Raw genomic sequence first — 139753 nt, 5'->3', positions numbered from 1 at the left:
CTCGTTGACCTCTGCCTGTCGAGGCCAGCGACAGTGTGTCCGATCCACCTCCATATCTCCAGCGCCTCGCCCCATGCCCAGCACCTAGTAGGCATTCACCTAGATATGTACTCATTCGTCTGTGTCCACTCATCAAACACCTCCCAGGCTCTGGACTAGGTGCTGGAACAGATAAAACCAAGAACAAACCAGGAGTCCTGATGGACAAGGCCACTGTGTTCCTCTGTGGTGGGCAGATCTGAATTTAACAGGAAGCAACGTCTGGAGCCAAAGGAACAAAGCTGCAGTGGGGGAAAGCCAGGCTGCTGTGGAGACAGGAAGGGGGCCACTGTAACAAGTTCTTGGCTGGAAGATTCTAGCACCTGGATTCCTCATCGAGAAAGCCAGGTGTCCAGGTGTGAGGCCACAGGAAAGCCCTCTCTCCTGACCCTTCACACCACTATCCACGCGACCTTGTCCATCCCACCTGTCACTGGATCTCCAGCACCCAGTACTGCTAGGCACCCTGTGGGTGAAGGAATGAGTGAACGAATGAATGAGAGGGCAGCGCCAAGTCTAGTAGGCGAGGCCGACACAGAAACCGCCAAGCAGAATATCACCAACGAGTGATGCAATGTGTGCAGAGCACGGTCCGTCCAGGGTGCCTCGAGAAGGGAGCGCTGCCTGTCTCAGCGGGGAGAGGGTGGTGAGGAGCTGGGAGCTTCCCTGAGCTCTGCCGGCAGAATTCTCCGCACCAGCTTCTCCTCAAGGCCCGGCCTGAGCAGCTTTTCCGCATGAGGTTACCTCGCCCCCTCACCTCTTAATCGTCCTCTCACCTCCGTCCTCCGAGCATCTTTATCACCCGAGTTCTTTCTGAGAGTCTTTTCTGAAGGTGAGCTTCGTTCTAAAGATTGTGGTTCCCTCCACGGAGACAAATCCACAGGGCACCGACCTCCTTCCCAGTGCCCGGACTCCCCAGGGGGTCACCAGGCTCCCGCGTGGGCTGACCCCCCCACCCCTTAGGACACCAGCCTGCCCCGAGTCTCCAGCTCCTGGAAGTGATCTCCACGTCGGCGGAGCAGAGCCAGCTCAGGTGGCGATCAGACCAGCCCTGGTCCCCACTCTGGTCCTTCAAGGCTGTGTGTGCTCCGAAAAGTCAACAGCCTCAGTCTTCTCAGGCCTCCGTGGGGAGGACAGCTTCCTGCGAGGTTGCCGTGGGCACTGGCCCTGGAGGCGTGTAAGAAAGCGCTCTGTAAACTGCAAAGAGCTGAGCAGATGGGAGCGTTGCTCGCCACGCTTCCTCCGTGCACGAATGGGGGTTCCCAACCCACATGCGTTGTTGCCGCCTCCCCAGGGACCCCCTTCCCCCGCCGGGTTTGCCTCGCTGCCTCTGCCTCTGCCTCTGCCTGAGATTCCGTCACTGAGGAGCTCTCTGTCTGCTTCATCTCTAGTCCTGGGAGAAGAGTGTGGTGGTCCACACCCGGGTCATCAGCTCTTTTGGATGAACCGTCCACAAACTCTTTGGGGGGAAAAGGAAGGAGAGAGTGGGAGGGCAGCTGCGTGGGCTGCCGAAACCCCCGCCTCTCTGCCTCCCCCCAGTTCACCCCAGGGAAGGGGGCCTCTGGGACCTGGCATTTGTGCTCCATAGCTGATCCAGGGGCGCGACCCAGCAGGTTGAATTAAACCACAAAAAGCAACCATACTCTCTCCCTGGTTTCCTCCCCACCCCCTCCTCCCACACATGCTGGGGGCGAAGTTCTCGGCCCCCCTTGATGCCATCAACGGCTTGGGGTCCCACTGATCTTTGCTCTGAAATGTGAGACAGGAGGCAAGGGCATGGTGGAGGGGTCAGCGCAGGGACTCCAGGGCCGGACAGCTGGGCTGGGAGCCGCTGCTCACTTGCTGCATTGCCCAGGAAGGTTACTGACTCTCTGTGCCTCAGTTTCCTCTTCTTCTTCTTTTTTTTTTTTTGAGGAAGATTAGCCCTGAGCTAACATCTGCTGCAAATCCTCCTCTTTTTGCTGAGGAAGACTAGCCCTGAGCTCACATCCGTGCCCATCTTCCTCTGCTTTATATGTGGGACACCTACCACAGCATGGCTTGCCAAGCGGTGCCATGTCTGCACCCGGGATCCGAACTGGCGAACTCCGCGCCGCCAAAGCAGAACGTGCGCACTTAACCGCTGCACCACCAGGTGGGCCCCTCCTCTTCTCAAAAGTAGGGACCATCAAAGTACCAGCCTTGTATGGTGGTTGTGGGGATTTACGAGGTGGCTGTATCAGAGCCTGGCCTACAGGACGGGCTACATCAGCTTTGTGGTTATTCTCTCTGCTCATTATGGAGTCCTGGCCATCTTTGTCCCCGTCTGGACCATGACAAGGGCCTCCTCACTGGCCCCCCTGTGAAGGCTGCCCACTGCCTCCGTTTCCTCTTACAGCAGCCACTCATCTTCCTAACCCGCAGGTCTGCTCAGCCGCTGCCTGTAAGACCCTTGGGGATGTTGCATTCATTCATTCACTCCCTCAACACGTATTTGAAGTTCTCCACCCACCAGACTGTGCCAGGCGCTGAAGACACAGCAGCGAATGAGGCCGACGAGGGTCCTGTGGTCCAGCGTGGGATAAGACCATAAGGACTCAACAGGTAGAACCACCAGAGTATAAATACTGTGTATCAGTCATCTATTGTCACAATAATGCCACCTAACAAACAACCCCAAACTCAGTGGCTTCAAATAACAACCATTTGTTCTCACTCACAAGTCTGCAGATCAGCTGGGGATCATGGGATCCAGCTGGGCTCAGGGGGGCTTGCTCCAGGGCTGCTCCGCAGGCCTCATCCTTGGGCGACTTGGGACATTTCTGTCCCATGAGGATGGTGGGAGGGCAAGGCGGCAAAGAGGAACCTGCAGTGCCTGTTAAGGCTCAGAACTGGGGCTCTCTCACCTCTGCCCACATCCCGCTGGCCAAAGCAAGTCTCAGGGTCAAGGCCCTAGTCAGTGTGGTGGGAGAATGCACCATCCCTGGTGGGCGATCGCACAAAGCCACTGAGAGAAGGTTGTGGCTGCGGGAGGCGGAGAACTGGGAGCAGCGAAGCTGTCTGCCACAGACGCTGCAGGACCCAGAGAGGGTGCTGGGACGTGTAGTCCTGGAGGCGTCCACTGCTGTTGGCTGCCCAGGGTCAGCCTCTCAGCAGCCCATCCTCCTGCCTAGACCGGAAGGAGGAGGCGAGCCAGGGTGGAGAGTCAGGGAAGAGCTTTCTAGGCAGAGGGAACAACAAGCATGAAAGCCCAGAAGTGGAAATGAGTTGCTGTGTCCTTGGGACTGACCGGGGGCAGGCGGGACAGTGCAGGGTGTGCTCTCCATCACCCTTGGCACGGGGCCCAGGCTCCTCTGCCCGCCCACAGGGCCTCCACACTCTGGTTTGTTCTGAGCACTCCCGCCTTGGCCTCCCTCGCGCTCTCTGCCGCAGCCACACTGGAACAGGGCGGTTCTCCCAGTGCTCACGCTCCGTCCTACGCTGGGCCATTGGCTGTGCTGTGTCTTCTGCCTGGAACACGCTTCCTCCTCCCCTGGCTAAATGCTACTCATCCTGAGACTAAACTCACACATCACTTCCTTTAGGAAACCCTCCCTGAGGCCCAAGACTGGGTGAGGTTCCCCTTCCAAGGGTCCCCCAGCCCCCAGCACGTCTCCCATGCAGTCAGGGGCCTCTCTGGAGACTCCACTTGGCACATTCACTGCCAGCACAGGACTTGGCAAGAAGGCGTGTCCGTAAACATTTGTTGAATGACTACGTGAAGCATAAGTTTGTGCCCCTCTCGGTCCCACACCTGTGATGAAGACAGGCCCGGGCCCAAAGCCTCGGACCCCTGCCCTTCCAGTAGCTCTGACTCGCCTCCACTGCTGTGTTTCATTCTTTCGTGGACCCTGCAGACCTCCACTGAGCCCCGGCCGTGTGGCTGCTGCTGAGGCAGACCGTGGGGTGCAGATGCGACTCAGACAGACCCCTGCTGTCACGGGGCTGCCTCCGAACAGTCAAATGGGCACGTGACGGATGTCAGGTGGGGTCAAATACTGTGGAGGAAGATAAACCAGGGAAATGGGATGGAGCGAGGTGGAAGGAGTGTTGATTTCTATTTATTATTTTTTAAACTTTTGTTATGGGAAATTTCAAGCGTATGGATAGGCAGAGAGAACTGAGCAATGGATCCTTAGGTACCCATCACCCAGCACGGCCGTCGTGTCTCACTTGTTGGGCACCCCATCCCCCACCCCCAAAACTGACTATTTTGAGCAAAGGGGGTGCCTATTTCAGGAAAGATGGTCAGAGGAAGCCTCTCCGAGGAGGGGGCGTTTAAGCAAAGTCCTGCGTAGAGTGTGAGTGGCCATCTGGGGGAAGAATGCTCCGGGTGGGAAGGAGAGCAGGGGGCAGATTCCTGGGAAGGACGAGGCCTGTTGGGTTTGAGGACAAAGGCAGAGCTGGTGGCAGGACACGCAGCTGCAGGCCTGCAGCCAGGGGAGAGAGGAGGAGAGGGGCTCAGACCCAGAACGGGCCCCTGCAGCCGGAGGAGCCCGGGACAGGGCCACGCAGACCTGGTTTGAGTCTCGGGTCTGCGTGGCCTGTGGTCACTGTGAGCCTTGGATGTGTCACTTGTTTCTGAGCCGTGGTTTCCCCTCTGACGGGTGAGCGGGGGTGGCGGACACACTCCCCACTTCCCAGGGTCACGCTCTTCCTTCTCGCCACCACCTTCAGTCTTCACACTTCTAGGGGCTTCTGGTCCGTTCTGTGCTGCCCGGACGTCTGGTATTGACAATTCCCGTGAAGGAGCAGGAAACGGGCTGTCTTGTCCCAGCTGCCTGCCTGGCCTCCCAGCCCTGAGTCCACCCTCCGTGTGGCTGGAGGAGCTCGGTTGCCCCAGCACAAGCCCCTCCCCACACCCCCACCCTGACCGGGGCCAGGCCCAGGTCCCAGCAAAGCCATTCTTTGGGAGAAGGATGGATCTGCGTGGGTTCCTCTCCCACCCCTCTTCCCCGTGGTGGCTTCTGGACTGGAAAGGGCAGTCTCCAGTCCAAGGTCTGGGAGTTTAGACGGAGCAGGGCATGGGAAGGCTCCACCTGGTGGAGCTGTGAGATCCCAGCTGAGCCGCCTGGCCTCGCTGTTTCTGCGTCAGAGGGGTGGGGAAAATGGAACTGCCCTTAGGACTGTTGTGAGAATTAAATGGGGCATTTGGAAGGAACGTGGCCCACGGCTGATCCTGGATCAACTTGCTTACTTGCTGGGTGACCTTATTCCATCTCTCTGAGCCTTGGTGTCCTAATTTGCAAAATAGGGGGGAAGAAAGCTGCCTCGTGGGGTTCTTGGGATAAAGTGAGACCGTGCCTGGACAGCTGGGTTGGGGGGCCCTCCTGGAATGTTGTTGTGTCCTGTGGTGTCGTCACCGTCCCCCCTCCCCTGCCCCATCCCTTCGTGGGGCTCTTTCTCTTTCTCTCTCAAGTGAGGGAGGCCCATCCCACCCTTGGCCTCCGTCTGGGCCCAGACCTGATTTCTGCGCTGCCCCATCCCCCGACCCTGTGCAGAGCCCTTGGAGGCCCCCTGCCTCCACTGGAGAACCGACCCAGAGCCCGTGGTTGCTGCCCGCGTACCTCTCAGGTGCAGACCTGTCTCAGGGCGTTGTTATGGGGACTCAGGTTGTTTCCTGCACCCAATATCTTCAGAAGCAGGGTCTGTTCTTACCTCTACTGATAAATGAGGAGAGTCAGGAGTCTAAATGAAACCCAGGTCTGTCTGACTCCAAAGCCAGTGCTCCTTCTGTTCCTGCTTTTCCATGTGGGCTGTGTACGTGTGCGGAGGGCTCTGCCCACTCCTCCATCCACCCAGCCTGCGGGAAACAAGAGAGCCAGAAGACGGAACAGGGGCTCTAGTGGCGGACTGTGCAGGTGAGCGAGTGAATGAACGGCTTACAAGCAGGTAAAGGAGTGAATGAGTGAGTGCGTTTGTGGAGGCCATTGTCCTCTCTTTCCAGAGTCCCCCTTTTGCCCTCATGTTCTTCTGGCCCAAACCTATTCACCTCACGCCACGGTTGCCCTCCCCGGCTCTGCCCACCATCAGCCATCCCAGCCTCAGTGGGCAGATCCCACCCTCACCTGCAGCCCACCTGCATCCTCAGGGCGCCTTAAGGGGGTTGCCTTGGCAACCATAAGTTTCCAATTGAAGCAAGAAGTTCCTAGCAGGGTTTGCGATGAAGAATGACATGGGGAGAACCAGCAGTGAGGGTTGCCATGGCAACTGGACTATTAAGTCAAACTTCGTGGGTCTCAGTGTGGGGAGATTACCCTCAGCAGGTGGAACAGGCTTGGCCCCCTCGCCAGGCAGTGCTGCCAACGCCAAGCTGTGCATTGATGGCGAGGGAGGCGGCCTGTTGTTTCAGACGACGATTGATCTGCCCTCTCCAGTTTCCTCGGACGCGTCATGAGCTCCATGCCCACTTCACGCAGGGCAGCCTCCAGGCGGATGGAGCTCCTGGAGGGTGGCTCTTGTGTCCTCGTTCATCTCCATGTTGGGTTGTGCTTTTTGTCCCTGCCTCGCTGCCCCCCTTCCTTTGTTAGCTGGTCTGTGTCCCTGGGCCCCTTGCAGAGGCCGGCCAGGCTCTCAGCACTGGTGGGCGGGCCTCTGGGTCGGGCTTGGCAGCTGTTGCAGGGTGGGTCAAAAGGATGAGCGCCTCTCTCTAGGGAGGAGGGAGAAACCAAAGTGGGGGGTGGTAAGGAGAGAGGCTGTTCTGATCCCTGCACAGACAAGGCCACGTGGAGGCAATCAGGCCCTTTGGCTTCCTCAGGGCTTGTCTGAGCCCCCCGCAGGATCCCCTTTCAGTGCCTGGTCCTGCGGGGCAATCAGAGCGGGGCTGGCTCCCACGAGACCTGGGTCCCACCTGCCCTGGGCATCTCAGCCCAGGCTTCTGTCTCTGTCCTTCTCTCCTGCTGCAATCCTGTCCTCTAACCTTTGTGTAAAACCGCCTGGACTCAGACCAGGGTCGAACACGCCCCTGCTTTACGCACAGGGGCCTTGGGCTGCATAGTTTTCCCTGACCCCCCCACTGTGGTCCCCTTAACTGTAGCCATCCCAGGGACTCTGCCCTCCTCCCTCATCGCCAGTGTCCTCAGCTCAGCCTCCAGGCCTTTGCACCTGCAGAGTCCCCTGCCTGGGTCACAATCCCCCTAAACCACCCCCTTCTCGCCACCCCTCGTGCCCTGCCTGGTCACCCCACTTTTCTCGTTGCTGGTGTCATGCTCTGAATTGCCGTCTGTCTCACTCCTCTACCGCTCCCTCCTGGAACGTGCAGCAGGGCCTGGCCCCCAAAGGTGCCCAGGGAACAGGTGTTGGGTGAATGGGCGGTGGCTGCCCAGGGCCTCCGTGGAAAGGTGGGGCCAGGAGCCACACTTGCCGTGGAATGCCACGTGGAGGCGCTGGCACCGGGCTGGGCTTCAGGAATGACCATCCGTTGCTCTTAACTTCCTGAATTACGTGTCACATGGAAAGGAAGCGTCCAGGAGCCGAAGCCCAGCGGTGAGTTGACTTCTCAGGTGGCGGTGGGCCCTGTGTGTGCGTTTGTGTAGACAGTCTCCACCCGCCCTCCAGGCCGTGGTGCCCGCATGGCCGACTCTTGTGCAAATAGAACATTTCTAAAATAGTTCTGCCACTTGTGGAATTTGTTCTCCTTCAGCAAATATTTGTGTGTGATTTCTCCTCTCCTTTCCGCCTCCCTTCGCGGCCTCTCCCGCCTCCCCGGCTCCGCCCTCTGAGCTGGGGATGTTCTTCAGGGCCTCACCCCAGTCCGGGGCCCCGGTCCTCCTACAGCCCTCCATCGGTAAATATTTACACCTCGAGGGCGTCCTGGGGAGTGTCATCACCCTCCTTAAGCAAACAGATGTCACTGAAGAAAAAAGGGTCCCCTGAGCATCTCCCTCCTCCGCCCTCCTCTCTGCGGCCTTGACCTAGAACAGGACGTGGGACAGCAGGAGCCAAGGGTCGCACTAGTTGTCCGTGCGAGACCATGCCGTCTACAAGGTCCCTTTCCCATCCACTTAGTCCTCACAGGGAACTTAAGGCATCACTTATGCCTTATGCCTCCTGCTGAACTCAGAGAAGTTGAGCAACTTGGCCTGGGTAGCACAGCTAGTCGTGATGGAGATGTAACTAGAACTCAGGTCTGTCAGTCACTCTGGAACTTGGATGTTTTTTCTTCGCAGCTGGGTTGGGGCATACGGCAAAGAGAAGCTGGACAGGCAGCGGCTGCCTGAAGGACGGTGCGCCTGAGGAACTGCACAGTTCATGAGCAGGGGTTGGGTGCATAGGAGACATGCATCAGTGCTTCGGGTTCTTTGATCTGCTGGGCGGTCTGCCCACCCTGCTCATCTTCCAGTGCAGGAGTGGTGGCCGCTCTCCCCCGATGGCAGCTCATTCAAGGGGTTCAGATGCGGGAGGGGGAGGACCGTGCCAGGGCAATGCCAGGAGACCTGGGCGCTGCGGCCCGGTGAGAGCTCTTGAACCAGGGTCCGGTTTAATAGGAAAGTTTATCCAGCAGCAGCCCGAGGCTCTCCCCGGAGGGAAACCGTGGCAGGGGCGACGGGGGCCAGGAAAGGTCCTAGCAGCTCTTACTGCAGCCAAGTGTGTCTGCCCTGCTGTTTCTTTGTGACCCAAATCCTATTGCCGATGCATCAGAGAAACTGACTCCCTCCACCACTGCTTGTGCGAAAGGGAGACTCACACGCTGCTTTTGGAGAGTGGAAAATTGTAGTTAGGCGGCCCAAGGTTGAGCTCCCCTGTGCCCTTGTCTTGTCCTGTGACCTGGGGACGGGCAGGCACTTCCCTTCTCTAAGCCTCAGTTTCCTCACTGGTACAATAACGTAACCCAAAAGTAGCTGTGTTCCCTGTGGTCCAGCTTTAACATGTCCGTCCAAAAGAGTCTCCCCTTTACGTTTCTTCTCACTTTGCCCAATGCCTGGAGCTTGCACATCAGGGAGGGTGAGGGAGCTGAGTCGACCCTCAGAGACCCAGGAGGGATGGGGGGAGATGGAGAGGGGTCCCACATTCATCCTGACTTCTCCCTATTACTCCTTAACAGGTCACAATGCCAAGAGCTAACATTTATGGCGTGTGCCAGGCACTGTGCAAATTTAGCCCACACGGACCCTGTGAGGAAGGGGCTGTGATGGTCCAGCTGAGGGATCCGAGGCCCTGGGAGGTTAAATTGCCCGTGGCCTCACAACTAGTAGGTTAGTAGGGCCTAGTTTTACGCTCAGACTGTGTGACTCAGAGCCCGTGCTCGTAACCATCCTGCTGTGCTGGCCCCCAGCTCCTCAGGGGCGTGGTCCATGGAGTCCACAGGACTCAGGAAAGCGTGTCAGAGCCCCACACAGTGCTCGGCACACGGTGCTCAGTAAAGCTTGACTCGCCAACTGACCAAGCAGCTAACCGAATGAGGTGTTTTATAAAACAGGGAGTGCTTTCTTTGTGACATCTTTGAAAAGCTGACTTTCCTGTGCAACACTTTTGTCCTGAAAGTGGAGGACGCCCCTAGGAAAGGCGTCACCTCTGATGGGATGGGACGAGCCCGGGTGCCAGGGTCTTCATCAGTTCCCATAGATGCTGGGCCCGGCTCTGACTGCATAATCTGCAGGAGGAGGGCCCTCCCAGGCTTTTTGAGCAGACAGTGGAGTCTCGTGAGGAGTCCGGGCAAGGCCTCTTTCCAGCTGTGTGATTTGGGACAAGTTCCTAGACCTTTCTGAGCTTGACTTTTATCTTTTGGATGTTAATGCCACCTTGCAAAGTTGTTCCAAGGTTAACAGCTCATGATACAAAATATCTAAAACTGGCCTAGCGCATGATGCGTGTCTGAACAACCCCCCATTTCTCCGTCTCTGCACTGTTGACATTGGAGGCTGGATGATTCTCTGTAGTGGGGCTGTCCTGCGCATCGGAGGATGTTTCGCAGCATCCCTGGCCTCTGCCCACTAGATGCCAGCAGCTCCTTCCAGTTGTGACAACCAAAAATATCTCTAGACATTGACAAATGTCCTTTGGGGACAAAATCAACCCTGGTCAAGAGCCATTGGAATAATCCTCGCTATTGTTATCATCAAGAGTAAGAATGATTTTTTTTAAAAACCCGTGATGAAGGCCGTCCCAGCCCTGGGGTTTTAACAGCCTATGTGTGGAGACAAGACCCTGCTTATAAAACGATTAGAAACACAGAGACTGTCGCTCGGTGGGAGTTGGGATGTGCCATCAGGAGAAAAGAAAACCTCGGAAGATGCTAATATCTGCCCTCAGACGAGATGCTCCTGCCATCTCGCAGGTGGTGAGGCCACAGCAGTCACCCCGCGCTCGATATTCCTCAGCCCTCCTGGCAAGCCTGTGAGGCTGGCTTCTGCTGCTCCTGTGGACGGGAAAATGGAGGCAGCCGAGCCCTCCTCACGTTGCATCATTCTGATCTTCTCCTTGGCCTCCCCCTTCCACTTTTAAGAGCTTTTGTGATGACATCCGGCCCACCTGGATAATCCAAGCAACTCTCCCTATTTTAAGGTCAGCCGATGAGCAGCCTTAATTCCATCTTAATTAATTCCCCCTTGCCGTGTAACACAAGAGATTTACGATTCTGGGGAATAGGATGTGGACCTGTTAGGGGAATCATTATTTTGCCTGCTACACATGGGGTTCAGAGGGTAGGAGGTAAGGAACTGTGGTGGGGGAGGCTCCTCACAGGAGGGGCTGGCAGATCAGCCCACTTGGAGCTGAGGGTCTGTGAGGGGAGGAAGGAGAGGTGAGACCATACAGGCGAGATGGTGCCAGATGCTTGAGGTATTTTGTGCCTGGCTGGGGATTTCTGACTTGATTCTTAGAAGTAATGGGGAGCCACGGAAGGTTCTTGGGCAAAGTTAGGACAGAAACGCATGCAGGGTTTTTGTGGGAAAAACACCTCTGCAGATGGGTCAAGGATGGAACAAAGCAGAGGAGGTGGGAGGCAGGAGAGCCACCTAGGTGAGGGGCGTGGTGGGGGGGGGCAGAGGGGTTGGAGGGAGGGGACAAGTGGAGGACTCTGAGGCCACACGCTGTCAGGGGACAGGCTTTGTGGTTGACGCAGGTTGGAAGCACAGTTCTGCAGCTTCCTAGCTGTGTGCAGGGGGCAGGCTGAGCTTCACTCTTCTGAGCCTCAGTTTCCCCGTGGGGTCTGAGACAGCGGGAGGCAGGCAGGGGCTGGTGGGGGGCGTGATCCCACTTGGCCCCAAGCTCCCACTCTGCTTTCTCCCTGCTGATAACAGTCCCTGTGCACACGTGGCACACGCAGCTCTTGGCGTCTTCAGGTGCCTTCATGTCTTCACGCTGCGCCCTACGCCCAGAGTGTCGCTGAGTGTGGGTGCCAGCGGGGGGCGGGTGACAGAAGATGCGCGGATGACAGTGCAGGGTCCCAGGACCCTGCTGGGCACGCACTCATCACTGTCAACCTCGCCAGCGCTCTCCCAGGCGCTGCAAAGGGGCAGGCGCTTCCCCGTGTGTAGGTCTGGCCGCCCAGCCTTAAGGAGGTTTAAAAACTGCAGGGGCGGGCTGGTGTCTGTGGCCCATTTGCATGCGGGCTTCCTCGTTCATTATCTCAGCGGGGCCCTCGGGTGGATTCCTTTCAACTGTCAGCCCCCTAGAGTGCGGAAAATGGGATTCAATTACACGCAGCTTCTGGGAAGCCCTGTGGCCATGTAGGGAGAGGTCCCCCTGCATCCTGCAGACTCAGATGTGCAGCCTTCCAGGCTTCTCCTCTCAGCAGAGGCTCCAGCAGAGGGAAGGGAAGGGAGGGAGGCCCAGCAAGGTCGGTGACTTGCTCAGGGTCACACAGCTAGGAAGGTGCAGAGCAAGGCCCCATGCCCAGGTCTGTGCGACCCCCACACTCTCCACTCTGCATGTCAGGCTGCCTGGGGTTGGAGACAGGAGTCCCTGAGGACTCCTGTCAGAGAAAAAGGAAGGAACTGGAAGATCAGAGGCTCCCCAGACAGAAAGAGGCATGAACGTCCTGGCTACAGCCAGGCAGGCGGCATGTGGCTGCTTTCTGGGCAGCTCAAAATCTTCTAGACTCTGCAAGCCTGGGGAGGATGGGCCTTCGGAGTCCCGGAGCCCGTGGGGACATGCCGGCTGGAGGGAACAGCAATGAGGCTCTGTTTTGGGTGCCTTTCATGTCTCAGGGGGTGGCACACAGTGCTTCTCCGGACCCCCCAAAATCCCATAAGATGTTGTTATTCCCAGTTCACAGATGGGGAAACTGAGGCTCAGAGGAAGGTTAAATGAGGGAGTAGAAACAAGACCCTGTGCACAGAGCTGCACTCCTCAAGCCCCTCTCTCACGTAGATCGTACAGCACCCCTGTGAGGTAGGAATCATTGTTCCCCATTTTATGGGGGAGCAAATAGGCTCAGAGAGGTGAAGGCAGGTGCCCAGGCTTACACAGCCAGTGGGCGGCAGAGCTGGGCAGAGTTCAGTCTGACTCGGCTTCTGTGTTCTGTCTCCCGTTTATCTTCCACTTCGTCTCTATGTTCCTCTGCCCGAGGTCTCTGACCACCAGTCTCCCTGTTCCTGCTCAGCCCTCAGTGAAACTTCCCGTGGGAGCCCTCCTTCCCACTGTGCTGGACCACTCGGGGCTCGTCTCTCCTCTTCCCTCCCGGGGAAGGGTGGGCATCTCTGCCTCGCTGGTCTTGGTCTCAGCCGCATGACTTGCTTCGGCCAAAACAACGGGAGCAGACGCGGCAGGACAGAGGCCACACATGTGCTTGGAGCCATGGCCTCTCGCACTCCCATGATCTGCCATGGGAAGAACATTCTCCAGGAAGATGCTGGTCCAAGGGGTGAAAGAGGAGGGGAGCGGGCTTAAACGCAAGCCACAGCCAGGATCTAAGCCCACCCAGCCTCCAGCTTGAAGCAGATCTACCCAGAGACCCGTGAAAGAGAGAAACAAATTCTTGTGATGGCAGTGAGCTTGGGGGTTGCTTGTTACACAGCATCACTGCAGCGGGAGCTGCCTGATACACTTATGAAGTATGAAAGGGTCCTACAGCTCTGTGACGCTGGCAGAGACCCAGCCCACACTCCCTCCACCTCTCTCTGAGCCATCCGGATGCGGCTGTTTTCTGTGAGGACGAGGAGACAGCTTTGAAGGGCAGAGTTGGGAGGGAGTGCGGCCAGGAGCGATGTGCATACCCCAGGGCATGTGGAAGGGAGCGGGCAGAGACTGACCGTAATTGACCTTCCCACCCTCCATCTCCCTTATCTGGTAACAGGATGCCTCTTTCCTGTGGGAACACATTCCCATGGTTTGTAGATGGGGTCAAAATGCTCCCATCCCCCACCCCCCATACCAGGTAAGGGCCTGCAAGTCGGGCCTGGTGGATCAGAATGTCCCATCCGCTCAGCCACAGCTCAGAAATGGGCAGAGGTCTCCGCCAGTCCCTTGGAATCCTCCTTGGGGGTTTTTGTTGGCACTCTGGATGGTGCATGGGCCCCACCCTGCTTTAGGAAGACAGTCTCTTTACAAGATGGAAAGAGAAGTGGAGTTCCAATGACATCATCTGAGACCCTTGAACCAGCCAGGCCTGAAGCCCACACCTAACTCTTCAGATCTACCCCTCAACTTTTCAGTCCTATGAGGCAACCAGTTTAAGCCAGTTTAGAGAGAGGTTCTGTCAGTTGCGCTTCAGGGGCCGAGCTAGGAAGGGAGGGGGCGGGGAGGGAATGGAAAGAGGGAGGGAGGGTGGATAAGAAGAGTGGGAAGTGTCCTTGCACAGCTTCGAACGCCTGGGAAGGAAGGGAGGTGCCAGCCAGGCCTCTGGAGCTGCAGGGCCATGTTGCAGCCAGCTTGCTTTTCGTGGCTGTCAGAGAGGTTGTCCTGGCGGAGGGTGGGGGTGCCCTGAAGACCTTGCTGTCGGAAGGTCTAGGCCAGAGGGGGATTGGGCAGCATGGTCCAGTGAGGGGGCGGGGGGGTGTTGAGAGCCTGGTCAGGGGGAACCTGACTCCAGGAGCAGCGGGCAGGGAGGCTGTGGGTTCCCTTCAGGCCTTGGGCCTTAAGCTGGCACAACTGAGGGTTAGGGGCTAGGAAGCGGGTGATGGGGGCTCGGGGCTATCTAGGCCCCAGCCGGTCCTCCTGTGGCCACACTTGGTGGTGGGGATCAAAGGTGTTGCTGGAGGGGCCCGCTGTCTTGTGCAAGGCTGCTGTGTTGGTCTGCTGGGGCTGCCAGAGCAAAGGACCCCAGGCTGGGGGACCTCCACACAGACATTTATTCCCCCACAGTCTGGAGGGTAGAAGCCCGAGACCGGGTGTGGGCAGAGCCGGCTTCTCCTGAGGCCTCCTGGCCTGGCTCGCAGATGGCCGCCTTCTCCCTGGGTCTGCACACGGCCGTCCCTCTGTGCATGTCTGTGTCTCAGTCTGCTCTTTCTATAAGGACACCAGTCACATTGGCTTAGGGCCGCCCTAAAGGCCCCACTTAACCTTAATTATCTCTTTAAAGGCCCTGTCTCCAAATGCTGTCACATTCTGAGGTCCTGGGGGGAGGACTGCAACCTACGAACTTTAGAGGGACACTATTCAGCCCACAAGAGATGCGCGACAGCAACCTCGAGGCTGAGGCCAGTGCCGCCTCCATTTCTGGGGACCAGGTAACCTGGGGTTCTGGTGGAATCCATGGGAAGGGGAAGGAACTGAAAATGCTGCCGCTCAGGACTTCCTGCCCATCTTGGGGGCCAGTCGAGCCGGGTTTAATTCCATTTGCTTATTATTATAAGCGTTTTAATTCACTCTCTGAATAGATGATATGGGGACATGGAACAGAATTCACGAGGCCCAGGGGTATTCACAGGAAATCCTCCTCCTTCCCACGCCGCCCCCCGTGTGCCCCCGCCCCCTGGGCCCCCTCCCCCGGGGCACAGCCTCCTGTGACCAGTTCCTTGGGTCTGTGTGCAGAGTCTTTGCCTGACCCACGTACACACACTTCGACCCCAGCTTCTCAACTCTGGCTGCACACTGGACTCTCCTGGGCGTTTCAGGGGTCCTGGGGGCCAGGCCCCACCCACACCAATGGACCAGAGTCTCTGGGGGCTGGCCCAGCACCAGTCCCAGAGACGCCGCCCACCAATGCCTGAGGGGCTCTGCCTGCACCCGACTCCGTGGGCTCCTGGTCCTCCATCTGGGGAGAGGAGCGGGGGCCCTGCCTGGGTACCAGCCCCTCCCACATGCGCTCTAGTTTCCGTTTCGTGACATCCCTGCCCGGCGGTATGATTGTTATCCTGTTTTGCAGATGACGAAGGTGACACTCAACCTGCCACACAACCCACCAGGGTCCCCCAGCCTGGAGAGGCGAGCAGGATCCAGGCTGGGGGACAGCACTGACATCCTCCTTCTTGCAGCCACACTGCTAGAAGGACAAGAATGAACCAGACTGGCGGGATGCTGTGTGGCAGAGCCGCGCTCACAGGGAGGAAGGGCTCTGCGGGTCGGCGCCGGCTCTCACCCATACCCGCGCTCCTCATGGGCCAGGAGGGGCCAGCGAGCGCCGTGGCCCAACTTGCCTTTCCCTTGACCAAGTTCTTCCCTCCGCCTCCAGCTGTCGTTTTGCCCCCTCTCCTCACACTCCTCCCCTTCTCCTCCACCTGCCCGGCACTTTCTCAGACTGGGCTTTATTTGTTCTGGGCTGCTCTGCCCCCAGTTCCTCCCTCGTCTGGCCTTTATCCTCTGTCAGATCCTGTTCTTTAGTCTGCTGCTCTGTCCCTGCCTGGGGGGCTCAGGGGCCAGACACTGGTCACAGGGACCAAGGTCCTAGACAGGACCAGTAGAGGAGATACCACAAGCTCTCAGACCTGAGCAGCAGGTGGAGAGGAGGCAAGTGGTTTTCCTGAGGCCCCAGCCCCAACCTTTGCTGAGCATCATTTATCCCATCTCTTCATCCAGCTGTCCGTCCTTCCATCCACACACCCATCCATCCATGCATCCACTATCCACTCATCCATCCTTCCATCCACACACCCATCTATCCATCCATCCATCTATCCACTCATCCATCCTTCCATCCACACACCCATCCATCCATCCATCCATCATCCATCCACCCACCCACACACCTATCCATCCATCCATCTACATACCCATCCATCCACCCATCCATCCATCATCCATCCATCCATCCATCTACATACCCATCCATCCACCCATCCATCCATCATCCATCCATCCATCCATCTACATACCCATCCATCCACCCATCCATCCATCTATGCACTCATCCATCCATCCATCTACATACCCATCCATCCATCAACCATCCATCATCCATCCATCCACCCACCCACACACCTATCCATCCATCCATCTACATACCCATCCATCCACCCATCCATCCATCATCCATCCATCCACCCACCCACACACCTATCCATCCATCCATCTACATACCCATCCATCCACCCATCCATCCATCTATGCACTCATCCATCCATCCATCTACATACCCATCCATCCACCCATCCATCCATCCATCCATCCATCCATCCATCCACTCATCTATCCTTCCATCCACACACCCATCAATCCACCCATCCACCTACCCATCCATCCATTCACTCACCCACCCATCCATCCAGCCATCCCCTCTTGCCCGGTGTGCCAGGCCCTGGAGATACAGCCATGAACAAGAGAAACGCAGCCCCTCTCCTCATGCACCTGGAAGACAGCCATTAAATAATTGCACTAAACAAGATGCTGCGGGACAGTGCTGTGCTCTGGAGAAGGCAGCCTTCTGGAATAACGCTCACGATCGAGAAGACAGATGAGGTTTCAGCGCAATAAGACAGGAGTGATGGAGCAGCAGGGCTGCCTGTCTTTGGGGGACACCACCTGGGAGCTGACCTCAGTGCTGGCCTTGCCCCCCCCCACACCTGCACAAGAAATGGAGGGACAGACAGAGCACAGCAGAGGGGCGCGGGAAGGATGCGGGGTGGTCATCGCAGGAGGCGAGTCCAGGGTCCAGCTCCGAGGCCCCGCCCTTGGGAGGGGACAAGTGAACAAGATCAGAGCTGTGCACACTGCACGTAGGCCGTAGTCTGTCGCTGGGCCTGCAGGACCAGACAACGTTCTCTGGGGCTCTGGCTGCGGCTGGACCGTGTTGCTCTCCCCTCCCTCGCACGGTAGTGGAGATGCTCGGACAATGTCAGCACACGCTGGTTAATGCTCCTGGAGGGTCTGCCTGTGCCCGCTGTGTGTGCTGTGGACATAGTCACTCATCAGATGCTCGCAGCAGCCTGTGGGGCTGGGGCTACCGTCGCCCCCTAAACAGGCGAGGCCCCGGGCACAGAGCGGTGAAGTAGCTTCCTAAAGTCACACAGCTGTGGCAGAACCTAGTGAGGTGCTTCGAGCCGGGCTTACACTGGAGGGGCCGTGGGACAGGGTCGCCCAGAGGTACTAAGTCACACCTCCCATGGGACTGCCCTAAGGAGTGCCCCAGCTGCCAGCTCAGCTTTTAGCACAAGGTGCCCGGAACCATGAAGGACCACCAAGGACAATAAGCCCTCTGAGCACACTCTCGGGGGGGCGGGGAGGGGCGAGGTCGAGGCTGCTTGCCCTCTTCAGGGAGAAAAGAGAATAGTGGCTGAGAGCTGGACGGTGGAGCCAGTCTCCCAGGTTCGAATCCTAACTCTGCCTTTTTATGAGCTGTGTGACCTTGGGCAAGTTACTTGACCTCTCTGGGCCTCGTTTTTCTCATCTATAAAATAAGAACAGCAATAGTGCCTACCTTAAGGTTGCTGTGAGGATAAATGGGACAAGGCAGGGCAGGAGCTAAGGATTGTCACAGTTCTTGTTATCAGCTGGGAGGCTGTGGGCGGGTTCCTCTGTCCCCGTAAGCCCTATTTTGGTCTCTCATGTGATGGGAATAAACCCAGCATGGAGCTCACATGTGAAAAAGGCTCAGCGAAGTGGAGAGCCCCAAGCAGCCTCGAGGGGTGGGTATTTCCAGGCAGGGGCACCGGGTCCTGGGAGCGCTGGGGAGCCGGCGGGATGCGCCTGGATTGGACGAGGCAACTGAGGGAGAGCACGGCTTTCTCCCAGGGCGCGGTGTCCCCCTGCTGACCTGGCCGAGCGGCCGGCAGCCCGGGGCCTGGAGCACCGAGGACGCCAGGGCAGCTCCGGGCCTCACCTGCGCGTGAGACAGCAGAGCTGCCGGGATTTTTTTTTTTTAAAGATCCTATATTTGTTTATGTTTATATATATGATTTTTAGTTAGGCTTCTGGAGGTGTCATGTACTAACGGTAAAGTCCCGCCTTTGGGTGCCCAGTTCTACGCGTTTTGACAAATGCACCCAGCTGTGTAACTGTCAGTCAAGACACAGAACAGTTCATGCCCCGCCCCCCCAGATTCTCTCATCTCAGCCTCGAAGCGTCTCTGAATTCCAGCTCCAGGAGAGGACGGCCCCCTCGGCAGGGGGCGGACGGAGACAGGCGCCGTCTCTGAGCTGCGGCCAGGCCCGCTGGGCATCTGCTCCTCTGGCTGAGGGCACTGGCTGAGGAGGACCCACAGGCTGAGCACGGGCCGTGCTGGGTGGGAGGCGAATGTCCCAGCCCGGGGAGCAGCGGGAGGCTGGCTCCCTCCTCCCCAGCTGGCTCTCGGCTGACCGGGGATCTCAGGGCCTGCGGCCTCACGGGGACCACGGGCAAGGCGGCAGCTGGGTATGCCTGGCCCTGGTCTGGCTGCCTCTTTGAGCGCAGCCCTCGGGCATCCAGGAATCCCCTGCAGGGCTGGCACGGCCTGGGTGCTGGGCAGCTGTGCAGGGCCCCACAGCTCTGCCCACACAGGGGCCCCCAGGGGCACCCAGTGAAGGCAACTTTCTAGAAGGAGGTAGGTGGTACAGAGGTAGCTCCCATCACTTTGTGCCTTGAAGAGCCCTCTCGGGCCGGCCTGACTCCTCCCAGACCCTGTTTTACGTGCTGAGATGGAAAATATCTGGATTGGAATCTTGGTCCTACCTATAATTTATGTGGTATTGGGCAAATCCCCCAGCTATGCTGTGCCTCCATTGATTAGGAAAAACAGCCGCTTACACTCTGACACCCAATGATTATTTTAAGATACATCTTGATTTCAAAGATGTCAAAATTGAAAACATGGTGTCTCTTAGAACTGCTAGACTTTGCCATCCTGAACTTTGCTGTTCTGAGTGCTGGCTTTTCAGTCTGCACTTTGTTGCTTCATGGTCTCAAAATGGCTGCTAAGCACCATGTTTTCACCATCATCCCCATAAGGAAGGATGAAAAGAGCCAGCCCGGTAGTTGGTGTAGGGTGTGGGGAGGACGCAAGATCTTTTCTAGAAGTTACTCAGCAGACCTGCTCTTATCTATCATCAACCGGAAGTGGGTCATACAGCTGCTGCTACAGCAATGCAAGCTGGGAAAGGATCCGGCAAAGGGGATTGGGACAATTGTAAATGGCTTCGAACAATCATTTTCAGCCTCTGTCTTGGGCATCGTGATGCTCCACCCCGAATGGGAGCCCTGATGGCAAGGCCAAAGAGAGGCAGCTGCTGGGTAGGCAGATCTCAGACCCGGCCACCGAGGGGACCTTGAGAACTCAGCTGACGCGGCTTCGCACTGAGCCCTTTGATCTGTTTGTTTACTAGACGGTCCTCCAGCCTCAACTCTAACTCCTCTGACGGGGGACTCGGAGCTCTGCGAGCCGGCTCCCCGCCTTTCCACCCGCTGAGTTGTTGAAACGCTCGCTTGTGTCAGACTGAGCCAAACGCCTCCTCCGTCAGCGCTGGCTGGCCCCAGGGCCCGGGCCGGGGGATCTCCCTTTCCAGTAAGCGGCCCCGCACGTTTTGAAGAAGAGCTCCTCCTCCCACTGCCCCCTCTGGTGCCCGCGCACCTCCAGCGCCTCTGACCCGATCCTCTTCTTTTTCACATCCTGCCGGACGTTATTCCTAAAGGCACTGGTCTTTTGGGGCTTCCGATTAAGCAAATCATTTCAGCCGTTCTTTCCCTAGAGTTCACTTTTGCCAGACATTGCCCTCCATCCTAGGGAGATAGTGGTGAACGAGACAGACCTTCCTCCGTCTGAGCTCACTCGAGAACCACTTGTACGCGTACCCTCCTCCAGGGAGCTTTCCCTGATTTCTGGATCGGTCTGGGGTCCCTCCTCTGGGCTCCCATAGCCCCCGGGCCCCTCTGCCAAGGCACTCAGCACCCGCTTGATCTCCCTCTGTCTCCTGCCCTGGACCAGGAGCCCTGAAGGGCAGGGGCTGTGTGTTGGTCACTGTGGTTGTGCCCAGCCCGGAGCTGGCACGTGATAGGTGCTTGGCTCTGGCTGTTTCCTTGATGGATGAAAAGTTACAAAGAAGAATGGGGAGGAAGGGGGCTTGTTGGCCATTTCTGGAGGGGAGGAGAGTGCTGGTAGTGTTAGCCCCTGCACGGGCTGGCCTCCATGCTCTCCTTCTCGCTGTCCACCTCGGAGCTGCAGGCTGAGGGGCCTGGTGCACCTCTGGCCCCCGAGCACCATGGCAAAGGGCAAACAGCTGACTTTGCACAGACTTGGGCTCCTGGCTCAGCCACTTGCTGAGTGTCCTTGGGCGAGTGACTTGACCTCTCTGAATCTCAGTTTCCTTATTTATAAAATGGAAACATTAGCAGTTTCTGCATCGGGTTATTGTGAGTGAAGGGGTGAAGGAGTTCAGAACCCAGCACACAGTAGGTATGCCACAGACTTCAGTTCTCGCCACCCACCGCTTGGGGCTCTGCCAGCCTTTCCCCTTTGTTTGGGGCTGGAGGATGGTGGTGGGGGCTGGGGGAGGGGAGATCAGGCAGCTTGGAATACCCACTGGCTTTGAAGAAAGTTGGGTTTGGCATTCCCACGTGGCAAATCCCAGGGGACCAGGAGAAATCTGGGAAATGACCTGTGTGGGACCCAGGACAACCATCCCAGGCCACAAGGCTTGGTTTCCCAGGCCAGCTGGGCACATGCCGATTGATCAGCGTCTCCCGCTCCCTCAAACCACACACGTGACAGGAGATGCAGCTGACGTCCAGAGAGGTCAAGTGACTGGCCCAAGGTTCACACAGCAGCTCATCCCAGATCGCCAGATTCATGGCCCAGGTTTTTTTTTTTTTGGCCTCCTCCTTACCCAAGAATGTCCCCTTAAGGGTCTCTCATTGGGGACAACCAGGACATGAGTCACTTTTCTATTCCCCTGGTGACACAGAGCTGCCACCTCCAGCCCATTCTCTCAGCCGCACTGGAGGCCTGTGGGAGAGGGGAAAGAGGCCTGTGGGCACAGACGCTCCAGAAATGGGGTGTCCTTTATCCCTCCGTTGCACCATGCCCTCGCCCCTCCACGCCCGTGCACGTGCAGGTCCCTCCGAGCTGCCAGGCAGGGTGGCGGCTCCAGCACGCCCTCCCAGGGGCTCCAGGAGGCCACCGCTGAGCTGCCGGACGGGAGGCCAGTTACTCGTCTGCTGCCCTTGCTGGGCTCTGATCTCTTTGAGGGCAAGCGCGTTATTGTCATTCATACCATCTTGAGAGTGGCTACACCCTGCTGGTCACTGTGCCCATTGAACCTCTGAGGAATAGGTGACCTGCCCGGGGCCCCCCAGCCTGATGCCTGCTGATAATGACTAACACTTCCGAGGTTCTAACCACACGCCAGACACAATTCCCAGCACTTAAGATGTCCTAACTTGTTTCCTTGGTACAACAACTCTGTGAGGCAGGAACCATTATTGTCCCCATCTCCCCGATGGGAAGACTGAGGCCACGGAGGAGCCATTCCTTGCCTGAAGTCACACAGACAACAAGCGACAGAGGCAGGATACAAACCAGGTTCTTACCCAGGATGCCCTCCGTCCCTCTCATGCTGCGGGCATCCCTCAGCGATGCTGAGGCTGAGCGTGGACCAGCAGGTGGGGAGAGGAGAGCCGGGTGTCAGCCTTATGGGTCACGGCGAGGGAGTTGGCGTGAAGGGCTGCGGGGGGATGAGCCCTGGGTGGGAGGGAGCCTTGGCCGCCCCTCAGAGCACAGGGCAACAGTCTCTCCTCCTTCGGTCCTGGCTGGGTGCCGCGAATATAAAGGTGTGGGGCCAGAGGGAAGGGAAGAAGCTTCCTTTCTGCCCGGCATGGGCTCAGCTCCAGACCTTCCTGCTCTCCATGGGTTTCAAGAACCCGAGTGATGGAGGACACGGCAAAGGGCGGGTGGAACACCTGCCTCCTTGGAGCCTCCTCCAGGTTCCGGCTGCCACCCCACTGTGGACCACCTCAGCCCAGCGGGCCGGGAGCAAAAGGAGAGCATGTGTTTGGGAATCGGGCACCAGTCTCCATCCAGCTCTCCCCACCCAGGGCTGGAGAGCACAGTGGTTAGGAGAGGGGGCGCTGGAGTCTGCTGTCTTGCTTTCAGTTCCAGCTCTGCCACTTGCACAAGCGATCTTCCTGGAGAGGAGGACCTGGGGTGATCACAAAGGGAGAGTCAGAGCTGCCTGGGTAAGGATGGAGGGAAGGACACAGGTAGGGGAGTCCAGTGGGAGGTGGCACTGGATGAAGGCAGGAGCCCTTCTTGAAAGCCTGTGTGCCAAGGCCAGCGGGTCTGACCTTGTCCTGTGGACAGTGGGAGCCACTGCAGGTTCTATACAGGGGAGAGGCTGTCAGGGGAGAATCTAATCCCCGTAAATTCTGCCTGAGACTTTGAACATATGTCTCCCCCATCCTCTGTCAGAGGAGGCAGCTGGCCCTTTGGTCCTTAGGTCCCATCTAGTTCCTGCGTGGAGTCAGGAGGCGGGGCTTGGGCGTGGGCTCAGCAGCAGCGCTGCTCACCTTGATGTGAGCTTGTGGGCACAGGAAGACCCTGGTCCCCACATCACTTCCAATGCAGGTGCCACAGGGCCAGAGATTCCTCCTTTGGGGCTAAGACGTCTGGACCTCACCCTGACCTGCCTCCTTCACTCCCAGCCACACTTGGGCCTCGCTGGTCCTGCATCGCCCCTGTGCCCCGTGATGCATCCTGGGGAGGGACCGGTCTGTTGAGTCCTGGTTGAGTGCATGCAGCGGGAGGGCGGGGTGCGGAGCAGGGCAGGGGAGCTCGAGGACAGGGGCAGACCAGACCCGGCTCTGCAGAAGGCAGGCAGGTCCTGGATCCGGATCCGCTGTCAGCACCAGACAGGGCAGAGGGGAAGAGAGGAGAGAGGGACGCAGGAGGTGAGAGAGCACTGGGGGCTGGTGGACAAATTTTTTTTTAACTTCATGAAAATATTTATTTGACCTATTTTACTCTTTTTTTCCTTTTGAAAATAATGTTCGTAATTCTGTGGACATACTTAATTGAAAATAAGAGAAAAACCATATGACAACACAGAGATAAAGAACCCCAACCAAGATGTATTCATTAGTGTGGATGGCTAAGTCCAGATTGTACGGAATTGCTCTAAACCCTTGAAAATATCCAAGGGGCTAGGCTTGGCAATGGAGCGCGAATCTGTAAACAAAGTAGGAGGAAACGGCGCATTTAGCTTTTCTCCTGCCTCATCACAGGAGCCGTGTATCTGCTGTGAAACCCCGGGCGCCCTCCTCTTCTGAGGCTCTGGGATTTCAAACGCGCCAGGAGCTATCACATTATTTTTTTCCTTCGAGTGAAAATTGTTTCTTTGACCACCTACTGTGCATTCCACAGGTATGTGGGAAAAATGCATTTTTAATTTGGGTTATTATTTGACGTTTTATTATGGAAATTACCAAACATACTCAAAGGAGAGAGGACAGTGTCCTAAACTGCACGAACCCGTCACGCAGCTTCCCCAGTCTAGCTTCATCCCCGCCTCCCTCTGTCCGTCCCGGGTGGGGTGTCATTTCTTCTATACACAGGAAGGCGCTGGAGCGTGGAGATGCCCAGTGTCCTGTTTGCATCTCCTTGGAGCTCCCTGTGGGTGGATGGAGGGTGGCCTGGAAGAAGCAGCTGAGTTTCAGGTGTGGGTTGACGCTGTCTGGACACCAGGTACCCAGCGAGCAGGGGAGGCCATGAGAAGGTGACCCCCCGGGGCACTTGCTGAAGTATTGGGGACCCCTGGCACCTCCCTTGGGCCTGGAGCCTGGAGGGGGCGGCAGGGGGATCAAGATTATTGTACTGAGATGACATTTAGCTGGGTGATCTCTAGAGTCACAGACCCCTGGGCTGTCAGAGCCGGAGGGCCCCTCGGCCACCACCCAATGTGTCCTTTCGATGGACAGAGGACAAAACCGAGGCCCAGGAGGGGAATTTTGCTGAAGGCCACACAGCAAATCAGGGCCACGCAAGAATGCAGGCAGCTGGCTGTTTCCTGCCTGGTGCCCATGCAGCATTTATGGAGCCCCTGCTACATACACAGCGCTGGCAGGTGCCCGTGTCCTCCACAGCTTCACTCATACTGCAAGGGGGCTCCTGGGTGCAGCGTCTCCAGCTGCCTGTTCTCTTGGGAGTGGTCTGGGGACCCCGAGGCCTCGTCCCCAACCCTGGGCATCCCACGGGGGCCCCGCAGCCTAGCTGAGGGCTTCTCAGGGAGAGTGTCCCTGAGCAGATCCTCGCCCAGCAAGCCGCTCCTGCGAAGCCAGCCCTGTTTTTTCTCTCCCACACAAACACATTCTGTGTTGCTTTTTCCTTAAATTCTCGGACCCTCCTCTTCCCTCTTTATCAACCCACACTCACCCTCCTTCCCTCCTCCTTTTCTCATAAATTCTGCCCCCCGGGACTTTCTGCCAAGAGGTTGAATAAACAGGAAGGGAGAGAGAGCATAAATCACGGCCGGGGCCCCGGACAGACTCTGGGAAGCTTCCCGACTCTGGAGAGAAAGCAGCGGGGTGGCCTCTGCCTTGGGAACCGCAGCCCCGTGTCTGCAGGGCCTGGAGGGCTGTGGGGAAGGGGCCTGATGAGCAGTAAGGGACAGTGCTATCTGGGGTCACCATCAGGCTGGGGACCAACCCCAGGACCCTCGGCGGGAGGCACGGAGAGAGCCTGGGCCGGGAGTCTCGTTCTGCTGTGTGACCCTGGGCAAACCTCATCCCCCCTCTGAGCTTCAGTCTCCCCATCTGTAAAAAGAGGGGCTGATTTAGATGGCTGGGAGGGGCTCTTCCAGCCCTGATGCTGTAAGATTCTGAGGCGTTAATTAACCTTCATACCACATAGGGGGCTCTGGAGGGCTGGGGCTCGCTAAGCTGCCCTGATGGTGGATGTCATGCAGACCCCCAGCTTTCCTCCCCTAGAGAGCCTCGGCTGGAGCCCCCAGCCGCCCTGGGACATCCCGGGGGTGGGGGGCTGGGAGGAGGGTGGGAGGAAGCAGCCCTAGCTGCAGGTCCTCAGCTGCAGGCCCTCAGCTCAGAGCTGGCTCCGGCTGAAACCCCCACCCCACGGGCTCCTCCGGCCCCCCAGGTGAGCCGGGACCCCAGGACCCCAGGCTTGGCTTCTGGTTGGCAGCAGGGGCTGCCAACATCGCCCCTCATTGAAGGGACAGGCCGGGGACTTTGGGAAAACAGCCACAAACACGTGGGTGGCGGAGGGAGAGGAAGAGCCGATGGAGAAGGAGGGAAAGAGTGGAGAAGGCACGTGGGGTCTGGGAGAGTCCGGGCCGCCCGCTGTGCGCGCGCACGTGCATGGCGCGCTCTCCTCCGATCAGCCGCATCTCGGCCTGTCTGTGAACACGGGTGCGTGCACGCTTAGGCGTCGTTCTGTGATTCCGCCTCCGCGTCCCTGGGGGGATGGTGAGAGCCTGTATGGCTCTGGGGGCAGCTGGACACCTTGAGAGTGTTTCCCCAAGACTGTGTGGGAACGTCCTGGCCACCGTCGGAGCTCGGTGAGCTCAGTGACAGCGCTCGCCTGGAGGTCAGGAGACCCCGCTTGGGACCTGCCACAGACTCGCTGGGCGGCCTTGGGGGAGCCCCTGCCTGTCTCTGGCTTGAGAAGCCTCGGTGGCAAATGACAAGCGCGGCCGGCTGTCGCCGAGCGGTTGCGGCGTGGCGCCGATTCTGAGCAGGGTGCAGGTCAGAGCCGGCCCCGCGGCGTGGCCTGTGACCATGTCCACGGTGCAGACCTGGAACCGCGCAGCCCAGCGAGTGGAGGCCCCGCGGCTGCAGCGCGAGCTCTCAACCAGGATGTGCCGGTGCCCCTGCCCCGGGGGCGGGGTGGGACCATGTCGGGGATGCTCGGAGGTCGGGAGGTTCCGGCGCAGCTCGGCAGCCCTGTCTCCTCCCTGAGCGCGGCCGGCCGGGGTTGGCTGGGGTGTGACTCCCATCCCTTGAGTCCTGCGCTGGGTTGATCTGTAAGGGCTTTTGGGGTTCCAGGATGCTCAGGCTGGTGTCTGAAACATACAGTCCAGAGCAATAAATGTCACAGGAGGAAGGGTGACAGCGGGCTGCAGAGGGAAGAGACCGGGACATTCCGAACTGAATCTCCCTCTCTCTGGGGACCCCAAGGGCTGATTCACCCCAAGCATCCCAGAACCGTCAGCCATGCTGTCCTCCAGGACGCAGCTCTGGCCAGCAGTGGAATCTCCACTCCCTGCAGTCTGAGGGCTGGTCATGATGTGAGGGAGTTTCGGCACTGCTTTTCGAGAAGGGAACACATTATCTTTCTATCCTCCTCTCCTCTGTCCCTGGACAGCCTGGCTCAGTCGGAGGAGGAGGCCGAGGAGGCCGGGCAGCTGCGGCTGGTCGGTGACACAAGTAGGGAGACGGAATCGCCTGGCTTTTCCATTTCTGGACACAGACACAGTCATAAAGCTGAGCAAACCCAGACCTCGCCCTGGTCCCTGGCGGCCGCACCCCTGTCTGCTGCGTGAGGCCGGGGGTGCAGACCCAGGGGAGGGGGTCAGCCACTGTCCTGAAGTGAGTGCTCAGGCTGCTGACCCCTGGAGCCAGCACAGAGCCCCGAAGGGCTTGCTGGGTGCTGGCTGCCCTGGGAGAGGGTTTGTCGGCCCCTGTGTGGGCGCTGAGGGCAGAGAAGGGGCAGACACGGTCCCAACCCAGGAGGAGACGTGCTCTGGAGGCAGTGACAGCAAATGGGCAAAGGAGTGAAACAGGGAGGCCAGCATGGAGGTGGCCCCGGGGACATCAGAGCTCGAGGGGCTGGAGGGGGATTTGGGAATCCCATTCCCCAGGCAGCCAGAGGCAGGGAGCTTCCCAAGGCAGAAATCCACTCCCCGGCGTAAATGTTCTCAGCGGCGCCCCTTAAAATGGAACCCAAACTCCTCATTGGCCCTACAACCTGCCTCTCCCCTCTCTCCATCCCCTCGAACATGCTAAACTGTTTCCCACCTCAGGGCCTTTGCCCAGGTCATTCCACTACCTGGAAATCTCCCCACCCTGCACTGTGTACTCATTCAGGGCTCTACTTAAAAGCCACCTCCTCCAAGAGGCCTTCCTTGACTACTCTCCCTAAAGGGGTCACCTGGCCTTCTCTGTCTCAGCACCCTACTGTTTAACGTGTAGAACTTATCACAATGTGTGATCAACTCAATCATCTGTCTCTGTAATGACTTTTGTTGCTCTCCCACTATATCGTGACCTAAGATGGAGCAGGGTCATGTTGTGCTCATAATTATCTGTTGACAGTGAGCAGACATTTATGGAAAGACTGTGTGAAGGGGACGACAGCCCACCTGGCTCCGGAAGGTTGAGGAGGAGCTGGGGAGGTGAGGAGAGGCCGTGCTGAGCTGTAATAACAGAAAGGCCAACTGTCAGTCACTTAACACGCAGGACGTCTCCCGCTTACGGAGCGAGTGTCCGGATGGAAGCTGTCCTAGGTTGATCCTGCAGCTTCATGATGTCACCCGGCACCCTGTTGCTTCCCGCCTGCCTGAGTCAGCTCAGGCTGCTATAACAAAGTCCCATAGACTGGGTGGCCTTGAAACAACAGTCCCGAGGCTGGAAGTCCAAGATCAGGGTGCCAGCATGGTCGGGTTCTGGTGAGAGCCCTCTTCCGGGTGGCAGACCACCAACTTCTTGTAGCCTCACATTGCGGAAAGAGGGCAAGAGATCTCTTGGGTCCCTTTTGTAAGGGCACTAATCTCATTCATGGGGGCTCCACCCTCATAATCTAATTACTTCCCAAACGCCTCACCTCCTAACACCATTACCCAGGGGATAGGATTTCAATATCTGAAATTTGAGGAGACACAAACATTCAGTTCATTGCACCATCTTCCACTCTGGTACCCTCAGTGTGTTGGTGCTTGTCTTTAGGCTTCACATCTCATGGTCACAAGATGGCTGCCACAGCTCCAGGCATCACGTCCTTACACAACAGTGTCCAAAATAAGAAGGGAGGGAAGGGAGCAAAGGAGCCTTCTCCTCATGTGGCTTTCCCTTCCATCAGAGAGGGAAATCTTTACCTTGAAGCACACAGCCACTCTCCACACCCTCTGGGGATTCCTCTTTATATTATCATCACTCTGAACTGTCCCACAGGCCCACTCCAGACCAATGAGGGGTAAAGGACAGAGACTGCCGTGATTACCTTAAACTAACTGGATTCATCTCCCAATCATCTCCTGGGTTGTGTGCAGTTCAACCCGAGAAGGTCGTCTTAGTGGGGGAGAGGGCAGACAATGGCTGTGCCTGCTTCACTGTCTCGTGGGGGCCTCCCAGTGCACCGTGGGGAGCAGGGCTACATCTCTGAGTCCCTAGGGCCTTTTGTTTCTCTGGTCATTTGCGGAAGCAAGGCTCAGAGAGGCTAAGAAATGTGTTCACCCTCACACAGCAAACTAGAAGGAAGTAGAACTCAGCCACACTTCTCCCCCTCATCCCAGAGCCTGGGTTCCTCTGGCCCCTCAGGCCCCGCTCACCCTGCCGTGCGGGTTCTTGTTTACTTGGCGTCTTTCCCACCAGACTGTCAGCTTCCCAAGTGCGGGCACCCTGGGTCTGCCCCCACCGCGTCCCCAGCACCGAGTACGGGGCCTGCTGAACGAACGAACGAATGAGTGGGTCTTCTCAAATTTTCATTTATTTTTTTTATTGAGGGCCCATTGGTTTATAACATTTCATAAACCATTATACAATGTTCAGGTGTGCCTCATTATATTTCGACTTCTGTGTCCACTCCCAAAAATCTGGTTTCCGCCCATCACTGTGCGCATGGGTGCTTTAACCCTTTCACCCTCCCTCCAGCCGCGCCCCCTTCCCTTCTAGTAACCCCCAGTCTCTTCTCTGTCTCTATGTGTTTGTTCGTTGCTGTCGTTTTTATCTTCCACTTATGAGTGAGATCATATGATATTTGACTTTCTCCCTCTGACTTATTTCACTCAGCATAATGCCCTCAGGGTCCATCCATGTTGTCACAAATGGCCGGATTTCGTCATTTCTTATGGCTGAGTAGTATTCCATTGTGTATATGCCACACTTTCTTTATCCATTCATCCCTTGATGGCCACCTAGGTTGCTTCCAAGTCTTGGCTATTGTGAATAATGCTGCGATGAACACAGGGGTGCTTAGATCTTTTCAGATTAAAGTTTTCCTGTTCTTTGGCTAAATAACCAGTGGAATAGCTGGTTTATATGGTATTTCTATTCTTAATTTTCTGAGGAATCTCCATGCTGTCTTCCATAGTGGCTGCACCAGTTTGCGTTCCCACTACCAGTGCATGCATCCTCTCCAACACTTGTTATTTCTTGTCTTTTTAATAACAACACTCTGACGGGTGGTAACGTGATATCTCATTGTGGTCTTGATTTGCATTTCCCAAATAGTTAGTGACGTTCAGCAGCTTTTCACGTGCCTGTTGGCCATCTGTATATCTTCTTTGGAAAAATATCTGTTCAGATCCCCTGCCCATTTTCGAATTGGGTGGTTTGTTTTCTTGCGGGTGAGTCGGATGGGTCGTAAGCGTATATAACAGAGGGCGCCCTTGTCCGTGGTGGAACAGCCCCAGCAGCAAGCGCGGTGTGCGGAGCCCTTGGGCCCTAAGCTGCTGCAGGTCGACAGCACTGAGGATGGATTCTGTTGAGTGTCCGCCCTGCGGGAGATTCACACAGGAAAAACTCATCGTCTGTGCACAGCTGGCCCCCGGGATGGTAGAAGGAGGGATTTTCCTCAGGCAGAGCTATTTAGAAGTGGGACTGGCCGCTCTCTGAGGGGGTCAGCTCTGCTTTCAGAGGTGATACGCATCCTTGTGCATGCTTGAGAAGAGATGCAGGCAATGAGGAGTGAGTTAGAATCAAAAACCCCTTGAAGACTCTATGCTCCTAAGACATGTTGGCTGAAGAGTGTGTGATAACAGCATTCACAAAATTCTCATGACAGCCCTACTTTGATTTGACAGCAGGGAAACTGAGAAACAGAGAAGTTAAGTAACTTGCCCCAAGTCACACAGCTAATCTGGCAGACACAGGATCAGAACCTGGGCATTGAAGTTCTCTAGCCCCTTCCCTTGATCACTGAGCCAACTGCCTCTGAATGTCCCTTGGAGAGCTAGGCTCTGTGCTTCTAAGACTTGACTCCAGCACTGGAAGAGCTTGTTTCTCTCAGATTCTGTAACTCGGAGCCGACTCTGGGATTCTAAGATGCTCCGACTCTCTGGGATTCTGAGAGCCGACGGTGCTGCCCTGGTTTGCAGCCAGCCAGCGTGGTCCTTCTCACCATCTGTCTTTAAGCTTGGTTTAATTAAAAATTATTGGCTTTTTAAAAATTTCTTTGTTACTTGGTATGGAAAACCCCCCCCAAAACCTCAGCGGCCTCTGGCCCCGTCCCCTGCCTGCAGGCCTGGCCATCCATCCTGGAACCGGCTGCCAGCAACCTGCCCCGTTTCATAGCAGTGACGCAGGGGAGACGCCAGCGCTGTGAAGGACCCGACTCCAGCCAGTGCCGCCCCAGGTGGGGGCCGGGCGGCCTCCCATGCGGCTGCCCAGCCAGGCCCTGACTGATACGGGGGTGCTGCTCTGCGGGCGAGGAGGTGAGGAAGGGGGTGGGAGGGGAGAGCCCAGAACAAGCAAGGAGGGGTGGGAGATGGTGGGAGTCGCTGGCACGCAGCAGTGTCTTCCTGTGTCCGTCCCCCAGGCCCCAGGGGAGGCCTGCAGAACCGAACCACCTTCGGGTTCCTGCGAGGGGCCTCCTTCACATGCCTCCCGGGCGGCAGACGGACGAGAACGGACTCATCGGAGCCTCCTGCGTGCCAGCACTGGGCTGGGTCCTCGACTGACCATTTTAATCAACCCTCCTGTTTCCAGGCAGCAGTGCTGGGTCCCCCACGCCCCTGCGAGACAGCCAGGACCGCACGTGGGCTCGGTCCCTCCCCGTCGCCTCCCAGGGCATCGTCCGTCTCTCCCTCCCTGTGGGACGGTCCCCCAGCACGCAAAAGAGATATGATCTCTCTGGGAGAGAGACGGAGACGGAGGGGGCCTCGTTCCCTCGGGCACCATCAGAGCCTGGCCAGTTTTCCCTCCTGCTTCTTAGCAAAGCTGCTCAGCAGCTCCACAGCCCACTCGGTCACCTCCTTTTCTCTCTTCAGCTGCTGCCGGTCTGGCTGGTGTTTTGGGTCACTGGTGACGTCCTGCCGAATTCTCGTGGGCCTGTTGAGACAGTGCCACACGGCGATTCCTCCTCTGTCCTCAAACACGTCCGTCTCTTGACTTGGCTGGCGCCCACTCCCCTGGCTTCCTCCTGCTGCTCCCTTTCAGTCTCTCTCCCCAGGCCTCCTCCTCCAGCCCACTTCTAAGTGTCCGCATTTCAGTGGCAGCAGCCCAGGCTCCCCTCTCCCCTCCCCTCCCCTCCCCTGAGCTCTCCCCTGGTGACTCCACGTCTAAGCTGATGCCCCCACCTGCCCAGCCCAGCCCAGCCCTCCCGGGTCCCAGGCAGTCTCGTACTTGACATCTCCCCTAGGCCGGCTCCCGGGCGACTCTACCTCAACTCGTCACGCGCACCTGAACTCCCCCTTCCCAGGGCTTCCAGGGCGTATGGGAACACCTGTGCCCACCACCAGTTTGTGGACTTGCAGCTGCAGGCCATGCCCTTAAAAAACTCTTTTCCAAGTGTTGTGATTAAAAGTAAAAGTTTAATTAAAGGCATTACTGAACTCCCAGCAAGCTGGTGGTATAATTATTGTATTATATTATTATTTTTCTCCACTGATGAGTACTTGAAGTGAAACTTATCTATACGGGAGCCCTTAAAGTCCTTTAAAATTATGAAGCATCTAAAACTGGAAACTTTTAGAATCGCTTCCCTACACCACTCATAGTTTTATTCATTCGATAACTATTTATTGGCTCACTGCAGTGCTGCGAGTGGGTAATTTTATTGGCCCATTTGACAGATCAGGAAACAGAAGCACAGAGAGATGGAGTAACTTGGCCAAGGCCACACAGCTCATGTAAGGTAAAACCTCTGTAAACCCAGGCAGTCTGACTCCAGAGTCCGTGCTCTTCGCCATGGCTCTCTCAGGATGCAAACAATGATAGAAATAAAATGTGCAACTATCAACTGCAGTGAGGGCCATGGAAGAAGAGCTTGAGGTGCTCGATGGGCAAAGAGAGGAAGCCTGCCTAGTCCGAGGGGCCAGGGAGGGCATCTTTGAAGAAGCAATTGTTCCCATGGACACTGAGAGAATGAGTAGACACAAACAGTCAAAGAAGTGAGGAAAGGGCATCATTGGAAAAGGAAAGAGCCTGTGCAAAGGCCCTGAGGCAGGAGAGTTCAGCACTGGTCGGGGGGTGCAGTTAAAGCCCATGTAGTAAGAACAAAATCAGAGAATGTGTGGTGGGGATTGGCAGCCCCAGGGGGAAGGAGATTTTGGGCAGATGGGGCTGGAGCCAGCAGGCACCAGAGTTTAGACTTTCTCCATCCTGCAGTGGGGTGGGTTTGTAGCAATGCAGGGTCCAGGTGGTACACATCTGCCCCCGGCCCCTGGGGGACACTGGCAGCCGTTGGTGGGGTGGGATAGAGCCTCAGCTGGTCTCAACATCCCTTCCCCACACTCTAGCATTCGTCCTGAAAGTCACCACTGCTGATTCTGTCCTCGGGGTTGTGAGGAGCAGTCCTGCCTTCCAGCCTCCTGCACACAGTCAGACATCTCAGAGGTGGAGAGCCGGGAGCTTGGTCAGCTGCGACTCAGTGACCAGCTTCTTCACCAAAAATGAGCCCTTCCTCTGGCCAGACATCCTGCTGGTCACAGCAGCCCCAGGGAGAGGATTTTGCTGGGCCTTTTGCTCTCCAGGGGCCCCCGGTGTGAGGGAGAGGCAGCCAAGAGAATGACCCTGTGACGTGGGACTCAAGCTGTGACCCAGGGGTGGCGAAGGCCAGGTGGTGTCTCCCAATTAGGAGAGATATGCCCCACGCAGAACCATGAGGGTCGGGGAAGGCTTCCCAGCGGAGGTGATGCTTGAAGTGGAGCCCAGGGCTCATCAGAGGAAGAGGGGGAAAGGCATTCCACGTGGAAGGCACAGCGCGGGGAGGGGAAGATGCACGGGGGGCGTGGAGGAAAGCTAGAAGAAGGCAGGGAAGTTCTACGTGCCTCTGAGGCCCTGACCCAGGCGTGGATCTGGGGAGGGGGGCTTCTGAATCCAGGAGGTGACTAGGATAACCATCCCCATTTACCAGATGGGGAAACTGAGCCGCAGAGGTGAACGAATTTCCCAAGGGTGCTCTGAGCGGCAGAGCTGGGACCCAGACTCCCTGACGGCAGAGGTGGGGCTCAGAACCTCCAGCTACATCGCTCCCCAGGCTACTGCAAACGCCCCTGAAGGGCTGGAGGTGCCGACAGGCAGCGAGAGAGCATTAGATCGGGGAGCTGGAAGGGTCTGGTCCCAGCACAGCCACTCACTCTGTAGGTCTCGGGGCCTCGTGTCCCGCATCTGCAAACGGACCCCTGCCCTTGCTCCACTGCACGCTGCTATGAGGGGCCAAGCAGACAGAGGCAACAAGCCTTTGGGATGGAAAGCCTGGGAGGGCTGAGACGCCAGACAGGCTGGCTGGCTGGGGTCTAGGAGGAGGGCTCCGAGATGCACGGCGGCTGCCGCTCCTTCCCCGCCACCGCACCCATCCGTGTAATCAGGGCTATCCATCACCCTCCCCGGGGGTGGCAGCCTTCTCAGCGGCGACACCACTGCCAGCTCCTCCATATTTCATCAGCCTGGAGAGAGAGGAGTGAGGGAGCAAGGCAGGGGAAAGGGAGCCAAAGGGAGCCTGCCCATCTACCAAGGCAGCCCCCTCACCCCAGCCAGCCCCCGACACAGGCTCAGTCAACCGGCTCAGGACACAGGCTGGGTGCCCTTAGTGGGGACTCTGTGGTATGGGTCGGGCAGAAGAGGCGCAGGAGAAATAATGACGGTGATGATGATGATGATGGTGATGATGATGAAGATGGTGATGATGATGATAGGGATGACGATGGTGATGATGATGGTGATGGTGATGACGGTGATGATGATGGTGATGACGGTGATGATGATGATGATGGTGGCAATGATGATGGTAGCGATGATGGTGATGGTGATAATGACGATGATGATGATGATGGTGGTGATGATGATGGTGGTGATCATGGTGATGGTGATGATGGTGATGATGATGATGGTGACGGTGATGACAGTGATGGTGGTGGTGATTTGTTATCACTCTGGAGCCCTTGCCTGGTGCCAGGCGCTGTGTAAGTACTTCATGTGCACTGCATTGTCTAATCCTCTCAACTACCCCACAAGGAGGGCTCGGTCCCCACCCCCACTTTATAGATGAGAAATCGGAGGCCCAGAGTGGTAAGCAGCCTGCTGAGGCTCAGCTACGACATGACCAAGCCGAGGCTCGACTCTCAGTCACCCGGGCTCCAGCATCCTTGCTCTAACCCCAACCATTACACTTCTCTGTTTGGGTTCAGAATCAGCGGACTTGGGTTCGAATCCTGAGTCCGCCACCCACTGGCTGAGCACCTTGGGCTGTACCTTCCCCCTCTGCGCCTCGGTTTCCTCATCTGTACGACAGCTGCCTCTCGGGGCTGCTGTGAGCTTTGGGTAAATCACTGTGGCTCAGAGTCAGCCCCCAAACCCTCCAAGTCTGTGTGCAAATGCCACCTTCTCAGCCAGGCTCAGCCCGACCACCCTGGTTAGAATGGCAGCCGCCCCGTCTCTCCTGCCCTGTGTGACTCTGTTCCATCTCCCATGTCACGTCATTTCTCTTCTGTTCCCTCTGTTGTCTGTCTCTGCTGCTGGCGTGCAGCCCGGGAGGCGGGGACCCCTGCTCCCCTGTACTCCCAGCGCCTGGAACAGGAGCAGGGGGAGCCGCCAACATGCGTTTCACTGAGGAAGGAGCACACAGATGGGCGTCCCTTCCCTTCCTCTGGGCCTCTTGGGATGAGACTGAGCTGGCAGGGTTGGGAGGGGCTGCAGAGGCTGGGAGGGAGGGGTTTCCAGAAAGCGAAAGAGAACGCGCTGGATTCTGGAGGTGAAGCAGGGCTCAGGGACAGATGGCTGCTCCAGGGTGGGGGGCTGTCACTGCAGGTTGGTCTCCTAGACCCACCCGACCGCGATGGCCCCTCAGCCTGGGTCAGCCAGTCCTGAGCTCGCCCCCCTCCCCCACACTCCCAGGCCCCTCCTCTCCCGGGGGCCCTGAGGCCACCCAGACAGGGCCCTCGCTGTCCCCACACCAGGCCTGTCCCTGGCCTCACGCTTGGCCCCTAATGATTCAGGGAAGGTCATTCCAACCCCGAGTCATAGTGTCAGAACGTCGTGGGCTTTTGGAGATTCCGATCCTCTGAGGAGGGAACGAGCTCAGAGAGGAAAAGTGGCAGCTTGAGTCAAACAACGAGGTCAGCCGGATCCTCTGTCCCAGGCTGGGCGGATGAGAAGCCCGGTACACTCCCCCACAGCGCTCCCTGCACCCTCCCCAGCTCCCATCTTCTGTCAGTGCAGTCTGGCTTTCAGGCCTTGGGGACAGACAGGTGTACCCACCCCGATCCAAGCCCTTCCCCCTTCCCTGCCCAGGTGTGCCCCCTGCCCCAAGTGTGTCCCCTGGCCTGGGCATGTCCCCTGCCCTGGGTGTGCTTCCTGTCCCAGCTGTACTCTCGGCTCCAACCACTGCTCAGGAGCTCACTCTGCCCCTGGGCCTTTGCACATGTGAGTCCTCTGCCTGAGATGGCTGCTCTGCTCCAGCCAACTGTCACCCCATTTTTAGGACCCTGCATGAGTCCCCACCACCCTAAGGGGGCCTTTATATCTGCCCTGTGGTTGAATCTGCCAGCTTTGCCTCACAGGGCACTGCATATTGTGAATTTTCAGATCTCTGAGTTTTAAGGCAATAGGTGGGCTTATATCTTCCTGTTCCCCCAAAGCCCTGTGACCTTGGATCAGCCAGTTAACTCCTCTGAGCCTCAGTTTTGTCCGCGTCTACCAAATGAGACCAGTGAAGGGGTCCCTTCCTCGGCGGACTCCTGGGGCCCAGGTGAGGGTTGGGTGATGCTGAAGGATGGTGCAGATGTGGGGCCCCCTCGTTATTAGGGGTCAGGAGCTGTGGTGGGCCCCGTGTCAGGAAGACAAGCCCCTTGGTTGGGACCCATGAATTTCGTTGTCTCCTCCTTGGGCCTGGCCCTGGGCTGGGCGTCCGAGAGGATTCGACATATACGGGAGCACTCACCTCATGGTGCATGGAGCATCCCTGTGACTGTCTGTCCCCATAGCCTGCACCCTCCGTGAGGACAGGGACCGAGTCTTCAGCTTCCTCCCCTCAGTGCCCAGCACGGGGCCTGGCATGGAGTAGGTGCTCTGCTCCTGGTCCTAGAGCTAAAGAGTGGCTGCGTGTGTCTCTGGGAACACGCTCCCAACCAGGACAAACCCTTAGAGAGCATCTCATCAAACAGCATCATTGGACAGATGGGGAAACTGAGGCCCAGAGAGGAGGAGGGACGTGCTGAGCTCCAGCAGTGGCACCTACTTTGGGGACAGACAGATCTGGGTTGGAGATCCAGTTCTTCCACTTCTTGGCCATGGGACCTTGGGCAAGTCATCTGTCTCTCTGAGCCTCAGTTTTCCCCTCTGTAAATGGAGCTGGTAACGGGGGTTGTCGTGGGGAGAAAGTGAGACTGCGTCTACGAAAGTGTGTGGAGGGGGCCTCACTTGCGTTAGGTCACCAATAAAGTTATGCTCTTTTCTCTTGCCCACAGTCCTGCACGTTAGGGGCAGATCTGGGGCAGGGGGGCGTGTTGACAGGGCTGGAGAACCAGGTCACTCGTTCCCGCCTCAGCTACCTTCCACCCCTTTGATGAGGAGAAGCTGGCTGGCTTCCCCTCTCAGCTGGCCCAGCCCATCAGCCACCACCTGATTCCATCCCGCACACCTTATCGATGGAGAGGAGATCCTGGATCGTCCCGGGGGGTTCGAATCAAGGCAGCGACAGGGCTTTTCTGCCAGGACCTAGATCCGGTTTCCACACCTTCTCCGTTACACTGGCACCAGTACCACCTCTCAAGTCACTTCCAGCTCGGAAACTGCTCCCTGAAGATCAGGTCACCTCCGTCCCCAATGCCCAGACAGCCGGTTCCCTTCCTCCTTGCCCCCGCAAGGCATCCTTGGGAGAAGGAAGAGACCCATTCTAGGGGCCACAGCTGGACCCGTTGAGCTAGGTGACAGCGCTGAGCAGTGGATGCCACCTTGCATGGGGGCAGCAACGTGGTGGAGCAGAAGGCACTTTGCAGCCAAATGGACCTGAGTTTGAACCCCAGCTCTGCCGCTCCCCAGCTGCTCATCTCTAGGCCGGTCACTCTGCCCCCCTTGAATGGGGACCAGAATCTCTACTCTGTGCTTTTGTAGATGAAACTGCCCAGCACACACCGTCTCCCCTTTTGGCTACTCCTGCCCTGTGTTTGGTCGCCCCATCCTCCTCTGAGGAGGCCCCACTCTCTGGTCCCGTCCTTTCTGGCTGCCCCCAGCCCTGTGTCTACTGACCCCCTCCACGGGCCTCCCCCGTCCTGTGTCCAAGCTCTCCACGGTCCGACTCTCTGGTTATATTTACATCCATGATCATTTCAGTAACGTGTATGTCTCACTCTAAACTCCATGCTCCATGAATATAGGGACAGCCTCCCTGTTGTCATTATTTCCCCAGCGTCTAGCACAGCCCTTGGTACACGCTAGGTACTCAAGGAGTGTGGAACGAATAATGAATGAATGATCCCGGCTGGAATGTGGGGGGCTGCTTGGATCCCTGGATACAAGGTGAACCGAGAAGGAGCCGCCAATCTGTAGAGCTCGGAGGCCGGACCTAGCAGGCCAGAACCCCACCTCCCCAACATCCACTTGGAGGGATATGCACAGAAAAACCATTTTTAGGAATTCTAAAATACTAACTGGACTGCAAAAGACCAACGGGTGTCCCAGAGGAAAGCTGCAGGGTTCAGGGGCTGCCCAGTTGTTGGAATTACTCATAGGGCCCAGGGGCTCTCCGTTGGCACAAAGTCTGGAGCCTCAGCCCCGGCTGTTTCATACACAGGGCCTGGATCCGAACCACGTACTAAATAAAGGCTGGAACAAAATGTACCACGTTTCCAACCCTGAACGGACCTCAGAGTGGACAATAATATCTATGTTCTTATTTTACGAAACCACAAAGAGAACGAGATTTTCTCTTGGACGCCTGGTGAGCCAGCTGAAACTGGAAGAGCTTAGCTCCAGAGCCAGGCTCGCCTCTCAGGCCAGCTTCCCTCCCGGCTGGCTCTGGGATCACCTCTAGTCACTTTGCTCTGTGAACCTGCTTTCTCATCTGTAAAAGGAGGTGAGCATCCTCGCTCCTTTCGGCTCACAGGTGTGGTGGGATGTGGGATGTGGACACGGCATTGAGGACTGAATGGCACTGGATACATAGGTGTGGCTTAATTAGTCGAAATGATGTACCTTTCAAAGGTAGGAAATTGAAGCCTCTATATACCGTTCTAAGCTTAGCGGGCAGGTGTAAATACATTACTGCTTCTGTTTCTGCTACAGCCCCCTTCTGTGCACTTCCCAGTTTGTAGAGGGGATCTGACCGGCTCAGCTCATCTTTGGGCACTGGCCGCATCACGAGCCCCTGGCCAATGGGCTGGCTGCTTATGTGTGGGGCTCGCCCCTCCTCCAAGCAGCCAGCGAGGGTTCACATGACACGGAGGCGGCCCTGCTTTCTAATTGTTCTAGATTATGTCCATTTTATAGATGAGGAGGCTGGGGCACAGAGGGGTAATTTCATCTCTGTATCCAGGGCTTGGCAGAGAGCCTTGCACATCGTAAGCGCTCTGTGTGTGTTTGCCAAGTGAGAGCTTAGGAATAAGAACACTTATTTTACCGGCTTATTATGAAAATTAAAGAAGTTGGTATTAGTGAAAGCATCTGGCACAGACCCTGGGACTGAGCCGGGGTGAATCAATACTGGTTTCTTTCACTCGTGGATGCAGGCATTCGCCCTCCCTTGTGGCTTGGGGCCATCGCTCCTGGAAAACAGGGCAAGAGGGCAAACCCTTGGACCCTTGGCCCTCAGCCCCGCGTTCTGCAGACTCCTCGGCTTCGGAGCCTGGGGCTCTTTTGTTCCCTCTTTTCTCTCTGATCATCCTGAGCATCTGCAAAACCTATTTGCCAGGCGAGTTCATGGTCACAGTGCGCCCCGCTCTGACCAGCCAGCCGCCCCCCCCCCCCCACAACCACCCCGGTCCCCACCGGCACTGGCACTCCAGCCACAGGACTCGCTCGGGGCTCGCTTGCTCCCACCCGGCCCTGCTCCTGGCCGGCTCCCTGTCCAGCCTTCAAGCGCCTTTTCTTCCAGCCAGAAGTCACCTCCCCCACGCACTGTCCCCTGACCCTTTATCCGCGCCTCTCTTAGGGCATTTCGCACTAGGGGCGCCACGATGGCCCTAAAGAGCTCGCGGATGCTGGGGTGGGCATGCGCGGCTGGGCGGCCCGCGCTGGCAGTGCCTCGGGTAAGTCCCTTCTCTCTGCGCGCACATTTCCGACATGTAAAAACCGAGTTACATCATCCCCACTTTGCAGGGCTGCTGTGAGGTTAAACTAAATGATTAAATTAGAACAAATAATAAATGTTAGTTCCCTTCTCCTATTGTGCTGTAGGATGTCAGCCCTGAAAGGGACTTTAAGGGAATACGGGACCCAGCGCTTTTCAAAATTCCTTTTCGCTGGGCGGACCCGCTGTTTCCCCCAGGAGTTAAGCGGCAGCTCAGTATTTAGAAATGGACCAACCCGGACTCCGCTCCGGTGGGGGCGGGGCCTGGAGCTCCGCCCACTCGGCTCCTCCGCTGGACCCCGCCCCCCAGGGGCCCCAAGGCGCCTCGGGGACCCTTCGTGCTGTTTGGAGGCGTCTCAAGAAGATCAGCGTGTGCCCGACGGTTCCCGCCTTCGCACCCGGACGGCGCCTTCTGGGGGGTTATGATGCGGGACCTCAGAACCAGGAGACGAGGGGAGTGGGTTCCCACTGTGGGGAGGTTCTTTTTTGTGGCTGGGAGACTGGACGTCCACAGGGTTTGAGAAAAACAAGTGAAGAACCTGCAGCGTTTTTTCCCCCCAGGTCAGGTTTCTTGAGATGTAATTTACACGGAGTAAAATCCACTTTTTAAAGTGAGCAGCTCACTGAGTTTTAACAAACGTATACAGTTGTCCTAACCACCATCACTGCCGAGATACAGGACATTTCCATTTCCTTGAAGATCCCCTCGTGTGCAGTCAGGCCCTCTTCCTACCCCAGCCCCCGAGACCACTGACTTGCATTAAAGGTAATGCCACCTGTCTGGTTTGGTTTCTGTTGCTATAGTCTTGCCTTTTCCAGGATGTCCCATGTGCCTAATCTGTGATCAGCCTTCTGTGTTTTCCTTCTCTCACTTAGCATAACGTGTTTGAGAGTCACTGTGTTGCCACCTGTCTCCATGTTTGTTCCTTTTGACTGCTGAGTAATATTCCATTGTATGGGTGTACCACAATTTACTTAATCCATTTACAGTTGATGGACGTTTGGGTGGTTTTGAATAAAGCTGTTATGAACATTCATGTAACCGTCCTTGTGTGGACATAGTCCTTTCTCTAAGCAGGTGATTGCTGGGTCAGATGTTAAGTGTATATGTAACTTTGTAACAAACCGCCAAACAGGACTTACCTTTCCTGTTGTGAACTGTGTTCCTTTGTCTGTGGCCATGTGACTGGCAGCTTTATACGGGCTGCTTTGCACTTTTGCTGAGTGAATTATAACTTCCTATATGATCTCTCCCAAGGATATTTGCATTTTAACCTGAAGTCAGCTGTGCCATTCAAGAAACACTCCCCCATAAGCCAAGTCAAAGGATTCGCTTCCTCCTGCATGAGGAAGTCTTGCCCGTGAGCCAGCGGGGAGGGGGCGGTCACCTCGGCAGGGGAGATGGGACTTGCACGTGGGCTGCCAATGAACTATGAGTTCGCCTAGAATGCAGGTAGATGGATCCTGTAAGGAGTGACATCCAGAATTCTGCGGGGGAGGGTGGCCAGTGAGGAGAAAGTTCCAGAGAGGAGGGGGCTGCCAGAGGGGTCCTCCCTGCCTGACACTGTCCCTTGCTTTTTGTGCTGGGTTGTCCCTCTCAGCCTCCACTTCTGCCACCAGGTGCATCACAGCCACCTTTTAGTCAAAGGAGCGACGGAGGCGAGCTCTGTGGGGGACACTCTTCTGTCTCCGATTCCTCTCTTCCGTTCAGACAGTGGCAGGATCAGAGCTCAAAGGGCTGTAGCGAGCGTTCAGGTTTGCTTCGTGCACGTCTCTGATTCGAGCCACTTCTCTCCCCCTGTGTGGTCCAAGCCGGGCTCCCAGCTGATGACTCACTGACCGGCTGACATCTGCGCTCAGCCCATCGCCCGTTCTCCACACAGCAGCCAGAGGAGCCGCCGTATTTGTAAAGTTTGGCTTTATTTATTTATGTCAAGAAATACATGATTCAAAATTTAAAAGGTACAAAAGGGGAGGCAGAGAAAGCCTCCTTGCCATCTCTCCTCCCTCTCTGGAGACAGCTAATGGACTAGCTTAAGAATTCTTCCAGAATGTTCTGTGCACATATGAATATATGGATGTCTACGTATTTTTTCTCTTCCTGCTGTTTCTCACAGATGGCAGCCCATTCGATAACCACTGTTGTGCTCCGGCCTTGCTCAGTTAACATATCTCGGAGGCTGTTCCTTCTCCATTAGTGAAGAGCACGCTCCCCGCCCTTTTAAAATCGCTGTGAGTTTTCTATTGTGTGGATGTACCGTAATTTGTTTGCGTGGGACCTTATCGATGGACCTTCAGGTCCCATTTCTCTGAGGATTAAACACGAAGTCAGTGCGGCCCCAGGGCCAGGCCTGGTCCCCCCGGCTGCCTCGTGGAGATCTCCTTCCCGCTCAGAGTTCCCACCGCAGGCCTGGCTGCGGTTTCTCCGGCATGCCGTGCTCCACCCCTCCTCAGGGTTTGAAGGTGCTTTCCCTCTGCCTGGAATGTTCCCCATTTCACCTAGTTAACCCCCCTCATCCTGCAGATCTTGGCCTGAAAACTGCTTCCGCCGGGAAGCCTCCTGGGATCCGCACGCCCGGCCAGGTCCTGTGGCCGTAGGATACTGTGATTCGGCTTCAGATCTCTTCCGGCCATTGATTACTGTTCTGCTTCTAGTGGCTATTCGATCAACGTCTGTATCCCCCACTGGGCTGGACGCGCCAAGGGAGTGATTCTCCGGTTTTGCTCCTCGCTTCACCCCGAGGGTCCTGCACGGCTCCACGGCACCTGAAGACAGTAGCGCACACTGACCGGGCACTCACGGCGCACCAGGCCCTGCCGTTAGCACTTTCCATGTCGTAACTGTTTTCATCACCCTGAAAACCTGTGAGGTCGGCACAGTGATCAACTCTATTTCCAGACAGGGAAACTGAGGCTCAGAGCAGTGAAGCGAGTCACCTCAGGTCACCCCCAGCTCTGACACTCCCTGACTCTGTGTCGGCAGCTCAACGAGTATTTGTTAAATGAGTGATTCGCGAATGAGAGAATAACAGCCGGAAGAGCCCCCATTTTACAGACAGGGAAGCTGAGGCCCCTCTGAGAGGAGCGGCCTGGCCAGGTCATCGGGGAAGCCGGGGTGGAACTCGGGGGCACTGCAGGTGTCTGACTGCAGGGCTGGACTCTCCCCGCCGCCTCGCCCGGCCTCCCAACCCCGTGCCTCCCATCCAGGAGCCCCAGAGGCAGCCCAGCTCAGTCCAGACCTCCCTGCCGGGTGCCTCGTCCCTCCGTGTGGCTGTCCTCCCACCTTCCTGTGAGCTTCCAAAGCTTGCTCCCGGGTGCCTCCCCCAGAAAGGCAGCAGGCGGCTCCAAGCCCAGGCCCCTGCTCCCGCCCTGACCCCCTGGAGCACTAGCCCACACAGTTGGGGCAGGGGGCGCAGCCCATGGATCCAGCCGCACCTGCACGCCCATCTCAGTTCTTCGATTCTTCAGCACTGAAGTCTCTGTGTGATTCCGGGAACTCCCTCCTTGGACTTATTCCACCAGAGAAGCTTTGTCTGTGTCAAGTACAAATGTCTCTTAGCAACATCTTGTGGCTCATCTTTTCATAGAGGGTATTTCTCTAATGATCTAAGGTCTATTTTTATAGGCTTTTTTCTTCTCAGGATTGCAAGAATAACATTCCTGCCTCACTCGGTACAGTGGGTTTTGTTCAGGATCCTCAGTGGGACCCGATGTGGTGGGCGTGAGTTAACCCCATTTTACAGGTGAGGGACTGCAAAGAGAGAACCCTGGCTGTGTTAGCCCTGCAATGTGTCCAGCCGCAGGGACTGAATCCTGATTGGTCCAAACTAAGTCTGATGATCTCATTCCCCTTTGCCAGTGATTGGTGTAGGGGTGGGCATCTGAGCCAGTTCTGGCCAATGATGTATGGAAAGTTTTTCCTCCCTCAAAGAAGAGAGGGCTACCCAGGGAGAAGGCAGCCTTTCTTTCTTTCTTTCTTTTTTGGTAGCTTCTTCTAGCTTTGGATACTACTTATGAAGACTTGATATCCAGAGCTGTGGCAACCATTTTGTGACATGAGGCATTAAGCTTGTGGATGAAAAGTCACACTGCTCAGAATGGCAGAGTGGAGTCTGGATCCTTCTTGAAGTTGCCGAGCCAGCGGCCCAAGCCTGGGACTACCTCCTTCTAGAGTCTCATTAAGTAAACACTGTCCTTACAGTTGAGCAGCCAGTGATCCGGTTTTCTGTAACTTGAAGCTGAAAGCACTCTTTCCTGATAACGGTGAGGATGCCCTCACTGACCCCTCTGAGCTGTCTGTGCCTCCCTAGGTTGTGCCACAGGAATTGCAAACGTGAGGTATAGTGGAAAGAGCGCTCACCTAAGAGTGAGCAGAACGGGGGCTGCAGGCTGCGCTCCACCACTAATTAGCAGTGTGGCCCAGGACAAAGTCACTTCCTCTGTGCTCTTCTCTTCTCTCCTTAGTAAAATGAGGTTTGCATTCCATCAAGGGCATCTCCTAACAATGCCGCGTAGCCCCCAGAGCCGCAGGGACCGCGTGCACCTGTCTGGAGGACAGTGACTTGTGGAGGGGTCTGGGCTCAGCTCCACGGTGAGCGCTTGGAGGAGACTCCATGAGGAATCCGATGGCCTCAGAGTCTTTCTTCAGCCCTCTGCCCCATTCGTCAGCCATCCTTCACCGTGCCCTAGTTTCCGGGTGTATTTTTAGTGGAAACAAACTTGAACAGCTCAGCATGACACAATTTCCTGAGGAATTTAGCATCACCTGCTGACGGAGCCAAGCTGGCGAGCAGGGCGGTGGCGGGGGGGCGGGCCGACGGGCTGGCAGTTCAGGCAGGTGGGCGGACTAGGGAAATCACTTAACATTGCCACGAAAAGAAAAAATCTCCCGGGGCTGCATCCTGGGGCGAGTGAGAGCACGTGGCCCGGGATCCAGGAGCACTGCCTGCAGGATGCTCACCATCCAGCCAGGGCAGCAGCTGCTGTTTGAAACCCTGTTTACCTTGAAATTCGAGGCTGCATCTTGCTGGTGTTTTGCCGAGCACTTTGATACGTTTGGAAAAGCTTGTTTGGGGCGGGCAACCGGGGGAGTGTAAATCCTCAGCCTAGATAAGCAGGGGGTGGGGGATATTTAGAGTTTGTACAGGTGACGCAGAAAGCAGAGAGTCAGAGACGCCGTGGGTGACCTGCCCAGACCCCTCCTTCTTCAACTGACAACTGCCCCCACCCACAGGAGCCTGGGGTCATCCTGCCCACCCTCAGCCAAAGAGCGACCAAGGGCCACCGCCCTTGGCTCCAGATGGGGTAACTCTAGGGGGGCTGCCACCCTCCTGGGCCTCCACCAAGCCCGCATATTTGCTTTGCACCTTTCTCTGCCCTGCCCTGGTCCTCCTGAGCTGGCTCCCTCAGCGGGTCGTTCGCACAAGATCCTTGTCTCAGAACCCGACGTGCGATCCTGGACGTGAGGAGAGAGGGGCCCCTGGGCCGCCCCTCGGGTGGGACAGAATGTCCAGAGTCCAAAGCCCTTTTAGCACATGACTTTTTTTGTGTGTGTGGAAGATTAGCCCTGAGCTAACTGCTGCCACTCCTCCTTTTTTTGCTGAGGAAGACTGGCCCTGAGCTAACATCCATGCCCATCTTCCTCTACTTTATATGTGGGACGCCTACCACAGCATGGCTTGCCGAGCGGTGCCATGTCCACACCCGGGATCTGAACTGGTGAACCCCGGGCTGCCGAAGTGGAGCAGAACATGCAGGACAGAGAGGCAATCCATCAGTGGAGTTAACTCAGCAGAAACAGGAGCCAGAGGCGGGGGAGAATGTAAACCCTTTGGGAATTTGCATAGATGTTGGGGAGGGTTTGAGACTTCCTTGGGGAATAGAATGGGGTTTGGAATCATTCTTATCTAGATCTGAAAGAGCAGAAAGACCCCAGCTGAGGTGAGAAGGTCCATTCTCTCTTTCTTCCTTGGTAACAGAGCACTGGGTTTATTCTGGACAGCAATGTGCCCAGTTAAAAGAACACATTCCCAGAGCAGCCGGGGTGGCCGATGAGACGTGAATACAAGCTTTTCAGTGGGACTGCTCAGCAGTCTCCTTAAGAAGGGCACAGCATGAGCCCTTTTTGTCTTTTTCCTTTATCCTCCTTCCTGCCTGGAACACAGATGTGGTGGTTGGAGCTCCAGCAGCCGTCTGGAGCCATGACGTGACCTTGAAGATGAAAGCCAGACAATGAGCATGGCAGAGCAGGAAAATCCAAGGATCCGGAGTCTCTGAAGACCTCATGGTGCTCCCAGGCCAGCCTTTTTGGGTTTAAATTACTGGAATTGGGGCTCTGGCACTCGTAGCTGCACCCAATTCCTGATGAATGTGGGTTTTCGTGAGCAGGGCCTTTGCTAGGTTCTCTGCTTTCCCCGGATTATCATCACTGCTTATTACCATGTTTTCCATGGAAACGACTTTGGGAAGCAGCCGAGAGAAGTGGAAAGAGCATGGGCTGTGGACTCAGACTGTGCTGGTTTGGACTCAGCTCTCTTGCCTCCCAACTGCGTGATTTTTGACAGCCAGTCTCCTTGATGGTCATTCATCCTCTGTCAACTGGGTACAAGGAAGTGCTCACACGTCCTCAGACTCCTTTTCATTAAATGGAATTGCAAGCTGGCCATAGTGATTACAGGGGTTTGCATATGGATGTATATATCTGGCACCTATCTTATGGTCTGGCACGTAGTAGGTACTCAAAAAACCTTAGGTACCTTGACCCCACAAGTTCTTCCATGTGTCTGCCTCGATGAAGTTTAAATGAAACAGGCTGAGAATGTTGTGTGACCATTTGGATGGGGGCTCGGGGCTGGGGGCTGGGGGCTGGGTTAAAGTAGCGGTTTTTAGACCCTTTTGGTTCTACCAGGATGAGCTCCAGAGCTGTGGGGTGGAGCCGGGGAAAGAGGGTGGTTTTCCTCTCTGCATTGTCACAAATCCAGCTCCTGGGCTCGCTTGTTCAGTGGCTGATGTTAAAGGAGCTGCTGGAACCAGGGAATTCGCCTTCAAGGCTCCAGATGGCTGGACCACACACAACGCGCCCCCCCCAAGCTGGAGACCCCGAGTGTGCTGATATAAAGTGGGTTACGCTTCTCCAGGGACTGGGGGTGGGGAAGCCCAAGGGTTGTAGGCAGCCCTTGCATTTAGCCTACGTTATCCAGGCTTGGATGTCTCCATGAGCTCCCGCCGTCTTGAATTAGTAACAGCAGGGCAGGACCATGTCAAATCCTTCTATTATAATCAGAGGGAAGACTTATATAGTACATGGCTCAGCTCCCGATGCTTTGTAAATATTAACTCATTTAATCTTCACCACACCCTACAAATGGGTGCTGCCATTATCCCATTTTACCACTGGGTCCATTAACAAAGACAGAGCGCTAAGTGACTGGCTCAAGGTCACACACCTCTGAGTGCCACAGCTGGCTCCCGAGGGGTGGCTTCTAGCCTCTGCGCTGTCATCTCCCGGGGCTGGAAGGGGGCGCTCTGGAGAGTACCACTTCTACCCGCCTTGCTTTACCCCAGGGGAGACCTGCGTGGGCACCCCTCCCTTCTCCAGGAAGCAGCTGCAACTGGCTCAGTAAGAAACTCAGCAAAAGGTCAGACTCGGGAATGGTCAGATTACCCTTGACATTTCCTTAGGCGTCCTCACCCGGAAGCCCCACAGATGCCTCCAGTCGGACCAGCACGACCTGTTTCTCCTCTGGCGCTGGCTCTGATACCCCTCCTCACCTCTGTCTGATGTCGGAGCTGGTGTGCGTTTAGGGTCCAGGGAGCATGAAAAACGTGCATTTCAGAACTTTGGATCCCACTCCACGAGGGGTGCACAGGAACGGAGGCCGATGGAGACAACGGCCGAGGGGGCACTCGCTCTGGGGGCAAGTTGCTCGATGCGGGGAGGGCCCGTGGCCTTTGGGGTGGGCAGGTCTTTCCTGGGTGGGTCTGTCCTGCGGCTGCAGGACTTCCAGGACACCTGCTTCCACTCGCTAAACACCAGTAAAACAGAAATGTCCTCACACATTTCTAAATGTGCCCTGAGGCTGGGGGTGGGGGCAGGGGACCCTCGACCTGGACGGATGCTCGTTGAATGACACTGGGTGGATCTGCCATCATCCTCTCTCCCTCTCTCTCTGCCCATAGGGTTAAGCGCTGTAACTCCATCCAGCGTGGGGTTGCCTACGGTCACCCACACAAGTAATAAAAAAGGAACATTTATTTGACTTTCCCAAGGGCTAATTTGTACTGATTGTTTGTGCAGTTTTTATAATATTTTGATTTAAAAAATTTTTCTTACTTCAGAACAGCTGTTCCGAATGTTGGAGAACCCGCTGGCTTCCTTCGCACAGTTCCAGACACATTCTGTTTGGGTCTTTGGTCCACGCATTACTCATTACGCTGAAGATTATTTCTACGCTAGCATTTAGGATGGAAATCAGGGCTTCCCACACAAAATAATGCCGGCAGTCAACTCAGTGGAAACGACCCGAGTGCGCGGCGTCAATGGAATGCTTGGGTCAGGGAGAGCGTTTCTCAAACTAGAGCGCGCCTCGGAATCACCAGAATCAATGGGGCGGCGCACATCAGGATCACGGGGGGGCGGGGGGCGCATCAGAATCACGGGGCGGGCGCGCATCAGAACCATGGGGGGGCGCGCATCAGAATCACGGGGGGCGGGGGGCGCATCAGAATCACGGGGCGGGGGCTCACATCAGAATCACGGGGGGCGCGCATCAGAATCATGGGGGGGCGCGCATCAGAATCACGGGGGTGCTCACATCAGTATCACGGGGTCCGCGCATCAGAATCACAGGGTCGCGCATCAGAATCACGGGGGGGCACGCATCAGAATCACGGAGGAGGGGGCGCATCAGAATCACTGGGGGCGGGGGCGCATCAGAATCGATGGGGGGGCGCATCAGAATTACGGGGTGGGGGCGCGCATCCGAATCATCCGGTGTCTTGTTACACTGCAGACGTCTGCGCCCGCCCCGCAGTTTCTGATTCAGTAGGTCTGAGGAGGGGCCGGTGAATTAGCATCTCTAACAAGCTTCCAGGTCATGCGGATGCTGCTGGTCTGGGGACCACCTCAGCCTCATAGCAACCACACTGCCCTAACTATAAAATGTGTTTCCTGTCAATAACTTAAAAACTAGGTACTTCATATGTGTGATCATTTCAACACAGGGTTCCTCCACTGCCCGACAAGGAATTTGGGAGCGGCCACTGTGTGCAAAGGTCTAGGCCCTGGGGGCTCAGCCATGGAGACGACAAAACCCCTGACATCAGCCAGGAAGCTAACATCCTAGGGCGAGGAGGGGCCGTGCCAGATTGTGGATTAAAAATGGAATAAAGTGACAGGCAGTGAAAAATGCTACGAAGACAAATGAACCAGGGTAAGGGGCTGGGAGCGGTGGGAGATGCTGGCTCAGAGAGGATGATCAGGGAAGAGCTTGTTAAAGAGGTGACATTTGCGAAGACAGATAAAAAGATTGTGAGCAGACATCTGGGGGAAGAACACTGCAGGCAGAAGGAACAGCAGGTGTCAAGGCTGCGGGGAGGGATGTGTTTGCTGTGTTCAGAGGCAAGCAAGGGCATCTGTAGGGCTGGAAGAGAGGGAGCAAGGGGAAAGAGGGCTGGGGTGGGGAGGAGGTGGGGTGGGGCCCAGTACCCAGAGGGTCTTCCAGGACACGAAGGACTTGGGGCTCCAGTGGAAGGAGAAACTGCTGTATGGGGAATCGACTGCGGAGGGGCCAGCCTGCTGATATAGTGGTTAAGTTCATGTGCTCGGCTTAGGTGGCCCAAGGTTCACGGGTTCGGATCCCAGGCGTGGACCTAGCACCACTGGTCAAGCCATGCTGTGGCGGCATCCCACATAAAACAAAGGAAGATTGGCACAGATGTTAGCTTAGCAACAATCTTCTTCCTCAAGCGAAAAAAGAGAAGATTGGCAACAGATGGCAGCTTAGGGCCAATCTTCCTCACAAAAAAAAAAAAAAGAGAGAGAGAGAGAGAGAAAGAATAGAATGTAAACAGCCAAGAGTGGAGGCAGGGAGATCACTTAGGGGGCTGCTACTGTCACCCAGGCAAGAAATGGCAGTGGCTAGGCTAGGACAGGGGGTGGCTAGGCAATGGAGGTGGTGACGAGTGGACAGATTTAGGTGGACAGAGACGGTGGGGTTTGCCGACAACTTGGATGCGTGGAGTGAGAGCCAGACTGGAGCCAAGGGCCACCCACAGGTTTTCAGCCTCGGCGGCGAGGTCCACGGTGGTTATTCAGCAGTTCTCAGGGGCTGGGGCTGGTGCCTGGAACGGCCGCCAGGGAAGGACGACAAAGACATGATCCACCCTCATCTCACACCAAGGGAAATACTCAGCATTCATCAGGAGTCTGGATGAGAGCAGGGGTGGGCCCACGTGGGCCACCTTGTCAGTGCATCTGGTTAGACGTCCCTTCCTGGGTTCTGCTCGTGGGACAGACGTCCTGTGAGAAGCTGCCTCGGCATCCAGAACTCAGCTCTTGGACATTCCCGTGGGTTAGAGATGTCTGGTCTAAAACTCGCTAGAATTGGAAAGAACCAAAGAAGTTAGTTGAGGAGGATAAAAACAGCATTCCAGATGAACCCTACACGGGCCTACCAAAGTAACTCAGCAGCTACAGAACCAGTAACACTCCTCCAGCCGTGAGTAGCCAGAAGCAGTCTTGATTTTTCATCAGTTGCTAGCTGGCAGGAGAGAGGATGGGGACCTCAGATTTTCTTGGCATTTTTTCTGGTAGTCAATTATTCCTGTGTCATCCAAATGTCAGATGGAGCTTTCCTACCCCTTGGGAGCTTCAAAAATATTAGTATGAACTCTCCAATTCCATGCCCACTGGAAGTCTAAGTAAAAATTTCTGTGAATTTGGGGGGAGGGTAGGGATTCCTGTTATCAAGGTCACCTCCATCTCCAGGCGATTGCTTCCCCTAGTATTGTCTTTGTCCTGCACCAAATCAATGAGACGTGACGCTCATTTCCTTCCTTATTTTCTATCGTAACCTGATGATAAGCAGAGGTCCCACGTGGCTCAGTCTCTGGATGGAGCCGTATTCAGGATGTCGAGTCCAGCAAACAGAGGTAACTAAGGAGTCGTTCCAATCTTGACTTTCATCTTTCCAAGCAAACTGAAGAGGATCTCAATCAGATTTCATGGTTTCATTTCCTAAGAGTCTCCTCCTCGTCTTGCTGGTGCTCGCTCACATTCCCACGGGCTCTTAGACACCTTCACCTGCCAAATGTTTCCAACTTCCTCCCAAGTCCTCCTCCTTCCCCTTTGGCCTCTATGGTCCCTGTTCCTTTATTTCTGATCATTCTTCAAATTAAGTATCATGGAAGTCTGCAAAACAGGATGCAAAGAGGGAAGCTGCAGTAGAAGGTGTGTGTTGTGTGTATTGTGTGTGATAGAGGCAAGCTTTATTAATACTTTTCTACCCTTCTCCTCTCCCCGAATCTGCCTACTGAAGCTCCAAAGATAATTTTCTTCATGCACTTAATCTCTCCCCTTCTCCTGCCGCTCGCGCACACGGCAGTCATTAGAGTGGAACACTTCACTGGAGATATGGTGGGAGAAGGGGAGCAGGAGGAATGCAAGGATTCTTTCACAGAAATGCAGAATCCTTAAAATGCACAGTAGGCATCTGTGCTCTTAAGAGACCTTTTAGCCGCCTGCCACCGGGGGTTCACCCCACATTCACCCATCTCCACCCATTTTGAGGACTTCTTTTTATCACTGTCTACACTGATCTCCAGTGTCTCTCCTCGCTCCTCCCGGGAGCAAAGCCAAGAATTCCACTCCTCGTCTCAGGCAAAACGGTTGAGCTTGTGAGCAAGGGGGTGAAGGCACGGGCTCTGGGGCGGGTCCGCCCGGGCTGGCGTCTTGTCTCTGCTTATCAGCTGTGTGACCTCAGAAGAGCTTCCTAACTTCTCGCCCCTTAGTCTCTCCATCTGGAAAATGGAACCAGTGTGCGTACCTTCCTCGCAGGGTTGTTTGGAGGGTTAATGCGTTAATCGACTCTGAGAACTTGAGGAAGGACCTGGAACACAGCAGGCGCTCCTGGAGTGTCAGCTCAGGTCACTCAGTTTCCTGGGCTCTTGGGCTCGTGTGTCACCTTCTCACCGAGAGACTTGTCAAAGTCTTTTCCAAACAAAGGCCATTTCCTCCCAGGAAGGATTTTGGTGCCTCCCGTGAACGCCGTTTCACCTTGTTGCTTCTCTGAAGGGCTTTGAGTTCGAATCCTGACTCTGCCATTTTCCAGCTCTGTGACCTTAGGCACATCCTTCAACCTCTCTGAGCCTCAGATTCCTCACCTTTAAAATGGGGATGACAGTGGTACCTATTTCCTGTGATTGTTAGGCTTAGAGGAGATTATATGTGAAGCATCTATGATAATAATGGTTTGTTGAGGGTCGGCTGGGGGCCGGGCGCTTTCCTAGATGTTAATTCTCAGCATAGTGAACAATAGCCAGGACACGGTCAACCAATGTTATGGCTGCCAGCCCAAAAGAGCTGTGGGATGGTGGCTCCTTAGGAAGGACAGGTGCTCCCAGGTGACACGTGGTTAGAGCTGGGATCAAGGAACCAGGTGAGCTCAGGGCAGGGCACGATCCTAGCGGGCAGGGAAGACCTCACTGGGAGGGACTCCTTGGGTCAGGCTGTGGGATCAGGGAGATGTGGACAGGGGAATGTGGGGACAGACCTTCAGACGGAGGGGCACGTGAGCAATGGCCGGGAGTGGGCCCGAGCTTGGGCGCAATGCTGCTTCCCCAGAACAGCCTTGCCTTTCTGATCCAGCTAAGTCCGCGGACAGTGAGCTGAGCGGAGGGCTCTCGTGGGGGGTCGTTGAGTACCGCGAGCAGGACAGAGGGCCACGGAAGGTTCCCTGCCAGGCTGTGCTGCCTGGACTTCAACGTTATTATCAATGATAGTAACACAGCAATAAGAAGGAGCATCATTTGTTGCACTTTGAGATACCAAGCGCTGCATCACAGGGGCTGGAGTCTCTCATTTCTCCCATTTTGCTGATGAATGAACTGAAGCGCAGAGAGCAGAGGCCGCACATGGAATTGGTGCCAGGGCCTGAACTGAAACTCAGGTCCGCCTGAGCCCAAGGCCAGGCCCTCGGCTGCAATGAGACCGGCATCGTCCTGGGGTACCCGGCAGCCTCTGTGTATTGACAGGGGTCACCCTGTATGGACTCTCCTCTCCCAGCATTGGGGGGGGGGGGATGTGTGTGTGACAGTCTTATCCTCTCTCCCCTCCCTCTTTGTCTCTCTCCAACTCCTTCTGCACAAGGTTGCAACCAACTGAGGACTCCCTCAGGCATCCTCGGCCTGCCGTGGGTTTGTCACCCACAGAGTCAAGTTTAATGGCCTCTGCGGGTCCAAGTGTCCTGGAGCCCCTGCCCCCATCCCCCCAGCTTTCCTGGTCTGGATGGGACCAAGCAAGGTGGAGATGGCGGGAGTAGGGGCAGGAGGAGAGAATCTTCTCCAGTGAGAGAGGGGACGGCACCTCTCCAACCCTGGTTTGGCATTTTATGTGCCAGGAATGAGAAACTCAGCGTTGCTATGGAAACTGCCATCCCCTGCTCCCTCTGTCATTCTCTGTGGGAAGTTCCTATGTGTACGGGGGGTGGATGTGTGGGGGGCACCCCTGCTGCACACAGCGTTGGAATGCAGAAGGGCCGTCTCTGGGGTGGGGTAGGCAGCGTAGATGGGAGCTGGGAGATGGGCCCCGGGCAGCCCCGTTCCTAGGAGGGGCTTCAGGGCTTCCAACTGGAGGGCCGGTCGAGGGGCAGCCGCGGAACTCGTGTTGTTTCTCTGGAGCAGTCCCGGGAATGGTCACTCACACTTGAAAGGCAGAGAGCAGTTTGCAAAGTCCAGACAGATGGGCTGTTCGGAAAGAGCTTGGCCCTAGCGTGACAGAAATCCAGGAGCAAACATGGCAGAGCTGGCTTCCCTAAGCCTCCGTTCCTCCCCATCCAGAAGGCGTGCAGAGTGTCAGCAGCCTCATCAAGTGGCTACAGGGGACCGTGACTCTGTGCACCTGTCCCCTGCCTGGTGGGCGTCTATATCAGAGGCAGCATCCCATTAAGGGGCGTCCTTTCTCCACCTTCCCCATTGCGCCTGACTCTACTCGGGTAGGCAGTATGAGCCCCACTTTACAGATGGGGAGACTGAGGCCCAGCCAGGGGAAGGGAGGGGCCCACAGTCCACAGGTCGTCGGGGCAGGGCTGGGGACAGAGCCGGGAGCCTGGGGCTTCAGGCAGCTGAGTCAGGCGCACCGCCTCTCGACGCTGCCGTCAGGGTCCAGGCCCACAGCAGAAACAACTCTCTTTTGGCTTTGCTGTTAAAATAGAGTAAAATGCTGTGCCTTCTCTGTGGGGAAAAAGGTGGAGGTGGGGAGAAAACCAACCCCCGCAGCCCCGACCCCCCCGCCAGCACCCCTCACAGCTCCCAGAAAGAGTTTCTTCCAGGTGATTTGTTAGCTCTTTCTGGGGCAGAAGAAGGTGGAAAACTAATTTTAACTTCTCAGGGATATTTTTTTAGCTTTCGTGTTTTGCACACCAGGGGTGGGGCATCGGGCGCCCCCTGAGTCCCCTGAGTCGCGGAAAGAACTGAAGCAGGAGGTCATTTTGCCTCCACTATCTAGGGCCGGCAAATGCCAGTGGGGACGGATGCCAAGCAGATCAGGGTCCATCTGGTGCTCACTGTCTCCCCTCCCCAGAAAAGCTCCTGCTCCTCCCTCCCTCAAAGCCAGGGAATGTGGTACCTGAGAGGTAGGAGGCTGATGTCAGATGCGTGAATTCGTGAAACCTGGATTTGCTGTGTGGCCTTGGGCAAGTCACTTCCCCTCTCTGGGCCTCAGTGGCCTCATGTGTCTCAGGGGCACAATAATTGCTGTCTTGCCCACTTCCCAGGGTAGCCATGGAGGCTCAAAGCAGTACCGGGCTGATTTCTTGGCACCAGTATTTAGAGGGACATAGCAAAACTGGAGAGGGTCCCATGAGGGGTGATCAGAACGGGGCAGGGGGAGCTGGATGGGAGATCAGGCTCCATTTTGTGGCCAGTCCAGTGCCTGGCACGTGAAGGGTCCTTAGTGCACATTAATGAATCATCGATCCATGAGAGTTCCCATCAGGAATGGTGACAAAGTTAGCCTGGAGAAGAGGTTTATGGGAAATCGGCTAATTGATCTGTAAGCAGCAGAACAGCTGTGACGAGGCACAAGGACGAGGTGGTTAGAGACCGGGCCCGGGGACAAAGGAGCAGACCATGTAAGAGGACAGATTTCAATCCCATACAAGGGCCGTGGCGTGGGAACGGGGAAATGAGGTTGCGCTAAGCATTGGCGATGCGTCTGGGTGCTGAAGAGGAACAGCACAGTTTTATGAGGTCCTTGTTGAGAGGCTGTGACGGTCTGGAGCCACGTGACCTGGGTTCAACTCTTGACTCTGCCACTCACCAGCTGTGTGACCCTGGGAGAGTTACTTCCCCTCTCTGAGTGTCAGATTCCTCATCTGCACACCGTGGATGTTAATGTTAACCTAACTCAGGAGGGGCTACGGCATATGGACCACTATCCGTACAAACATCGATCCTGGAACAGAGCCTGGCAAATAGTAGGAGTTTAGTAAGTGCCGTGTGAGTGCTGGTCAGTATCATCGCTTGCCCTTGGCCCCGAGCTACTTAGTTTATATAATCTCCATGATGATCCTAGGAGAGGTGCTGTTATTATCCAAATCATCCAGATGGGGAAACTGAGGCTCAGGCATATTGGGTGATGCACCCAAGGTCACCTATCTTGAAAGTGGCAGCACCAGCACTTGAGCCCAGCTCTGCTCCCTCTGCACTTGTGGTCACTGTAATGCTCCTCTCGTCCCTCCGAGGGAGACGCCTCCATCCCCCACTTCCCAGCCCAGGAGACAGAGGCCCAGAGAGAGAAAGTACATGACTCAAAGTCACAGAGCCGTCTGGAGGTGGAATTCAGGTTTGGCTCCAAAGCCCACAGGCTGGCTTTCTACTGCCCAACCCTTCCACCCCCAGGCGCCATCCGCGGCTAGACCAGACTGCCTCGGGTGGAGCAAGGAGCTGCCTGTCGCCGCCATGGGCTAGCTCAGTGGGACGGGCCCTTCTGGAGAGTGCCGAGATTGGAGGTGGCGCAGGATGACCTGTCTGCTCTCTTGCAGCCTTGAGCTTGGACAATGGGATGAGATGATGAATGTCGAACCTCTCGAGAAGATGAAGGTGTGACCACGTGAGGCAGGAGGGCAAGCACGCTGCCGGTGCTCTCGATACTACTGCCGGATCCGTGGGGGAGCAGGAATCCCACACGCTGTCCGGATTGTTCCTTCCCTCCCCTCCTGCGGCTTGTCTCTGTCCATCTCTCTGTCCGCGTTTCTGTCCCTCTCTCTCTGTCTCCCGTCCTCCCTCTCTCCCCCTCCAGAAAATGAATCTTGCCCGACCCCGCCAGCAACACTCAACCAAGACAAGTAATTAATCCCAAAGCCCGGTCTTTCTTATCTGGTCCTCTCAGATTTTGTTACTTTTGGCCGGAGAATATTCAAAGACATGTGATACCCAGAGTACGTTACAGAGTCCCGCTGAATTTCTCTGCATGAAAATGTGTAGCATTCCAAAGGTCATTTTGTAAAAGGAATTATTGGATCAACGCAGCGCACGTCAGCTTGATGGCTGTGTCAACGCAAGAAAGGGGGGCGAAAATAGATCATCTAGGAGCTATTGACTTGTCTGTGGCAGGCCTCAGCTATTTATATTTTCTGAAATTGAGTTAAAACTGTTCCCGAGGCATTTGAGACAAGGATGCTGATATAAAGGGTGGAATAAGAGATAATAATTGGAGGATGCGCTGGCTGGAGGATTTCTCAGAGATTCGATGAACTGGAGGGGTTGGGAGAGAATTCGGCTTTCCCCCAGACAAATAATACATCTATTCATTCTTCTTCCTTTGATTCTGGATGGAGGGTTTAGTCTGTTATAGGCCCTAGGAATAGAAAGAAGATGGAGATAGACACTGCTGGGCAATGGGGGCATGTCCCTGCTCTTCTGGAACTGTGGGTCCAGCGGAGGACAAGGCAGGTAAACAGTCTGTCTGGATGAAGGGCACGGAGAGCTGTGATGGGGGTGTCCGGGGGCCATGGGGACCTGAGGGGCCCGTGTGCTGGCACTGGGCCCGTAGGCACTGCCCTAGAGCATCAAAGTGACCCACAGCACATGGGGCTCTGCCGACAAAACTCAGCCCTGTGGGTGCGGCCCTCGGAACGGCCAGGAACCAGGGTGGGCTTCAGGGATGGGAAGGAGACCCCTGTGGGGAGCGGATAGCATAAACGAAGCCCCGGAAGGGACATGTGTAGGGCATGTGGAAGGGCTGACCAAAGGCTGGGTGACTCCAGCCGAGGTTCGTTTCAGGGAGAAGCGGCTGGTGAGGACGTGGGAGGCTGCCTTCTGTGGGGGTTGGGCCACCCTGGGGGCTGCCGAGCAGGAGCAGCCCTGGCAAAGCTGCAGTCTGCCGGGCTCGGCGTGGATGGCTGCAAAGGCTGCTTCCAGCTCGGGAAACGCAAGCCTGACCAGGTGCAAGCCTCGCCCCTGCTCGCCATCTGTTGAAGAAGGGTCACACAAGTGCCACCTGGCTTCCTGGGGGGAGACGGCATCTGGGAGGCAGATAGCGCTCCTCTGGGGGAAGATGCTTGACTGGGGCTGACCATGAATTATTCAGCAGCATCAGACACCTGCAGCCTGGGGCCAGCGCTGGCCTTGGTCCTTCTCCAGGACTCGTTCTGGGTGCACATGGCTGTCTCTTTGGATGACCAGAGCATGGGGGGTGGGCGACAGAGGCCAGCCCAGAGGGAGCCGCCTGCTCCATCTTCAGCTGGGTGGTGCAGATGGTGGGGCTCGCCCTGCAGCGAGGGGCCCAGGGCCAGCTCTGTCCCCTGAGAGTTCCCCTTCCAGGCCCCCCATGACACTCCCCGTCCCATGAAGCCGTCCTCTGGTCCTCCCAGACAGCATTCACCGCACCGACACCCTGCAGACCCCTTCTCCGTTGTGTCTGTGTGCTGTGCCACACAAGTGCGCATACATGTGCACACTGCGTGCTTGCAAACCAGAGGTGGGCCGTGTTTTCGCGAATGCAAACCAGCATGATGTGACCATTGACGGAGTGATGGGACCTCATCACTGATCAACAGCAGCTGCCGTCTGCAGGCGGTGCTGTGCTTTTCCAGAACCTGCTCACATCCGTATTTTCCACGTTGGTCCCCGTAATCCTGAGCGGTAGAGAGGGCAGGGAGTCGGTGGCCCTGAGAAAGGTCACCCAGCCCATTAAGGGCTGAATAAGGAGAAGCCAAGTGTCTGGGGCCCCATGTGGGTAGTACAGCTCACATGATCTGCCCTGAGAGGGATGGCGTGTAGCTCTCCAGGCCGTCCCAGCAGCTTATAACACGCTAATTTAATGACAATTTTGTTTAAAACATTGTTTTATTTGCCTAACGGTTTAATAGTAACCTGGGAACTCAGGAGCTGGTTAGGGTTAAGACGAGCCCCCTAACGCTGACATTAGCCAAAGTCTGAATTTTCACCACATACGACAAAACCCAGTGCCGTTTCCCCATTGTGTCCCCACCTCTTTGGATGTTTGGCTGTGAAGCCTGAGACCGGCTATAGTCCGGCCCCTTCCAGCCCTGCTGGGCCACTCAGTTTCCATGATGACAGCCAACTTTTTGGTAAAGCAGGCCCTAAGCCAAGCACTTTGCAGGCGTGATCTCCATGAATCGTGAAAACAAACCTGTAAAGTGAGTGTCAGTATTATTCCCATTCTGCAGACGAGGAAACTGAGGTTCAGAGAAGCTCAGAGACGTACTTAGTTACACAGGCAGGAAGTGGTGGTGCTGAGGGCCCCATCCAGGCTGTTTGCCCCCAGGGCCTGGGGGGGGGTAACCATCAGGCTTTCCTGCCTTCCTTTACTGCAGTTTCTCTGCCACAGCGGGGGTCCTCCTCCACTGCCAAGACCCCGAGGGTGGGGGTGCAGGGGGGAAGACCACAGACTTGGAAAGTGGAGGGGGAGGGAGAGTGAGCCTGACTTGCAGCATGACCAGGCAAGGCCACGGCAACTGGGCGATTCCCCCGCCTTAGGCTGCCATCCCGGCTGCCCCCTCCAGCTCCTCCTTCCGGTCCTTCATCAGGAGATAACGAGGTCCCCGGCGGAGGGGGCGAGGGCAGGGTGGCAGAGCCAGCATCCAGATGGCCTGCTGGCGAGCGTGGGCTTCATCTGGTCTCTGTGTGAGCTACCCCGCTTCCCAGATTGCCTTTGAGGCGGACGTTTAAACACTTGTTTTGTGTTTATGATACAGAGGAAGAAATTAAAAGGCCCCCAGGGGAAAACGCAAAGGAAAAAATCCAGGAATGATTCTGGGGGTTGTCAGGCAAGATGGAGAGAGAAAGCAGGTCTGGGACCGGTTTCAAGACTGTGGCGAGCAGGTGGCTTCCCCGGGCTCGGGCGGTGAGATCCAGGATGCCGTGGCTGAGAGCGGGGAGGAGGGGAGCCTGCTGGTGACAAAGCAGGAGCAGAAACTGCTGAGGACTGAGGGCCCGCGCTGTGCTGGACATCATGTTCATGTCCTCTCTCATTCTCTCAACATCCCTGTTTTACAGTGGGGAAACTGAGGCTTGGGGGCATTCAGTGACTTGGCCCACAGCAGACGGTCTGACAGCTCGACCTGGCCTGGGAGTGCTGGAAGTTTCTCCCAGTGGGAGCGCCGTCGTCACGGCTTCTGAACGGGTGTCTTACAGTGTGTGGTGGCCCCTTGTTCCAGAACTATTCATAGGCGCCTGGAATCTGTTGGAAGAGGCCTCAGCGGCCATCACTCCAAGCCACCACTGGGACGGTAGGTTCTGTCTAAGGCCCCCGACCTCTGCTTGGATGCTCGCGCCAACATGGCGAGCCCACTGCCCCTGTGGACGAGCCGGCGGCTGGACCGTCTCTGTCGTACAATCTCCTACCGGACGGTGCCAAGGCTTTTCTCGCGGACGCCCTTGAGGGGCGAGCACCGCCGGGTGCACTCAGAGTCGGCAGAAGCACGGACGGGAGATCACCATCTCTTTCCCGATGGGGAAACTGAGGCCCAAGGCTGGGGTTTGCGCAGGTCACACAGTGAGTTGGGGACCGAGCTGGAACTAGACCTCGGCCTGGTTCCTAGCCTGTCCTCTCCCCACGCCTTGCCCAGGCTAGGGGCTGCTCCTCCCTCCGCTGGGCCCCCAGGGCAACCTGCAGGTACCCCCTGAGGGCATAGACTGGGCTCTGTGCTCACGACCCGTGACCCGTGCGGGAGTCCACTTTCACAGGAGACTCAGGGGTTCCCAGAGTGGGGGCTTCTGACACAGGCCTGGCCCAGAGACAGCACAGGGAGGTGCTGGAGAAAGGCAGGGGGGAGGAAGCGGGGATGGAGGAGCAGCGGCCTCCACCGTGGGGGTCCCCCGAGACAGCCTGTCATCAGGAGAGAGTCGGAAAGGGCTGTTTCCAGGCCACCCGCGAGCAGGAAGTCGTCTGAGTGTGGCTTTGCAATAATGACAGCAACACTGAGGTTCCACAGACACAACCCGCCTTTTCTGACTCCGAGTGCTTGCTGCATGTGACTCACACAACCAAGCAGGCAGGAGCCCGCAGATCCTGACGTCGCAGATGAGGGAACTGGCGCTCGGCAAGGTCCTGCTGTTACCCAGAGACAGAGCTGGGACAGGAACTGCTCGAACCCACAGCTTCCCGTGTGCAGCCAGGATTGCGTCTGCCACGACTTGCTTTATTCATTCTTCCCTTTACTTGTTCACGCTCTCCTGAGCCTCCTTGTGTTTCCTTGAATGCACCAAGCACACGCCTGCATCAGAGCATCTGTACTTGCTGTTCCCTCTGCCTGAAATGCTGTTCCCACAGATGTCTGCCTGGCTCGTCCCCTTGCCTGAAAGAAAGTTCCCTTAACTGCTGTGGCAGAGCCTAGTGGATGACCCTCTCGGATCAGTTCTCCCCTTTTTCGTTAATAACCAAACCCCACATTTAGCTGGACTAGAGGTTATTCACTCAGAATATAGGCCACCCTTCCCAGCTTCCCTTGCAGCCCAGTGTGGCCAAGTGACTCAGTTCTGGCCAATTTCTAGGTAGTATCCTTAGAGAAATGGAGTGTGCCCTTCTTCAGCCCTTCCTCTATTTATCACACTGTGAAGTGATGGCTGGCCTTGAGCAGCCATCTTGGACCATGAAGATGAGGTCATACCCCAGGGAAGGTGGAACAGAAAGCTGGAAGCAGCCTGAATCTCTGATGCTGTGGAATATCAGCCCCTTGGCCTTCAGAATTCATTTCCCTGCGTAAGAAATAAACTCTCAGCTTTAATCCCCTTTTATTTTGGGTTTTCTCTGGTTTTCAGTTGAATAATCCTGATCCTAACTGATACAGCCATGGATGGAAAGAGGAGAAAGGGTCCAGGGGAGTCATTTCTCCACACAGAGAGAGACACCCCGTCACCCAGCAGAGGCGGAAGCTGTGGCTGTAGTGTGTCTGGGTCCAGGCTGCAGCTCGGGACACGACCTGCTGCTGGCCTTGGGGGCAAACTGGCGATGGCAGCATTCTTCTGATCCCCACTCACTCATTCACCTTTCCACTCATTTATTCGGTTGTCCTACCACATTCATTGTGTAATTCACTCACTCATCCATGCGTCCATCAAAACATCCCACGAGGCAGGTGCCACAGGCCTCGGGTTCGAGTGTGCCGAGCAGGGAAACAGTCTGCGAGCAAAGCTCCCCCTGGAGACTAGAGCAGGGCCCTGGGGTCTGGAGCCCCCTCTCTGAGGCAGAGCAGGGTTGGCTCGCTCCCCAGGCCTCGGCCCCGATTGGAGGGGCCACTGTCTGGAGTGCAGGAGCGTGTGGTCCTGGGGCAGGGCAGAGGGCCCTCTGGCACCCAGGTTGTCGCCTCATTCGTTCCGTGGCTGGGCAGGCTGCCCTCCGCCTCCCCTGTAAGAGAGAAGGAGAAAGACTCTTTCCGTACGACTGTGCATTTGTCACGGAAGGGGCTGGTATCGGCAAGAGAATGGTTCACGTGTCTTGCGGCCTCTGAAAAATCTGTAAGGTGTAAAACCTCTGCTTAGGACACAAGGCTAAGAACATTCTGGAAGAGAGTCAGAAACTCATAGGCTTTGCAATTTTCTCCAAAATTGAGCCAGGATCCCCGGGGAGGGCAGGGTTAAAAAGACCCCAGGATGTTGGGGTGAGGAGGCAGAAGGAGCTGAGAGGCAGAGGGGCACTCTGGAGTTTTCATACTCAATATGAAACCAAATTTGTCAAGAAAATATAAAACTTGGTGAGAAAAGGACTCACTGGATGTCTGTGGTTGGCTCAGAAGAAGCCAGTTTTCCTTCTGGTATTCAACGCGCCTGTACGTCCTTGCAGACACTGTGGTCAAAACTGAGGGTTTCAGACAGAAACAAAGCAGACGGATCGATTTCTGTTATCCTTTGTTATATCTCAAAACACCCCAGAACTTGGTGGCTTACAATGAGGATGGTCTGACGATTTCTCATGCTTCTGTGGTAGGCAGGGCAAGGCTCCTGCTCCACGTGTCACGGCTGGACACATGCAGCTGCACTCAGCCAGTGGCTGGAAGGTTCTAGAATGGTGCTTCTTCTAGCATGGAGGGATTCTTCTAGAATGGAGGCCACTTCTCCCCCACGTGGCCTCTCCTCCTCCATGAGGCCTTTCTCACCCCCTCTGGTGTCTCCGTCCCCCAGGATGGTCTGCATTTCCTTCCTTCCTGGTGACTGGATTCTGAGAGTGAAGCAGAAGTTTCCAGGCCTCTTGAGGCCCCGGCTTGAAGCCAGTGCAGTGTCCCTTCTGCCACATCCTGTCGGTCATGCACGTCACACGGCATCTCAGACTCCAGGGGGAGGAAATAAGCTCCCTGCCTGAGGGGAGGGATTGGGGGTGGCCATATTTGCAGACAAACTTCCACAGGAAGTTGACAGGGATGGTGGAACCCAGAAGGAGAATAAGATGTGATTTGCACCACTTTGACTTCGGCACAGCTTTGTGGCAGCACATTTGGCGCGTAGAGTGAGGCCCACCGTCCGCCGGCAGGACGGGAGCGGGGGTTCTGCACGGCTGGCTCTGCCCTGCGTCCCCTTCTTCAAACGGCCCGGCGGCGGGAGACCACTGAAAGAGAGAGCCACACCGCGGCCACCGTCCCAGCATCCCGGAACAGCGGCTTCTATTTCTGGCAGATCCGAGGTGGCTGGCGGGCCTCTACCCGCCGTGCCCCGAGCACAGCACTTGGAGGTAATGAGCCTGCTGTCTTTTGTGGCATTGGCAGAAGCACCAGGTGCCGAGCAGGGGAGGAAATAGACCCCCCCGCCCTGCGCGAGCATCAGCCTGCACCTGGGGCTCGGGGTGAGCTCTGGGCTCGGGGGAGGGCAGCTCACCCTGATGGAGAGCCCCCCGTGTGCCAGGCGCCGCTCGGCACCTCTGGGTTCTCTCTTGAGCCTCGTCTTGTACAATGTCCCCTCCCCCTGCTTTCCAGCCAATCTGGGTCGGTTTCAGTTCTTCAGATGGGCCACCCTTTCTCTTCCAGGCCTTTGCGTGTGCTGTTCCCTCTGCTTGAAACCCTCTTTCTCTGGTTGACTCAATGCGTTCCTGGAATCTCAGGTTCTCTCCCTTCTCTGCTAGACTGTAGGCTCCTCCAGGGCATGGCCACGCTTGGCTCCTAGCCCTGTGGTCTCTAAGAGTTTGTTGATGACTGAAGGATGGAATGAATGAATTCTCACAACAGCCCATCTGACAGATGAGGCAACTGAGGCTCAGAGAAAACTGGCTTGTCCGAGGTCACAATATGGTGAGAAGCAGAGCCGGGATCTGAATCCAGGTCTGCTTGGTGGCTAAGCTTGTGCCTTTTCCACCACATCTGGCTCATGAGGGTAAAGGAAGGGGTGGAGGATGGTGATGAGGAGGAGGGAGAGTGTGCTGGAGGAAGAAGCAAGAGCCAAGGCACCCATCAGCTCCACCTCCCACGGCGAGTAATGCTGGAGGCAGAGGAGGAAGCAGGGGCCGGGCCGCCGAGCCGCACCGCGTGTGGCTGAGCCTCTGTGAGCCTGGCCTCCCTCGGTCTCTCTGGAGTTGAGGGCACAGGCGTCTCCTCTGTGGACGGGAGGTGCGGGGCTGGCGGCTCAGCTGGCTGTCTGAACCCGGAGGGCTGCGCTAACTCCCAGGGTCTTCGGCACCCTCAGTTAGAGGGTCCCAGGGCACATGCCAGGTCCAAATCGGGAGGCGTTGCCCGCAGAGGACCAGTCAGGTTGCTGCACCAGAGGCGACTTCCTGCAGGAGAGAGCTCTTCAGGGTCCCAGACTCAGGCTCCAGCTCCGCCCATCAGAGCGGGGTGACCTTGGCCCAGTTACTCCACCTCTCTGAGCCTCAGTCTCCTGGTCTAGCAAATGAGGACAATAAGACACTCCTTACAGAGTGGTTGAGAAAGTTAAAGGAGTTCAGTGTGTAGCGTGCTCACCGCAGGGCCTGCCTCCCCAGCCCGCGCCTGGAGTACGGAAGCCGTGCATGAATGAAGGCCTGCTGTGTTTCCGCCGCTGTTGACCCTCCCCCGCCTCAGCTGCCCTTCCACGCACTGTTTTGCTCTGCACGTTGCCTGGGGCTGTGGGAGGATCAGATGTGGCGCAGGATGGAGAAGACACCTGTAAAGTCCTGCCCAAGGGGCAAGGCTAATGGAAGTTGCATTGCCCTTGTCTCCATCTAGACCACACCAGGCCAAGGCCAAGGGGCTCGATAAACATCTAGAGAGGAGCCGAAGTCCCAGGAACTTGGGAGATGATGATGATGATGGCGGTGGTAGTGGTGATGATGATGGAGACGCCAATGATGGAGATGATAATGGAGGAGATGATGATAATGAGAATGATGGTGGTGGTGATGATGATGATGGAGACGATGATGATGAAGATGCAGATAATGCAGGAGATGATGATGACGAGAATTATGACGGTAGTGGTGTTGCTGATGCTGGTGGAGATGATGATGAAGATGATGATGAGAATGATGGAGAAGATGATGATGATGAGAATGATGACGGTGGTGGTAGTGCTGATGCTGATGGAGATGATGATGGAGATAAGGAGATGATAATGATGATGATGATGACATCGGGTTGGATGGGTGGATGAGAGGACCTATGATAGCACGTTCAGGCCAAGCCTTAAGAAGACAACAGGGTGTAATAAAAAGATCAAAGGACGAGTTGTTCAAAGACCCAGATATTTTTCAGTCCACTCTCTGCCTCTTACTAGTAAAGTGACTTTGGGCAAGTCACCGAACAGCTCTGAGCTTCAGTTCTGTCACCAGTGAAATGAGAACAAAAACCCTGCCCGCTTCCTTCCTGAGGAGCATCCGTGGAGAGGACGGCCAGGATCACTTTCTGTGCTTGTTGCTGCCGCTGTATCTGAGAGCAAATCCCGCCCACAGGCAGGCATTGCTGTCGAGCCGACTTAGTGCCAGAGCAAGCTCTTGCCCAGGTGTCTTTAAGCCAATTAGGTCCCTTCCAGCCTCAGTTTCCTCATCGACAAATGAGGCTAATAGTGCCACCCTGTATAGGTTTGTGGCCTGGCTAAAATAGGTTCTTGTAGCTACAGGGACCAACCCTGTGCCTGAGAGGAATGGGGGCTGCATGCACAGTCCTCATTATAATTAAATGCCTCTGGTCCATTCTGGCTGTTTCTGTTGTAGCCACACCCTCAGCTTGGTCCACCCTGGTATAACAATCACACCCTCCTGGTCATCCCTGCTCCCTGCAAAACTGTCCTATGGCACATTCTTCAAGGACTAGATAAGGTCACAAAGGTTGCTCAGGTTGCTTACTGTTCAAGGGCACTCAGCTAAGGAAATTCAGCTTGTGCTTTCCCCCTCAAAGCTGTGAGCCTTGGAGAGGGGCTGCCTCTGCCTGGAGGAGGCACCTTTTTCTAATTTGCATAAAACTACCTGAGGGCTAGAAGGCACCTGAGTCACCAGCAGTCGGATTCACCCAGCTTAGAAATGTGGACTCAGACGGGGCCTCGGAGAGGATCTGACCCAACGCTCCTTTTGCAAAAAGGAGACTGAGCACTATTCATTCATTCGTTCATTCATTGAGCTTTTACTGAACACCCAATATGTGACAGGTACCATCTCTGTGCTAAAAAAGGTGAGGGCACACAGACAAACAAATCAATCTGGACACTGATTGTGGGCATCAGGAGTTTCGGGAGCAAGCTCAGAGAGTGAGGGCGGCTGCGCCACGTCTATTTGGAGGCTGAGTTTCGGATGCGAGTAGCAAGGTTTCTGGCAGTGAGGGTTGCACTGAAAAATCCCTGTGAGTTTGGATGTCAAGACTTTGGGAGTGAGGAATTCCTACAGAGCAGCTCCGTGGAGCACCGAGGGGGGAGCCGCAGGGCTTCCCAGAGGCAGAGCCGCTCGCTCCCAGAAAGAAAACTAGGAGTGTGCGTCGCAGCTCAGAGGCAAGAGGGCCTCGGAGGCAGAGGCACGGGCGCGTGCAAAGGCCGGAGGTGCAGAAGCCTGGCAAGCTTAGGGAGCTTCAAGTCGGTCTTTCTGGCTACAGCTTCAGAGGTGAGGAGGAGGAGTGCTGGGAAATGGGGATCAGAGAAGTTAAGAGCCCATTCAAGGGTCACACAGCAAACTTCTGGTCTAGCTGGGATTCGAACGTAGGCCCCTGAGTGAGGTTGGGAGATGAGGCTCGGGGGTCGAGGGTGGGGCAGGAGGATCTCTGTGCGGGCAGGAGGATCTCTGTGCAGGCAGCAGGAGGCGGAAGTGGGCAGATGAGGGGAAGGGCATGGGGTGTGGCTGGTTCTACTGTGCTCCTGCTGACCTTGGGCCCGGGTCACTGTCTGGGTCACTGTCCTTGTTGCTTCGCCTACAGGGAGGTTTGGCGAGGTCCTGTAATGCCAGGCATGGGGCCAGTCTGTTCCAGCTAACTGCTCTCTGCCCTTCCTTCCGGTGCCTGAGCCCGTGCCCCTGCTCCGGGCAGGCTTGTGCAGCTGGCCACTCACTGACGAAGGCGCAGGCTGACTCACGCCTGGGCCTGCCGAGGCTGGAGACCCAGCTAGGGGCCACACAGCCCCGCATGGCGCATTCAGCAGGAAAGAGCACTGTGCTGGCAGTCGGGACCCAGGCTCTGGGTCTCGCCTGCCATTAACGAGTGTTGAACCTGGTCAAGCCACAAACCATCTGTCGTTCTGTAAAACAGGAAGGTCGGGCCACATGACCTCTAAGGTTTGGCCGGTTGGTAGTTCTCAAACTTTGGCCTCTATCAGAATCACTAGGAGGGCCGGTTACCACGCAGGGAGCCGGGCCCCGCCCCAGAGCTTCAGATTCAGTGGGTCTGGGGTGGGGCCTGTATTTCTAACAAGTCCTAGACGATGCTGATGCCGCTGGTCGAAGGGCGACACTTCGAGAACCACGGCTCTAGCGACTCTGGCTGCACGTTAGAATCACTTGGAGGAGCTTTAAACAGCGTGGGGATCAGGCCCACCCCCAGAGCAATTAAGTCAGCTTCTCTGAGCCGGCGCCCGCGCTTTGTTATGGTTTAAAAGCTCTGCCAGGTGATTCTTAACGCTCTCCAGCGATAGGAACCACTGTTCTAGGAAAGCTGCCGGGGATGTGACGGGACATCGATTGGGCAAATATCCTCTTTCCCTTTGGAGAAATGTCTTTCAGATCCCAGCTCAGCCTCTCATTAGCTGCCCGACTTTGAAAAGCCTCCCGGAGCCTCAGTTTCCCCATCCATAAGGGGGGCTGTGAGGAAGACGGAATGGAAGCCGGCCTCGCTGTGTCTGCCCTCCCCTTCCTCTTGTCTCCAAGGAGAGCTTGTGCATTTCTTCTGCTCGGAGGCTGTTCAGCCGAGCACAATTCAATAAGCATTTATTAAAAACTCACCATGTGCAAGATGCTGCCCTTACTAATGTGGGAACACGAAGATGAATCAGGCTCGGTCCCCACTGCAAGGAGCTCACGTGCTCATGGGTGTGAGGAGGCATGTGTCCAAAACGTGAGGCGGGATGTGACACAGGCCACAGAGGAAGTAATCACGAGGAAGGCCACTGTAGGCAAGGCCCCCAGTGCGAGGCAGTTTACAGGATATTTTAATTCTCCCAACAACCCATGAGGTAGCTACTATTAGAACACCCACTTTACAGGTGAAGAAACTGAGGCTTAAAGGGGTGGTCAGGTGCAAGAGCTCGGTTTTGTTGCCACGGGAGCCAGAGGATGAGATCCACACCATTCAAAAGGCTGGGAAGCCCAGCGGGAAGAAGTGTGGACCTTGCTTTGAAGGATGTATAGAAGTTCAATGGGTAAAGATAGAAAAAAAGGGATGCCAGACAGCGGCAGCAGCACACAGAATGGCCCTGAGGAGGGGGATCCCAGCAGCTTTAGGGGCCCGGAAGTGGTCTGATTTGGCTGAAATGCAGGCTGAGGGTGCATAGCATGATACTGGTTGGAGACCTTGAATGCTGAGCTCAGGTGTTTAGATTTTATGTCTTAAGCAATGAGGAGCCATTGAAAATTCTTGTGCAGGGGGTGGCACATTTAGAAAAAGATGAACGTGGTCACAGGTTATGGGAGGGGGATGACCGGGAGCCCAGTAAGGAAGGAGATGGCTACACCAAATGGTCCATGAGAGATGGGGAGGCTAGCGAGGGGAGGACAGGGAAGCGGGCACAGAGGGAGGCGCACTGTCGCCACAGGAGCCTTCTTTGGGCATCAGTTCCTGATGTGCATGCACCTGCTTATGGACTGAGCCATTCTGCACGGGGTGGGGCGGGGACAGGTGAGTCTCCGGGGCCCTGCAGCTCCACATGCAGCCCCCTCCAGTGGGGCTATGGTCCGTGGAGCGTGACCCTCTCAGGGCGGAGGACTCGCTGAAGCAGCGGGTAATGGGTTCCTGGGCAGGCTCAGAGCTGGCCGCCTGCCATGTTTCCGGGGTGGAGGTAGGGGGACCGGCCCAGCAGCCTGAGTCCTCCTGACTCCAGCCTTCCAGGTGAAGCATGCTGCCCTGCCTGCCTCCAGGTGCCAAGTTCACGGCCGGCTCAAGGCTCACAGGCTCTGTGCATCGAGCTGAGCACAAACCCTTCTGGGCTGAAGCCAGTTCCTAGAAGCAGAGTCCGGTTGTGGAAAGAGCGCTGGGCTGGGAAGCTGCCACTTGCTGGCTGGTGGACCTCGGGCAGGTCCCTCAGCCCCTCTGAGGCCCGGATTTCCCAGCCTGCAGTTAGGGGCTTAAACAGGATCAAGGAGGCTAGTGCCGTGCCCCCACCTCCACCTGCCCCATCTTCTCTGCTTAACCTCCCTGGAGCATCTCAAGACGGCACGGGGACAAGCAGGGCAAGCCACTCTATAATCAAAGTCCAAGACCATTTGAGCACTTTCATCAGTGGACTATCGTATGTGCCCATTTTATAGATGACACAACCAAGGCCCAGAGACTTTCCATGACTACTAGCCCAGGGCCAAACATTCGGGAGGCTATAGGGACAGGACGTGAACGCCAATCTCCTGCCCAAAGGAGCTGGACTCTCAGCTTGGCGTCCCCTAGACCCCCACTGCCTACCATGAGGTGGGGAGGATAGGTCTGGGGTGGGGGAAGATTGGCAGACATCCCCAGGGGCCAGGGGTTCTGGAAGTGAGGGACGGTGCCTTGGCTGGGACAAAATATGTTTGACAAACACAGGACTGCATCCCTTCTCTGCATCGCACAGTGAGAAGATTCTCTTTTAAGCCACCTGATGCCACGGAGGAGACAGTCTCTGCTGGGTGCTAATAGCTCTTCAACGCCTCACCCCACCCTGCCAATCTCCCTTTTCCACCGAGGACGCATCTCAAGGCTTGGCAGGACACAGCTTCCAGCCAGAACTTAATAACCTTGCTTTGTTTTCCTTGGGCTTATTTTTATTCTTACCTTCTATTTATGGCAAGTGATACTGGTTTCCCATTTAAGGCAGTGATATAACGATTGTCTAAAAAAAGCGTTTAAGGGGAAGAAAAGTGGGTCTTGGATTTAAAGAAAATACGCATCAAGTAATAAGTGGTGTCTAGGTATGGCACGAGAATAACCGATATCTGCCCTGGTTCAAGAGGAGGAGAATGGAGGCGAGGGAGGCGCTGCCCAAGGACCCCCCGGACCGCACACCACGCAGACCTCCATCCAGGCGCGCCAGGCCAAGGTGACTCGGCGGCCCCGTCTGGCCGCACGTGCGCGGCGCATGTGCCAGCCCGCGGGGTCCCGCGCGCACCGAGACCTCGGGCGGGGAGCGGCGGCTCGGATCGGGCACCCGGGAGGGCACCCAGGGGGTCCCGGGAAGGAGAAGGGCGCGGGAGCGGTGGCGCGCGACCCCGCGGGAGCGGCTGGGGTCCCGGGCGGCTGGCGGCGGGCCCCTCGCGGGTCACCTGCGGCCGGGGCGGCGCGCGTGTGAGGGCATGCGCAGACGTCAGCCTCCCGGGCCCGTGCCGCCTTCCGGTCACGGTGCGCGCGCCCGGCCCCCGGCCCCACGCGCCCGGGCACGCGGAGCGCCAGCCGTGTGGGGGGCGGCGCCAGGCCGCAGGACCCGCCGCCCATTGGCCGAGCGCGGGGGCGGGGCGCCGGCGGGGGCGGGGCGCGGGCTCGGGGAGGCAGAAGGGGGCGCGGGGCGGCTGGACCCGCTGCTCACGGGGTCGGAGGGGGTGTGCGGGCCCCGCGTGCAGGGGCGACAGAGGGCGCCCGGGGCTGAGCTGGGCTTCCGTGCTGGCCCCGCCATCGGGAGCCTGAGCTGCCACCACTTTTCGGGGGGACCCCTGACCTCGCCCTGCGGGAGAAGGAGAAACATTCGCCTCCGGGAGAGGGAGGGAAGGAGGAGCCGGGGCCCCGCAGAAAGTTCGCCTCCTCTGGGGGCCAGAGGAGGTGCAGGGGAGGAGGAGCCGGTGTGAGGCTAACTCGAGCTCCGAAGCCTTGGGGCGGCGTTCAAGGCCCCCTCCCACACGCGCGAGGAGCTGAGCGCCCTGCTCCTCCTTCAGCTGCTGGCGTCGCCTCGCGGGGAGAAAGGACCTGCCCTCCTGCGGGAGGAGAGCTGCCGAGCTGCGGGCAGAGGAGGCGGCAGCCGCCGAACCCCCCAACCCGGGCGGGCGGAGAAGGGAGCATAGGCGGCCAGGCGGGTTCGCCCACCCAGGACACACACACACAGTCGCCTCCAAAGGACCCGCCGGGAGTCTCTAAGGACCCTCTTTACGTCCCGGAGTCGCCCCTACCGCCCTCCCCATATCCCCGGAGCCCCAGGCGGGGACCCCAGCATCGAACGTTCCCGCGCCTCCGGGCACCTGGCTCAGCCGGAGTCCCCCGGGTCGGGGCAGGGCCGGGCCGGCGGCGGCGAGCCGGAGCCCGCCCAGCGCCCGGGCCCTGCCGAGCCCTCGGAAGCCGCCCATGGGGCTCCGGCTCCCCGATCCCCCGAGCCCGGCCGCGCCCAGCCTGGCGGCTCGAGCCGCGCGCAGGAGGAGCCGGGCGCAGTGACCCGGGAGACCCCGCAGACTCCCGAAAGCGCGGCGGCGGCGGCGGCTGGCGGGGCAGGCGGTTCCTCGCACCTCCAGGCGCTTCCAGGCAGCCCTCCGAGCCGTGCCAGAGGCCCGGCCCGCCATTCCCAGGTAGGAGCGAGACAGCCCACCAGAGCTGGGGAGCTGGGCGAAGTGGGCAAGCCGGGAAGAAAGGTTTGAGGCTTGTCGGGGGGCTGGGTGACGCTTTACAGGGCGAGGGAAAGTTAAGCGGATGGAGCATCTGCTCGGGGCCGGGATCCTCCGGCAACTGCCTGTCCCGAGAAGATGAAGTTCGTTGAGGGCTGTGTGGGCCTGGGGGCTGGGCCCTTTCCTTATGCCCGGGAAGGCAGACTCTGCGACCTGCTCCTGTGTGCTGGATCTGGCGCTGGGAGCTTTCCATTTAAGAGATCTGGAGTAAGAGCCCATTTAAACAGGAGGAAACCGAGACTCCGGGAGCAGAGACACACACCTTCCCCAAGCACGCTAGCCCCGCTTCCTGAGCCAGCTGCAGCTTGCAAACCTGGGGCGGGGAGGGTGCGGCTGGGATGGGACCCGCCAGTGGCCCCTCAGCCTGGGGTGCATCTCCTTTGAGGAGGCAAGATTAAGGAGTGTCTTCCTTGTCCAGAGTTGCTTGAGCTTTTTTTCTAGGTTGGCGCAAGGAGTGTTTCCTTCCCAGGAAGGGTTTCCTGTGCTCAGCTAGCCAGAGGGACCCCTGCCCCCTGCCTGCCTCTGAGGGGCTCTCTCTGACCTCTCTGCCCCCAGCCCTGGGAGGATGACAAAGGATGTTGTCCAGGACATCATGGGAGATAGGAGGCTGAGCTGGGAGTGGACAGCCAGCTCAGGAGCCCGTGATTCAGGCTTCCCCTCTCATCGGAGAGACAAGATGGGGTCCCCCCAAGACCTCTGCCTGTGCTCCAGGCCCGCCCCACCTGGCTGCTCCAGGCAGCCCCTTGGCTGCCAAGAGGAAGTGCCGCAAAGAAAGGAGGCTGCTTGCTGTGTGCCAGGGGCTGTGCCAGCCTCTTCACTTCTCCCTAAACTCTCGGGGCCACGCTGTGGGTTTGTTTAGAGTGTACCTGTTTGGTAGATGACCAGTCCCCTCCGGCCAAGCCATTTGCCCAAGGGTGCCGAGCTGGCAAGAGGCAGAGCTGATCTGCTGAAAGCTGATGCCTGCCTGCTTTCTCCCATCCTGAGCTGTTAAGGCTGCTGAGGTTGGCTTTGCAAAGCCCCCAGGAGTCCCCTCAGTGTGGGCATGGAGGCCAGTGAATACACGTGTGTCCAGAGAGGCTGAGGTGTGCGTGGATGGGGTGTGCGTGGATGGAGGATGCTTAAGGTGTGTGGGAGGCAGAGAGGGAAAGAGCGCCAGTGCAGTGACAAGCTCTGGGGTACTCACAAGGAGGAGGACGTGTCCAGACTCTCGTCCTGCCGTCCTTGACCATCTGACCCCTGCGTCTTCCAGGCAAGCCCTGGGGGAGGGGCTTGAAGGGGAAGAAACGGGTGAAACCGCCGAAGCGTTTGCTGGGAGCTGGCTGGGCAGGGTTTGGGGGAGAGTGTGGGCAGGGTGCCCGCCCCCAGCTGCTTGTAGGGAGAGAGAGGGAATGAACGTATAATAGCCCTCAGGGGTCGCTGCCCTGCCTGATGCCAGCTGAGGCTCACTGAGTCAGACACTGTTGAAAAAGACTCTGGTTTTGGCCAGGAGGTGGGTTGGATCGAGGTAAGAGCCCAGACTTTGAAGCTGACGGCCTGATTCTAATCCTGGCCCAGCCAGTCATCTGTGAGCTGGGGCAGGTGACTCAGCTTCTCGGAGCTTCAGTGTCCCCATCGGTCCGGTGGGTCGATGGCAGACCCCTCTTGATGGGACTGTTGTGAAGTCGTTGGAATAAGGGACACAAAGCACCCAGTGTGATGGAAGCTGCCTGGCTGTGCCCATGCTTCCCCCAGGATGGCCCCACTGCACCTCTGCTCCGGGGCTTTCTGCCTCCCAGGTGCCCTTAGAATGACCCGGGGGTCCCCCTTAACCACTCTCTGGGCCTCCTGGGTGGGACTCTAAACTCTCAAAGGGCCCTTTGAACTCCGACCCCTGTGTGCTCCTCGCTGTGGGGTCAGCCTGGCTGAGGATGAGACAGGAGAGCAGGCAGCGGCTGAGGAGCTGTGCCCACAGCGCTACCCACGGTGCCTCCTCCTCAGGGGGAGGAGAGGGAAGGAGGAGGTGGGGGTGGGAGGCGGGACCCACCGAGGCACTGTCACCTGGTGTCCAGGTGTCTGGGCAGCTCACACAGCCCCACATGTCTGGGGCCATGTGAAACTCGCAGTCTGCTCTCAGAGAGGAAAGCCACATGTTTTTTTCTCCTTTGCCTCTCTTTGGCTCCCTGCCTCCTCTCTCTGACTCTCTGCCTCCTTTCTCTGCCTGCCTGCCTCCTCTCTTGGACTCCCTGCCCCCGTCTCTGACTTCCTTGGGCCCATTCAGTCACTGACATTAGCACGGTACCAGGAGCTCTGGGCTAGAGGCTGGGGCAGGCAGGGGTGGAGACCAAGACTGTCCTGGGGGCTGCTGGCCTCCTCCTCTCTCTGTCTAGACGGAGGTGATCCCCAGCAGAGTCAGGCTCCCTGCCGAGGGACCGGGGAGGGGGCTGTCATGGGTGGGCCCTCTTTGCCCCTATCTCTACCAGAGGCCCAGGCCGGCTTGCCCAGCCCCGAAGGAGACTGAGAAGGGTTCCCTGGGGATGGTCTTGCTGCCCCCTCTCCCCACTGCCCGCCCCCGGGTGTGCCCGGGGCACCGAGACCCTCCTGAGCACAGCCCCTGGGCCGGCAGGCAGGGTGGGGGTGGAGGAGAAGCCCCCAGAAGGGGGCCTCGGGCTGGCTCCAGAGGAAAAGCCACTCGCTCCATTCATTCATGGGTCATTTATTGAGTGCCTGCTGTATGTATGCACTGAAATCCTGTGGGATAGATTGAGAGGTGGCTTCAAGCATAAACAGGGAGGGGAACGGGGGGGGGGGGCTCAGGCTTGGCGTCACTGTCCTGGCTCCCTTATTAACTAAACGGGCCAGTCACATAGACTTCTGAGCCTCAGGGTCCTTCGTTGTGAAAGAGGAGGATAATATGTACCTCGTGGGGAGGCGGTGAGAAGACTCCGCAGCACAGGGCCACACTGTGTGGGTTCAAGTCCCCCCTTGGCTGGGTACTGGCTGTGTGGCCATGAGCAAGTTCCTAAACTTTCTCTGGGCTTCAGTTTCCTCATCTGTAAATTGGGGCAACTCTGCTTAGCTTGGGGGGTTACTGAGGGCCGAAGTGGGCTGTGACATACACAGCATTTGAAGACTCTGGCATCTGTTGGCTGCGAAATAAATGTCAGCTTCTGTCGCTGTCCTCTCCTTGGCACACGGCACCGGCTTGGTCAGTGGTGGCTGTTGTCACAACTCCGGGCCTGGTCTGCAGGGTGCTGAGCGGCCTCATTGCACGTGTCCCTTCATTCATAGCGGCTGTCCTATAGCTTGGAGCTGGCCATGTGGGAGTACGTATGCTACTGAGATTGACAGGCGCTGCCAGCCAGAGCTTTCTAGAAGGGTCTTTCTGGGTTCCGGCTTACTGCTCAGCGGCTCTCAGTTGGGCTGGGCAAGCAGACACGGAGGCCTGAGTGCCCTGCACGGGAGACCCGCACATGGGAGGTGTGTCCACCTCGGGTCCTGTAATGTTCAAGTCACGGCAGACATCGAACGTTACCAGGTTGGAGACAGCCTTGAGGGGAATGGACGTGGTGCTCCAGGCTCCTGACCTAGGGCCACCGGGGGTCAGGACCAGGCGTATTAGCAGGTGCTGCCTTTTGTGCAGATTGAAAGAAGGTGCCTTCTCTGAGCAGATGGACTCTGCAAAGACAGCCCCCACTTTCTGGGTGCCTGGTGCAGTGCCCAACCTGCACAGCCATGGGTGGCAACCTGCTGAGAGCAGAGAGGGTCTGTATTTCAGCTGGTCTGTGCCCATTTGCACTTCCTCTTCTCTAGAGAGGGGAGGGTTTCCTGCTGGGGTGGGGTGGGAAGTCAGGGAGGGCTTCAGAGAGGAGGTGGCCTTTGGGCCAGACCCTGAAACATGAAGCGAAGAGGGTGTTTTGGGGGAGGGACTATCATGAGCTATGGATCAGGGGCAGGTCTCAGCAGAGCTCACACTGACTAGGGCGACTGGGGCTCAGGGCTCGGGGGTTCTGGGGGTGCTCAAATCGGAAAGGAGGGCTTGGCTGTGAACAGCCTCTGGGGAGGGCCTCCCAGGGCCTCTGGAGGTTTGCACATCTCCACTTGGGGTTTGGAGCTTGGGTCCATTTCTGCCTCTTCCACAAGGCCAAGAGGCTCCTATGGAAGGTTCTGGGTGTGCTCTGGAACCATCAACCCTTGGAGCTCTGAGCGGCTTGCGTCACTCCTGGGTTGTTTCTCTGACCCGCATCACCTAGTCCAGGTCCCTGGGTCTCCTGGAGGTGGCCAAAGTCCCAGGGCCTGGGGGTGAAAATCCCAGGGCAGCGTGGCCCTGGGCATGGAGGACTGGTCTGGACGTGGCCTTTCCCTTCTCCCCGGGGGGCTCTAAGGTCACAGCCCCCATGCCCATGCTGAAGGCCTGTGCCCTGTCCTGCAGGCACAGGCTCCTGGGAGGCCAGAATGGAGAGGACGGGGCCTGAGAGTTAGCCTTTTTGAGGTCTTCCCATATGCAGAGCTCTTTACGACAGCCCCGTGAGTTGAGCCCATTTTACAGACAGAAAACTGAGACCCAGACAGGAGCACGCGGAGGAGGGCCGGGCTCAGGGCCCCTGACGCCTGCTCCCTGCTCTCTGCCGCAGCCCCGAGCCATGATGAAGACCTTGTCCAGCGGCAACTGCGCGCTCAGCGTGCCCGCCAAAAACTCCTACCGCATGGTGGTGCTGGGCGCCTCGCGGGTGGGCAAGAGCTCCATCGTCTCCCGCTTCCTCAACGGCCGCTTCGACGACCAGTACACGCCCACCATCGAGGACTTCCACCGCAAGGTCTACAACATCCGTGGGGACATGTACCAGCTGGACATCCTGGACACGTCCGGCAACCACCCCTTCCCCGCCATGCGCAGGCTCTCCATCCTTACAGGTGGGTGCCTGGGCGGGTGTGGGCGCCGGGGATGCGGGTGCAGAAACCAAGGGGCTGCTGCCTTCTCCTCCTGCGGGAGGTGACTTGGCAGGGCTCCGGGGCCCGTGGTCAGTCTGCTGGGCTCCGGTCTCTTGACGCCCCAGGCCTTTCCCACATCTCAGCGAGGTAGGGCAGGACTGGGCAGTGTCCAGCCAGGGGCCCTGCCCCAGCTGGGGGCTCAGTAACAATCGTAGTAGCAGTAATGGCAACGGCTGACACTTATCAAGACCCGTTCTTAGAGCTGGGCACGTATTTATGTAATCCTCACACCTAACCGAGGAGGTAGGTTTTAGCTTCCATTTTACAAGTGGGGAAACTGAGGCCCAGAGAGGTTAAGTTACTCCAGGTGGTAACACAGCTGATAGATGGCCGTCTGGCTCTCATGCTTTATTTACCACCAAGCTCCCCTGTAGCCTCTGGAACCTGCCAGGAGGGGAGCAGTGGGGAGGGAGTGGGAGACTGTGGGGATTAAGGGGGCCGGGGAAGGCCAGACCATCCTCACATCACTCAGGCACTTCTGTGCGGTGGCTCAGAGGGCAGGCCCGGGAACCTGGCCACCTGGGTCCTGTCCTGGCTCCACTGCATCCTGGTTTTGTACCCCTGGGCAAGTGACTTTGTCTCTGTGCCTCAGTTTTCTCATCTGTAAACTGGCATCACATTGGCACCCACCCCAGAGGGCATGGTGAGAATGAAACGTGTCACTGTCTGTGGGTGCGTGGTGAGCACGCGGGAAGTGCACAGTAACTGTTGGGTTTAGGTTCAGCCGCAGTGTGCCCGCTGCGGCCGTGGGGTCATTCCCCAGGCCTGCCCCTCGCATTGCCGGGCAGGGAGGGAGGGAAGGAAGGAGTGAGGAACCCTCCAGCCATCACTAACCCCCCCAGATAGAGACCCTTCTGCGCCGAGAAACCGGAGCCATTCCCGTCCCCTGCCCCAGACCCTCCATGAATGCCCCAGGTGGACAGCTTCCTCTTCCGGGCGGTCCTTGCTGACCATCTGACCCAGATCGCACTTGCACCCCCCAGACCCCATATTTTGGAGAGGAGTGTGTGGATAGCAGGAGCCCTGGGTCGACCTGGGTTCCAGTCCTGGCTTCACTGCTTGGTGGCCCAGACGTGTGACCAGACGTCTGAATCCCTGTCTCCCCAGCTGCACAACGGGCATAACCTTGCTTCTCCCCGGTGTGGCTGTGAGGACTGACCAAAAGTGGTGGTGGTGGGGGGTGCTTCCAGCACACAGTGGCTACTGCTGGAATGTCAGCTCTCCCTGCCTTGGGGAGAGGACTGGGCACCCACCCATATAAATGGGGCTAACGTCAGAAGGAGGGAAAGGAGATGTGGAGAGGAGCCACATGCAATTTCCAAAATTAATTATTATTTTATTTTTTTTTTGCTGAGGAAGATTCGCCCTGAGCTGACATCTATTGCCAATTTTCCTCTTTTTTTTTTTGCTTGAGGAAGATTAGCTCTGACCTAACATCTGTACCCATCTTTCTCCACTTTATATGTGGGTTGCTGCCACAGGATGGCTGATGAGTAGTGTTGGTCTTCACCTGGGATCTGATCCTGTGAACCCAGGCCACCAAAGTGGAGCATGCCAAACTTAACTGCTACGCCATGGGTCTGGCCTCCCAAATTAATTTTTAATTACACAAATAATATACTCACACCTTCCTTTAAGCATGCAGAAAAGGCTAAAAAGCTCCCTTGACCCATGACCCCAACCCTGGGATCCTCCCCCTCCCCGGAGGTGACCACCCCATCAGTCTGACGTGGACACTCCTGGACGCCCCTTGCACACGCTGACATTCATGGTGTTATCCCCGTAATAGAGTATTTTCGTCATCTCTTCTTCCCGTGCGCACATCACTCCAGGCACACCTGTCTGCTGCCTGCTCTCTTCCCCGCCAGCCCCCGACCCTGGCCTCATTTTCCAGCCTGGTGCTGGTGCCCAGGAGATGCTAAAGGCATTCATCCTGCCACCAGCCCTGCTTCCGTTGCCAGCCGCGTCTCTGGAGCTTGGCATCGCAGTCAAGGCCGCCGAGTCCTCAGGGGCCCAGGATTAGCCCAATGGGACGGGGTTTGGCAGCACGAGCGGAAACGGTTGCCAGGCTGGCGCTGCCTTTCTAAACAGCTCACACCGTCATTCGTCCAGCCCATCCTGTCCATTCAGCCAGCTTTGTGAACACCCACTGTGCGCTAGGCTCCGAGACCACGAGGGGGATGAGGTCTCCCTGTGCCCGCGAGCTGACTGGTCAGAGCACGCTGTTGGCCGGACACAGTTTTGGCTGTGACATGTGCTGTTACCGGGGCACATGGCGCGCTCTGGGGCCCAGAGGAATGGACAGAGGTGCTGCCAGGAGCTGGAACCGCTTGAGTCTTCTCTTGAGAAGCAGGCCAGTTACCCGCGCCTCTGAGCCTCAGTTTCCTCATCTGTAAAACAGGGATCTTGACATTTCCCCCCAGGTTCTTGCGAATTTAAGCCACAGTGTGGAAGGTGCCTTGGGTGTGAGGCTGTGCTCACTGTAGTAAGATCTGGAAACTGGGCTGCAGGCACGGGCCCTCCCTCGCCCTCCCTGCCACCCCTGCCCCCCTCTGCATCGTCCGTGTTTCAGACTCAAAGACGTGTCTTGGCCGATGCAGCGAGTTGAGGCAGGGGTGGTGTGGGCCCTGGAGGCCGGCGTTCACTTACTCGTCCGTGACTTATTCAAGGAGCAGAGAGCCCTCGCTGGGTGCTGGGCACCAGCTAGGTGAGGACAGAATCAGGTCCAAATCTCGGCCTGGCCATCTTTGAGCTGTGTGATCTTAGGCAGGTTGTTTGCCCTTTCTGAGCCTCAGGCTGCTCACCTGTAACATGAGGGTGATGAACTCTCCCTCACAGAGGTTTTGGGAGGAGTCAAGGGGAAAAGTGGGCATGCAGCACGTGACCCACGCTGGTGCTCACAGGTGCCTTGTTCTCATCATTATTACTGAGACCTAAGATCACCAGGCATAAGCCGCTGCCCAGTCATTGTCTCGTTGAAATGCTCAAAATCATCCTACAGGCCAGGACTTCATCCGCTGGGGACAGATGGGGAAACTGAGGTTTAGAGAGGTCGCATGACATGCTCAAGGCCGTGTGGCTACTAGGTGGAGGAGGCATGTTGAGCTAGCCTGCCTGATGCCAACTCTCTGTGTTCCTACTATGTGTTAGGCTCTAGTCCAGGCACTGGGGATGTGCACTGACCAAGATACGCAAGACCCCGGCCCTCATGGAAATTGTCTTTATTATTATTCGAACAAGTCCGCACAGGTGCACAACTCACTCACCCGTCTCCAGCCCTGCAGGGAAGCGTAGGGTGAATTCACTGGGTTTGAACCATATGCGCCCACATTAGCTACGGGACCTCGAACAAGGGATTTAACCCTCGGGCCTCAAGTCTCCCGCTCTGGAAAATGGGAGAATAACAGAATGTCCCCGCAGAGACAGTGGAGCGCTAAGTCAGTGATGCTGCGCGAAGGGCTCAGTGCCCCTAAACGTCAGCGGGCGGGGTGATGGGTCACGCAGAGGGGGCCCACAAGGGAGGTCGGGCGCCGGCCTCTGGACTCACCACCTGGGTTTTCCCTCCCGCAGGCGACGTCTTCATCCTGGTGTTCAGCCTGGATAACCGGGAGTCCTTCGACGAGGTCAAGCGGCTCCAGAAGCAGATCCTGGAGGTCAAGTCGTGCCTGAAGAACAAGACCAAGGAGGCGGCCGAGCTGCCCATGGTCATCTGCGGCAACAAGAACGACCACGGCGAGCTCTGCCGCCAGGTGCCCGCCACCGAGGCCGAGCTGCTGGTGTCGGGCGACGAGAACTGCGCCTACTTCGAGGTGTCGGCCAAGAAGAACACCAACGTGGACGAGATGTTCTACGTGCTCTTCAGCATGGCCAAGCTGCCGCACGAGATGAGCCCGGCCCTGCACCGCAAGATCTCCGTGCAGTACGGCGACGCCTTCCACCCCAGGCCGTTCTGCATGCGCCGCGTCAAGGAGATGGACGCCTACGGCATGGTGTCACCCTTCGCCCGCCGGCCCAGCGTCAACAGTGACCTCAAGTACATCAAGGCCAAGGTCCTTCGGGAGGGCCAGGCCCGAGAGCGGGACAAGTGCACCATCCAGTGAGCAGGAGGGAGGCTGGGGGGGGGGGGGCGCCTTGGGTGGTGCCTTACGGGATGGCCCCCGATGTCCCCTGGACAAGACCCCACAGCAGTCGTGTTCAGTGACCTTGGGCACCAGCCTGGAGGACCCCGGCCTCTGACCTTGGACGTTCTCCTGCCTTCCCGCTGCTTCCCTCGAATCCCTCTTCTCCACGGCTCCCCCGTGGTTTCGTCTCCTCCGTGGGGAGATGGGTCTCTGCGGGGCAGGAAACAAGGTCGGGGGACACCCTGGGCTTATGCGGGGACCCCCGTCGGAGCTTTCCTGTCCTTGGGATGCAAGAAACAGCGATGCCAGAGGGGCCGGGACCCCCGCCTCCAACAGCGCCCCCTGGAACAGTCACAGATTGAAAACAACGCCCAGAGCCAGAGGGGAGAGGTGGCCGCTCTCCTGGTGTAAGACCCAGCTTGGTTTAGGTGGCGGCTGGGAGACCCCCCCACCCTGAAAATCTTGCCTTCTGGCTCAGCTGTTTCTCCCCCAGCCCCCCAGCTGTCCCTGACATGGAGCAGGGGCGTCTGTGTGTCCGAAGGGAGGCCGGCCACATCTCCCAGACCACGTCCACATCCTGGACTGCCCTCCTCCACCTCTTCGCCCCGCTTCCTCTCGTCCGCTGGCTGTGCTTTGTGGCTGCAGCTGTTTTCATGTCATGCGTAGCGGTAGAAGTGGATGTTACTGTACTGTGCAAGCCTGGTGACCCCTCGCTGGCTAGGCCCCTACCCAAGTGCAATACGCGGCCTCCACTGGGGACGCCTTCCTCCCGTGTCCGGATGGGGTCCCGTGGCCCATCTGCAGCTGGACACCTTCACCGTGGACCCCTGCACGGTGGGGCAGGCAGGCCGGGCCGCGGCTCCTGCCCCCATTTCACGGAGGGGGAGGCTGAGACTCAGAGGGGAAGTGACGAGCGCCAGCCCTGGCGCCCTCGAGTGCCAGGCTGTCCTCCACTGTGCTCGTTCCTCAGACATTTATGGAGCACCTGCTGGGTGCAGGGCCCACCGTGTGCTGGGAAGCAAAGAAGGTGAGCAGTGCACTTTCCGCCCCCCAGGCCAGGGCGCTCCCCGGCCCGGCCTCTGTCCCTTCACCGGCCCAGCCCTGCTGTCCACTGCCTTCTGCACACCAGCTGTTGGGAGGCGTGGAGGAGCAGCTGGGAGCCTGAGCTGAGCCCGGGAGAGGCAGGTGATAAAAGCTCCCGGTGGGTCTTTCCCTCGTACCTGGGAGTGGACGTGCTGGACGCCAGGCGTGGCGGGATCTGAACCTGTAGACCAAAAACTCTTGTCATCAGCTCTTAAACACGTTTTGTATCTTAATCTTGAAAATATTGACATTTAGGGCTGCAAAGAGCCTTGGAGATCATCTAGTGAATCATTCTGAGGCCCAGAGAGGGGGAGGAGCTTGCCTCAGGTCACACAGCGAGTCTCTGAGTGGCGGAAGCAGGACCAGGTCTGGGCCTTCAGCACACACTGTGATGGGCCCCTCTCCTGAGGCTGCCTCAGCCCCTGGGGCCTTCAGAGATTTGAGGCGTCTTCTCCTGACCCTCTCCCTGAGTCTGTCTGGGAGGGCTCCTGGGGATTCTGTGTACATTGTGCCCATGTACAGACATGTAAGCACGTGAACACACACATATACACGTGCTCCGGCCCCAGCTCTGCACCCCATACACCCCAAGGCAGCAGCTCTGACCCTGCTTCTGTGTCCCCGCCCGGCTCCTGCCTGACCCTTCGAAGTGGACCAGGTACCTTGGCCAGGACAGGTGTGTGGCCTGGTCTCACCCAGTCACGTGCTCCCTGCCTCAGATCTCTGTGTACACTACCGATTAAAGTGGGTTCGTTTCTAAGCTGTGTCCTTGACCATGTGTATTTTCTGCATTTCCAAGAGGAGGTGCGCCTCTTCCCCCACTGAAGCTGGCCTCTCCCGCCCCGGACTGCACTGCCCCAGGCCCTCACCCTGCGCGTCCACACTGAGGCAGTCTTCAAGCTTCAGTAGGTAGGGGTGGGGGCACCCAGGATGGGAGGTTGTGCCCTTTATTGGGCCCTGGCCCTTCTGGGCCGCCCAGGGTTATGTGTGTTGAGTTGTCTGTGTCCCTCTGGAGGGGTGGCCAGGCCAGACAGGAGTGGGCCCCCTGGACTGTCAGCCTTTTGGGGTTCCCCCTTGGACCGTTAGCCCTTTGGGGTCACCATATGTGTGAGTTCTGTGTGGCTCCTGTGGAGTGTTGATTTTTTTCCCCTGGGACATTTGGCAATGTCTGCAAACATTCTTGATTGTCAAGATTTGGGGGCTGCTACTAGCCTCTGCTGGGTAGAGGCCAGGGATGCTGCTGAACCCCCTCCAGAGCCCAGGAGAGCCCCACGATAAGGAGTGGTCTGGCCCGAATGTCACGAGTGGGCAGCCTCACTTGGGCTGTTGACCCTCAAGGTGGGGACACGGCTCACGTCTGTGTATGGTTGATACGACGTACAGCTTTCTGGACAGTATTTAATAAACACTGCACAGGCCGAGTGTGCCCTCGTGTGAATGAGATGGGCTGTGGGTGGGGATGGCAGGTGCAGGTGGCAGGAGAAGGTCTTGTCCCCGTGCAGCCCCGAACGTGCCGCCTCCCACGGTCCTCCTTGGGTGGAGGAAGGAAACGGGAATCAGCGTGCACCTGCAGTGTGCTTTACGCGTCGCATCTCACGTCAGCCTCGAGTCTTCTCACTCCGTGAGGATCACGATCCTCAGGTTGACCCTGTGTTCAGTATCTGTCCAAGATGGCACAGCCGCTGAAGTGCAGGTGGGGGATTCGAAACCACAGGCCACCTTAGCTCCATGCGGGGGAGGAAGGAGTTGGCATCTGGGAGATGGAGATGCGTCTGTGCTTCTGATCAATGGGCAAAAGGCCCTGAGCATGCAGATGCTCGGCCTGGAGATGGATGGGTTCCGAGAGAAGTCCCTGCCTGCCAGGAGCTCACGACCCAGAGGGAGAGGTCTGCACATGCACGTTCACAAAGCCAGGTGAGACTGGCTCTGGTGGAGGCATAGCCAGGGGGGCTGGGGGTGGGGAGCTGGGGGAGAGCTCCTCCCTCCGTCCACCTGGGAGCCCAGCTCCTCCCTCTGTCCATCTGAAGCCCAGCTGCCCTCCTATCCTTTGCCCACACCAGCCAGAGAAGGTCAGTGTGGGAAGCAAGTCACCTTGATGCTTCCCCAGTCCTGGTTTCTGTCGTTTTGAGACGTGGGGGTGAAGACCCCCCTTCTCCATCGCGGACCAGTGCCGTACCATCAGAAGGGCTAGCGGGGAGGCAGCTGAGTGTGCTGGACCATGGGGCCCACCTCTGATACCCGCTCCCTCCGGGTGGCCAGTGAATGAGTCACGTCCTCCCCAGGCTTCAGTCTCTTCATCTCTAAGTGGGAGATGGGGAGAAGGGCAGCTGGACCAGACAACACAGGCACAGCCCCTTGCAGGCCCATGTTCTCTGCAGGAAGGAATTAATATTCCTATTACATAACCCACAACATTCCGATCGTTGCTAAACAGAACACGCTCGCTCCAGCCCCGGCCCCAGCCCCGTGTCCCGCATCCCACAGACTCGCCCTGGAATGGGGCGAGTGAGCAAAGGGCTTCAGCAGAGGAGGGCGACTTCTCTGACCAGTCTCTTCTTAGCCCTGGGATGGAGGGTGGAGTAAGATGGTAGGAAAATTCTGCTCACGGGAAGACCGTTCAGAGACGAGCTCAGGACAGCCAGCTCCCTTCCCGGCCCCAGGAAGGGAGCTGGGAATCTGATTTCAGAGAATTCTGCGCTGCAAACTCTAAATACTTGTTCTGTTCCACCTCTCTGAACCTGTCACTGACTCAAAAGAAAAACCAGTCTGCATCAGGGCTTGGTGGGGGCTGACAGGAGGCCAGCTGGGGCTCAGAAGCAAAGGCTGCTGGGAACAGGAGAAGGGAAAGAGAGCTGATCTTTGTTGAAGACCTACTATGCACCAAGCACTGTGCTAGGCATGTTCCCTGCATCCTCTCATTGGATCCTCATGGCAAATGTATGTGGAAGGATTATGTATCCCTTTTTGCATATGAGGGAACTGAGGCTCAGAGAGGTAAAGCCACTTGCCCAAGGTTGCACAGCCAGTAAGTGGCAGAGCTGTGCTAGAATCCACATCTGACTGCAGAGCCTGTTTTTTCCCCAGAGCATTCGTAACTGAGGGGCTTCCTCAGTTATGAGAGAGCTTTCATGAACAGCTGCGGGGCTGTTCTCCAGAGGGAGAGGCCAGCCAGGTTGGGGTGCGATGTCTGAACGTGGTCAGAGAACTTGGGCAGGTGTGATTCAGAGGGAGTGAGATGCCCGACCCTTCGTATCAAAAGGCCCAGCCACTGTAACAGGAGAACTCAGCTTCTTTTTCGTGGAAAAGTCCGAGATGAGGGTGCTAGGCCAAAGGGTGGCTCTGCCCGACCTGGTCACTCAAGCGTCCGCGTTTCAGGTTCCTTCACATCTAAGACCCTGTTCTTTTCAGGGCCCCAGACACATCCCTCCCAGTCACTTTCCACTGGCAAGACTCAGCCTCGTGCTCATGGATGAGAAGGGCTGGGAAACATGGGTCCTTGCAGGCTGCCCATGCCAATGGCGACTGGCTACTGGAAAAAGAGGAGGGACCCTCTTGCTGGCCAGCCATCGGTCTCCACCCGGTGGCCCTCCTGTATCCAGTCCAGGCCTCAGGACACCCTATGCAAGCTGACTTCAACTCAGTGGACGCAGCCAGAAGCAGCCCTGACCTCCCACTGCTTCTTTAAAACAGCTCTGGGCTTTATTTTCCCCTCCCTCGAGGAAGACTTGGACTGTCTCACGATTTTTCTCATCTATGCTAAAACCACTTCAGGTGGCAGATGCAGCCCCAATTAAAAGTCCTTGGCTGGTGTGACGATCAACGTTTCCGTCTTCATTCCAAGGAAAGCCTTTCTGTCTTTCCCCCAGCTGAGGTCTACTGCGCACAAAAAGCCAGAATCCGGGGAAGAGAAGAGTGGGCAGATTCTTTTTTTTCACTCTCCATCTTCCCTTTTAACTAATTCCGGTTTCTCTCTCCTCCATTCTTGGGAGGCGGGTCTGGGGGCGGAGGGGGAGAGGTCAAGGGAGCAGGGAGTTCTTACCTGCCTGGTGCTATGGTATTGTGGTGAGATGGCGTCACGCTCAGAGCATAGTCGATGTTTAACAATGGTGTTAAAATCTCACGGGTAATTTTATAGACTTTCGGAGACCATCCCGCCAACACTGGGAATCTCTCCGCTGTGGGCGTCTTGCTGGAACACTGTGCATCTCTTTTTGGGTTGCTTCCTTAGTCCTCCAGCCCCCTGGGAATGTTCCAATACCTGTAGGTTCCTTGTGCTGAGGCCTCTTGCTCCTCCAGGGTGCTCTCTTGGCAGGGCATCCCCAGGGCAGCTTTATCTCATGGTTATCCCACATCTGGTCCACAGGAAATTCACATCCTTTGCCCCCATCAACCCTAAGTATAATTTGGTCTGAGTTCAGTAAGGATCTTTAGCGTCTAACCCAGTCTACCACCCATTAGATTTATCAGGCAGAGGACAAATAGTGGCCACAGAGCCCTCAGTTACAGGGACGCCCATCAAGCACTCTAGGCTTGAGACGAGGGACAGACACTCTCATAGCACACCAGGGCGCTCTCCAAAAATTCTCTTTCCCAAGAAATTCTCTTTCTACTGACTCCTTTATGTCTTTGACATGGGTGAGAAATACGAGGGCCAAGTAGTTGAGTTTTGGCCATATGCATTGAAAATTTCACCTTGGTTTGGCACCTTGCTATGGAATCTGAGATCAGTCTTATTAGGGTCTCTGGTGGAATGAAGGGAAGAGAGCCAGGATCCTGTGCCAGGTGGAAGGGGACTGGGGATGGCCCTCAGGGAGGGACTCCAGCCTCATCTAGGAAATGGAACACCAGACAGGAAAGTGAGTCAGAGCCCAGGATAAGGACTGAACCAACCCAGATATCCCGGGCACGCACCTCATGTGCATCTCAACAAGAGAGGCGAGCATTCTAACTCTTAATAACCTGGACTGTAGTCTGAGACCATCTGGATCCAAATCTCGGCTCTGCTGTTTGCAGGTTGAAGGTCCTTGGGCAAATTACTTTTTGTATGGGTCAGCTATTGCTGCAATAATGCTGTGTAACAAACCGCTCCCAAAGGTTTCTTCTCATCCTTACCGGACCCCAGGTCAACTGCAGTTTGAGTGGTCTAAGCTGGTCGTTGCTACGCTTGACTTCAATGCTGATCCTGTCTTTATTTAAAATTTTGATGTTTCGTTCATTGTGGATGTCTTATTCTGTTTTGGCTGCTATGACAAAAATACCATGAACTGGATATTCACAACATACTCATATCACAACATAAACTGGCTGATATAAACAACAAAAATTTATTTCTCAGAGTTCTGGAGGCTGGAAAGTCCAAGATCAAGGTGACAGCCGATTCAACGTCTTGTGAGGATCCGCTTCCTGGTTTATAGACGGTCATCTTCTCGCTGTGTCCTCACACGGTGGAAGGGGCAAGGGGGCTCTCTGGGGTCTTCTTTATAAGGGCACTAATCCCACTCAGGAGGGCTCCACCCTCATGATCTAATCGTCTCCCAAAGGCCCCACCTCCTAATACCACCACGTTGGGGGTTAGGTTTCAATGTATGAATTTTGGGGAGATGCAAACATTCAGTCTACAGCAGGGGATTTTTTTGCGTTACTTTTTATTTTAAAAATATTACATGAAAATATTTAGCTTGATTCCTGAGTTTTGTGGCATCTCCTTAAATTTTTGCACTAGAGGCAGTTGCCACACTCGCTCACCCCAGTCTTGGTCCTGGCTCCAGGACTGGGTTCCGGTCTGGTCCACATCTTTGCTCTGGGACGCCCCCCAGGCTGAAGAGCCTGCAGCACCCAGGGCGTGACTTCTCACGGCGGATCATTGGAACACAAAAGGGTGGGTGGACACATGAGTTGCCTCCTGAGACCTCAGCTCAGAAGGACTCAGGATACACTGTCACTTCTGCCACATTTCATTGGCCGAAGCAAGTCACCCAGCCAGCCCACAATCCATGGGGTTAGGAAAACGTACTGTGTCCACTGCAGGGAAAGGTACCGGGGATCACGTGGCAGAGATTTTATGTGGATGTTCTAACACAGGGAAGACATGGGGATTGTGAACACGGCAATCTACCCCAGCTGTCTTCTCTGCGACTCAGTTTCCTCTCTTGTAAAACAGGGTTAATAATGCCGCCATCTCATCGGAGTGCAATGAAGTGTAAATGAATTAGTACTTGTGAAATACTCAGAACAGCGCCCGGCATGTGGTAAGTGTGAGCCACAATTATTTCTGTGTCAGTGAGACCCGCTGCGGGCCCGCTGGGCTGGGCACGCTCCCGCTGTGGCCCTGCCCTGCAGCGTCGGCTCTGGCTGTGTGCCTCTTACGAGCCCACCTTGCACGCATCGCCTCTCTGCTCCTCCGTGTCGTCATCCCTGAATCTCAGGGAGGACCACACGAGGACGACGTGAAAGCACTTGGCAATTTGTAACATGGAGTGCAAATCTCAACCATTTGATGTGTTCACTGGAGGGTTTTAAGCTGTGGTTCCCAAATTCTTGGACACACCTCCCTTCCAGACGTGGGGTCTGTCTCCCCTCCCCTTGATCCGGACAAGTTTCTGACTGCTTCGACCTACAGCGTGTGCTGGAGTGATGCTCTGCGACTTCCAAAGCCAGCTCAGAAAATGCCATGCGGTTCTGCCTGGTTGGAACGTTCTCTTGCTCTCGGGGTGCTCCCCCTCAGAACCCAGCCGCTGTGCCGAGGAGCCCGATCCACGTGGAGAGGCCATCTGGGGGGATGCTCCGGGCACAGTCCTAGCTGAGCCCTCTCCAAAGGCCAGACACGTGCATGCAGGACCCTCCGGGTGGCTCTGGCCCTGGCCGCTTGAGTCTTCTGGACATAATGAAGCAGAGACGAGCCATTCCCACTGTGCTCTGCCCCAAATCCCGACCACAGGAGCCAAGAGCAGAAGAAAGTAGTGTCTGTTTTACTCCACTAAATTTGGAGTGGTTTGTTGGGCAGCAAGACCTGGTTAAAACATTCACCAAACCCTTCATCGCTGTCTGCGTCTCAGGGCACAGAAACGAATCAGATGCCATCCCTTCTCCACAAAGAACAACAAGCGACCCGTAAACAGACAATTGCAGGTCAGGCTGTCCCCTGCGGTGACGGGGGCTCAGAGGAGGGGCCCCTAACCCAGCCAGGGCAAGCTTCTAGACTGACTCGCAGCAGGAGATGAGTCTAACAGCTGAATAAAAGCTAAGCAGGGAGCAGGTTTCTAGAAGGTGTGTGCAAGGGACTTGAGCTCAGCGTAGCTCAATGGAGCACAGAGGGCTAAAGCCTGCTCTTCCTTGAAACACACTATGTGCCCAGCTGCCACTGGGCCTTCGCACATGCAGTTATCGCTGCCTGGAATGTGCTTCCTCTACAGACTCCCCTGGCCCCTGCCATGGTTCACTTGATCACTTCATTCATATCTCTGCTCCAGTGTCACCTACTCAAAGAAGCTTCTCTTGACCTCTCTACCTAAGATTCACCACCCCCCATCTGTCACTCTCCATCCTCTTGCCTTGCTTTATCTTTCCTCATAACATTTATCACCACTTGACACTTGATAACATGTTTGTTTATTTCAGGTCTCTTCCACTAGAATGTGAACTGTGCAGACTAAGGCACAGGTCCTCCCAGAGTAGCATAGTGCCTGGCACACAGTAGGTCTTTGATACCTAGATCAGGAGGGATGCATGAGTGAAGAGATGGGCAGGATCAGCTCCACCTTTTGCAAGCCCACTCTGGCTGCAGGGAGTGGGTTGGAGGGCCAGGACGGGAGGCAAGGAAAGCAGGTGAGAGGGGGCGACAGTGATCTGGGTGGGAACTGACGGCGTGAAAGGGCCTTTTCTGAGGTGTGGCGTGGGGATGGTGAGGAGAGAGCGGGTTCCGGGGAGAGGGTCTGAAGACCTGGGGTCGCCCAGGTGTGGGGTGTTGTGTTGGATGGAGAGTCAGCATGGGCATTTGGGCAGCTGGGTGGGCAGGAGGGCAGTCACCAAAAGGGGGCTCCAGGAGGAGAGGTGCAGGTTGGAAGGCCATGTGGGTAGGAAACAGGAGGGGGATGATGCCTTGAGTTAGAGTCGTCTGGAGCTTGAGGCGCCTGTGGGACCCTCCAGTGCAGCTGACCAGCAGCAGGCTGGATGTGACGGTCTGCACCTCAGGAGAGAAGTCTGGCCTTGAGCAATAGATCGGGGGCTCATGCTGGCCATGGGGAGAATGTCGACCAGACAGACCAGAAGAGGACCAGGGGAACACTACAGTTTAGGAAAAGAGAGAGCGGAGGATGGAGAAGGAAGAAAGGAGAGGTGGGTGGAAAACCAGTGTGGGGCTGTGGAAGCTGGGGAACAGGACGACTCGAGAAGGAATAGATGGGCTCCAGGGCCAAAGGCTGCCAAGAAGGGGCTGAAGAGTGTCGACCAGACACTGGATGAAGCCCAACTAAAGAAAGACCACATGTGAGGAGGGGCTGGGGTGTGCAAATGGCAAGGGCATCTTGTTCTCTTTCTTTTTAATTGTTTTTTAAAAAATTTTGAGAGCAGTCTTTTTTTTTTTTTTTTTTTTGCTGGGGAAAGATTCGTCCTGCACTAACATCTGTTGCCAATCTTCCTCTCTTTTTTTCCCTCTCCCCAAAGCCTCCATACGTGGTTGTACATCCTAGTTGTAAGTCCTTCTGTTTCTTCTACGTGAGCCGCCGCCACAGCACGGCTACTGACAGACGGGTGGTGTGCTTCCGGGCCCGGGAACTGAACCTGGGCCGCTGAAGAGGAGTGTGCCGAATTTTGACCTCTAGGCCATCAGGGCTGGCTCTTTTTAATTTTTCAGTAAGCGTGACTATAATGCGGAGGAGAAATATGGTGCAAAGCCAGAGGGGGCTGAGGGTTTCCAGAAGGATTGTTTGTTAGTATTATTATCATTTTTTTAAGATGGAGAGGCTTGAATTCACTGAAATGCTGTTGAGAAAGTTCTAGAAAAGAAGGAGGATGGAGACCCAGGAGAGAAGGAAGGGATGATCGCTGGAGAGAGGTCTCTGAAGACGTGGGAAGGGCGGGGATCCAGGGCATAGACGGAGCCGTTGGCTTCAATTCAGAGAGAGGATGACCTCCGAGGAGAGGGCTGGGAGGGGAGCAGAGCCTGCGACAGGGCCCAGCTGAGCTGCGGGGCAGCCTCCGTCCTGCCCTCCAGAGCAATGGCTTCCCGGTGTGCTGCCTGCTGGGGACGGAGGCCGGTCCCCAAGAGAGAATGTTCTCAGCTCCCTAATGTTTTTATAAGAAATTAAATCTGAAGTGGAAAAGCCTGAACCAATTTTATCCAAAATGAGAAACGAGCGGAGTTGACGGCTACAGTCCAGGAGGGTGGGGAGGGGAGTTCCCAGAGACAATGGACAGGCCAGGGCCCATGTGACGTCTATGTGCACCAGCACAGACCTCTGTCCATGCCCAGACCCCCGTCGCTAGGAGCTGGGAACAGATGGATGAGGATCTCAAGGATGAGGGACAGACGGGAGCCGCGATCCAGGGAAGTCATTGCTGACACAGGTGGGAAAGGTCTCCCAGAGCAGGCAACAATTTTAGCTGCTTCTGAAGGATCTGTAGACTTTTACCTGGAAGAACTTCCTGGAGGTGGAGAATCATATTATTCTACTTAATATAAGCGTAATTATACTTAATATGAGAGCTCTTAGCTCACACCTACCATATCGTCAGCTCTTGATAGAGATGAGCCGTTAAAATATTATTACTAATAATTTTCACGTGCTTATAAGTTTGACTCCACCCAACAGCCCCCAATTTTTCTCTGATGCTTACAGGTACTGTGGGCCCTTGACATGCACAAGAAGTAAAACAAGAGAGCTTTAAGAATGCCCCACTGGAAAGTCCTGTCTCGGGCATCAACTCTGTCTCTAAAAGGGAGCAAAGCGTAACTGACGCGTTAAGACGCTGCCTCGCAGGTTTACCGACCATGGAGTCAGGACTAAAGCCATTTCTGTGGTTATTAAGGGGTGCTCTCTCACTTGAGCTGTTCTCTGTGCTGGCTCAGGGGCTCGCTCGAGCCCAGTGGGGAATCACTTTTCTTGGTTTCCACTGAGAGCTGCATATGGCGGGCTCGTCTGGAGCCCGAGCTCTAAGCCAGGGCCAGATTCGACTCTGCTCTTTAATCCACTCCCTGTTTCTGCTTTTCAGACTGAAAGCCAGTAATGTTTCAGATGTCTTCATCTTTCTTTCCATGATTAGCTCTAGCAATTGGAACTCTTTGGAGGCCATTTTCTTGAAAGAAACAGTGTTTATCCCTGGGTGGTCAGCCAGGCTCATTCACCAGCTCAGTTCCATGCCGGCATTTTTGCCTCATCAAAAATATAAACTGTGACAAGCCCCGGGCCTTTGAGTCAGTTGAAATGAGCCCAAGCTGCATGCAAAACCCTTGAATGTCAAGGACTTTTTGGGCTTTCCAGTGCCCCCCTGCCTCCCAAATAAGGTATTTAAGCCACCTCATGTTTCACACTGCCTAACACACGCACACACACACATGAGCACACCGGCACCTAGGCATGCACGCATACACAAGCACACAAATGCACACATAATGCATGCACAGATGTGCGTGTATGCACACACAGGTGTATGCGTTTCCTCACACTCACATGAGCATGCACGTGCACACAGGCACATTGCAAGGCACACACAGCACACACATGCACACGCAGGCTCACATGCTTGCTTGCACACAGACACTTGTACTCACACACACATAAACATATATTCATGCATGTGGTGCACAGGCATGCACACATCTACCACCACACACACATGCATGCACACAAATGCACAACACCATGCACACCCAGGAACACACAGGCAATTACAGCCATGCACACACACACATGCACAGACATACAAATGCTTGCACACACATGCACACACAACATGAATGCATGGGTATACCCTCACACACACATGCACGCACAACATGCATGTGTGCAAGGCACACCCTTGCACACTGACACGCAAACATGCACATGTACAGGCCCACCCTCACACACACACACACACACACACGCATGCATGCACGCACAGGCACAGCAGGCACAGGCATGCACAACCCTCTGCCAAGAACAAGTGAGGAGGAGGAAGAGGAGGAAGGTAGACACATCATTCTTTTCCCTCAAGTTCAAATGACTTCTCTTCCTTGGCACCAACTTTTGTTTTGCTATCTTTTGTTATTTTTTTAGCTCACAAAGACATGATGGGACTGCAACCAAATCCCCAAGTTTTACAGATGGGAGATGCAATTTCTAGCAATGACACTTGAGCAAAACGACATATCAAAGAAGAGCTGGAGGCCTCTTGGAGCGTTTGCTGTATCTGCAGCACCCTGGCCCCCACCGCCCTGCTGGGGGGCAACACAGCGGAGGGAGCTGCACGGGTCTAGGAGCCTTGCTCTTGCTTCTAGAAGCTCTGCCGCACTTTTGCTGTGTCACTTGGTCAATTTGCTTCCCGTCTCTGGTCCTTCCAGCTTTGACATTAAAGGTTCGGGTATCCCCATAAAACAGATGGAGAAAGTGTAACTGAGAGAAATTAAGAGAACTTTCCTAGGGTCACATAACTAGAACTCAAGTGTTGTAGCTTCTATCCCAGTGTCATTACCACAGGGCTTCTCAAATTTGAAAGTCCATGCGAATCGCCTGGGGGTCCTGTTAAAATGCAGATTCTGAGTCGGTAGGTATGGGAGTAGGTATGGGGTGGCCCTGAGATTCTTTTTAGCAAGCTCCCAGGTGATGCCGAGGCTGCTGGCCCATGAGGACGTCTTTACTAGAAAGGCCTTACACTGTTCCACACTTTTTCAAAAGGTAGGGATCCCCCCAGGAGCCCCCGCCTTTCCCAGCCAGGTCCCGATGCCACCCCCACCTTTGGAGCTGTGGGGTGTCAGAAGGATGGAGAGGATCTGCAACCGGCTGGCCTCAGCGCTCCTTGCCACCTGGGAGGCCCAGGGCAAGTCTCTTCTCCTCTCAGACCCTCAGTTTCCCCGTTTGTGTGGAGCAGAGGTGGACTTGTTCTCAGCCCCGGCCACTCTCAAAGATGGTGTCTAATTGGCCGGGGGTGAGGCCCGGATGTGGGTGTTTTTTGAAAGCTGCCCGGGGATGCGAACGGGCGCCAGGGTTGAGAACCACAGGTCTGGTGCTCGTCAAAGCTGAGCCCAGCACCAGTCACCCAGTCCGATGGCAGGGGCTGAATGCTGACGGACCCCACACAGTCACATGCAGGGCTCGGGAACAGATCGGAGAGGCCTCAGAAGGATTTCAGCCCAACTGTTAGACAAGGTCACGCTCTCCGCCATGGGAAAGAGCACCTGAAATGATGCTCGGGATAACGACCCTGGCTTTGAGTTGAACTTTCTTTTCTTCTGACTGGCACATGATGCACGGTTTAATTAAAGACTCAACCCCACATGTCAATCACCCACAGACCTCCCCACCAACGCGCCTTCCCACGGGAGGGCTGGAAACAGCACCTCTGGGGGTGCAAGGTGAGGAGAAGGGCTGGTCCAGAGCTGCTGCTGCATGCCGGGACTTAACCTGATGTCCTGGCCAAACGGGGGGCCCAATTAGCTAGAACCCCCTTGGCTGCCTCACAGCAGAGCCCCAAAAGAGCCGTGAAAATATTTCCTTGAAGCCAGCCAGTGGTATGGCTGTGGAGTCCTGTGGTTTCCATAGCGACCTGTCTCTTCCTGAGGCCGATGATGGGCTCCACCATCAGGCGGATGCTTTTGGGGTCGGAGAAGCCCAGCTGGAATGGGTCAGCTGGGCCCATCTGACCTCGTCTCCGTGATGCGTGCTGCTGGCTCGGGGCACATCCTTTCGGCAAAAGATAGAGACGCCAGATGGGTAGCTGCCCCACCCCGCCAGCCCCCAGAAGATGCGAAAGCAATCATTAGGGTGAGGACAGTCAGTGGGTACCTCTCCAGGGTCACTGGCAGTATAGGCTGGCGGCCCAGCACTGGATGCTGGAGCCAGAGTCCCTGAGGTTCAAATCTTGGCTCTGCCACCAAGAGACTGGATAATTGTGCAAATTACTTGATAGCTCCATGCCTCAGTCTCCCCATCTGTGAAAGGGGGTAATAACACCACCCTCTTCATGGGACTCTTCTGAGGATTACGTGAGTTAATTAAAGGAAATCCTTGTAACAGTGTCTGGCACATTGCAGCCTCTGGGTTTTCTCCCACTATTTTTAGCCCCACCATCCTAGACGGTGAGACAGTCTCCAGTCTCCAGGTTGGCCAGTCTCTGCCAGGGCCCCCGTCTCCCCTCCGGCCAGGGCAGTGGTTCTGAGGCTTGGCCAGGGGTACTTTTAATTATCTTGCTGTCCAGTGCACTCCAGCTCTACACCAGAACCTCTGAGAGTGGGACCCAGGCATCGGCTTTTTGGAAAACACTACAGATAGTGCCAAAGTTCAGAACCAACAGAAATCTGGAAGCATCTGCCCTATAAGTTTACTCGGCCTGAATTCTGGGTCCCCGGGGAGCTCCTGAAGTCAGAGTGGAATCCGGGGATGGGGGAGGGGATGGAAGCTAACATGTGCCCAGTAACGGGCACCCTGTGCTCACTCATTCACTTCACACAAGCACAAGCACTTACACTCCTACGCTGTGCCCGTGCCGGCCTGCAGCCGGGCCCCGCCCTTGTGGTGCTCACTGACATGGGGGGGGGGAGGCAGGCCTGTCTATTTATTACACAAATACCCTTGTAATTGCAGATGACGGTGAGGGCCATGAGGTGGGGCCTAAGTCATCAGCAAAGGCTTCCCATTCAAGTTGAGATCTGAAGGGTAACAGAGAAGTTAGCAAGTCGAAGGGGGGCATATTTCAGGTGGAAAAATCCCACACATGCTGCAGGCCCCGTGGGTGGATCGAACGTAGCACCTTCAGGAAACCAGTGGACGGGCGGTGTGGTTAAAGCTGGGAGAGCCATAGTGAGCAAGGATGAGGGAGACCCTGCCGGCTGGGCAGAGGCAGGCCCCACAGCGGCGGGCGGTGCAGGCCAGCCGGGGCTGTTCGCCTTTATCCAGGCAATGCGAGGCCACTAACAGGTTCTAAGCAAAGAATGACATGATCGGATTTGCAATTTAAAAAGACCCAGTCGGGGGAACAGACTGTCAAGCTCACAGCAGTGCTGTCAGCTAAGTCTATTAGACGAATAATGAGCCTGCGGCCTGGAAGGCTGAGTCACCTGTCAGGGTCACTCGACTGGCAAGCAACAGAGGCTGGGCTCCAGCCCAGGTCTTCACGCCCAAATCTGGGTTCTTTCTGCTCCCCCTTCCCCCACTGCTCCCCCTTCCATCCTACACAGCCCTTTTGTCTTCACTAAGTCACTGGAAACTCCAAACTCCCCAGGAGACTAGCCGGTTAATCCACATTGGATGACGTTCTTTCCCAAAGCCACCGTGAGGGCGAATCTTCATTCTTTGGGAATGGATCTGATTCTGAGAAGCAAGCAAAGGCCAGCGCCAGCCAAACTTGGCAGGATAGAGTGGGTGACTATATCAGTCATCGATTGCTGCGTAACAAAGTACCCCAAAACTTAGTAGCTTCAAACAACAATAAACATTTATTATCTCACCCAGCGTCTGCAGGTCAGGAATCCAGGAGCAGCTTAGCTGGGTGGTTCTGGCTCAGGGTCTCTGATGAGGTAGCAGTCAAGATGTTGGCCAGGGCTGCAGTCATCTGAAGGCTGGAGTGGGGCTGGAAGATTCACTTCCACACAATTTTACGTGTATTTTACTGCACAAAAAATTAGAGAAAAAATCTCCCCAGGACCCCAATCCTAAGACAGCTCCTGGCCATCAGGTCCTGATCCTTGGAGGAGACAGGACCTGAAAACACCACAGAAGCAGGAAACTCGCGTTTACTGAGTTATGCATCCGGGACTTGCTGGAGTGGGGAAGACAACGGTGACACCCCCCACCCCCAGCTCACCCCCAAAATGAAAGAGCCCCCGCAGAGTTCATAAGTGAGTGGGACAGATGGACATCAATCAAATAATCACAGACCAAAAGGGAAACTAGCAACCCTCGGAAGAGCTGTGGGAGGACATAACGGAAAGAGCGAGAAGTGGCGGACGCTTGGGAAGACTTCCCGGGGAGGGGATGGCTTCGCTGATGTTAGAAGGAGATACCAGGTGAAAAGAAAATGAGGAAGAGAATACCCACCCCTCCAAGGACCTCATTTACTTTTTCATGGGAGGAAGGGGGTCGGGAGGTTGATGGAAAGGGAAAGATCTGGACGAATCAAGTGGCAGCTGCGTCCTGAGCGTGGCTGGAATCACAGATCAGTGGCCCGTCATCTGGGCGGTTTTCCTGCGAGGCGGGCACCTGGGAGGCGTTTCCCGCCCAGCCAGCCGCCGGGGCAGAATTCCAGCCAATGGGAGCTCGCAGAGCCTGGGCACCACTGGAGGAGAGGCGCTGTTCCTTTGTCCATCACTCCCGGAGGCAGGCCCCGCCCCTCTCACGGTTCCATCCGCTAGCCTGCTGCCCCCGGGGTGGGCGTCCGCTGTCTTGGCCATCTCCCCGGGCTCTGCTCCCTGTGAAGTGGGGTTGGGAGTGGGACTGTCTTGACCACACGCTGAAACCACCCCCAGCCCTCTGAGCCGCCAGCAGACAGTGGCAAGAGCCCCCTTCATAGGGCTCCCTGCCCTGGGTTCTTCACCCAAGCTGTGCACGTGGAAGACACAGATCAGACCTCTCCCCTGATGCAAACCGTCCCGGGGGTCCTCACCACATCAGCAAAACCCAGCCTCCTTCCTGGGACCGCTGAGGTTCGAGCCACATCTCTGACCTCATGCCCTCTGACCTCACTTAGGCCTTCCGCTGCGCCTCCAAGCCCCTAGGTACGCACCCACCTCAGGGCCTTTGCACCTGCTCTATCCACCACCTCTCTTTCCAGACACATGTGGCTTCATCTCTCACTTCACCCACATCTCTGCTTAGATTTCACCTATGGAAAGACACCTTCCCTGGTCCAAAATGACCCCTCTGGCACTCTTTACTCCCTCCCTCAGCTTTTTTTTTTTTTTTTTTTTTGAGGAAGATTAGCCCTGAGCTAACATCTGCTGCCAATCCTCCTCTTTTTGCTGAGGAAGGCTGGACCTGAGGTAACATCCATGCTCAACTTCCTCTACTTTATATGTGGGACGCCTACCACAGCATGGCGTACCAAGCAGTGCCATGTCTGCACCCGGGATCCGAACCGGGCAAACCCCGGGCCGGCAAAGCGGAATGTGAGAACTTAACCGCTGTGCCACCGGGCCAGCCCCTCTCTCTGCTTTTTTTTTTTCCTTCTTCATAGTGCTTATCACACTTTGTACATATATAGTTTATTTCATTTATTATCTGTGTCTGCCCTAGAATGCAAATTCCACGGTCAGAAAATTGGTTTTGTTCACCGCTGTATGCCCAGTGCCTGTAGCCTGGCCTGGCCTATTGTAGGCCCTCAGAAAATAGTTTTTGAATGAATGAATGAATGAGGCACCAAGTAAGTTGTCAAAATATAGACTGAATGAAGGAGAATGCTATGATTGCCAAAATTTCGCCCAGAGTTATTGGGCGGTAAATATTTGTTGAATGAATATATGAATACATGTTGACCTGGGTGCTGTCTGAAGAGGTCTCTTGCTGGGCGTGCGTCCCAGCTCTGCCACTGATCAGCTTCACGTGTGTCTCCTTGTGAAGTCTCTGTCTCCCTGTCTGTAATACGGAGGACTTGTATTAGACCAATGATTTTTTAAAATCTTTTTTTTTTAAAGCAGCTTTCAAATGAAAATGTACGTGGCCACCTCACAGTGAGGTGTTGTTGCTGGAGGTGGCGGTCCCCGAGCCCTGTCCACTGGTACCCCTCGCTTCCTTCGTTCTCTGTGGCCCGAGAGGGTTGGAGAATGCTTCTGAGAACAGTTTCGAATCTGCTGGACTCAGGGGTCCCTAAATCCTAGTAAGGATTATACCATTGTTAGCAAATATTCATCATCAGTCCTGCTCATTGATGTTGGTCTTGGCCATGTGACTGGATTGAACCCCAAAATGTGGGCCTAAGTGACGGTGTGATGGTTTGTGGTGGAGGCTTCAAGAGCCATTGGGAGCTGTCCCATCCCTGTCGAGCTCCTGCCCTCTGCCATGAGACGTAACATCCCAGATAGGAGCTGCTTCTTCAGCCTGCGTCCTGGGACTAGAGGCCTGTGGAGCTGACGTGACCCTGACCACAGCCTGGACCACACAGCTGCTGCAGCTGGGCCCCTCGCCACCGACATGCAACAGGGGCGAGAGATAAATAGTTGTTGTAAGAACCTGAGATTTGGGTTTGCTTGTTATGCAGCATAACCTGGTGACAACTGACTCATGCTGGTCCCTTCTAGCATTGATGTGCCTGCATCTTCGCTCTGGACAGGGAACCCAAATTTGGAATTTCTTTTGTCAGCTTTTTGGCTGATTCCTGGCTTATCATCCTCCCCTAAAAATATGACTTCTCTTCTTTACCCTGAGGCAGAGGTCTCAGGCTGGTGATCCCTGGCTACGTAGAACCTGAAGATGTGCCTTTTTTGAGCCCAACTCATTCAGTCGTTCATTCATTTGTTCAATAACCATACTATATGCTGATCCACTTGCGTGTGAATATAGAGCGTCACACAACTGTAGGTGTCCGAGCGGCCACTCAGGAGAAGCCTCCTCTGCCAGGGCTGCAGAGATGAAAAAAAAACAGCCTCTGCCTCCCTGAAACTTAGGATATTACACTCAGGGCAGGAAAAGAGTCTGATATGAGTAAACCACCACCAACAACCAAAAAAAACCCTCTTCATCTCAAATTCAGAAAGCGCCCGTCATTTCTCGTTAGGGAGGCTGGATAATTTCGGAAATTGATGGATGCTTATAGCATACACAAGAAGAGCATTTTTGCAACAACAGAACCTTTTATCTGGCTTACAGGCAGCTAAAAACATCTCCAACCCATGCTTTTTAGCTGTCTTTACTGAGACTAATGTTCACAAACATCATTTTGAAAGAGGGCTGCAGTATGCCAAAGTGGGAAGAGCGCATCTCAGGATGCAGACGCACTCGGGGGCTGGGTGTCCCCGGGGAGGTCATTTCTCCCCTCTGAGCCTCAATTTCTTTATCCGCCATGTGGGCTTATGTGAGCAAAGGGGGCTGGCCCAGATGAGCCGCTGGTGCTTTAAGGCTCTTAGGCTGAACCCAGAATTTCAAGAGCGTGTTCTTGTGCAGGCGCTAGGTCCAAGTGGCCTACTGTGGGGATCTGGGGTCTCAGAGGACTGACCCCACAAAATGTGTCCCCTCTCCCCAGCCTGGGCAGGCAAGGCTGGGCCTGCAGACTCCTCACCAGCCCTTCAAGCTCAGGACCCCAAGCCAAATTCCTTATCACCTCCCCTGCCCCCACCTTTTCCACTCTCCCCCCATGCGCGTCCTCCCACCGCCCGGCTCACTGCGCACAGCCCCGGGGACTTCTTGACGATTCTCAATCCTGACAGGCAGTTGGAGACTCAGCGCCTTGCAGTTGACCTCTGCCCAGAATGCTCTTGCCCCAGATCCTCACGTGGCCCCCACCTGGCTCCTCTGGTCCTGCTCAGATGTCTCCCATGGAGGAGGCCTTCTCTGACCCTCGGCCTAATGAGCACCCGGTCCCTCCACGTCTCCTCCGTCTGCTTTGTGGTCCTTCACAGTGCTTATCACTAGCCAGCCCTGGTGTCTGGTGGTTAAGAGCCAGTGCTCTCACTGCCGGGGCCCGGGTTCGTTTCCTGGTCAGGGAACCACATCACCCGCCTGTTGGGTGTCATACTGTGGCAGCTGCATGTTGCTGTGATGCTGAAAGCTATGTCACTGGTATTTCAGATACCAGCAGGGTCACCCGTGATGGACAGGTTTCGGCGGAGCTTCCAGACTAAGACAGACTGGGAAGAAGGACCCGGCCACCCACTTCTGAAAAAATTGGCCATGATAACGCTGTGAATAGCAGCAGAGCATCATCTGAAACAGTGCCAGAGGATGAGAGGATGGCGCAAAAAGATGGGCAGGCGTCTGCTCTGCTCTGCTCTACACGGGGTCGCTAGGAGTCGGAATCGACTCAACGGCACTAAGCACAAACTCCTCACTACCTGCCGTGTGCAGTCTGACTGTCCGCGCCGGAATATCAGCTTCCTACAGTCTCATGTTCATTGCCGTACCCCCAGCACCTAGAACCTGGCACCTAGCATGTAGTCGGTGCTCTAAAAGGTATTTGTTGGAAAGCAAATATGCAGAGTAGGGAGAAGGCTCCCCCACTGCCACCCTCTGGCCGTGTGCGCTTTGAGATAGCCACCCAGCCCACAGGATGGTACGGCTGGTGGAGTTCTTGGAGACTCAGTTGAACAAAGTGGAGCCTGAGGTCTGTTGGAGAAGGGAGCTCATTCGCTCAGCTCCAGGAGGCCACAGATCGAGTTGTGCTGGGCCATTTTGCTGATATCAAGTACCTGTGGCTTCGTCACCTGCACAGGCCAACCCAGCCCACACCAGGTCTCCAGCCATTGCCTCAGCTGAACTCCCGTCCCTGAGACAAGATGCTAAAGGATGCCACTTCTGGTCTCAGACCAGGAGTCCCCTTCTTCCTCCAGAGGGGAACAGGATGGAGAGGACCTGAGAGTGTGGAGTCTGTGAGGCTGGGTATTTTACACACATGCCTTTTCTCCTGTCGTGTCCGCCACAGCCCAGTGGCATAGGAGCAATTGTCCTTATTTTATGAATGAGCAGAACGAGGCCCTGAGAAGTGATGCTTGCCCAGGTCCTGCTAAGCCAGGAAGTGGCCCAGCAAAGCACTTCTCTGTTTCCTCTTCTGTTAAAAGCCATCTGGGGTAGGGTTGCAGCCAGGGAGCTCCCTGCCCCAGAGGGAGAGCTGTCAGCCAGTGACGAGCTCATCTCCTCCTCCCTCCCACACCACCCGCCAGTGTCACATGGCGCCGGGAGGGAGCGGAGTCTGCGGGGGCGCCTCTCCTGGGAGGCTGTGCAGGGAGGCCTGGGAGCTGCACCCTGTGGAGGCTGGGGGGGGGGGGCACGGGAAGGGGATGTGCACACGTTCAGGTGCCCACACGTGCTCTCTCGCTCTTTCTCTGCAGCTCCTCTGGAGGCCTGTCAGCCTGCTGGGACTCGCACAGTGGAAGTCTCAAGTATCAGAATGTCAGGGAACCTTGGAGACCAGTGTGGCCAGAACCTCTCCCTTGTCAGTAAAATCTAGAGCCTTGAATGTAAGAATTAGGGTGCATGTGGGATGAAGTCAGGGTCTTTTCAAGAACACACAGTGAGCATATCCATTAAATGCAAGGGCTCCAGTGTCAGACCACCAGGCTTAGAATCTGGGCTCTTTCCCAGCTGGTTGACTGTAGACAAGTTCCTTGACCTCTCTGAGCCTCCATTTCCTCATCTACTTTAAGACAGTATTTACTGAGCTCTTGCTTAGGGACAGGTATGGTTCTAAGCTCTGTTCCTGTATTTACTCCTCAAAACAACCCTATGAAGCAAATAGCTTTGTCATCTAATTTAGATCTGAGGAAACTGAGGCACCGAGTGGTTAGGTCATTGTCCAAGGCCACACAGCTGGGAAGCAATGGAGCCAGGATTTGATCCCAGACAATGAGGCTCTAGAGTTCCTGAGCTCAATCACTATTCCATCTACCGTCTACTAAGAATTAAATGAAGTAAGGTGTACTAAGCACCGAGCACTTACAGGTGCTGGCTCGAAGTCCGCACTCAATTAGTGATTATTATCATTAGCAACTAAGTCATGGGCCTTTTGAGAATCTAATGAAAGTCACAGGCCTTCTTGGTGAAGACTGCACGTGCACACACAAACACCGCCTGTGGTTTCGGGGGCTCCTGCTCCTGAAGTCCAGCCACGAACCCGCCTTGGGACCTCTGCACGAGCCCAGCCCTGTTATTGCACAGAAGCAAGGGAGAGGAGAGGGCGTGGTGAGCGTGTTCACATCACATATTTCACTTGCTCCTCCGAGGCGGGTGCTGCTAGCCCGTTGGGCAGATGAGAAAACTGAGGGAAATGTCGAGATCTCACAGCAAGCTGGCAGCAGACGTGACTCTCCTCTTCTTGCGGGGCTGCACCCTTCCCCCTGGCTGGGTTGCCTGCCCTGAAGCAGAGGTGAGGAACGGAGTCCCCGGGGCTGTGCCCTGAGGCGGTACACACTCAGTGAAGGATATTTGTGGAGCAAGCCAGTGAAATGGGGTCATCCGCGGGTTCACACTGGGCCAAGCCATGTCCAAGGCTGGATCTCAGAGGTTCACCTGGCCCAGCTCATCTCCCAGTCCTGCGTGGCTCTTCATGAGAAGGAGACAGAGGAAGAAAGGAAGGAAGTCAGCAGCCACTCCCACAGCCCCCTCTTGCACAGGCAAGGAAACTGAGGCCCGAGGTTGACTGACACACACAGTCACACACCGGGGCAGCAAGGTCTGGCCATCGGGTCTCAGGCGGCGGTGGTCAGAAGGAAGGAGGACGGAACTCGGAGTCAGAACACTTAGGTCCAAATCCTGTCCTTCGTTACTGCTGTGACTTCAGGCAAATTGCATGGCCAGTTTCCACATCTGCAAAATGATGACAGCATCTATCTTGTAAAGCTGCTCTTGGAATGAAACAATTTGACAGTTGTCTAATTGAGGCCATCCAGCATGTTCCCTCATCTGTCAAACGACGACAGGTTGTTGTGAGGATTAAGTGAGAACGTAGGTAGAGTGTCTGGCATAAAACAAGCGTCCAGTAAGTGGCAGCTATTACTGTAGGTGCTATAGTTACAACGCTGAGTCCCACAGGATATGCCTCCATGAACGTTGCATGAAGGGGTAGATGGACCAAGAGACAGGCTGACAGGTTGGTTGGCAGAGCAGTGGGAGTGGAGTGGGGAGATGGATGGATGGGAGGAAGGTGAGGGAATGGACGGAAGGGCAGGGAAGTTGGTAAGGGGATAGGTGGATGATGGATATGTAGACCAACGCACAGGCAGAGAGAGAGGTTTTTGGGCAAACAATAGGTGTAAGAGAAAGAGCATAGGATGGATGAATGGATGGATAGATGGATGGATGGATGGATGGGTCGGATGGATGAGATGATGGACCAGTAACAATCAGACAGACTGGTGGCTGTTCAGATCAGTGGATGGATAGATGGATGGATGGATGGATGGATGGATGGATGGAAGGCTAGATATGTGGGTGGGGCAATTGGATAGGTGGGTGTATGGATGAATGCACGGACCAATGGGCAAGAAAATAGAGAGATGAATGAATGGAAGATCAGAGAGTGGATGAATGGCTGGTGTTCCCTCCCCTTGAACTGCAGCTGAGGAGCTGGCAGTGGCAGCTACAGAACCACCATGAACATCCACGGGGTGGGGAGAGAGGTCAGGAGCTTATTGCTCCAACAGGGTGACCCCAGAAGTGGGCAGTGAGTGGCTGCTTATTGTGTTTCGATGTCTGTGCTTGGAATAGAAGCCCTGGGAGCAGGGTGACTGGGATGAGGAGCTGCACAGGGTCCCCATCCTCACATGCACACGGACTCCTCAATGCCGGTGCAGGCGGGAGGCTGGCCCCAGGAGGGCGCAGCTTCTGCCAGAGATGGCAGCCTAGAAGGGACCCTTAGCTGGCGAGGCCTTTGGCAAAGGCAAACCAGAGTGTGTCCCTGGAGACTCCTTGGATCTGGGCCAGAAGAACAAAACGTCCCGTTCACCGAGGGCTCTGCAGCGGGAGGGGCCCTGCTCCAGGAGGCAGGAGCCTTGGGCGTCACAGCTGGCACAGCCGCGGATGTGCTGAGAGGCCCCGGACAAGCCCCTTCCCCTCCGCGTCCCAGCCTCCTTTCTTCATCTGTAATTGGAGCCAAATGGCCTCCAAGCTCCCTCTGAGCGCTGACACTTTAGGACCACCTGATTCTCAGGGTTCTGGAGCATCGCAGGGAGGGGGAGGGGCCGTGGGCGGGTCCTGGGCGGAGGAGGGTGGTTAGCTAGCGGGTGGCCATTCCACTCCTCAGACAGTGACCCAGGGTCTAAGGGCCCATTGCAGGCTTTGAGCGTTTAGTGGACAATGAGGACACCTTGCGATGGCTCCCCACTTGGCTCAAGGAAAGCTGACGTCCACCCAATGGCCACCGTGGTCTGTGACTCTGCCCCACCCCCCACCTCTCTGGTTTCTCCTCCTGCCACTGCCCTGTCTCTAACCCCCTAGGACCACACTGGCCTCTTCAGTGTTGCTTGAATATGCCAGGCAGCCCCCTCCTTGCTCTCGTGGTCACTCCTTCACCTCCCGCAGGACCTGTGTGTTTATTGGCGTCTTCCCCCAGCAGTAGTATTTGCGGTTATCCAATCGGGTAGTGTGATGGTGATGAGGGTGAGCGAAGATGGAGCGCTCACCGCGTGCCAGGCGCGGGGCTCACGCACTCCCTGATTCTGCAGGCGCCCCAGTGAGGTGGATACTATTATTATGTCCTAGTTCACAGAGGAGAGTCGAGGCTCAGAGAGGGAGATTACTCAAGGCCCCACAGCAAGCCTGGGACCGAATTGCCAGAGACGAGTCCAGGGTCATCGCGAGAGCTCACGGAGTTAGCAGAGTCCCAGTGCTGCCACCACAGGACCTTGACTTGGGGAGAGTCCCTTTCTCTCTCCGAGCCTCAGTTTCTCCATCTGTAAAATGGGACAGCAGCAGCCTCGCCGTTACAGGGCTGTTGTGAGGTCTGAGGGTGCCAGTGGGTATGAATGCTTTATGTAAGAACTGTGCCTTCTTGGCTGTGGGCCTGTGTCGCTGGGTGTTAAGGCACCACTGGAACCCCCACATGCCGGGGGCAGGGAGACCTATGCTCCCCTAGACAAGCCCAGGGCCCTGAGCTCGGTTTAGGATAATCCAGGATAATGTCACTAACTGGCTTAGGATCGGGGATCAAGTCCCTCCATTCTAGGCCGCTCTTTCCTCCACCCCACTGGACACTGCCTCCAGGCGACTTCTCACAGCCTTGGGGACAGGGCTGGCCCTAAGCGGCAAGGCGGGCGGGGACAGGAAGGCCTCAGAGCTTTCCCAGGCTGGAGGCCACTAAGGAGCTGCTCTCGAATTCCTGCACCACAGCTGGGCCGCTCCTGATGTGGTTTTCCCAGACCCCGCTGGCCCCTGTCTGCTGGGGATACACGGGGAGGAGCGGCGCTCCAGATGGGGAGGGGAGGGCCTTGCCGAGAGGACTCCCTGGGGATTCAGGGCCTGCACATCCCCTGTCACTTAGGGACTCGAGTGCAACTCTCGGACAACTCCAGGCCTCAGTTTCCTCACTCGGAAAATGGGTTTGGACTAGACGATTTCGCCCAGGCTGCCCAGGGCTGGAGTCCAGAAGAGCAGAGCAAGGACCCCCAGGACGTGCCAGGAGACAGCACCCTCCCGCCACTCATCTCGGTGGGACGGGGCAAGTTGACCCCTAACTCTGGCCTCAGGCTCCACGTCGTCGGTAAAATGGGCTGGTTGAGCTGGAAGATCCCGGGACTTATAGCTGGAAGAGGAAAGAGCATTTAGTGAGCTCCAACTGTATGCCGGGGGCTTTTCAGACATTATCTCATTTGTCTGTTTCTTAGTTTCCTGTGGCTGCTGTAAAAAATGGCCCAGAGCCTCATAGCTTAAACAACATGCTTTTATTACCTTACAGTTCTGGAGGTCCAAAGTCCGAGGTCTGTGTCACTGGGTGAAAGGTGTCAGCCGGGCTCTTCCTTCTGGGGGTTCTAGGGGAAATTCCCTTCCCGGCTTTTCTAGAATGGGTGCTGCCTTCATTCCCACATCACGTGGCCTTTCCTCCCTCTGCTGTCCCTTCTCTTCTTCCCACTCTGACGCTCCCACCTCCCTCTGAGAAGGATCCTTGCAATGACATTAGGCCCACCTGGATAATCGGGGATAATGTTCCCATCTCAAGATCCTTCACTTCTTCCCATCTGCAGAATCCCTTTGCCATCGGGAGGTGACATTCACAGGGGTTCCCGGGATTAGGGCGTGGATCTCTCTGGAGGGTCAGTATTCAGTTTATACATCTGTCAACACGAATCTGTCTTGGGGCTCAGTTTCAAATCCCAGCTTCTACTGCTCCGTAGCTGTGTGAGCCTGGGCAGGGACCCACCTTCTCTGGGCCTGTTTTCTCACCTGTAAAATAGAGATAATGACAGGATTATCAGCAATAATGCAGGGGAAGCTCTGACCACAGGGCCTGCTACTGTTGTTGAGTGAATGTATATAGTAATCACACAGTAATAATCACAATGGCTCTCGTTTATTGAGGACTGACTTTGTGCCCGACGCTAAACTGAGGAATGAATTTAATAGGTAAGCTAAATAGATAAGATCCAGGCCTTCCTGGAACTTAGATAGAACCCAGAAGACAGACTTAGAACAAACCATCACAAACATTACCAGGGAGGCCCAAGGGCGCACAGCTGGGAAGAGGAGAGGTGGACCGCATTCACACCAAGTCTGTCGGATTCCCAAGCCCTTATTTCTCCACGACGCTCCCAGTCTCTCAAGGTCCGTTGGGGCCAACAGAGAACCAGAGATGAGAAGGGACTTGCCAAATTCAGATCCAGTTCTCTGGGCTTCCTGCCCGAGGTTCTCCCCAGGGGAGACTCTGACATGTAAAGTAGTAATGGCTGGTGACAGACGTGCTCACAGAGGCTCGCTCTGGGCCAGAAGGCGGGATGGATATTTTACACGACCGATGTCATTTGGTCTCCAGGATGCCCCAGGAGAAAAGACACGTTGTCCTGTTTCCCAGATGAAGAACCTCAAGTCGCAGGTCCTGTGACATGCCCAGTGACACCCAGCGAGTTAATTGCCAAGCAGAGACCCAGGACACTCACCAAGAGCAGGGCCCGGAGTAGAACTTCAAGTTCAAGTTCGCTTGACCCTAAAGCCCGTCCCTAACCCCAGCACAGCCTGCCTCTGCCAGCTGGCCCGTCTCAGTGGGAGGAGGTACCTGGCTGTGGTCCTGCAGTAACCCAGGGTGGAACTTGACAGCCTTCAGGGAGATGGGTGGCCCGTTGGCACCACCTAGTGGCCTTAAGGAGACATGCCGCTTCCCCCTGAGCCTCAAGGACCCAGAGGCGCCCGAGAGCTATTAACAGAACTTCCTCACCCCCCATCCAGCTGGATCCTTGTAGCAAACCGACGAGGCTGAGTAAAAGTGATGAAAATGACCATGCTCATCTCGTTGTTGGGGAAACTGAGGCCCAGACGGGGGAACGACACACCAGCCAGTCAGGGGCAGACCCAGCGGCCTGGAGAGACTGGCAGGGAGGTGGGGCTTGTCCGGCACCTGCCCAACCTCTGGGACGGCAGAACAAGGGGACGCTTCGTGGTGCCTCAGTGGAGGGTGCAGACACTGAGGCCCGGAGGGGACAGGGGCCTGCCCAGGCTCCCACCAAAAGCCAGAGGCCAGGCCGGGACCCCAGGCGGCCGGTCCCCCTGCCCCTGCCCGAGGCAGAGACAGGGGCTCCAGGCCCGTTTGTGGGAAGACCACGGCAGACCAGAGCGTCAGGATGGATGTGATGTGCTCCCCCGGGTGAGGCCTCGGAGGGCCCAGAGCCAGGGCTAGGAGGAAGGTGGGGCTGGTGGGAGCTGACTATGGGCTGATTCCTGAGGACGGGGGAGGCGGCTGGTAGGAGAAATGGACTGTCCTGGTGGAAGTGGTGACGGAGGCTCCTCCCACAGAGACATCCCATGATTCTCAGGGACAGCCATGGCTGGGGAAATCCCATGATTCTCAGGGACACTCATGGCTGGGGGAATCCCGTGATTCTTAGGACATAGTCCTTGCCCTCCAGGAGCTTCCTGTCTCCTTTATTCGGTCTAGCATCACTGAGCACCTACTCTGAGCCGCCCCAGGTGGGGTGCTAGGGACCCACAGAGCAACCTGGCCCTTCCTGCTGTGCAGGATCCCACAGCCCATGGAGCAGACACATAGATAACAGAGCTCGAGAACTGAGCAAGATGAGTCAGTGAGGCCCCGGGGCTATGGACCTTGCAGCCAGGCACACCTAACTGATGGTACTAACAAAAACAGTGCCAGCATTTATTGAGTGCCTGCTGGTGCCAGGCACTGGTGTAAGCATGTTCCATGTATTAGCTGATTTGGTGAGATCCTGATGCTTACTAGCTGTGTGACTTTGGGCAAATTACTTCACCTCTCTGATCTTTGAGATCCTCATCTACAAGATGAGAGCCATAATATCTACCTTACTAGGTTCTTGTGGGGTTTAAATGTCACGGGGTGTGTGTCTGTGTGTGTGTGGTGCCTGGAATACAGCAGGTATTCCATAAACGGTTGCCACCATCAATGTAATGAGTGCTCTGGTGGAGCGGTGCTGAAGAGGCCTCATACAACCCCATGCATCTGCTGAGTGTTATCTTAGGTTGGGGATAGTTGTGATGGAGGTCAGAGGTCAGGGAGGTCAGAGGTCGGGGAAAGCAGGTTAGGACAGATCCCTGGACAGGAGGGGAGCCCTGCCAGGGCCTGAGAAGAGGGCTGCCCTGCCCTCTCCTCCTGCTGCTTCTCCTCCCTGGCTCCCTCTGCCCTCCCGGCCCCCCCATTCCCACACCCCCGCTCTGGGCCAGGCCCCAGTATCTCTCCCACCTGCTCCCTGTTTCCTCTGCCTCACCACCCACGCCTCCTCCTGGCAGCCAGAGGGAGCTTCTGGAACGGCAAACCCGTCCCTGCCTCCCTCCTGCTGGTCGATCCCGCCCCCGGGAAAGCCCATCCGACTGTGATGTTCAAGGCCCCTCCCTCCGCACCAGCCATTTCCCTCGATCCTCCCTGTGTCCACGGAGACCCTGAGGTTCAGTGGTCTGAAGCCACAGCGAGCTGCCCTCCGGTCCCTAAGAGACCCTGCAGGCTCCCCCCGGGGGGTGTCCCAGGCCTTTGTCCCCCGCCTCACCTTCCAGACTCCTGTGTTTCTCCTGCAGGGGCCTTCCACGCACGCCCCCATATTTTCAGAGAGAGCACCCCCACGCCAGCTTTACTCCCACCCCCGGGCCACAGGGTCCCCCACACTGGCTCCTTGGTCCCTCTCCCTTCCTAGAGGATTACGTTAAAGGAAGCGAGACTGTCATCAGGCAATGCTTAGGATGGCGGCCCAGTCAACATCAGAGTGTCGAGTGAGGATCCCGACCCTCACGTCCCCAGCACTCACTCGGCCCCAGGCCCTGTGCTAGGGGCTTCCCTTGTAGAAACGCCTATAGGAAGTGGGAACGGTTATTATCCCCCTTTTATAGACGGGGAAACTGAGTCAAAGAGGGACGCACGCAAGCGAGCGTTAGAGCCAGGCAGGCCGGCCCTCTCATGGCGCACAGGCGCTGTTCCCTCTGCCTGGGACTGCCTCCCCCGACCCTTCCATGGCGGGCTGGGTCCACCCTCAGGCTCAAACCCACCCCAACCCTCCTGAAGAGGCCTTCCCTCTGACCACTGTCACATGCCACCCTGTTCATCTTCACAGGATGCGTCTCCAGCTGTTTCTTTGGGTTCGCCATGCTGGTTTTTGCCATTTACACACACAGTCACGCTCAGCCATGACATCAACAACGGTGGTCTTGCTTCCTGTCTGGCCCCAAGGCATGGCACAGTGCGGCCAGCCTCCGAGATGGCTCCCCAGAGATCCTGGCGTCCACACCTTTGTGTCATCCCCTCCCACAGCCAGCAGCTCGGACTTGTGTCACCAACAGGATACTGCGTAGGTGACAGAGTGTGACTTCCGAGCTTAGGTCATAGGAGACATCGCAGCTGCCGCCTTGTTCTCGCGGGTCGCTCAGTCTGGGGAAGCCAGCCGCCGTGTGGTGAGGACATCCAAGCGGCCCTGTGGAGAGGCCCATGTGGCCAGGAAGTGAGGCCTCTGCCAACAGCCAGTGTGAGCCTGCCACCAGGGGAGGAAGCCACCTTGGAAGAGGGTCCTCCAGCCCCAGTCCAGCCTTTGGATGCCTGTGGCCCGGTCGACAGCCTGACACAGCCTCACGGGAAACCTGAGCTGGAACCACACAGCTCCCAAGCTCCTGACCCACAGAAACAATGTGAGATAACAAATTTTCACTATTTTAAGCCACTAAGTTTTGAAGTACTTTGTTATGAAGCAAAAGATAAGGAATTCAACCCGCAGTAAGTATTCATATAAATAGGTGTATGGATGGCCGGCAAATGATGACACCACCTCCCACTCGCCGGGCCCTTCCTCTGTCTGGGGCACTGAATTAAGTGGCTCACCTGTCTTGGTTCATAGTCAATCGTCACAGCAACCTATGAGCCAGCCATCACCCCACGCCCATTTTATGGATGAAGAACCAGGTACAGTGAGGTTGAATAACTCACCCAGCATCACACCGGCAGAGCCCAGACTCGCTCCCTGGCAGGTGGGGGCCGCAGGATTCACTGCTGCACCACACGGTGGCTGCTGTCCCATCCCAGTCCTCCTTGCCAGCCCCCTGGGGCTTGGAGGGGTCCCTCCCGCAGGTTGTGTGGCTCTGCAGAGGCTGACCTTGGAGGTGAGTGGACACGGAGGTGGAGCTGGGAAATGCCAAGCTCGTGACCCGGAGCAACTCCTCTCATCCGGCTTCTGGGAGCTCTGTCCTCTCCCCACCTGTGGACGCCAGTTGGACGGGATGGGGGCAGGGCCGCTTCTGTTGAGTCACTCGCAGTGGATCCGAGTCTCCGTGGGGGTGGGGTGGGGGTCGGGGAGCTCAGGTTCCGGTAGCCTTGTCATCACTGCTCCTATGCAAGCCCGCTAAGGTTATACCCCCCGGACACTGGCTGGACACTCGCAGGACCTCGGAGGCTCCGTTCTCTGGATCCGAAACAATACAGTGGGGGCAGAGCTAAAAATAACAGTGGAAAACCACCGGCCCCACTTGCCCTCTAAGAAAAGGAGGCTGAATGGGTCTGAGGCTTCTGGGGAGCACGGAGCGCTCATGCCCCCGAATCATGTGAAGGGAACTGGGCTACGCTGAGCAGGCCCCTTGTGAGAGGTGTGAGGTACAAGGGACCCGGGCATAGGCAGCCGGGGCCCAGCTTGGGCTCCACCTGTCACACTCACTGTGTGACCTCAGGGTAGTTGCTTAACATCTCTGTGCCTCTGAAAAATTCATTTGAAAAATTGAGACAACGATGGCACCTGCTCCCCAAGAGTGACTGAGCTCGTGCCCCAGGGTCTCCAGCTCACCTGGGGGTGGTCTTTCCAGTGACCTCACAGGCGGGGAGCTGTGACTGCCATTTACAGATGAGGAAATGCGGTTAAGACTCTCAGGGGCCACACAGAGCTAAGAAGAGGCAGAAACAGTCAGGGTTCAAGCCTGAACCATGTCATTGCCTCTATGTCACCTGGCCCCTATTCACTTTTGAGCCATCAGAACCTGCCACTGTGTGTGGCACCTGTTAGATGCGGTCACTGTTGTCAAGCAAATGGATAGAATGGATTGGGTGGGCAGAAAGTGAACTCCCCGTCACTCCAGAGGTATGCAAGCACAGCCTGGGGCCTGGTAGGGGTCCTCAAGCATTGGATTTGGGGTTGAACTCAATATCATTTAAGGTCCTCCCTGCCCCTGGATGCCAGGGCTCATCACCGTCCTCCCCAGGAAGACAAAGAAGACACAGAGATTATTAGGTCTGTTTTATAGTGGGCGAAACTGAGGCCCAGAGCCAGGTTTTGCCCAAGGTCACTCCCTCAGGCCCAGGTGAAGCTGGCTGGGGCCTCAGTCAAGGTGGATGCTCACTCATTCAGCCCCAGCAGGAAGGTGGGCTCCTGCCTCTGAGCGACTAGAGAGGCAGGCGGGTGACATGAGGACACAGGACATGGGGAAGCCGAGGGCAAGCCCTAGAGGCGTGCTGGGCCAGGGAGCGGGCGAGGCCGGCAGCAAGGGGGCCCTGGGGCTTCTTCGGTCTCCCTCCCTCATCCGACAGGTGAACAGACGAAGACCCCGAGAGGGGATTCCCTGCTCCAGGTCCGTCTGTTACACGGGGACAGGCTGGGGACAGGCCTGCTGAGAAGGAGCGGGAGGCACAGGCCTGGACGTGGCAGGGCCTGAGGCTCCAGCAAGGGTGGGGGTCACTAGGTGGGCAGGAGCCAGACTGGACTCGGGGTCTTCTGACCTCGCTCAGCCCCTCCCTCCGGAGACCCTTTTCCAAGCACTCAGGATGGGCAAAGCCCTTTTCCAGATGTGCCGCGCAGATGCCCTCCTTTCTCCTATGGTCAGGACTGAGAATTCCATCACCTCCATTTCTTCAGAAGAGGAAACGACGGCCAGAGAGGTTAAGCAATTTGCCTGAGGCCACAGAGCCAGCAAGGGGGCTGGGGGTGAAACTCTGGCAGTGGCTGCTAAGTCCCAGGTCTTGCCCCCCCGTCACCCTGGCTCTGGCGGCCTCCCCCTGAGGGTGGAGGATGGACCACCTCCTTTCCCTCCAAGGTCATCTCAGCGACCTTCAGGGGCCTCTCTCAAGCTCAGCATCCACCCCTCGGGCCCCGGCCAAGACGTGGCAGCCCGTGCCCAGGACGGGGGCAGGTGGCGAGCAGCCAACAGGGGTGTGCTGTGAGCCTGGAGCACCCACGCGTGCCATCCACCCCACGGGCACCTCCTTCATCACCAGCGCTTTGGGGCTATAACTCATGTTCTGCACACTTACCCATCTAAAGCGCACGGCTCGGTGGCTTCGGTCACTTCCCAGAGTATCCACATTCTCATCACCCGGAAAGAACCCTCACCTCTCAGCGGTCGCTCCCTTCCCCCTCCTCTGCCCCAGGCCCCCACGCATCTCCTTCCTGTCTCTGTAGATTTGCCTATTGTGGCGGGTTCCATAATGGAAGGGCAAGACCCGGGATACCTCCTTTTGAAGCCTTGGGCAGTAAGACGGTGTTCTCCCCATTTCACAGTAAGGGAACTGCAGCTCAGAGTGGTCAAGTAACTTACCCAAGGTCACCCAGCTCAGAAATGGTGGGAGGATTTGGGCTATGTCTCTCTGGCTCCAGAGACCCCAGGCCACCCTCTGTGGCCTGGAGCCCAGAGTTGCCTGACAGCTTCAAGGGCCTGGGGGCCAGGGAGTGGGAGGGAGGCTGAGAGCATGGGGGAGTTTGAGGGTGTGGAGGGCCCAGAGGAGGCACCGGGTCTGGTCACCAGGTACCAGGATCAGAGGGAAGAAAAGAAATGGGCCCGGCAGGTGGGGGGCGGGGGCCGGCAGACTGGGGAAGGGGGCTACCCTCCCCTAGGTGGCAGTCTGGCCCTGGCTGTCTGTCCTTTCCTGCTGATCGGTCCAGGCACAGCCCCAGGATGCCTTCCCCGCTGCTGCCTCCTCTCCCTCTGGAAACAGCCCTCTCCCCTGACTCGTGTAGACCACGGCCCCGGAGGATGACTCAGCCTGAGCCCTGGAGCCAGCTGTCCCTCTGCCTCCTCCTCCTCCCCAGCTGTCCCCCTCTGGCAGAAGTTCCCGGGACGTGATTGTCACCAACCCCAGGCTGGCTGTGCCAGGATGGCTGCGGCCAGCACCCGAGGGCGGGGTGGCTCTGCCTGCATGTCCTCCGGGCCGGCCTCTGGCCAGGGCACTCATGCCCTTTGAGTCAGGGGGCCCTGCTCACCCCTTACTGGTGAGCCCCCTTCAGATAAACATGAGAACCTCAGGTCCTCTTGTACTTTTAAAGTCATTTCCATATTTTGACCAAAGGAAACCGAATTTTAGAATTTGCTCTTTCAGGCTACTCTCAGCTTGGGACCCCAGTCTGGTCCATCCCACCAGCCCCCTTGGGAATCTCAATTTACTGAACCCCTGACACATAGATCAAGTTTCCCCTTGGGTGGATGGGGAAACTGAGGCTCAGAGGAGAAAAGGGACTTGCCCAAGGTCAGCCGCTGGAAGGGACAGGCTTGGGGGGTGGGGCTCCCAGCACCAGGGTCCCCAGGAAATGGAATTCTGAGAGGACAGCTGTGGGCCTAGCCTTCCAGGGCCAGGAGGGGGGCCACTGTGACCCTTAGTGGCCCAACAGTCAAATGATAGCAGCAGCTGCTTAGTAAGCTCGAGTCTCAAACCTTTATTCCCTTTTTCATCCACGAATTCATTTAGGGCCTGGGTTGGAAGACCAGCTCCAGTAAACTTAGTGCTCTGTGACTTTGGGCAAGTCAGTTAACCTCTCTGGGACTCAGTCTCCTCATCGATAAGAGGGGTGTGATGATAACAGCGCCTGCCTCCCAGGGCTGGAGTGAAGAGGGAATGAGTCACTGTGTGGACAGTGCGTAGAAAGCGCCCAGCACTGTCGGGGGCCTGAGGAAGGTGAGCTGACATTGTTATTAGGATTCCTGGTGACTGCATGTGTGGCAGAGCCACTTCCACTCCCCTGGGTAAGGAGCCCACAGGGAAACGTGGGAGACGGTCACAAAAGTGGGGCTGTTACGGTGCAGAGAGGTGAGGGCAGGCCTGCGGTTTCTCTGTAACTGGGAGCTGGTCTAGCCCTGGGTGGGCTGCGAGGGCGCCAGTCGGGGGGCAGAGGCTCGCGTCTGGCTCCGGCTCTGCTGCCCAGCTGCTCCGTGACCTTGGGCAGGTTCTTGCTCTGCCTGGTGGAGGCCTGGACTGTCTCTCCAGAGACCTGGGCCGCCAGACGTCCGGGAGGCTGGCCACGGCTCCCTGCGCTATTTTTGCCGGGACTGGGGGCGGTCACACCGCTCCTCCTGGAATCAGAACCTTGGCAAGCGCGAGGGAGGCCCAAGGTCAGGCGCCCGACCCCTCCTGTGTCTGGCGCTGGGCTGGCTCCCTCCCCGGCCGCCAGGGCCCAGTCTTGTCCCTTCTGTAGAACCTGAGGTTGTGGCAGAGCTGGACTCCACTCTCAAGACCCCGATGATTGCAGTCCGTCCTCATCCCCGCTCTGGGCTTATCAGAGTTTTTATTTTTCTTTTAAGCTGTTTCGAAAATGACAGGGAAGCTACGGGATTGGAGATGGGGAGAGAGGGAGGAATGTAGAGTGGCTGATGAGTGACAGAGAAAGACGTGCAGTCAAACGCAGGGGACAGAGAAAGACAACTAGACCAGGATTTAAACAGAGGGGAGAAAGCCCCAGGGAAAGAAAGAGCGAGAGGAGAGAGAGCAAGATGGAGGGGGTGAGAGAGAGACAGACGGAGGGCGCAGAAAGCCTCTGGCCAGGAGGGGCCTGGTGTGGGGGTCTGACCGGGGTTTATCTTCTCCAGGCCTCAGTTTTCTCATCTGTAAAACCAAACCTGAGCTAAGTGACCCCCAAGGGCCCCTGGACTCCGATGTGCAGATCCTGTGGTGGGAGGCATCTTGAGAAGGGGTTGGGGCGATGGGTCCCACAGCCTCATAATTCTCCAGAGGTGGTTAACGCTTTAATAGTCCATCCCCCACTGTCGGCTCAATATAACTAGTCTCCTCTGGCACCCAGGAAGCTGGAGCTCAGAGAGGTGGAGATGTTTTGCCGAGGCCACACAGCCGACTGTGATGAGATAGGACCTGGGGCACTGAGTCCGGCCGGCTGGCCCTTTCCCCCCACCGTCTGCCCCCTTGTGTCTGCAGGCCCAGATCGGAGTCTCCCCGTGGCTGTCCCAGGGTCTCTGCTGCTTCCTCCCTTCCTGGCCCTTGGTGCTCGCAGACAAGGGCAGAGGCGACCAGCCCGCCCGTGCTCTTCCCATGCGCGGCCCCTCTCCCAGCAGGGGGCAGGGCGGAATGGGCCCCCCCCCCTCCCCCCGGACTCCCCTCTCCTCCCTTCCTCAGTGAGAAACTGCAGCCTGGGACCCTTCACCAGGGAGAGAAAGAAACTCAGGGAGCAGGCCCGCTTCCTGCTGCCACCCCCCGTGGGGCTGCTGCCCGAGCGCACGGGCGTGACCAATGGTGAAGGGCGAGCGGGAACCCCGGGTGCTCTTCCAGGGGATTGGTGGACGTGAATTCATTCGACCTCATGAAGGCCTTGGGGTAAGGAAGAAGAAAATTGTTATTTTCATTTCACAGATGAGGAAACTGAGGCACAAAGTCGTGGAATAACTTGCCCCCAAATCACACCCTGGGAAGAGGCAGGGCTGGCTCCAGAGCTGAGCTGACGAGGACTCAGGTTGGGTGACACTGTCTCTTGCTTTTACATTACACAAGGCTGTCCAAGTGCGACAGCTCGCCCTCGCCGAGTGTCGCCACGCCCCAGCGCTGGGCCACCGGCTTAGTGTGGATCACCCTGTTTCAGCCGCACGGCCATCACTGTTGGTTCCATCTTCCAAGCCTCAAGAGTCTCCTGTTGGTTTGGGGGTTCACCCCCCGACTCAGTGGTGCTCAGGAAAGATGGCTCCAGCCGTGGATCCAGGGGTGATTGGAATTGCTCTCAGCCCATCTAGTGATCTTGCCCAGGATTGACTTAGGCCTGGGCACGGGACCCGGTCCTGGAAGATGGGAGCTGAGAGGGCATCTGTCAGAGTGGAGGCAGAGGGCTCCTAGGAAGTCCCTCCTTGCTTTCCAAAGGGAACATAAAGCAGAGACTTGCCTTTTCCTGCCTTTGAATGTTGGGTGAGGATGTGATGCCTGGAGCTGTGGCAGCCATCTTGTGACCTTGAGGGGAAAGTGAATTGTAGAGAAGCCGACCTAGAGCCTGACACCTTTGAGCTGTAAATCCCCAACTCCAGGGCCTCCCTACCTCCAGGTTTTTTACATGACATTAAATCTCCTTATTGTTTAAGCCAATTTTAGTTGGGTTGTCTGTTATTTGAGGCTGAAAGAGTCCTAATTGATATGATCCTCACAATCCGGTGACGTGGGTGCTGTTAGTGTGTCCAATTTACTGAAGAGTAAACTGAGGCACATGAATAGTAAGTAACTCCCCAGTTAGGTTTGGGGAGGGCTGTGATTTGAACCAGATAATTCTGGCTTGGCTTAATACAGACTCTGGACCACTTGCATTCCTCTTCAAATCACTGCCAGATGAGTATCTTTCAATGGCTCCCCATTGCTCACAGGATAAAAGTTCAAATAGCATGGCCTGACATCTCCCCTGCTTGTCCCTCCTGCTTCTAGGTTCACCCTGTGGTGCTCATGCCCAACCATTTGCTGTTCCTGGAATATCCTGGGCTCTCCCACGTCCCCGTCACTTTGCATGCTCTGGTCCGTCTTCCCTCCCAAAAGAGAGACTTTCTGGTCAGCTCGGACTCACTCCTGGAGTCCCACTTTGGGGAGCATGTCCTCTCCCCCTGCCGGCCCAGCCTGGAACAGGCCCCGCGCTTGCCGGCATGGCCTCCCTCAGGGCACTGACCACATGGTGCTCTATCCTCGACGCTGTGTCTGCAGGGACCCCAGCAACAAGGACTGTTGGCAAGCTGTGGGCCAATGGGTGGAATCCAGGGCTGGTCACGGAGAGCAGCTGATTCTGCTCCTCATGCAAAGGGAGGGGGCAGCTGTGGGAACTGGGAAGGGGAAACACCCTGGAGAGGCCCCTGCAGGAAATGTGGGTTCTCCTGGAGGGATGGAGCCAGCCTGCGGCTACCCAGCAGGGCAGGGTCAGGGGAGCAGACGGTCCAGCTTCACTCTCCCCAAACTCCAACCTCCAGCACTTCCCCACTGCAAGCCGAGGGCGGGGAGCCCGGGATGCTGTCCATCGGGTTGGCCTTCAGGCAGAGAGCAGGGGGCTGGGAGGAGAGTGGGTCTGGAGAGGCAGAGAGAGACCCCGAGCTCTCGTGTCTGTCTCCCTGCCATGCCGTGAGGCCCAGCGCCGATGGAGAGCAAGTGTAGAGGCTTCACAGTGTGTCTGCACGTCCTCGGGCTGTCCCTCCGTCAAGAGATGGAACCCAGGTCCCCTCGCTGGAACACGGCTGGGTCGGTGACGGGCTCCTCAAGAGCGGAATGTGGGGGGGGTCACTGTGTGATCCGAAGGGCGAGGTCACGAAAGCGAGGCAGCGTCCGCCCGGCCGTGTCTCTTGGGTCCCTTGCGCTTGCAACCAAGTGTCCACATTACAAGGAAGCCGAGTGACCACGTGGCTGTATCCAGCAGACAGCAGGCCGCGGTGTGGGCGAGCCTGGAGACGAGGACTGCAGCCCAGACCCCGAGCGACCTGAGCCTGCGCCCCCTCACTGCGCTGGTTGACCCCGAGAGCAGGGAGAGGCCATAATAAAATATTGAACTGTTGTGTTTGAAACGATTAAATTCCGGAGTGATTTCTTATGCAGCAGTGAAAATCCGAACAGCACGTGTGTCACAGATGTTTGGTGAAGGAACTCTCTTGGGTACCTGATTAGGTGGAATTTCTTTTTAAGAGAAGCTGCCATGTAAAGCATCCCAGAGTTTCCATCGAGTGGCAGCGACCTCAGGTCCCCTGGAGCGGTTCCCTCTGCTCTGGAGAGGCCCTCAGTGACCCCTTGGAGACACTCTCACACAAGGTGAGAGGTGAGATACGAGTGACCCCGATCTGGCCAACCCAGCAGCCTCTGGACCGTCACCCGGCTCAGGATCCCCGCCAGCCTGTGGACACTTAGCGGGGAATTTGGTCACTGGCTTCAGATGGCGGATTAGCGAGTCTCGCCTGGAGAACATCACCGAATGTCATCGTTCTGCCTCGGGGTGCCTGCAGGATGGAGAGCGGGACTCCAGGACGGAGGAAGCATCAGCCTGCCCAGGAGGGGCATCAAGAGAATATTTGTCCCCAGGCTGATGGGGCATGCCACTCTGGTTACGTCCCACGTCCCACGAGGCAGGGGGCCACAGCAGCGAAGAGTGTAGACCTCGGATATGAATCCCAACCCTTCTCAGTTGGGTGATCTTAGGCCAGTTGCTTACACTCTCTCTGTCTTAGTTTCCCCATCTGTCCAGTAGACATGATGTTTGCATTAGTCAGAGTCCTCCAGAGAAACAGCACCAATAGGACGCATAGAGAGAGACTAGTTGAAGGACTCGGCTCACGAGATTATGGAGTCTGGGAAGTCTGAGATCTGTAGGGCAGGCTGGGAGGTCAGAGGACCACACCCCAACCCCTTCCCCCCCGCCTGCATCTGTCCATCCATCTAGTGCTTAACGTCTCTTCTCGACACGCAGGCATCTTAGCCTGGCACAGCAGACACCGAGCCCCCAGAATGATCTAGAACCACCGCTCAATTCTCCTTTGCACTACGGGCTCCATCCACTGAGCTGTGTCCAATGGGACCTGCTCCATCCCGACTCTCTGCCACCACAAGCCCTTCCCTCCCGCCCGCTCCCCACTGCAGAGGCAATAAATTCCCGCCCGTCCTCCGAGACCCAGCCTTCCTCTCGGCCACACTGATCGGGCCTCCCCCCTCTGCTGACCACGACACCCTTTGGGACTTTCTCTCTGCCTCTCCCCCTGGATTGTGAGTCGCCTGAAGCTGGAGATTTTCTTATTCATCATTTTGTTTCCTCTTGTCTAGCCGTGCCTGGCACAGAGGCTTTTGGTTACTGAATGAATGGAACGGTCCCAGCAAGTCGTCATTCAGCCCGTTCTTGTTTGTGTCTGATGATGGGGAGCTCACTTCTCCCCAGGCAACCTGTTCCATTTTCGGAAAGTCTAACCCATTGTGATGGTAGAAAAGGCGTGAACGTGGGACATCGACAGAATCTCCCTCTCTCAGGCCTGGCTGAAGACTATCTTTTTATTACTTGTCCATTTTTTGCCCTGCCTCTCCCCCTTCTAAAGAGGAAGGCTGTTTTTTAATTACTAGGAGAGAAACTGATTTGATGTATAGAATAAAGTCGCGAGGGTTGGAGAGGAAGAGGGGAAAAGGTTGTGTTGGTAAGAAGGTTTTTTGTTTGTTTTTTGCTGATGAAGACTGGCCTTGAGCTAATATCTGCTCCAATCTTCCTCTACTTTATATGTGGGACGCCTGCCACAGCGTGGCTTGATGAGCGGTGTGTAGGTCCACATCCGAGATCCAAACCCACAAACCCCGGGCTGCCGAAGCAGAGCTTGTGGGCCCAACCACTACGCCACGGGGCTGGCCCCAACAAAGAGTTTTAAGAAGAGAAGTTCCACAGCAGCCTTGAGGCACGAGGGAAGTAGATAAGAAAGGAAAGACAATTCTAACAAGGATGGATGTGGCCTAGGGACTGGGGGCTCCTTTAGCATCTTTCAAGAAACTCAAGAAGAACAGGGCCGGCCCCGTGTCCGAGTGGTTAAGTTCACGCGCTGGCTTCAGTGGCCCAGGGTTCGCCGGTTCAGATCCTGGGCGCAGATGTGGCACCACTCGTCAAGCCGTGCTGAGGCACCCCATATGCCGTATGATCCCACCAACTTCAGAGGGTCTGGGGAAACGCCGACCTACACATGCCTGAAAGGAGAGGACACCAAGCACCTGCAGAGGGCCACTGAGGCCCCAGGTGGCCCTGCCTGAGGCGTGCTGTTTCCTGAGCTGGTCAACGAGTCTTGTAAAGCAAAAAAATCTTTTTTTCCCCAATAATTCAACGTACTTTTAAACGGTTCAAAGATAAAGTATTTCTCAGTAATATTTCTAAGGTCTGGAGTTAGGATCAAGGACATGGGATAAATCTTGACTGTGTTTTCTTCCTGCACCTTCTGGAATACCCGACACCCCTTCCTGCCCCCTCCCCCACTAAAGGTCAGTGTCCTCATTCAGTGCAACAAGTGACTCCCACAAAGATCCGAAACACCCACAGGGGACAGCACGAGCCCACTGAGAGCCACCAACCTAGGCTAGTGGTCGTAGCAAACCCTTTCCAGCGGAATAGCCCCATTTGGCTCATTTCTAAGGAAATATAGTGCAGAACCCCAATACACACATTGGCTGAAGGCACCACGGCTCTGGGTGACAAGGGGACGCCCACTCTGCCCAGATCTCCTCTCCCATGTCCCACCTGGCCCCACATTTGTCAGAAGACGCTCGAGTCCCCAGTGCTCAAAACCTGGGCTCCAAATAACCCTGTTTCATAATTCACGGGGCCCAGAGAATCTCTTCCTCTCTCTAAGGCGTGTGAGAGCGAGGGGGCCGTCTGCCCTCCTAGTGTTTTGAGGCTGATAAACTGCGTGCAAACTTTGAATGAGGTGATGAAAGGCTCCGTCCACCGTCATGGGAGCGAGGCCACCGGCCAGAATACGAGGAGCTCTGAGCCCGGACAAGACCCTCGTTTTCCTTGAGGAAACAGCATCCTTTGACGAGGAGAAACATTTTCAGCAGAGACTCTAAATGTGTTAACGCGGGTTCAAAATTTTGCTTCTATTTCTGTGTGAAATGCCAGCACGGAAAGAATTTTTCTATTTGTGGGTCATCTTTGACAGACAGAAGAAACAGAATTGATGGATGTCAATAGGAGAAGCTTTGGTGGCTATTTTTTAGAAAGATGAACCTTTCACTTGGTCGGGAGCATAAAACGAAAGGGGTGCATGTATGCAAGAGAAAGAGAGAAAGAGAGAGAGACCACAATGAGATATAAAATACAAGACATAGTTTAAATTACTGACAAAGTGGCAAACGGGCGTGAGCATTGTGTGGTACCCTTCGGGAAGCTGTCCTATCTTTTTTTTTCATGTCACCTGATACCTCCAGCTCCGCTGGGCTCAAGGTTTGTCAGGTCAAGAGCTCAGAAGAGCGGCCGCACACAGCGCTCTCCACAATCTCTCGCCTGTGCTCTCCCAGGTAGACCTCAAGCCCCGGCCCTTTCATGTCCTCTCCCAGCTCTCAGCCTGGCTCCCCCCTCAGAATGCCACAGTCCCAGCCGAGTCAGAGGAGCTGGTGTTAGAGTCCCCGAAGAGGTCACCTCGGCCGTCCTGGGGGCACAGCTGTCATGGGTTTCAGAGCAGCAGGTAAAATGGACTGCAAGTTGAGAGCAGACCCAACAGGGGAGGAGTCAGACAGGCGCCCACACACCGTCTCTCTCACACACACACACACACACACACGCACGCACACGCACAGAGCTCAACCTCAGGAACCAGAAGTTCAGAACCAGGCTCCACTGGGGCCTCCCAAATCACTTAACTTTTAAATGTCCTGCAGTTCACAACACGCTTGCATGTGCACGGGAGGAAAGGTGGGGCGTAACTCCTCCATTCAGCTAACACTGAAGGAGTGGCCGTGATGGAGGGGGGTACATATTATACACGCATTATAGAATTTATATACCACATATAGTACTTTATATACAAAATACATATTACACAATATTATGTATAATATATATTTTACATATAATGTATAATACATAACATAATAGACAATATGAATATAAAATATATTATATAATATTTTATGTAAAGCATATAATAAATATTATATATTGTTATATGTTATATATATTTATATAAATATATATTATATAACACTAGAAAATACATATTTATATCAAATACACATTTTATATGTATTATGTTATATATTTTATGAGTATATAAAATATACATTATCAATGTATTATATGATATATTTTATGCATATAATACACACATAGTATTACATACAATATATAATATTTTATATATAAAGTATGTATTATACATGTGTTACATTATATATATTTCATGTGTGTAACATAGATTATATTTATATCTAAATTCTATTGGTTCTGTCCCTCTGGAGACTCCTAACTCACTCAATCTCTGTGACTTCAGCCCTCTGTGACTGGGCCGGTCGCCCTGATCCCTCAGGACCCAGCCTCCCCCGTCCCAGTCCTCCCCGGTCTCCGTCCTCCCGGAGCCCCGAGCCTTGGAGCCCCCGGGGCAGCGGAGCGAAGTGTGGGGCCGGTGTGGGCTCAGTAAACGCGTGTGGATGAACCATCAGGGCGCCGTCGTGAGTGGGTTTGGGGGCCTCTCCGTGGGCGGCTCCCTGCGCCTGAGCCCGTCTTCCCCTCCCTCTGCTTCTCAGTGTGCCCGTGGCCCCTGAGGCCAGGCACAGACCCCATCCTCCTCGTTCCCACACCACAGACACTTCAGGAGGATGGGACTCTAGTCCCAGTCCGGGGCCTGGCCCGTTGTATCTGCTCAATAAATATTTGTTAAATCAATGCAGAATAAATGCTGGTGCAGAATCACATTTCTAAAATATTAGCCTGTCTCTCCCCCCAGGATTTCCGTTCTTTTTTTCTCTTTCCTTTCCAGACAGCAGGGAACCTCTGTGAAAGGATGAGACAGATGAAAGCGAGAAAAACATGTCTCTTGCCCGGATGGGCAGGTTCAAAAGCTTAGGCCCTAAGAGGACCCAAAAGAACACACAGGAAGGGCAAAAGATTGGGAGGAAATCATGAAGCGTCTCTGCTTCCAGGGCTGGAAAGTCATTTTCGGAACCGGCAGAAGGAAGAGTTGAAAAGAAAACAGTAAGATGGCAGGTGATGGTGGTTCCCAGAGAAAGTGGCTCTGTCCTGCTCGAGGCCGCTGCCAGCTCAGAGTAGCCTTGTGTGAATCAGGAAAAACCACCCCTTCTGGGCACACAGCTTGGAAACTGGAGCACAGACTCGATCCAGCCCTTATTCGCCCCCCTCGGCCAGGCGTCCATGTGGAGTGCACAACCATACAACCGTACAGGGCAACCCTGAGCAAGCCCTGCCAAGTCCTGGAGGAGGATGCTAAAGCTCAGACAGGCCCTTGGGGTCTGAACACAGTGGGAACCTATGCATCATGTACCAGGGGGAGCACACATCGGGGAGGGGCTCCCTAAGAAGTGGCCCCAGGCAGAAGGAGCCTTGGGCAGCCTCAGAGTTTCGAGTGCTTGAGGAGGTCAATTACTGAAGACCGGGTGGGAGTGTGGCATCCATGAGGACACGCCTGGGGACAGATGACAGCGACAACTAGGTTGCCACCCCCCTGACCACACAAGCTGCAACTTGGCACATGTAAGCCCCTTGGAATTAGCCAAACAAACCTCCAGGGAAATTCGGAACTGCGGAGAAACCTCAAGGAGACTAAGTGTGTGCCACCCGGCCCCAAGGAGGATTCCAGACAAAAATTCAGCCGAATCACAGAAAAAAAAGTAGTTGCATTTTGTGCATATCAAAGGTATAGACTAAGATTTTTTTTTTACCTGCTATGCTCAACAAATACTTGTTGAATGAAAGGCAAATGATTGGTACTCCCCCGCAGCCGTAGTTTTATTCTGCTCTGACTTAGTTATCGGAGCACGTCTCCCTGATGAGACTGTCAGTGGCCTGAGGGCAGGGACCGCTGACTTGACTTTAAATCGTGCTCACGGACCCTGTACAGAAGCACTCATTGCCTGGGTGTTCTGTTGAACACTAGATAAATGCATGGAATTTTTCTCCAGGCTCCAAGATCAAAAAGCTCGCTGTCTCCTGGACTCCCCTCCCCGCCTCTCCCGCCTTCTCAGATCGCATATGAATTCCCAAAGCCTGGAGCCGCACGGGAGGCAGTGGACACCTGAACGCTGTCGTCTGATGCCGCAGCACGCCCTGATAGAGAGCCTGTTAGTGTCTGCGACACGGCCACACTCAGCAGACGAGCTTGGCCCTGTTCTGCGGCCATGCAGCTTGGCATAATCGGAGGTTTGGGGCAGCGAAGTGAGGCTCATGGCAGGGGCCTGGGCCCCGGGACGGACACTCTGGGGCAGGGGGCACTAGCTTGCTTGTCCTGCGAGCCCCTGGAGATTTATGAGGCTGAGGATTTGGGGCTTCTCAGAGATGGTGCCCTGAGTCTTGGGTGCTATTCATGGCCCCCACGGCTTGGGCACCCGGACCGACCCAGACCACCAGATCCTTTTCCGTGGTCCCTCTCCCCGGCCTCTGCTCCAGGATGCCTCCTGGCTGCCGCGGTCCCATGCCAGTGTTTTATTCTGGGTCCTTGCAGCAATGCTGGCACATTCCGCCCGTGTGCTCGGCCCCTGTAGATGTCGATTGTGTCTCCCGGCCAGTTTGTAAGTTACTCCCCACATGTCTGTCCTTTCTCTGTGGCCAGAAGGTCAGAGCCTGCCACCAGCTGGCCACCTAGCTGTCTCCCCAGCTGGAGTCTCTACTGCCTTCCAGGCCACCATTTGAACCCAGCTCTGCCCCTTGCTAGCTGGTATCCTTGAGCATGTTACTTAAATTGTTGTAACCACATAACCATCTCCCGTGGTTCTGGGCCCCACAGCCCCATGGTCCTGGCACTTATCGGCCCAAACGGCAAAGGTCTGTTGACTGGCTCACTCCCCACCAGACAAGACCCTCCCCTCCACTCCTCGGGCCCAGCACTGTCCGTGCCACTGAGCAGTGGCCTGAGGAAGGCGGGGTCCATCCCTCTCTCCCTCGTGCCCCTCCCCCTCTCCCACTTCTCCCCCTGCTTCCTCCTCCCCCCCCCACCCCCCGCATCCTCCCCACAGGCTCTCTCACACAATCCCGGCATCTGCCTCCCCACCGTCTCCCCGTCGGAGCCCCCTTCACTTGCTTTCGGGGGTGGAAATCACCAGGCAGACACTGCAATATTGCAGGGTCTTTTATTCAAACCAGGTGAGTCACTCCATTACCTGAGAAGGCACACTCATGTTCCAGACACCCGACGCCTCTCCTGGGCTGGGCATGGCTGTCCCCTCCCCATCCAGACCTCCTTCTCATTGCAAAAGGCCATTCTGCTGTCCCCAAGGGGCACGGGGATGGATTGGAGAATTACTGCGGCTGGGGCCTGGGTCTGGGGTTCAAGGTGAGGGTGCAGGTGTGGGCCAGTTTGAAGGCTGGAAGGAATTCGGTTGGAGTTTAGGGGAGAGGAGAATTAAGTATGACCCAAACCCTGCGGGCCACAGTGAGCAAAGGACCACGCTGCTCCTGGTTCCCAAGGGGATGCCCCTCCTCCGGAGCCCGGTCCCCAGGCAAGCGGAGCCATCCTGGGCATCCCACGCGCTCAGCCCTCCGCCTCTCCTACCCACCGCTCGTCAGCAAAGCAGACACTCGGAAGCAAGCTCTACATGGCTACGTGAGGTCGCCCTGCCGCCCCCGGGTTCTGGGCCCACGGGGGTCGGGGGGGGGGGCCCGTCAGGGGCTTAGCCCTGGAAGCCCAGCTCCTTGTACTTGGCCGCGATGTCGTTCCGGAACAGCTCCAGGGCCTTCGTCATGGCGCCCTGGGCGTCAGCGCCAAAGTCCCCGGGATGCTTGCTGTGCAGAACGTGGATGATGGCATCTGAGATGAACTGTGGGGACAAGGACAAGAGGGGCACCGGTCATGGGGCTTGATCACCATGGGTTAACTCCTTTAATCCTCACGACCTTGTGAGACAGGTGCAGATGGGGAAACTGAGGCCCATCTTGGTACAGATGAGGAAGGTTAAGCCGTGTGCCCGAGGTCACGCAGACAGGTGGGCTGGCTCACCCACTGCCCTCCTCAGCTGCTGCTCTAAACGAGGACCTAGTACGGCCCGGCATGAGCTCAGGGCACAGCCGCCACGGGCAGCAGAAAGGAAGAGAATGTCCCATTCCGTGGTTTTATCCAGGATTTTTCGACCAGGAAATCTAGAAAGAAACTATTTCCATGTGTGTGTACTTGATTTTTGCATTTAATGGTTTAGTATGGTTCGTGCTTTAAACAGCCTAATTAGGAGTTAGGGGAGCAGAGCATCATAGCTTCTGTGCCAAGCACAGAGTGGGTGCTCAGAAATATCAGTGGGAGGGGAGGCGAGAGGGGAAGAGGAAAGGGACGAGGCCTCGGGCTTGCCCCTGGGACAATAACGTCTGTCCTCGGCCCCACCAGCGCAGTTTGCCCTTACATGCCCAATTTCACTCCCAGGAAAACGGAGACAGGAATAGCCACGACATGGGGCTGCCTCAGAGACCGAAAGAGCTCGTGGATGTAACAAGCTGCTGGGCTTTTTCAACGGTGCATCAGGATTCGATGCCAACCACATGCCTGGCCAGTGGGCCAGGTGGTGACATTTTGCAGAGGCCCAGATGGGAAAGCAGCCAGACTGAGGTCATGTTACAAGTGGACGGCAGAGCTGGCAGTGCACCCAGGGGACTGTGGGCAAATGTCGGCCAGAGCCAGGGACAGAGGTCGTGACTGCACCGCGGCTGGGTTTCCCATTTTCTCAGGGCGCCTGGGGTTCAAGGGACTGAAGGCAAGTTGGGGGGCATGTGCTGAGGGAGCCATCAGGAAGCACAAGTGTCGACACCCAGGAAACACCACTGGGCTCAGAGACAGGCACAGCTCCACGAACACCCACCTTCGGGCACCGATGTGGACATGTGCTTAAGATGACCTATAATTTCGCAAATGCTACAAAACCAGGTGGGGACGCGGGGTGCCTGCCCTTGGGGAACCTGGGAGGCCTGACCCCAGTGTGGGACTCCACCTGTCAGACGGGGCTTTGAGGACCACATCGGGCCCCCCACTCAGCTGTCCTGAGCCTACGGCAGAGCCACTAGTCCCTTGAAAACTGTGGGAAGAGGCAGCTGGGTGACCGAGAAGAGTCGCCCTTAGCCCCAGCCTCCGGGGCCCCTCACCCCCAGGGGAGAAGGAGCGATTTTTTATAAAGGGCGCGGGAGGCGGTTCCACAGCGAGGGGCGAGCAGGCATGGCTCGGTCTTAAGGTTTTGCAAGGATTTGACAGTAAATTACACTTGTTCTGTTAAAGCTGGGTGCTCGTCCACTAGCTGGTAGTGCCACCTCAGCAACATCGTTCTCTCTCGCTGAGCCTCAGTTTCCCCATCCCTAGAGAGGGGACCGGTCACTCAAATTGTGTGGTGAGCCAGCCGCATGCCCCTGGGGTTCAGAAATGGGGGTGAGCCAGCGTCTGCCCTTGAGGAGCTGCATCCCAGCCGGAAGACAGCTGGGCACAGAGATAAATTACAGACAGCCGGCGGGCGCCATGACGGGAACGAGGACAAAGTGCCTTGGGGGGGGAGGGCTGGCGGGGAGCAGCTGGTGGCCCCAGGGCCTGGGCTGGAACAGAGGAGGTGGCTTCTGAGCTGGGCCTTGCGGGATGAAGGGGAATTTACCAAGAGAAGACTAGGAGGGCAGGGACCGGTGCATGCAGAATTTCTGAGGCAGTACTGGCTCCTCACATCTGTGATGCCGAGTGGGATGGGGGGACGCGCAAGACTGTGTGTGTGTGATGGGGGCGCGGGTGCAGGGAGTAAGACAGAAGGGGCTGGGGGGTTGTGGTTGATGGGAGATATTGTGCTACAGGGATTAAGAATTTGGGTTCCAGAGTGCCGTCGATGGGACCGTACCTTCTGGCTTATTAAATGGGTGACCTTGGGCAAGTTATTAACCTCTCTGAGCCCTCAGTTTCCAAATCTGTGAAATGGGGGTGAGAAGGGTACCTGCCTGGGGCAGAGACCGCTAACTGTCTGCCCAATGTCTATTTTCTCCTTTCTCGGTAACCGAACACTAGTTGTATTTGGAGTGGCAATAGACCGCATTTCCCAGTTTCCTGTGCAGATAGGGGTGGTCTTGTAACTAACTTCTGGCCAATGAGATGTAAACAAAATTGTTGGATGAGATTTCTGGGACTCCTTAAACTCCTTAAGAGAGAGCTTTCCTCTCTTCCTCCGCTGCCTGTTTGGAAGACGGACCAGATGGCTGGAGCTTTAGCAGCCATCTTGGACCATTCGTCAACTTTGAGGATGGACACCACATGTCAAGGACATGGCAGAACAGAAAATTGCTTGTGTCGCTGGGGGTCCCACACCAGCTCGGAACTCCCTACCTCTGAACTCGTGTGAGAGGAAAAGAAGACACTGAACACAATTCCTAACCTCATGGGTAGTTGTGAGAATTCCATGTGGTGACTCAGGCAAATGCTGTCACCATTGTCCTTATCCTCATTGCTGCACCAGCGTGCCTGCTGTGTCCCTCAGACCCTTAGTGCTCCCTGTCCCCACATCCCCTCCTCCACTAGGACACCTGAGTTTCTGTCTCTTCATCTGTAAAGATACTGAAAGCAATAGAGCCATTCTACTGGCCACCCTCCGCCCAGAACTGAGCCCGGCAGCTGATTTCCTGCCACCTGAACTGCTGCGCGTCTCAGACTCCCGTTGCACGGAGGTTAGGATCTAGGGGCTGGAGCAGTTGAGACCTAGTTTGAATCCTGGCTCTGCCATTTGCTCTCTCTGTGACCACGGACAAACTACTTAACCACTCTGTGCCTCAGTTTCCCCATCCATCAAATGGGTGTGATAACGATACCTACCTAGGGAGAGGATGCAAGTTGTGCACCCATATCCACTCTCCCCCTTCTTCCTTGGTAAGGAGACACCAATTTGGGGGAGAGATATGTTTCCTCTCAGTGACCCCAAGAAGAAGGCAAAGCTGCTGACAGCCCACTTTACAGGAAGGGAACTGCGGCACAGAGAGGAGCGACCTAGGCCACCCAGCAAGTCGGTGGCTGAGCTGGGACTCGAACCCAAATCTCCTCCCTCCGAGGCCTGTCCTTCCAGGCCCCCGCCCGCCCCGGCCCTGCCTCCCACCTCCAGGTACTTGATGGGGATCTTGTGCTTGGTGGCGTGTGACTGGGCCAGCGGCTTCAGCTCCGCCTCATGGTGGCCCTTCTTCTTGAGGATGCCGCCCAGGGCGGTGAGCACCACGGTGCCGTGCTTCTTCAGGTCCTCGGAGGCCTTCATCTCGGCCTCTGTCTTCAGGTGCTTGAACTTGTCAAACTTCTCCAGGGTCTCAGGGTGGCCGGTAAAGAGCCTGTGGGCACAAGGAGGGCTGGAGTCAGATGCAGGGACGTGCGGTGGGGTCTGGAGGCAACTGGACTCGAGTTCAATCCCCCATTCCCAGCTGTGTGACCTTGGGCAATTCACTTCCCCTCTCTATGCCTCCGCTTCCTCGTCCAAGGAGTGGGGATGACCAGTCCCTGCCTTTGGAGGCTGTGAGGATTAAGTGATGTGGTGTATGCTGAGTGCCAGCCCACCGTCAGGTGGTAGAACGCTGGCTAGTATTATTCTTGTCATCAGCATCATCACCTTCCTCTTTTCACTCTTACTGTGAGAGGCAGGAAGGAAAGACGTCTCTGCATTGTGCCCTGGCCTCACCCCCACTTTCTGTACATTATTTGGACAGTAGGGGACAGTGGCCTTGAGGATGGAGCAGGGGAGGGGAGAGCATAGGAGCTGAAGGACCCTGGATTTGTTGAGCACCTACTGTGTGCCAGGCTCTGCTCCTGCACTTCCCTGTAGGGTCATATTCCCATTTCACAGACGAGGGAACAGAGGCTCGTAGGTATGATGTCCTAGCTCCGTATTACAGGGCTGATGTGCAGAAGAGCCAGACTGAGATCAGGTCCATGCCAGGGACCATGTCTGCAGCTTCCTGCCCAGGAATCATCCTTTGGCTGCTTACATGCTCCCAGCGACAGGAGGCTCACTACTCCCTGTGGGAGCCATTTCGCTCCAGAGCAGCTCTCTGGCTCAGAAAGTCTTGCTTATTTTGAGCACACACTCTGACTCCCTGCACCTCCCAGCCCCACTCGGTACAGAGGGTGAGGGGCCCTGGTGGGAGCCGCCCGCCAAAGATCAGGCCCCCGCTCCTGCCAGGGACCCAGTGAGCTGGCCGAAGACAGACTCTGCCCGCAAGCCTGAGCGGCCACCTCCAGCCTTGGACCTCATCTCTCCTGCTGGGTGTTGGTTACAGGGGGTCCTGGGAGGGAGGGATCCCCATCTCACTCGTGGGCAAACAGAGGACCACAGAGGGAGGTGACCAGCCCAGGGTCACACGGCCGGTTGGTGGCAGAGCCCAGACCCAAACTCAAGATTGGATGGGTCCATAACTCACGCTCTCTCCCTTGGGTCGCACCCTGAAATGTTCGCAGGACTGACCCCGTCTACCCGAGGTTTCTCTCCTTCTGTCTAGGGCCTCGGGAGGTCCCTCTCCTGCAGCTCCTGGCCTTTGCCACACCCTTAAACGGACTGGGGATGCGCTCCAGTTTGCGTAAGTGTCTCGCAGCACACAGCCACACTTGTGCGCATGTGCACTCAGACTCATACACAAGCACGCGCCAAGCAGCCCGGACAGGGAGCACTCCTTCCCCAGGAGCATGTCCATCCTGCTTCCCAGCACACCCAGGCCTGTCCACAGCCACGTCCAATGTCACCACCTCGCCCGGGGCCCCAGCCAAGCCTCGTGTGTCACTGACAGCTCCTCACCGGCACCTCCACCCAAGGGTCCCTGAGCTCCTGACTATTATTATCTGGTGACAATGATCCTCAAACTCCTGCCTGACAGCTCTGAGACCTAGCACCCACAGGCAAAGGCCCGAGGTCGGGACGCTGAAGGAGACTATCTTAGGCAGTAGAGAGCCAAGGACCTGGGACCCCAGGGAGCCAGGGATCTCAGACATTTTGGGAGCACCTCAGATGTCTGGGGAAAGAACATGGGACTGAGAATTACAGAAGCTGAGTTCTGGCCCAAGCTCTGTCTCCAATGTGCTGTGTGACATTGAAGAAGTTGCTTAGCCTCTCTGGGGCTCAGCCTCTCTGGTTCACCTATCTCTAAACCAAAAGGGTTGGTCCAGCTGATTTCTCAGCCTCGAGATTCTAAGGCTTGACCTCCGCCTCATCTGCCATTCTCACAACAGTCAGCCAGAGAAGGGCCCAGACTTACTTTAAACAGTACAGGAAAACCCGGCTAATTAGTGCCCAGCAGACCATTCTGGTGCCACACGGCTGCGTCCCTCCCTTGGCCCCAAGTCCTGCAGCTGGGAGCCCCAGGGCAGCCCCAGAAGGCCACACCCAGATTCACCTACAGCAGCCACCGGAAAAAGAGCAGACAAAGCCCCTCCCGCTGTGAAAATGGCGGCGGGGTTTCTCCAGTGTTCCAGAACGCTCACTTACCTGGTGTTTTCCTCCTCGATCCTGTTGTCAACCTGCCTAGTTTATCACAGGTCTGCAGGCAAGTCTGAGAGAGAGGAGGCCATTTCCCAGCTGTCCTCTGACCTGAGGCCCAACTGGACGCCCACACAGAAGACTGGGGACTCTTGGACCTGTAAAAGTCCTTTTCTGCTCTAGAACCAAAGAACCAGAGGGAAGGTGGAGCTCATCTCTAATGTGCCAAGATGGTGGGGCAACAGAGCACAGCGGCCAAGAGCAGGGATGCTGGCCCCAAGCTGTGTGGATTTGAATTCCAGCCCTGTGACTTTGGGCAAGTTACTTAACCTCTCTTAAATGTGGTGATAATAAAATCTATCTCATGAGATTGTTATGAGGCTTAAATGAGATAATTTATGTGAAACACTTAACACAGGGCCTGGCAATCAATGTGTGCTGCATAACTATTTGCTGTCCTCCTCCTCTTCCTCCTCATCTCTACCACCATAATCACCATCATCACCATCACCACCTCCATTACCTCCATTATCATCATCACTTCCATCATCATCTCCATCACCACCTCCATCACTTCCCTCACTATCACCACCTCCATCACTTCCATCATCATCTCCATCACCACCTCCATCATCATCATCACTTCCATCATCATCTCCATCACCACTTCCATTATTATCTCCACCACTTCCCTCACTATCACCACCTCCGTCATCACCTCCATCACCACCTCCATCACTTCCATCATCACCTCCATCACCTCCATCACCTCCGTCATCACCTCCATCATCATCACCATCATCTCCAGCAGCAGCAGCCGAACTGTTAAGATGGGGAGTTTTCAGCTCTGCCTGCAGCTGCCATTGGCTGGCTGAGACTCTTGGCCATGTTTGCTCTTTGTAACGTGAGAAGTATTGGCCACCAGCAGTGATTTTCAAACTTCTCATGGCCTTGAAATCCTTTGTTCAAATGCAGAAGTAAATAAAGCAGACAAGCTTTGGGCAGAAGGAAAGACAGGGGCCCGGAGCGACCTCGGCAGCCCCTCCCACCCGAACCCCCGCTCCTGGCACCAGAGTCTCCAAGTGACCTTGCAGCTTTGATGTTCTAGCACTTTATGATCACATCCTGGCAGTGAAGCCCTCGGCGTCTTATTAACAGACTCGGCTGGACCCAGTTTGCCCTCTTTGATCACCAGAGGCGTGGGAGCAATGACCTTCCCAAGGTCAGTAAGGGAGCCCGGGTCCAGCATCTAGAACAGAACAGGAGGCCAGCTCCCAGGGGCATTTGCACTTAGCATCCCCGCCCCGGCCCCAGCCAGGGAGGCCACCCTTGCCATACCCCAAACACAGCGATGTCTCTGCGTGTCCTACAGCCTAGGATGTGACAGCGCCTTGGGCTCTCTGGGCCTTCCAGGGCCAGCCATCTCAGGATCAGATCTCCCCACTGGCCCCTGGGCCCTGGCGGGTCTCTCTGATCCACCCTGGGAAGGGAGGAAGTGTCTCCCCTGATGACACAATACCCCCAAGCCCCCTTCAAGACATCCAAGTCACTGCCTTAGGGCTGGCAGCCCCCAGATCACCTTGGAAAGACTTCTGCTCTACAGACCAGCCCGCCACCTCTCCAACAGCAGGGGAGGGTCACGGACTCGGGGAACACCAGGGAGCAGGAGCAGGAGGGGAGCTCAGACACCACGCTTCATTCAGCCAAAAGGAAAATGGCACCCAGAGAGGAGCAGTGACTTGTCTAAGGTCACACAGCAAATTGGTGGCTGAGGAGTTGATGTCAACTTGGGGGGAGCCTTGTCCAATCAAACAGGACCTGTTGCCGCCCCAGCAGCCAGCTGACAGGGACAGGAGGAGAAGGACATAAGGGAACACTGCAAGAGGCCAGTCAGAGTCAACAGAGACCTTGACTGTCCTTCAAGTGTTTCTAGCGTGGATCACTAAGGGCTGGAACTTCAGATGACAGAGCTCACAGGACTGGCCGTGCTCCCCAGATGTGGAAGCTTGACATGGGTGTAGCCCAAGGGAGGCATCTGAGTGGGAGAGGAAAACCTGCTCTGACTCGTAGAGAAGGAGAAATTCATCTGCAAGTTAGAGCGCCAAGGACAATCGGTTCATTTGAGGCAACCCGGGTGCACCTCCACCGGGTGCGGAAATGTTCCTGACATCCCGTCGGATGCCGACCTGCGCCAGCCCAGAGCATGAGGGAGGGACCAGGAGAGGAGAGGAGTCCGTTACCATTTGGGGTGGAGGGCAGTGGGGAAATAAGGCTCCCTTTACAAGCCACAAGCCATCCTCTGTCTATAGAACTCGGAATTTTGTTTTGTTTTTTTCCAGGAGCCCCTGGTTCTAGAAGGCAAGATGTGCTTGGAGACCACACCCTTCTGAGCTCTCAAATTCAAGACATACACAGCGTCCAAAGTCGCTGATAGGCCTCTGTCTTGTTTTCTATTTATAACACTTTCAGTGTCCCTAGCCTGGGCTTCATCTATAACAGTTAGTAAGGTTTTCTAGAACTCCGTATATGCCAGCAACAGGGCTGGGCCCCTTACATACATCATCTTACTTAATTCTCACTTTCTCTCTATCATGTAGATATTAGGAATTTCCCCCATTGTGTAAGAGAAGAAATTGAGGCTCAGAGAGGTTGTGTACCTTCCCAAAGGTCACCCAGTTGCTCCATGGCAGAGCCAGGTCTAAAGCTACACGTCTTGTCTTGAAGGCATGTCTTTGCCTGGACACCTTATAGACTTTAATGGACATGTGACTCTGGGGACGTCCTTCTCCTCTCAGGTCCTTTGTGTCCTCATGCATTAGGTGAGGTGGCTGGACAAGATCTCTCCGGGCCCTTGTTGACTCTAGGATTCTAGGATTCCTCTAGGCATCCAGGGTTGATCATTAAGCCTCTCCCAGCTGCTGACAGAGGTGTGAGATGGATCCCTTTTCCTCCTCTGACTCCAATCCCTGACACTTAGAAGCAAGGAGGGGTTTTAACAAACTCTGCTAATGCAGCCGGCTGGTCAACCCCAGGGTGCATGGTCCACCTTGCCGGCAGACACCCCTGATCTTTGGGAGGAAGATGACACGGACAGCTGGATTGCTTCCTTTTACCTGATCAGCACCTCCTGCCCATGGCCGGCGATGTCAGCCTCCACCTTCCCCCAGACGTTCAGCACCTGCTGCCACTCCCCGTCGCTGAGCCCCATGGTGTGGTCTGAAGACGACAAAAGAGAGCAAGTGCAGGCTGACGGGGTGTCCTGGCCCTGACAGCTGGGGTTTGAGGCTGCCTGGTCCCAAACGGGTTTTATACCTTCCCGGATGCTTGACATAGATCACTTGACGGCTGGCTCACTCCCCGAACCCCTCCCCTGCCCCCCCGTCGCTTCAGGCAGGGGTCTAATCTCTTCCTTTCTCTAGCCCTCACATGGGAGCTATTTTGGGGCAGGTGTCATTGTGGGGAGGTAGGACGCCGCAGGGGGGTGGCTGTGTGTGTGGAAAGAGTAGGGAGGAGGTTGGGCCACCCGCTGGACTCTCGGAGGCCAGCAGAAAGGGCACCACCCAGGCCGACGCCAGCAGCCCGAAACCCAACCCTCCCTGCTGTCAGCCACCCCCAGAGGAATTGTCATGTTCCCAAGCTTGGGCAGCTGGCCCTGGTACGGTCCTGGCCCTTAGCGGTCTCCCCGTCCACATTCTGCCCACTTTGCCCGAAGGCCCCTCACCCAGCCAGGAGTGGCAAGAAGGAGCCTAGCTGGCTTTCTGCGTATAGCTGGGCAACCCAGGCAGATCCGTAACCTCTTGGAGGCTGAGTTTTCCCACTCCATCCAGAAAACTCCTAGCTTCGTGGCCTTGCTCAAATATTTCCCTCTGAAAAGTTTTGCTTGACCTACTCCCCTCAAGGCACAATTGATTCTTTCCTCCTTTATTTGCATGTGCTCCTGGTGTATTTCTTCCCTCATTGCGTCATATTTCTTTGCCTGCTCCTCCGTTGGTATAACAGCAGCCAATACTCACAGAGACCTTGCTGGGTGCCAGCCCGTATTCCCAGCACTTCACAGCGGGTAACCCATTTAATCCCCCAACAGCCTGATAGGACAGGTGTTGACCTTATCCCATAGAATTGACGGGAAGGTAGGGAGACTTGCCATGCCACAGCTACTTGACGGAAGAGCTGGGACTTGAACCAGAAAGTCAGGCCTCTGAGTCCGTGCTCCTGAACACCTTATTTTGATCTTCATGTGGGCAGGGGCTCTGTTTTATTCATCTCTGTGTCTCTTGGACCTTGCACAGTGCCCTGTACAAAGTTTGAACTGAATAAATGTTCACTGAATAAAAAGATGGATGGCCTTGCAAGGAAGGCAAGGGGAGGATGATTGCCCTTATTTTTAAAAAATTTTTATTGAGTTAATGATAGTTTACAATCTTGTGAAATTTCAGTTGTACCTTATTGTCTGTCAGTCGTGTTGTAGGTGCACCCCTTCACCCTTTGTGCCCATCACCCAACCCCCCCTTTCCCCTGGTAGCCACTAATCTGTTCTCTTTGTCTACATTTTTAAATTCCTCGTATGAGTGGAGTCATACAGAGATTGTCCTTTTCTATCTAGCTTATTTCACTTAACATAATTCCCTCAAGGTCCATCCATGTTATTGCAAATGGGATGATTTTGTTCTGTTTTGCAGCTGAGTAGTATTCCATTGTATATATGTACCACATCTTCTTTATCCATTCATCTGTTGATGGGCACTTAGGTTGCTTCCACGTCTTGTCTATTGTAAATAATGCTGCAATGAACATTGGTGTGCACAGGACTTTTGGGATTGCTGACTTCAAGCTCTTTGGATAGATACCCAGTAGTGGGATAGCTGGGTCATAAGGTATTTCTATTTTTAATTTTTTGAGGAATCTTCATAGTGTTTTCCATAGTGGCTGCACCAGTTTGCATTCCCACCAGCAGTGTATGAGGGTTCCTTTTTCTCCACAACCTCTCCAACATTTGTTACTATTAGTTTTAGATATTTTTGTCATTCTAATGGGTGGAATGTGATATCTTAGTGTAGTTTTGACTTGCATTTCCCTGATGATCAGCGATGATGAGCATCTTTTCATGTGCCTATTAGCCATCCTTATATCTTCTTTGGAGGAATGTCTGTTCATGTCTCCCGCCCATTTTTTGATTGGTTTGTTTGATTTTTTGTTGTTGAGTTGTGTGAGTTCTTTATATATTACGGAGATTAACCCTTTGTTGGATATATGACTTGCAAATATTTTTTCCCAGTTAGTGGGTTGTTTTTTTGTTTCAATCCTGTTTTCATTTGCCTTGAAGAAGCTCTTTAGTCTGATGAAGTCCCATTTGTTTATTCTTTCTACTTTTTCCCTTCTCTGAGAAGACATGGTGTCCAAAAAGACCCTTTTAATACTGATGTCAAAGAGTGTACTGCCTACGTTTTCTTCTAGAAGCCTTATGATTTAAGGTCTTACCTTTAGGTCTTTGATCCATTTTGAGTTTATTTTGGTGAATGGCGAGAAAGAATTGATTTCCCTTATTTTACATCCATTCATCACCCATCCATCCATCCTCCAACCTACCTACCCACCCATCTATCCATCTATCTGTTATCCATCCATCCACCCACCCACCCATCATCCATCCACCTATCACCCACTCACCCATCATCCATCCATCCATCCATCATCCATCCACCTATCACCTACCCATCACCCATCCATCATCCAATCACCTATCACCCATCCACCCACCCATCATCCATCATCCATCCATTATCCATCCACCCACCCATCCACCTGTCCATCCACTCATCCACCCATCACCTGTCCATCCATCCATCATCCAAACATCCATTCATCCAACACACAGTTATAAGAGTACCTAATGTGTGCCAGAAACTGGGCTACATGCTGAGGACAACAACACCAAGTAAAACACAACCCTGTATTTAAGAAACGCACAGTCTCCTTGGGGAGATAAGCAAGAGGGATAAAGTTACAATAATTTATTTAGTGCCAGGATCAAGGTATATGCAGGCCCTTCCTTCCATCCACACAGGACTTTGCAGTCTACAGCGTGCCTCCTTGGGCAGGATTACATCTTCACAACACCCCTGTGAGGAGGGAGCATCGCCCCATTTCACAGCTGTGGATGATGAGACCCAGAAAGGATCAGCAGCTGCCCTGGATGTCACTTATGACTCTCCCACGCATACTGCCCTGCCCCAGTCCCTGCTGAGCACGAGGCGTAGGGGTCATTTCTCCCCGCAACCTGCTGCTAGTCACAGCTGATTGGACCAGGGCTGGCACCTGAGCTGAGGCAGCTAACAGCAGGGCTCTGTCTGGGCCAATCAGATCCCCTCTTCCAAATGTGAACGGGGTTGGGGGGTGGTGCCTGGCCTGGTGACATAGTGGTTGGGTTCATGCCCTCCGTTTTGGCGGTCTGGGGTTCATGGGTTTGGATTCTGGGTGCAGACCTAGCACTACTGGGCAAGTCACACTGTGGTGGCATCCCACATAAGAAATAGAGGAGAATTGAAACACATGTTAGCTCAGGGCCAATCTTCCTCACCAAAAAAAAAGTGAACAGGGACATTTGGTGAGAATTGGCCAGCTAGTAGAAATGTAGAGTCAAAGAGAGTCCATATCAAGGTCAGCACTGGGTAAGCAGCCCAAACTGAGAGCTCCCCAGTGCCACCTTGGGTCTAGAATGCCCCCCGTTCTGATTTTGGTAAAGCCCGCCCCAATTACCGTTCAAGGATGACCCTTACCTGCCGCTTCCCTTATGACCTCTTGTGCATCCTTTCAGTGTGTCCTGTTTATTGAATCGGCTGACTCCTAATGACCACAAGGGGCAGAGGCCCACAGGGGGCCCCTTCCTGACAGTGGGCTCCAGGAGTCATGGACGAGGCTCCACGTTAACCCAGTAAGCTGGGCCGCTCAGCCTCGGAGCCCATCCAGCTTTAATGGTGGAGCCTGCGTAGCTAAAAATGC

The 139753-nt window shown here is 56.1% G+C and overlaps 2 protein-coding genes and 3 long non-coding RNA genes across 12 annotated transcripts in view; 2 read left to right on the top strand and 3 right to left on the bottom strand.

Moving 5' to 3' along the window:
• LOC139045042 (uncharacterized) overlaps positions 1-7509 on the bottom strand; it is a 10094-nt gene extending 2585 nt beyond the window's left edge. The window contains exons 1-3 of one of the 2 annotated variants that reach the window (XR_011502620.1): positions 6126-7509; positions 5716-5860; positions 1-4055 (exon numbers count right to left, since the gene is read on the bottom strand). The exon at positions 1-4055 is cut by the window's left edge and continues 2585 nt beyond it. This is a non-coding gene — a long non-coding RNA (uncharacterized lncRNA). The other variant, XR_011502621.1, reaches the window with a different exon arrangement.
• A 59007-nt stretch (positions 7510-66516) lies between these two features.
• Positions 66517-82757, top strand: RASD2 (RASD family member 2). 4 transcript variants are annotated; one of them, XM_070506986.1, is made up of 3 exons: positions 66517-66674; positions 76436-76715; positions 80364-82757. In XM_070506986.1, the coding sequence occupies exons 2-3, from the start codon at positions 76445-76447 to the stop codon at positions 80891-80893; spliced, it is 801 nt and encodes a 266-aa protein (XP_070363087.1). In that variant the 5' UTR covers positions 66517-66674; positions 76436-76444; the 3' UTR covers positions 80894-82757. The 4 variants fall into 4 exon arrangements, with proteins under 4 accessions (XP_070363087.1, XP_014688197.1, XP_014688195.1 ...); XM_014832711.3 differs by lacking the exon at positions 66517-66674 and adding an exon at positions 70079-70282; XM_014832709.3 differs by lacking the exon at positions 66517-66674 and adding an exon at positions 71240-71729.
• A 13777-nt stretch (positions 82758-96534) lies between these two features.
• Positions 96535-118068, bottom strand: LOC123290155 (uncharacterized). Of its 4 annotated transcripts, none has more exons than XR_011502618.1 (4): positions 111413-118068; positions 106952-107208; positions 103493-106570; positions 96592-103374 (listed from the first exon to the last, which is right to left on the bottom strand). It is a non-coding gene; the product is annotated as an uncharacterized lncRNA (long non-coding RNA). The 4 variants fall into 4 exon arrangements; XR_011502616.1 differs by having other exon boundaries at positions 96595-106570; positions 111413-111884; positions 113717-114237; XR_011502617.1 differs by having other exon boundaries at positions 96535-103638; positions 106717-107208; positions 111413-114203.
• Positions 115225-126594, top strand: LOC123290154 (uncharacterized). The gene is made up of 2 exons (XR_011502619.1): positions 115225-115351; positions 118082-126594. It is a non-coding gene; the product is annotated as an uncharacterized lncRNA (long non-coding RNA).
• MB (myoglobin) lies at positions 126424-136043 on the bottom strand. Its single transcript, XM_014832701.3, has 3 exons — positions 135868-136043; positions 130400-130622; positions 126424-127126 (listed from the first exon to the last, which is right to left on the bottom strand). The coding sequence occupies exons 1-3, from the start codon at positions 135960-135962 to the stop codon at positions 126980-126982; spliced, it is 465 nt and encodes a 154-aa protein (XP_014688187.2). The 5' UTR covers positions 135963-136043; the 3' UTR covers positions 126424-126979.
• Positions 136044-139753: the final 3710 nt, after the last annotated feature.

The sequence above is a fragment of the Equus asinus genome, chromosome 4, assembly GCF_041296235.1.
Source record: "Equus asinus isolate D_3611 breed Donkey chromosome 4, EquAss-T2T_v2, whole genome shotgun sequence".
Lineage (NCBI taxonomy): Eukaryota > Metazoa > Chordata > Mammalia > Perissodactyla > Equidae > Equus > Equus asinus.
This window is presented reverse-complemented; position numbering and strand designations above follow the sequence as displayed.

Excerpts from the sequence above, each read along its gene's own strand:
- MB (XM_014832701.3), bottom strand. The coding sequence starts at position 135,962 with ATGGGGCTCAGCGACGGGGAGTGGCAGCAGGTGCTGAACGTCTGGGGG. Across the intron at positions 130,623-135,867 it reads GGGCAGGAGGTGCTGATCAG|GCTCTTTACCGGCCACCCTG; the intron begins GTAAAAGGAAGC and ends TTGTGCCCACAG. Across the intron at positions 127,127-130,399 it reads TCCCCATCAAGTACCTGGAG|TTCATCTCAGATGCCATCAT; the intron begins GTGGGAGGCAGG and ends TTGTCCCCACAG.
- RASD2 (XM_070506986.1), top strand. The coding sequence starts at position 76,445 with ATGATGAAGACCTTGTCCAGCGGCAACTGCGCGCTCAGCGTGCCCGCC. Across the intron at positions 76,716-80,363 it reads CAGGCTCTCCATCCTTACAG|GCGACGTCTTCATCCTGGTG; the intron begins GTGGGTGCCTGG and ends TCCCTCCCGCAG.